Here is a 112,728-nt window from a genome sequence, read left to right as displayed (position 1 = left end):
GTCGGTCCGTGTTCACTCTAGTCTTGGACTTCCCAGTGGGCAGCTCATCACCCAACACTGGGTTCGGCCTTCCTGGGCCAAACTGGCCTTTCCTGGCCAAACTGGCTCCACTGCAGTCCTCCCACTACTATACTTTTGGAGCTCACCAAACCCCCCAGGGTCTGGGAGACGAACGCTTTGGGCTTTCACCCTCTCAGGCTCCGGACTCGGACTCGGACTCGGACTCGGATTCGGACTCGGACTCGGGCTCGGGCTCGGTCTTGGCCTCGGCCTCGGTCTCGGTCTCGGTCCCGATCTCGGTCTCGGTCTCGGTCTCGGTCCCGGTCTCAGTCTCGACTTTGGACTCCATCTCGGACTCCATCTCGGGTCCATCTCGGGTCCATCTCAGACTCCATCTCGGACTCCATCTCGGGTCCATCTCGGACTCCATCTCGGACTCCATTTCGGATCCATCTCGGGTCCACCTCGGACTCCATCTCGGACTCCATCTCGGACTCCATCTCGGGTCCATCTCGGACTCCACTTCGGACTCCAACTCGGGTCCATCTCGGGTCCACCTCGGACTCCACCTCGGACTCCATCTCGGACTCCACTTCGGACTCCAACTCGGGTCCATCTCGGGTCCACCTCGGACTCCACTTCGGACTCCATTCTCGGACTCCACTTCGGACTCCAACTCGGGTCCATCTCGGACACTCCCACGTGTCATGTGTTGGTCCTTTTGGGTCCCTTTTTGGAGCCTCGCCTTTTGCTCGCTTCGTGCTCGTTCCTCGAGCACTTCGTTGGGAGTTCCACTCCCGCTTTTGACTTTTCAAGTCGGAGTTTTTGGTCCAAATGTGTTACGCTCGTTTGGCTCTCGCTTCGGCCACTACCATGTGGTGCCCTTCCGGCTCCACTTTGGGGCCTAGGGATTTTGTGTCTCACAACTCCACCACCCATAGACGAAGTTCGATGTCCTCATCGAACGGTGAACCATTTTATAAAGTAACACCCGCATGTGTTACCATTTCCATCCTTGGCGCGTAGCCAATATTTGTCAAATGGTGTGACATTGAAGGCTCACCATGCCTTCTCCATATTCGTCAATGGTTGGACATTGAAGGCTCACCATGCCTTTTGCATATCCTCTAAGGAGGGTAGTCTCTCCAACTTGGAGACTGATTGGACCACATATAGTGGTTCTCTCCTTTTATTGGTTTAGTTCTCGCTAAACCTCTTAGAGACCCTTCTCTAAGTCAATCCCACTACTCCTTCTCGAGTAGTCTCAATTTCCATCGATATAACCTTTGCACTTTGGAACTTTGAATTTTGACTTCTTGGAGTCAATTTCCTAGGTGTCCCCGACACCTTGCCTTGCACCTTTTGTGCAACTCCACTTCCCATCCTAGGAAGTTCTCTACTCGAGGGCACCATCATCCTCTCTTCTATTTCGTGCCAAAGTTCCAGTTATCATACTTTGTGCTAGGGCTGTTCATGGCCCTATCATTTGGCTACCTTACCGCTCCCTCCCTTGGAGCTTCCACTTTCGCCAAATCGGAGCATTTCGGAATCCCTCCTTGGAAACACACTTCCTTTTCCGCAACTTGTTAGCGTCCAACACATTAGTGTTCCTCGCCTAACTTTGTCACTTGGATTCCTTCCAAGGGATTCCACGGCCCTATCTTGGCCACTCATCTTTTGCTCCTATCCGTTGATTGTTGTACCAAGCAACATCGAATCTCTACCTCCTTCCTTGAGGTATTGTTTCGGTTCCATAGCAAAGACTCTTCTTTGCCAAGTCCGGAGGATGTTCACCCCTAGTACGTCTCTTTAGCATCTTCTGCTATGGGCTCTATCCACGGCCCAACTTCGTGACCCTCCCATGGGTCTTTTATAGAGACTACTTTCCTCGGACTCACTATGCCATCGCACGGACATAGTTTATTTCCCTTAGGTGCTCTTCCCACTTGGTCATCACGACCAAGCCACACCACCTTAAACAGTTCAATTTCAACATTTTGAACCAGGAACTTCATTCCTTAGCCAACCAAGGACCTTGTCCTTATCTGGCCATAAGATCACCTAGTGATCCCACCTTGGCACCTTAACAGAGTTGCCAAGAGGTACTTGGTCTTCTAGACCTCCAAGTTGTTGACTATAACCCCGGGGGCATCCCCCACACTTGGCGGTGCACCCAAGCCAGCCCTTACGGCCAAGGGTTCATAGCAACTGAGATTAGGTGTCCCCATCTCACTCACCACGACCTTGGTGCCACTTGCACCAAAGCGTTCAAGTTAGATATGCTGAGCTTTCACACTAAGCAATCTAAACCGTGCATCACGACTCCGAGGCATCCCTCGCTTGGCGGTGTGCCCAAACCAGTCTCCCCACTGAGAGTCCATGACCACCGAAATATGAGTGTCCTCATATTCCAAACCATCACCACGCCCTAGTGATTTGGGACTCGAACCCAAGCACTAGAGGGTCGGGACTCGAACCCAACCTCCGTATATGCATCTACGGACAGCATCACACAAGATGCCTGGCGTGACTCCCCACGCCGGTGCACCAACTTATTTTTAAAGCGCGCTACAGATCACAGCTTAGGAACCTAGTTCCTCCACACTGCCAAGTCCTCTCACTTGACATGTCTGTGATCATGCATGGGCTCCTCCATGCTCGGCCCCATGGGCCACCTTTTTTGAAGTTATCACCTTCAACTAGGGTATTTGTTCCCCCGAGGTGCCAATCTCGCTTGGCAAGTCCTCCGACCACTGTAACATGGTTCCTGCATAAGCGTGAAAGTCCTTGACCATCGACTTTCGTTCAAAGCCCTCTCCTTGAACACTCGGGAACTACTTCCCTAACCTTGATAGCCTTGCCTCTTGGCAAGCTTCAAGACCACGCTTCTGTTGCGCCACTCTGATTTCGCGCGTTCCATGAACCATTTCCACTTGGCCTTTCTAGGTACTAAGCTACCTAGAATCGTCTTTGGGAACCTTGAAGGAACTCTGTCCCTCAGCTTGCTAAGGCCTCCCTTTTTGCAAGCCTTCCAAATGCCACATAGTCTAACATGGACAATTCCATATTTTAGACTCTCCATGGCATCACGGTTGCTAGTGGCAACACCCTCGAGCCCCCACTTGATTTTCCACTCCCAGCTGGCATAACCAACCTTGGTTATGCCCTTTGATTCCTACGGTTCGGTTCTATCCCCTTACTTCTTGCTTTTTGGCTTCACACCTTTCCTTTGGTCATTCTCCTCCAGACCAGGAGGATAGCTTTGCACTTTCTATCATGCTTTAGCAAGTATTCTTAGGGATGAACCTACCCAATAGCCTAGGGAGTGGTTCCTCAATCCGGGTATGCTCACCTTATAATCCCACACATTGGGATTACATTGTTGCTTATGGGCCTTTACATGCCCATCACTAGCCTTGCCAAAATTCCATTTTTGGCTTTGTCCAACTCGGGTAGACAGTCCTCTCTTGTTTCCGCAACTTTGGACATTTGGATAGCACCTTCTATCCATCATTCGCTAGGGACTTAGTCCCTTGGGCTTTATCCATTGCCCTCGCAACATCAAACACCACCTTCTGGTGTTCTAGAGTGTTCGGGTGTCCCAATGATGGCTTTCTTGACAATGAGTATTTCCTTTTATGACATTGACTTACTATATCGCAACACAAGCAACTTATCCCCCGTAAGGGTATATCCAACTTCCCTATGCTATTAAGAAGTCTTGGGTAGCTACCTTCTACCCGTTTAACCAGTTATTTTGCATCTCTTGCTTAGTTGCCTCATAGTTGTCAAGTCCTACAACTCATTGCTTGGTGCTTTCACACCTCCATCATTATCTGGGTCACCACACTTCAACTGCATGCTCTACAGCTTAGGCTATGCTATTCCCATTTCCATTAGGATTCCTTTGGCAAGGGGTTCTCATGAACCCACCAACATAGCCTCAAGGTATCACACCTTGGCACATTTGGTGTCTCCACACCATCGGCTCCACGAGCCTACCTCTATGACATTTCCCCTTCGTGTCTAAGTCTTTGCCAAGACCAACACCGCTCTTTCCCATGCCAACCATCCGTTAGCACTGCACCATAGAGGTCACACACAACTTTATGTCAAAGTTGTTTTCTTCTGGGAACACCTTTCCCATAACTTTAGCATGGCACATTTTGCCATCGATGAGATACCCTCTGTTCTCATCCTTGGATCCTATGATCCCCCCCCATCCTTTGTGGGGTACAACACACCTCAGTCCAAATGCTTCCATCAGTCCTTTTAGGACCATCCGTTGACTCTACTTGAGTCATCCAGCAGTTTTGGACTTGGTTAATCCACAGACCCGTAAGGTCCTACTTGTGAGGCACTAGCTCACTGGAATACACTTCTTGCATTCCTATCCTACTCAAAAGGACTATTTTCACAAGTGTTACTCCGACACTTGATTTTGTTCTCTGGGGGCAACCTTTGCCCCTTAGGACTACTTGTCCATGTGATGAGAACACCAACTCATCCACTTAATACACCCCCAACTCCTTGGGTTGTTCCAGCATTTATTAGAGGTAGCCCCGGCTACCTTTTCAAGGACTTGAGTCCTCTTCCGTATTTGACCTCCCACGGTCATTACTTCTGGTCTCACATTCATGAGCACCAACCTCAACTATATGAGGAAAATCTTGTGACTCCTTTATTGCTTTGGAGTCTTTATCTTTCCCGTGATCCCAACTGTAGTTGTTTACCACAACTACATTAGCCAGTTTGCTAAGTCAAACGCTCATCTGGATCACATCCTCAACTCTTTGAGGAAAACCATATACTGTTCCCAAGATCCCAAAGTCGTTCCATTATTGGCCCTTTTCTATCCACCACCTTGTCTACAAGTTCACACATGAACTGTAATGGAGAGCCATATCTTCCCGACCTGCTACTCCTCAAGGATAGGCCCACTTCTCGGACCTTCCGTTGCCAACACCAGTGGTGATATACTTGAGCACCAATAAAATTCGGACTAAGGAACAGCTCCGATACCAAGTTGTAAGCGACTAAATTTTCCATTCTACTTTAGTCACTTAACCACACCTCTGACCACTTGGAGGAGTCTCATTCACAACCTCCATAAGTCCAATCCAGGACTTGGGACTTGCTAGCCCCGAGAATGGCATCCATGCCACTCAACATTTGCACTTGGTCCAAGTGCCCCACGTGTCCGATCCCATGACCGACACTCAAAGGTACCACCGACATAGCAGCCCGTTACGCTAAGGCCATGCCCAATCACCTTTGCCACACTGGTAGTCCAATACCACTTGCATCACCGTCTTGGCTCTCCAAGACTAGGCAAACCATCCGTGAGTGGTCATCTCAGATCCACTCCTTAGCATCCTTAGGATGCCCACCGACAAGGGGAATAGCCTTCCCCAATATCCCTCTGTCAGTCCCCACTAAGTCCCTTTCTGCCCCTGGCCGTGTTTGCCAACACTGCCACTGGATCGAGACCCACAGGCCCGACCACTAAGTCCCACGGTCCTCTGGGACTTCCTCACCACACGACTGTGTCCTTGGTCACTACCCCAGAGGATTGCTCCTCTTCCTTTCCACAGTCTGGGCCTTTGGGACAACATTTCGGAACACCATGGCCTTACGCGAGCCACCTGGGTACTCTCCTCGCCTTCTGCCCTTGGGTGCTCTAGCCATGGGCTTAGAGCGGGTTCCATTGAGCCACACCAGGTATCCAAGTAGGTAGTGCCACCCACACTTGGACTGGGAGCATCAGCCAGTCGATCTCCCGGGGGAACTAGAGCCAGCTCTTGAACACTTCACCAAGCTACCCTGCTTGTCGGTCTGTGTTCACTTTAGTCTTGGACTTCCCAGTGGGCAGCTCATCACCCAACACTGGGTCCGGCCTTCCTGGGCCAAACTGGCCTTTCCTGGCCAAACTGGCTCCACTGCAGTCCTCCCCCTACTATACTTTTGGAGCTCACCAAACCCCCCAGGGTCTGGGAGACGAACGCTTTGGGCTTTCACCCTCTCAGGCTCCGGACTCGGACTCGGACTCGGACTCGGACTCGGACTCGGACTCGGACTCGGACTCGGACTCGGATTCGGACTCGGACTCGGGCTCGGGCTCGGTCTTGGCCTCGGCCTCGGTCTCGGTCTCGGTCCTGATCTCGGTCTCGGTCTCGGTCTCGGTCCCGGTCTCGGTCTCGACTTCGGACTCCATCTCGGACTCCATCTCGGACTCCATCTCGGGTCCATCTCGGGTCCATCTCGGACTCCATCTCGGACTCCATCTCGGGTCCATCTCGGACTCCATCTCGGACTCCATTTCGGGTCCATCTTGGGTCCACCTCGGACTCCATCTCGGACTCCATCTCGGGTCCATCTCTGACTCCACTTCGGACTCCAACTTGGGTCCATCTCGGGTCCACCTCGGACTCCACTTCGGACTCCATCTCGGACTCCACTTCGGACTCCAACTCGGGTCCATCTCGGACACTCCCACGTGTCATGTGTTGGTCCTTTTGGGTCCCTTTTTGGAGCCTCGCCTTTTGCTCGCTTCGTGCTCGTTCCTCGAGCACTTCGTTGGGAGTTCCACTCCCGCTTTTGACTTTTCAAGTCGGAGCTTTTGGTCCAAATGTGTTACGCTCGTTTGGCTCTCGCTTCGGCCACTACCATGTGGCGCCCTTCCGGCTCCACTTTGGGGCCTAGGGATTTTGTGTCTCACAGTCCATAGGTTTCGATCCTTTCAAATCCTGCTCCAACTTTTGATGCCTTTTCTTGGCAATAATATATTGCTCTGAAACCGTGAAAGCTTACTCACCTGCAAAAAAAACTCCAGGGTTGCACCAGACATCCAATAAACCAGGGAAGCTCTCGAGGAAAATCCTAGATTCAACATAAACAAGTCACACCTCATGGAATTGGTGGTGATCTTGGTGCAACTAGCTAGTTAAGCTTGTCCTCAAACACATGGTTTTGGCATTTGTCTTTCACACTATTGTCCAATCTTGTGAAAGCCTTGACCGAGCTTAAACTCAATCAGCTGAGAACAAGCTGTCTCAAAAGTTTCCAAAGAGCAGAAGGCATAATACAAAGGTCACAAACTCGTCTCATCACAAGTTGCATTGTGGTCACTCCATGCCTTGGATGTTGATGAACTACAGGCCTCCATTTATCTTGGAAAATACATCTATGAGGAATGAAGCAATCTGGACAATAGTATAAGCAAAATGAGCACGAGAAGAACCATACATACCATGGAAAAGCATGAGTTCTACACTCAAAACGACACACACATGGCACGGGCAATGTTCGATCAAATGCCCGAGTGCCACAACATTGTCGCATGGACTGCTAGGCCTACGCTCTCACTGGGAATTTCTTCCACGCTTTAATTTGATCCTCTACCAGGAGATGGTCTTGGAAGGAATGGCTCCCGACTAGATCACATTCACTTCCGAAATCAGAAAAGTTCTTTGTCAGGATGTACCATCTAGTAGGACGAAACTGGCCTCAAGAATGCTAGAGCATAAGTTATAACATGTAGCTACGTAAATGATGAACCTATGCAGAGGCTTGCCCGATCGTGGAGCACTAGTACCCGCAAGGTGGATTGTTAACATTGAGGATGTCATTGTCGTGTGCTAAAGTGGCCTGAAGAACGCCACCGTGATTGGATTCCTTGTGATTCCATCACTCTTTTAGCTAATAGAGCTTCTAATTACAATCTTTTACAAGGAACCCACAGTACAAAGACTAAGCTCGGTTACAATCTTTTAAAATGAACCCAGGACTAAGCTCAATAATGAAGATTAGGCCATTGTTGGAATGCCCATTTTAGGGAGTTGTGCTCTTATTGGATAGCTCATTGTAACGCTTGAGCTAAATGCTTTTCAATTAAAACGTACAATAATATGCTTTGCCTCCTGTGGGAACATGCAGTCTATGTTAGGAGATCTCAGCAGGCATGGTGGATCAATGTTCCATCTGGAACGGATGAAATTTCTTGCTCAAGGTGCTCGTCTGACCACATTCCACAGCAATATTCTGAAGCTGTACGTGAAGGAGATATTCGATGGGTTGTACAAAGAGATCAGGAAGATCCTGGTGCCGTTCATGTGGATGTTGTGCTGCCATTTGAATGGAAATTCGGGGGTTGGTAAGCCTGCATTCGTCTGGTACTTCCGGTCATGATCTACGAGTCCAGAGCGACTGTTTTGATGTTCAAGGGTAACAAAGCTCAGGGTGGTGAATAGAGAAGACTTCCCTCAGGAGATTGTGCTGGACAGCAAAGTAGATACCATCTCATCGATCTGTGAGTGGACTTGGGGCGGATGGTTGGAAATAAAACCCTTGTTGCTGCTTCATCACCAGACGAGTTCAATGTCAGAAAAGCCAAGCGGACAACGTTCACTCGCTATCTGCCTGCGTGGGAAAAGCACGAGTATGATGCTCTTGTGTCTTCTTGGAGGAAACGCGTGACAGACTACGAGAGTGGATCGGAAGAAGCCAAAGAGATAACGCAGAGAGTGAATGCTGCTGAAATGGCGTTTGAATGGTTTGGAGGTATCCCCTGGTTTCTTTGGGATGTAGAAGCAAACGGTCTGACTGTGGAAGCTTTCGAAAGGGATTGAAGCACCTGAGTATGGTTCTGACTCCTGATTTTGTCCTTCAAGCGTTTTGAGCGTTGGTGGTCCAGGAAACCAAGGTGCGCATCTTCATGCTCTCAAACATGCTCCTGGCGGCGCTCAAGTTGAAACTTGCGTGAGAGCTATCCAGCAGACAATGGTCTTGCGCAGGATCTCGTGAACATGCGAGGATCCACGGTACTGGATTCTTCTCCGGGATTTGACCGAAGCTGTTCTTTGTGAGGGCAACGACGCCTTGGATGGTCCTAATGATGGAAGTCGTTGCAATTCTTAGGATACTACTTTATCCATCACGAATAGCATCAATACAGTAATCACTTCGAAGCTTTTAAAATAGGATCTACATATTTTGTCTTGGTAATGGGAGATTTCACTTCCTGAACATAGTCGCTTCTATATATCAGGTGAAGCAAGATCTAACGTCCACATCTTGATTGATTTCATTTGCTGTTAAATCCATCCATTTTTTGAATTTTTTTTGTGTGTGGCTATCCGGCACCAGGAATCGTCTAAAATCCATGGTGAGGCTCTTTGGGTATCGAGGTTTCTTCATTTGAATCCTTGGAATCTTTCGGTTTTCGGTTTTCGACATCCAAGCCGGCTCCCTTTCGTCCTTGGGCGGCTGGATGCCTTGGATGATCGCCGCATTTTGCCGCGTCTTGGCGTCCGGAAGGAATGTGTCAGGGAGCGAAGCAATTGCGTCAGAATAGATGCAGCTGGACCAGCTCGTCCCAAGTCCGGCACGACAGGCCCGTTGTGTAGTTGAGAGAGAGGGGATGGAAAACGTTGCCTTTGTCTGGGTGCAACCGGATGGAGAGCTCCGAGGGATTCAAGCCACCCAAACATCGAGAGATGGCAGCTTTCCGCTGCACAGAGGAAGACGAATACCCGAGTCTCTCTCACCTCGCGAAACCGTAGCCGCACTAAAATCTAACGGTTTGGATGGTATATTCTAAGATATCCTTTAATCCAACGGCTGTGATGTATCGCTCTTAACCTTTTATTTGTTTGTAGTTACCACTAATATAAACTGCGTTTAAAAGTTCGGTTAATTTAATAATAAAATAATAAAATAGTGTTCATGTTAGGGGGCGACCCTAACACCGTACTATTCTTAATTGAAAGTCGAGGCGGATGGGAATCGAACCCAGCAACCCTTCACAATAGAACATTACAGCGTGCATGCTATAACCACAAAGCCATGAACACTGGGAGATAACAAAATATTATTTCAGCACCTCTTATTTGAAAAACAAGATTTGGAATCCATCTGATTGTCCACGTGGACGACATCCAGGGGCTGCGAGGCCAGAGGATCCACGCGCGGATCCTGGAGAGCAGCTACTGGCCGAATCAATACCGTCTTCATCCGGCATGAAATCAAACATTTCTTTGGAGGTGGTCTGCTAGTCACTGCTGGAAGGGGAACCCATGGAACGTCCTGTCATTCTGGGCAGTAGATTCGTCCAGGACACCAGATCCTTGGCCGGCGTTTTTGCCCAAGCTCGATTTCGCTGCCACAATTTGCCCCTGCTGCGCGAGAGCCATTATCATCGAGTTCCATGGCGCTCTGAGACGCAATCAAACATAGACTCTCACTCTCGGATGCGGGATGCCGCCACATACGCGGTGACCATCGCGTTCCAGGAGACGATAATCGAACAAGATTGACGCCGCATCGATCGAATGCCCTGTTCTTGCTGCTCGCATTTGCCAGCGAAAGGGAATATCGCGCGATCCAAGAGCCTGAACCGTGGATCATTCGGGGGGATCGGCACGAGAGAAGATTTAGCTCCAGCAACGCTGCCGAGAGCGACTTTGCGGAGAAGAGAAATCCCTCGTTCATACAAAAAAATTTGATTGGGTCTCTGGCTGTGGGTTCGAACCTGTGACCTTGCCAATATATTTTTTTATTCTAGCCAGATATCCGGCCATCAGGTTCCCATCCAAAGTCTACACTAATTGCTTCTTAACGTATACCATCATGTAAACAGCGGCGCAAGAGATTTTCGTTTTGTGGGGGCATGGCACGCAGTGCGTTGCTGCTGTCAAGCTCAAGAAAGAAACCATTCTCTTCTCGATGGAATGAAACTCTCACTTTCTCCATGCTCTGGCGAGGCCATGGCAAACAAAACGGCTTGGATGGACTCTGCATCTCAATCTGAGCAAGCAGCTGATGCAGAAGCTACTTTTGAGAAACAAAGTATAAGTATGCTGCAACAAGAACCAGCAACATCCGTTTAAGATATTGTTCTGGAAGATGGCTTGTCTGAGCTCGAGTTTGATTTGATCCAGGCACCATGGTCCCGGGAATCTATTCTTCACTTGGTTGTCCAAGCTGGAGGTCCATAGGTTTGGATCCTTTCAATCCTCGGGGCGTGAGACTCTGGAGCTCCAAGTTTTGATGCCTTCTCTTGGCAATAATATAATATATTGCTCTGAAACCGTGAAAGCTTACTCACCCGCAAACAAAACTCCAGGGTTGCACCAGAGATCCAATAAACCTGTGAGAGCCTTGACCAAGCTCAAACTCAATCAGCTCAGAGCCAGCTTTCTCAAAAGTTTCCAAAGAGCAGATGGCATAACACAAAAAACGTATACCAGGTCACCAACTCATCTCATCACACGTTGCGCTGTGGTCACTCCACGCCTTGGATGTTGATGAACTACAGGCCTCCATTTTATCTTGGAAAATGCTCGAGGCCAAAGGGTGGCGAAGATGAGGAATGAAGCGATCTGGACTGGACAAGAGTATAAACAAAATGAGCACGAGAAGAACCATACATACCGCGGAAAAGCAGTGCTTGTGCTTGTGAGCCTAGTTTGAAGATGTCTGAGACTGAGAAGAAAGACCATGCTGCTCGACTCATAGAGCACGCCCGGCAGCAGCACACCGCCCGGGTAAAGAGCCCCCTGGATCGAAAATGTGCAGCAGTAGCGTATAATGGCAATGGCGGTGGTTTTCCATGGCATCGTGCTTGAGCCTTGACGAGGAGGTGCCATCCAGCGAAGATTTGCAGGAAGGAGGAGCGATCTCCAGCGGTGGGCGCCTGGGCGAGAATGCGGTGAGCACAGATCTGGGAGGGGGAAGGCGCATCCACGAGGAAAATCGTCTCCAGCGGCCTCGAGGTTCCTTGCTAATCTGGTCATAGAAAGGTATGGAAAGTGCAGGCGCTGGAAATCTTCCAGAAGATGAAAGATCGAGGTTCTTTCTCGTGGAAGATTGCGATTGCGGCATTTGCCCTTGTTACTCTTTTTCGAGCATCCAGTTATTTCTCTTGGCAGCTATCAATGCCGATCCGGGGGAGATCCACGCGCTAATCATCGCCGCGTTACGGTGCTCCGTTGGCGAGCATGCCATCGCCGAGATCTTCTTCTGCCAAGAACTGGACAGACACTTGCATCGGGTGGAACCAGGGCATTGCCGTGTGAGCTCGAGACTGGCATCCCAATCGCCGCCCCAAGCTCCAATTACTACAACGACAAGCCAAAGATGGTGACGGTGTTATTGTCTCAGCTCCAGGATTGCGAGGAGATCAGACAGCAGGGGTATGGCCTCCTCCAAAGGCCGTGGTTGATTTACCCTCCAGCAGTAGTCTTTCAACCAGGCCTGGAGCGGGCCTTCTGCCAACTTAAGTCGAGGTTCCTGGTGTTTCTCACCATGTGTTTCTCACCTGGATCTCCGCCACATCGCCTTTGATAGCTGCAAGAATTCGATATCGACGAGCATTTGCCGAAAGAGCACCAGAACTTCTGGCATTTTCCTGCTGTGGGCAAATGCGTTCCAGAAGAAAACATTTCCATCTTCCATTTTGTGGAGGACACCCAAGGCATCCGCGGCGCGCCCGCACTTTCCATACATTTCCATGACGAAATTCGCGAGGAATCTATGACGATCAGAGCAGCGTCTCCTCCTCGTCGTCAAGAACAATGCGATGGAACCATTCGTTAACTACATGTAAGCTTCGTCCAAATAGCAAATGGCACAAGGGCAGCGATAGCAGAGGTGACGCTGCCACCATTGGGCGACCTGGATAACGATACGCTGCTCCGCACTTTCGCTCGCATTCCAACAAGGAAGTTCCTCACCCGAGCAGCGCTTGTCTGCTGCACTTGGCTGGATGATCCGGTCTGGCTCAAACCAAGACAAGCCTTCAAACAATACCTCGCAAAGCAAGCATCACAAGCATTGCTTTTGTGATTTAAAGCGGTATGTATATACTCTTGTCCAGATCGCTCAAGAACGCACAAGAGACTGTCTTGAGCTTCATTCCTCATCTTTGCCACCTTTCGATTTTCGCCAAGCGATGTGTCGAGTGCAGTGCTTCGCGTAAGCTTGTGGGTGTGACTAGGCTAGTGGAGTCACGTTTTCATGTCCCTTACCACGCTCGCAGTGGCTTAACGTACCCAGGAGCAGTTGAGGGACTTCTTCAAACCTCGCAGATCCTTGTGTTGTATCATCGCCTCGCTTGCCATGCTTCTTCTCTTGTCAGCCATCAGCTATGCAGAGTCTAAACCTGCAAGCAGCTCTTGAGGAATTGTTTGCTCTCACCTGATGCTCGATCAAGGCTCTCACAACGTACTCTGGGACTAGACTACAGTGGATATCACTGATGCAACAAGCTTTAGGTTCTGAGTCTAAGTTAGTTGCACCAACTCAAAGATGTTCTGTTTTGTTTCATGGTTTTGAACATGGTTTTTCTATAGGAACAAGCATCAGACTGGAAGCTTTTGGGTGGTGTCTTGATGAATTAAGCTCCCCGAGGGTTTCATCTTGCGAAGAAGAGAGAAACAACTAACCCCAACCTTCAGCACTCTTGACATTTCCAGATGCCTTGCAACTCGAATCTCTTGGGCAGAACGCACCGGTGCTCTTGAGGGGGGTGCCTGGATCAAATCAAACTGATGGGAAACATTCGCGTGCCAGCTGAGCGCCATGCCCAGAATTTCAAGAAACGATTCATGAAAGTAACAAACACGTTAACAAGCTATTAATGCATAATTTGGACGGGAACCTGTTGGCCGGATATCTGGCTAGAATAAAAACAATTATTGGCAAGGTCACAGGTTCGAACCCACAGCCAGAGACCCAATTAAATTTTACTTCGCTCGCGCAAGAATTTGCCGGTGGGTCTTTATGGAATTCGCTGGAGTGCTTGAGCAGCAGCAGCAGCCACGATGATCATGGTCAGTGTGTCGATCTAGCCCAGACTCTTCCTTTTGCTTTAAAGTCATGCTGGAACGCGTCTCAGCATTGCTCGCTTGAACGCCAACAGGTTTGGACGAGGAGAGGAGCTTAAACTTGCAGCCCGCGTGACTCGCAATGCAGCCTTGTCTACGAAAGTATCATTGCATTTCAGCTAGAGGGGGTGTCCAAGTTTGAATCCACCACTAGCTCCTCCTACATGCTTCGTCAAAATAGCGAATGGCCGAGGACTACTGACGACCTGGATAACGATACGCTGCTCCACACTTTCGAGCAGCGTTTGACTGCCGCGCTTGTGCCAATCTCATGTAAGAAAGAGTGGAGCTGAGCGAGAGCGTAGCCTTTCTTCTCTCTAGTTTCTCGCAGTGGCTTGACGTGGGTCCTTGCAGATCATTGTGTTGCATCATTCCACCGCTTGTCATGCTTCTTCTTTGCTCTCACCTGACGCTCGATCAAGGCTCTCACAGGCTGCAGTGAATAACAACGGAATCACTGGTGCATCAATCCTTAGGTTCTGAGTCTAATCAGTTGCACCAAATCTGGGAGTGAGTATTTAATTTCATGGTCTTGAACATGGCCAGAGGATTTGATCTTGCAAAGAAGAGAGAAACAAATAAATACCCCAACCTCCACTCTTGACATTTCCAGATGCCTCTCAACTCTGCTCTTCAAGAGGGTGGTTGGATCAAATCAAACTTGCTCATTTTCCAGAAACTTTTCTTGTTCCGAGAAACAAATTTTGCTCCAAAAAAAATCTTGGAACCAAGAAGAGAGGCTTGGAAACGTTCGCGCGACCTTGCCCACGTGATTGATACGGAACAAGAAATCAGCACGCGTGCCATTCACTCAAAATCAAGAACAAGCGAAACACTTTAACAGGCTATTAATGTTTAATTTGGACGGGAACCTGTTGGCCGGATATCTGGCTAGAATAAAGAGATTTATTGGCAAGGTCACAGGTTCGAATCCACAGCCAGAGAACCACCTAAAAACACTTGGTGGTTCTCTGGTTTTCAAGTGTAGGCGATGTTGGAGTTTCTCCGCGATATTGGAATTTCCTTGTTTCTCCCTCCCGCAGGCTCGAGAGACAAAAAAGACAGTGGTCGATCTAGCCCAGAGAGAAAGGATCCTGGGGAACGATAATAGATTTGGAGGAGGAACTTGCGCCTCGCGTGACTCGCAATGCAGCCTCGTTACGATCGCACAGAGTGCTGCAGACTGCCAAGGAAGAACACGAATGCTGAGCGGCACACTCTGCAAGCTGGAACGCCAGCTATAGCGGAGCAGAGACAGGACACGACCCTGGACATCGGTTTACCGATGCCCAAGAGTTTTGGCAACCTTCGAATGGCTGTGAGTCATGATCTCCAGCCCAGAGGACAGGTCCAACTAGCATCGGACTTTTCCCCACTCTTTCATTCTCCAGCGCTGAAATTTGGCTCGACACTGGCCTCGTCTAGCTTCCCAGATCTCCCCAGCAGATCCACCAAGCATCTTAAGTGTTCCATGATCGTGGACATGCTGTAGTCTTGGGCTATGGACGACAAGTAGTTCTCATCCCGAGATGACTGCAGGCAGAAGAGCTCGCTCTGATCACAGTAGCTTGCAAGATGCAAAGGAGGGAGAAGCGTTGCAAAATGTTTTGATTGGGTCTCTGGCTGTGGATTCGAACCTGTGACCTTGCCATCAGGTTCCCGTCCAAATCGGACACTAATTGCTTCTTAACGTATATCATACCTTCACCATAACGGCGCAAGCTAAGCATCCTTTCTAAACCCGTGGGAACGTTTTATAAGGCTGTCATCCTTTCTGCGGTTGTCAAGCTCAAGAAAGAAACCATTATGGAATGAAGATTTCACCACTGAATCCCTGGGATAACCTACCTTTTCTTCTTTTGAGAAACAAGGTTTCCCTGCATCCAACGACTGAATGTCCGAAGATGGCTTGGTTGAGCATTGAAGATTAAATTGATCCAGGCACGCTCTTGATTAGCAGCAAAGTTAAGAGTACAAGGCTGGAGGTACTTCTCTGTTCTTTCAAATCCTGGGGAGCTTGAGATTTCATCAAGGGGCTTTCTTGTCGTGTTCTATCCAAGTTTGATGCTTGTTCCTAGCAGCAACAGGAAAAAATCCATGAAATTTCAAGTCACACCCTGTGTGAAGAAGAGGGGGCAATGCATGGAAAGTACTCGGGGAAAAGGTGACTGTCCACAACAAGAGTATTTAGAGCAAAAAGGGCGAAAGATGAACTGTGGGAAAGCAATGCTTTCACTGCAACGTATATCCCTTGTGCCCTGCTGATCAATCCAAAAGCCAACGCTGGTGGTAGTGCAGCAGCTCCTCCGTCCCACGTTTAAATTCTACAAGCTCTTGCCAGGTGCAAGGTTCCATGGCCGTTTGCGACAAGAGAAATGCTGGTCACGTCTTTCGAACTGGAGCTACCTGAATTGGATGCCGTGGTTGGCTGCTTGCGAACAGTTAAGCTATCAATCACTGTGCCTCTTTTGTTATTTTATTCACTCCAATGGTGGTGATTTGCCAGGTCCCCCAGGAAGCAGAGACTATCGTCAAGGAGACCATCCATGGTTTTAATGCTTCTCATTTGCCTCCTCCAAAAGAGGGCGTCATTCGCATGGAAGCCAACGGTGGATTCATCCTCCAGAAGATTAGCGACGAGAAATGCTACATAAGGTACACTATTAGTTTTTTTTTTTTTTTTTGTTTTCTTCTTAAGATAGTCACTATTTCTTTTACAGAGCAGTAATACACCTGGACCTTAAGCTCGACCTTGTTCCGACATGGGTGATTAACTTCCTTGGGCGTCAAGTTGTGGGACACGGCTTCAGACTATACCTCAAGGTATATTTCTTTCCTTTTGGGAAAAATGTCTAAGCTTTGTGTGTTACAACAGACTGTTTCTTCTGTTAAAGAGAGCAAAGTGTTTCAAGAATGCATCAGGCAACAGCCACTCTACAGCCACATAACGTTACAGATGCTACCAAAATCGAGCCACGAAAATGGATACAAGAGTTGAGGTGCTTTTCATAAGAAGTATTCATAAGCTTCCTGCACAAGAGCATTTACATTTATAAACAATTTATAAACAAAGAGGAGCTTGAGGCCCACCGATACTCCTGAAAAGTCCGAACTTATTCATGAGACATATGCAAGGTGGGTTTATAAGATTTCTGTTGTTTTGCATGTCTAGAGAAATCTGCTGCAGTCAAGCTCAAGAAAGAAACCATTCTCTTCTCGATGGAATGAAACTCTCACTTGCTCCATGCTCTGGCGAGGCCATGGCAAACAAAATGGGCGGACTCTTCGTCTCAAGCTGACAAGCAGCTGATGCAAAGGCTACTTTTGAGAAACAAAGCGTAAGTATGCTGCAACAAGAACCAGCAACAGCCGTTTAAGGTATTGTCGTGGAAGATGGCTTGGCTGAGCTCGAGTTTGATTTGATCCAGGCACCCTGGTCCCATCTATTCTTCACTTGGTTGTCAAAGCTTGGAGGTCCATAGGTTTCGATCCTTTCAAATCCTGCTCCAACTTTTGATGCCTTTTCTTGGCAATAATATATTGCTCTGAAACCGTGAAAGCTTACTCACCTGCAAAAAAAACTCTAGGGTTGCACCAGACATCCAATAAACCAGAGAAGCTCTCGAGGAAAATCCTAGATTCAACATAAACAAGTCACACCTCATGGAATTGGTGGTGATCTTGGTGCAACTAGCTAGTTAAGCTTGTCCTCAAACACATGGTTTTGGCATTTGTCTTTCACACTATTGTCCAATCTTGTGAAAGCCTTGACCGAGCTTAAACTCAATCAGCTGAGAACAAGCTGTCTCAAAAGTTTCCAAAGAGTAGAAGGCATAATACAAAGGTCACAAACTCGTCTCATCACAAGTTGCATTGTGGTCACTCCACGCCTTGGATGTTGATGAACTACAGGCCTCCATTTATCTTGGAAAATACATCTATGAGGAATGAAGCAATCTGGACAATAGTATAAGCAAAATGAGCACGAGAAGAACCATACATACCGTGGAAAAGCATGAGTTCTACACTCAAAACGACACACACATGGCACGGGCAATGTTCGATCAAATGCCCGAGTGCCACAACATTGTCGCATGGACTGCTAGGCCTACGCTCTCACTGGGAATTTCTTCCACGCTTTAATTTGATCCTCTACCAGGAGATGGTCTTGGAAGGAATGGCTCCCGACTAGATCACATTCACTTCCGAAATCAGAAAAGTTCTTTGTCAGGATGTACCATCTAGTAGGACGAAACTGGCCTCAAGAATGCTAGAGCATAAGTTATAACATGTAGCTACGTAAATGATGAACCTATGCAGAGGCTTGCCCGATCGTGGAGCACTAGTACACGCAAGGTGGATTGTTAACATTGAGGATGTCATTGTCGTGTGCTAAAGTGGCCTGAAGAACGCCACAGTGATTGGATTCCTTGTGATTCCATCACTCTTTTAGCTAATAGAGCTTCTAATTACAATCTTTTACAAGGAACCCACAGTACAAAGACTAAGCTCGGTTACAATCTTTTAAAATGAACCCAGGACTAAGCTCAATAATGAAGATTAGGCCATTGTTGGAATGTCCATTTTAAGGAGTTGAGCTCATTGAGCTAAATGCTTTTCAATTAAAACGTACAATAATATGCTTTGCCTCCTGTGGGAACATGCAGTCTATGTTAGGAGATCTCAGCAGGCATGGTGGATCAATGTTCCATCTGGAACGGATGAAATTTCTTGCTCAAGGTGCTCGTCTGACCACATTCCACAGCAATATTCTGAAGCTGTACGTGAAGGAGATATTCGATGGGTTGTACAAAGAGATCAGGAAGATCCTGGTGCCGTTCATGTGGATGTTGTGCTGCCATTTGAATGGAAATTCGGGGGTTGGTAAGCCTGCATTCGTCTGGCACTTCCGGTCATGATCTACGAGTCCAGAGCGACTGTTTTGATGTTCAAGGGTAACAAAGCTCAGGGTGGTGAATAGAGAAGACTTCCCTCAGGAGATTGTGCTGGACAGCAAAATAGATACCATCTCATCGATCTGTGAGTGGACTTGGGGCGGATGGTTGGAAATAAAAACCCTTGTTGCTGCTTCATCACCAGATGAGTTCAATGTCAGAAAAGCCAAGCGGACAACGTTCACTCGCTATCTGCCTGCGTGGGAAAAGCACGAGTACGATGCTCTTGTGTCTTCTTGGAGGAAACGCGTGACAGACTACGAGAGTGGATCGGAAGAAGCCAAAGAGATAACGCAGAGAGTGAATGCTGCTGAAATGGCGTTTGAATGGTTTGGAGGTATCCCCTGGTTTCTTTGGGATGTAGAAGCAAACGGTCTGACTGTGGAGCTTTCGAAAGGGATTGAAGCACCTGAGTATGGTTCTGACTCCTGATTTTGTCCTTCAAGCGTTTTGAGCGTTGGTGGTCCAGGAAACCAAGGTGCGCATCTTCATGCTCTCAAACATGCTCCTGGCGGCGCTCAAGTTGAAACTTGCGTGAGAGCTATCCAGCAGACAATGGTCTTGCGCAGGATCTCGTGAACATGCGAGGATCCACGGTACTGGATTCTTCTCCGGGATTTGACCGAAGCTGTTCTTTGTGAGGGCAACGACGCCTTGGATGGTCCTAATGATGGAAGTCGTTGCAATTCTTAGGATACTACTTTATCCATCACGAATAGCATCAATACAGCAATCACTTCGAAGCTTTTAAAATAGGATCTACATATTTTGTCTTGGTAATGGGAGATTTCACTTCCTGAACATAGTCGCTTTTATATATCAGGTGAAGCAAGATCTAACGTCCACATCTTGATTGATTTCATTTGCTGTTAAATCCATCCATTTTTTGAATTTTTTTTGTGTGTGGCTATCCGGCACCAGGAATCGTCTAAAATCCATGGTGAGGCTCTTTGGGTATCGAGGTTTCTTCATTTGAATCCTTGGAATCTTTCGGTTTTCGGTTTTCGACATCCAAGCCGGCTCCCTTTCGTCCTTGGGCGGCTGGATGCCTTGGATGATCGCCGCATTTTGCCGCGTCTTGGCGTCCGGAAGGAATGTGTCAGGGAGCGAAGCAATTGCGTCAGAATAGATGCAGCTGAGCTCCTGGACCAGCTCGTCCCAAGTCCGGCACGACAGGCCCGTTGTGTAGTTGAGAGAGAGGGGATGGAAAACGTTGCCTTTGTCTGGGTGCAACCGGATGGAGAGCTCCGAGGGATTCAAGCCACCCAAACATCGAGAGATGGCAGCTTTCCGCTGCACAGAGGAAGACGAATACCCGAGTCTCTCTCACCTCGCGAAACCGTAGCTGCACTAAAATCTAACGGTTTGGATGGTATATTCTAAGATATCCTTTAATCCAACGGCTGTGATGTATCACTCTTAACCTTTTATTTGTTTGTAGTTACCACTAATATAAACTGCGTTTAAAAGTTCAGTTAATTTAATAATAAAATAATAAAATAGTGTTCATGTTTAGGGGGCGACCCTAACACCGTACTATTCTTAATTGAAAGTCGAGGCGGATGGGAATCGAACCCAGCAACCCTTCACAATAGAACATTACAGCGTGCATGCTATAACCACAAAGCCATGAACACTGGGAGATAACAAAATATTATTTCAGCACCTCTTATTTGAAAAACAAGATTTGGAATCCATCTGATTGTCCACGTGGACGACATCCAGGGGCTGCGAGGCCAGAGGATCCACGCGCGGATCCTGGAGAGCAGCTACTGGCCGAATCAATACCGTCTTCATCCGGCATGAAATCAAACATTTCTTTGGAGGTGGCCAAATCCCCCCTCTGCTATTCACTGCTGGAAGGGGAACCCATGGAACGTCCTGTCATTCTGGGCAGTAGATTCGTCCAGGACACCAGATCCTTGCCCGGCCAAGCTCGATTTCGCTGCCACAATTTGCCCCTGCTGCGCGAGCGCCATTATCATCGAGTTCCATGGCGCTCTGAGACGCAATCAAACATAGACTCTCACTCTCGGATGCGGGATGCCGCCACATACGCGGTGACCATCGCGTTCCAGGAGACGATAATCGAACAAGATTGACGCCGCATCGATCGAATGCCCTGTTCTTGCTGCTCGCATTTGCCAGCGAAAGGGAATATCGCGCGATCCAAGAGCCTGAACCGTGGATCATTCGGGGGGATCGGCACGAGAGAAGATTTAGCTCCAGCAACGCTGCCGAGAGCGACTTTGCGGAGAAGAGAAATCCCTCGTTCATACAAAAAAATTTGATTGGGTCTCTGGCTGTGGGTTCGAACCTGTGACCTTGCCAATATATTTTTTTATTCTAGCCAGATATCCGGCCATCAGGTTCCCGTCCAAAGTGTACACTAATTGCTTCTTAACGTATACCATCATGTAAACAGCGGCGCAAGAGATTTTCGTTTTGTGGGCACATGGCGCGCAGCGCGTTGCTGCTGTCAAGCTCAAGAAAGAAACCATTCTCTTCTCGATGGAATGAAACTCTCACTTTCTCCATGCTCTGGCGAGGCCATGGCAAACAAAACGGGTTGGATGGACTCTGCATCTCAATCTGAGCAAGCAGCTGATGCAGAAGCTACTTTTGAGAAACAAAGTATAAGTATGCTGCAACAAGAACCAGCAACATCCGTTTAAGATATTGTTCTGGAAGATGGCTTGTCTGAGCTCGAGTTTGATTTGATCCAGGCACCATGGTCCCGGGAATCTATTCTTCACTTGGTTGTCCAAGCTGGAGGTCCATAGGTTTGGATCCTTTCAAATCCTCGGGGCGTGAGACTCTGGAGCTCCAAGTTTTGATGCCTTCTCTTGGCAATAATATAATATATTGCTCTGAAACCGTGAAAGCTTACTCACCCGCAAACAAAACTCCAGGGTTGCACCAGAGATCCAATAAACCTGTGAGAGCCTTGACCAAGCTCAAACTCAATCAGCTCAGAGCAAGCTTTCTCAAAATTTTCCAAAGAGCAGATGGCGTAACACAAAAAACGTATACCAGGTCACCAACTCATCTCATCACAAGTTGCGCTGTGGTCACTCCACGCCTTGGATGTTGATGAACTACAGGCCTCCATTTTATCTTGGAAAATGCTCGAGGCCAAAGGGTGGCGAAGATGAGGAATGAAGCGATCTGGACTGGACAAGAGTATAAACAAAATGAGCACGAGAAGAACCATACATACCGCGGAAAAGCAGTGCTTGTGCTTGTGAGCCTAGTTTGAAGATGTCTGAGACTGAGAAGAAAGACCATGCTGCTCGACTCATAGAACACGCCCGGCAGCAGCACACCGCCCGGGTAAAGAGCCCCCTGGATCGAAAATGTGCAGCAGTAGCGTATAATGGCAATGGCGGTGGTTTTCCATGGCATCGTTCTTGAGCCTTGACGAGGAGGTGCCATCCAGCGAAGATTTGCAGGAAGGAGGAGCGATCTCCAGCGGTGGGCGCCTGGGCGAGAATGCGGTGAGCACAGATCTGGGAGGGGGAAGGCGCATCCACGAGGAAAATCGTCTCCAGCGGCCTCGAGGTTCCTTGCTAATCTGGTCATAGAAAGGTATGGAAAGTGCGGGCGCTGGAAATCTTCCAGAAGATGAAAGATCGAGGTTCTTTCTCGTGGAAGATTGCGATCGCGGCATTTGCCCTTGTTACTCTTTTTCGAGCATCCAGTTATTTCTCTTGGCAGCTATCAATGCCGATCCAGGGGAGATCCATGCGCTAATCATCACCGCGTTACGGTGCTCCGTTGGCAAGCATGCCATCGCCGAGATCTTCTTCTCCCAAGAACTGGACAGACCCTTGCATCGGGTGGAACCAGGGCATTGCCCTGTGAGCTCGAGACTGGCATCCCAGCCTGATCGGCGCCACATCCCAATCGCCGCCCCAAGCTCCAATTACTACAACGACAAGCCAAAGATGGTGACGGTGTTATTGTCTCAGCTCCAGGATTGCGAGGAGATCAGACAGCAGGGGTATGGCCTCCTCCAAAGGCCGTGGTTGATTTACCCTCCAGCAGTAGTCTTTCAACCAGGCCTGGAGCGGGCCTTCTGCCAACTTAAGTCGAGGTTCCTGGTGTTTCTCACCATGTGTTTCTCACCTGGATCTCCGCCACATCGCCTTTGATAGCTGCAAGAATTCGATATCGGCGAGCATTTGCCGAAAGAGCACCAGAACTTCTGGCATTTGCCTGCTGTGGGCAAATGCGTTCCAGAAGAAAACATTTCCATCTTCCATTTTGTGGAGGACACCCAAGGCATCCGCGGCGCGCCCGCACTTTCCATACATTTCCATGACGAAATTCGCGAGGAATCTATGACGATCAGAGCAGCGTCTCCTCCTCGTCGTCAAGAACAATGCGATGGAACCATTCGTTAACTACATGTAAGCTTCGTCCAAATAGCAAATGGCGCAAGGGCAGCGATAGCAGAGGTGACGCTGCCACCATTGGGCGACCTGGATAACGATACGCTGCTCCGCACTTTCGCTCGCATTCCAACAAGGAAGTTCCTCACCCGAGCAGCGCTTGTCTGCTGCACTTGGCTGGATGATCCGGTCTGGCTCAAACCAAGACAAGCCTTCAAACAATACCTCGCAAAGCAAGCATCACAAGCATTGCTTTTGTGATTTAAAGCGGTATGTATATACTCTTGTCCAGATCGCTCAAGAACGCACAAGAGACTGTCTTGAGCTTCATTCCTCATCTTTGCCACCTTTCGATTTTCGCCAAGCGATGTGTCGAGTGCAGTGCTTCGCGTAAGCTTGTGGGTGTGACTAGGCTAGTGGAGTCACGTTTTCATGTCCCTTACCACGCTCGCAGTGGCTTAACGTACCCAGGAGCAGTTGAGGGACTTCTTCAAACCTCGCAGATCCTTGTGTTGTATCATCGCCTCGCTTGCCATGCTTCTTCTCTTGTCAGCCATCAGCTATGCAGAGTCTAAACCTGCAAGCAGCTCTTGAGGAATTGTTTGCTCTCACCTGATGCTCGATCAAGGCTCTCACAACGTACTCTGGGACTAGACTACAGTGGATATCACTGATGCAACAAGCTTTAGGTTCTGAGTCTAAGTTAGTTGCACCAACTCAAAGATGTTCTGTTTTGTTTCATGGTTTTGAACATGGTTTTTCTATAGGAACAAGCATCAGACTGGAAGCTTTTGGGTGGTGTCTTGATGAATTAAGCTCCCCGAGGGTTTCATCTTGCGAAGAAGAGAGAAACAACTACCCCCAACCTTCAGCACTCTTGACATTTCCAGATGCCTTGCAACTCGAATCTCTTGGGCAGAACGCACCGGTGCTCTTGAGGGGGGTGCCTGGATCAAATCAAACTGATGGGAAACATTCGCGTGCCAGCTGAGCGCCATGCCCAGAATTTCAAGAAACGATTCATGAAAGTAACAAACACGTTAACAAGCTATTAATGCATAATTTGGACGGGAACCTGTTGGCCGGATATCTGGCTAGAATAAAAACAATTATTGGCAAGGTCACAGGTTCGAACCCACAGCCAGAGACCCAATTAAATTTTACTTCGCTCGCGCAAGAATTTGCCGGTGGGTCTTTATGGAATTCGCTGGAGTGCTTGAGCAGCAGCAGCAGCCACGATGATCATGGTCAGTGTGTCGATCTAGCCCAGACTCTTCCTTTTGCTTTAAAGTCATGCTGGAACGCGTCTCAGCATTGCTCGCTTGAACGCCAACAGGTTTGGACGAGGAGAGGAGCTTAAACTTGCAGCCCGCGTGACTCGCAATGCAGCCTTGTCTACGAAAGTATCATTGCATTTCAGCTAGAGGGGGTGTCCAAGTTTGAATCCACCACTAGCTCCTCCTACATGCTTCGTCAAAATAGCGAATGGCCGAGGACTACTGACGACCTGGATAACGATACGCTGCTCCACACTTTCGAGCAGCGTTTGACTGCCGCGCTTGTGCCAATCTCATGTAAGAAAGAGTGGAGCTGAGCGAGAGCGTAGCCTTTCTTCTCTCTAGTTTCTCGCAGTGGCTTGACGTGGGTCCTTGCAGATCATTGTGTTGCATCATTCCACCGCTTGTCATGCTTCTTCTTTGCTCTCACCTGACGCTCGATCAAGGCTCTCACAGGCTGCAGTGAATAACAACGGAATCACTGGTGCATCAATCCTTAGGTTCTGAGTCTAATCAGTTGCACCAAATCTGGGAGTGAGTATTTAATTTCATGGTCTTGAACATGGCCAGAGGATTTGATCTTGCAAAGAAGAGAGAAACAAATAAATACCCCAACCTCCACTCTTGACATTTCCAGATGCCTCTCAACTCTGCTCTTCAAGAGGGTGGTTGGATCAAATCAAACTTGCTCATTTTCCAGAAACTTTTCTTGTTCCGAGAAACAAATTTTGCTCCAAAAAAAATCTTGGAACCAAGAAGAGAGGCTTGGAAACGTTCGCGCGACCTTGCCCACGTGATTGATACGGAACAAGAAATCAGCACGCGTGCCATTCACTCAAAATCAAGAACAAGCGAAACACTTTAACAGGCTATTAATGTTTAATTTGGACGGGAACCTGTTGGCCGGATATCTGGCTAGAATAAAGAGATTTATTGGCAAGGTCACAGGTTCGAATCCACAGCCAGAGAACCACCTAAAAACACTTGGTGGTTCTCTGGTTTTCAAGTGTAGGCGATGTTGGAGTTTCTCCGCGATATTGGAATTTCCTTGTTTCTCCCTCCCGCAGGCTCGAGAGACAAAAAAGACAGTGGTCGATCTAGCCCAGAGAGAAAGGATCCTGGGGAACGATAATAGATTTGGAGGAGGAACTTGCGCCTCGCGTGACTCGCAATGCAGCCTCGTTACGATCGCACAGAGTGCTGCAGACTGCCAAGGAAGAACACGAACGCTGAGCGGCACACTCTGCAAGCTGGAACGCCAGCTATAGCGGAGCAGAGACAGGACACGACCCTGGACATCGGTTTACCGATGCCCAAGAGTTTTGGCAACCTTCGAATGGCTGTGAGTCATGATCTCCAGCCCAGAGGACAGGTCCAACTAGCATCGGACTTTTCCCCACTCTTTCATTCTCCAGCGCTGAAATTTGGCTCGACACTGGCCTCGTCTAGCTTCCCAGATCTCCCCAGCAGATCCACCAAGCATCTTAAGTGTTCCATGATCGTGGACATGCTGTAGTCTTGGGCTATGGACGACAAGTAGTTCTCATCCCGAGATGACTGCAGGCAGAAGAGCTCGCTCTGATCACAGTAGCTTGCAAGATGCAAAGGAGGGAGAAGCGTTGCAAAATGTTTTGATTGGGTCTCTGGCTGTGGATTCGAACCTGTGACCTTGCCATCAGGTTCCCGTCCAAATCGGACACTAATTGCTTCTTAACGTATATCATACCTTCACCATAACGGCGCAAGCTAAGCATCCTTTCTAAACCCGTGGGAACGTTTTATAAGGCTGTCATCCTTTCTGCGGTTGTCAAGCCCAAGAAAGAAACCATTATGGAATGAAGATTTCACCACTGAATCCCTGGGATAACCTACCTTTTCTTCTTTTGAGAAACAAGGTTTCCCTGCATCCAACGACTGAATGTCCAAAGATGGCTTGGTTGAGCATTGAAGATTAAATTGATCCAGGCACGCTCTTGATTAGCAGCAAAGTTAAGAGTACAAGGCTGGAGGCACTTCTCTGTTCTTTCAAATCCTGGGGAGCTTGAGATTTCATCAAGGGGCTTTCTTGTCGTGTTCTATCCAAGTTTGATGCTTGTTCCTAGCAGCAACAAGAAAAAATCCATGAAATTTCAAGTCACACCCTGTGTGAAGAAGAGGGGGCAATGCATGGAAAGTACTCGGGGCCAAAAGGTGGCTGTCCACAACAAGAGTATTCAGAGCAAAAAGGGCGAAAGATGAACTGTGGGAAAGCAATGCTTTCACTACAACGTACATCCCTTGTGCCCTGCTGATCAATCCAAAAGCCACAACGCTGGTGGTAGTGCAGCAGCTCCTCCGTCCCGCGTTTAAATTCTACAAGCTCTTGCCAGGTGCAAGGTTCCATGGCCGTTTGCGACAAGAGAAATGCTGGTCACGTCTTTCGAACTGGAGCTACCTGAATTGGATGCCGTGGTTGGCTGCTTGCGAACAGTTAAGCTATCAATCACTGTGCCTCTTTTGTTATTTTATTCACTCCAATGGTGGTGATTTGCCAGGTCCCCCAGGAAGCAGAGACTATCGTCAAGGAGACCATCCATGGGTTTAATGCTTCTCATTTGCCTCCTCCAAAAGAGGGCGTCATTCGCATGGAAGCCAACGGTGGATTCATCCTCCAGAAGATTAGCGACGAGAAATGCTACATAAGGTACACTATTAGTTTTTTTTTTTTTTTTTGTTTTCTTCTTAAGATAGTCACTATTTCTTTTACAGAGCAGTAATACACCTGGACCTTAAGCTCGACCTTGTTCCGACATGGGTGATTAACTTCCTTGGGCGTCAAGTTGTGGGACACGGCTTCAGACTATACCTCAAGGTATATTTCTTTCCTTTTGGGAAAAATGTCTAAGCTTTGTGTGTTACAACAGACTGTTTCTTCTGTTAAAGAGAGCAAAGTGTTTCAAGAATGCATCAGGCAACAGCCACTCTACAGCCACATAACGTTACAGATGCTACCAAAATCGAGCCACGAAAATGGATACAAGAGTTGAGGTGCTTTTCATAAGAAGTATTCATAAGCTTCCTGCACAAGAGCATTTACATTTATAAACAATTTATAAACAAAGAGGAGCTTGAGGCCCACCAATACTCCTGAAAAGTTCGAACTTATTCATGAGACATATGCAAGGTGGGTTTTATAAGATTTCTGTTGTTTTGCATGTCTAGAAAAATCTGCTGCAGTCAAGCTCAAGAAAGAAACCATTCTCTTCTCAATGGAATGAAACTCTCACTCACTCCATGCTCTGGCGAGGCCATGGCAAACAAAATGGGTGGACTCTTTGTCTCAATTTGACAAGCAGCTGATGCAAAGGCTACTTTTGAGAAACAAAGCGTAAGTATGCTGCAACAAGAACCAGCAACAACCGTTTAAGGTATTGTCGTGGAAGATGGCTTGGCTGAGCTCGAGTTTGATTTGATCCAGGCACCCTGGTCCCATCTATTCTTCACTTGGTTGTCAAAGCTTGGAGGTCCATAGGTTTCGATCCTTTCAAATCCTGCTCCAACTTTTGATGCCTTTTCTTGGCAATAATATATTGCTCTGAAACCGTGAAAGCTTACTCACCTGCAAAAAAAACTCCAGGGTTGCACCAGACATCCAATAAACCAGGGAAGCTCTCGAGGAAAATCCTAGATTCAACATAAACAAGTCACACCTCATGGAATTGGTGGTGATCTTGGTGCAACTAGCTAGTTAAGCTTGTCCTTAAACACATGGTTTTGGCATTTGTCTTTCACACTATTGTCCAATCTTGTGAAAGCCTTGACCGAGCTTAAACTCAATCAGCTGAGAACAAGCTGTCTCAAAAGTTTCCAAAGAGCAGAAGGCATAATACAAAGGTCACAAACTCGTCTCATCACAAGTTGCATTGTGGTCACTCCACGCCTTGGATGTTGATGAACTACAGGCCTCCATTTATCTTGGAAAATACATCTATGAGGAATGAAGCAATCTGGACAATAGTATAAGCAAAATGAGCACGAGAAGAACCATACATACCATGGAAAAGCATGAGTTCTACACTCAAAACGACACACACATGGCACGGGCAATGTTCGATCAAATGCCACAACATTGTCGCATGGACTGCTAGGCCTACGCTCTCACTGGGAATTTCTTCCACGCTTTAATTTGATCCTCTACCAGGAGATGGTCTTGGAAGGAATGGCTCCCGACTAGATCACATTCACTTCCGAAATCAGAAAAGTTCTTTGTCAGGATGTACCATCTAGTAGGACGAAACTGGCCTCAAGAATGCTAGAGCATAAGTTATAACATGTAGCTACGTGGGGCTCCTCGCCAAATGATGAACCTATGCAGAGGCTTGCCCGATCGTGGAGCACTAGTACACGCAAGGTGGATTGTTAACATTGAGGATGTCATTGTCGTGTGCTAAAGTGGCCTGAAGAATGCCACCGTGATTGGATTCCTTGTGATTCCATCACTCTTTTAGCTAATAGAGCTTCTAATTACAATCTTTTACAAGGAACCCACAGTACAAAGACTAAGCTCGGTTACAATCTTTTAAAATGAACCCAGGACTAAGCTCAATAATGAAGATTAGGCCATTGTTGGAATGTCCATTTTAAGGAGTTGAGCTCATTGAGCTAAATGCTTTTCAATTAAAACGTACAATAATATGCTTTGCCTCCTGTGGGAACATGCAGTCTATGTTAGGAGATCTCAGCAGGCATGGTGGATCAATGTTCCATCTGGAACGGATGAAATTTCTTGCTCAAGGTGCTCGTCTGCCCACATTCCACAGCAATATTCTGAAGCTGTACGTGAAGGAGATATTCGATGGGTTGTACAAAGAGATCAGGAAGATCCTGGTGCCGTTCATGTGGATGTTGTGCTGCCATTTGAATGGAAATTCGGGGGTTGGTAAATCTGCATTCGTCTGGTACTTCCGGTCATGATCTACGAGTCCAGAGCGACTGTTTTGATGTTCAAGGGTAACAAAGCTCAGGGTGGTGAATAGAGAAGACTTCCCTCAGGAGATTGTGCTGGACAGCAAAGTAGATACCATCTCATCGATCTGTGAGTGGACTTGGGGCGGATGGTTGGAAATAAAACCCTTGTTGCTGCTTCATCACCAGACGAGTTCAATGTCAGAAAAGCCAAGCGGACAACGTTCACTCGCTATCTGCCTGCGTGGGAAAAGCAGGAGTGCGATGCTCTTGTGTCTTCTTGGAGGAAACGCGTGACAGACTACGAGAGTGGATCGGAAGAAGCCAAAGAGATAACGCAGAGAGTGAATGCTGCTGAAATGGCGTTTGAATGGTTTGGAGGTATCCCCTGGTTTCTTTGGGATGTAGAAGCAAACGGTCTGACTGTGGAAGCTTTCGAAAGGGATTGAAGCACCTGAGTATGGTTCTGACTCCTGATTTTGTCCTTCAAGCGTTTTGAGCGTTGGTGGTCCAGGAAACCAAGGTGCGCATCTTCATGCTCTCAAACATGCTCCTGGCGGCGCTCAAGTTGAAACTTGCGTGAGAGCTATCCAGCAGACAATGGTCTTGCGCAGGATCTCGTGAACATGCGAGGATCCACGGTACTGGATTCTTCTCCGGGATTTGACCGAAGCTGTTCTTTGTGAGGGCAACGACGCCTTGGATGGTCCTAATGATGGAAGTCGTTGCAATTCTTAGGATACTACTTTATCCATCACGAATAGCATCAATACAGTAATCACTTCGAAGCTTTTAAAATAGGATCTACATATTTTGTCTTGGTAATGGGAGATTTCACTTCCTGAACATAGTCGCTTCTATATATCAGGTGAAGCAAGATCTAACGTCCACATCTTGATTGATTTCATTTGCTGTTAAATCCATCCATTTTTTGAATTTTTTTTGTGTGTGGCTATCCGGCACCAGGAATCGTCTAAAATCCATGGTGAGGCTCTTTGGGTATCGAGGTTTCTTCATTTGAATCCTTGGAATCTTTCGGTTTTCGGTTTTCGACATCCAAGCCGGCTCCCTTTCGTCCTTGGGCGGCTGGATGCCTTGGATGATCGCCGCATTTTGCCGCGTCTTGGCGTCCGGAAGGAATGTGTCAGGGAGCGAAGCAATTGCGTCAGAATAGATGCAGCTGAGCTCCTGGACCAGCTCGTCCCAAGTCCGGCACGACAGGCCCGTTGTGTAGTTGAGAGAGAGGGGATGGAAAACGTGGCCTTTGTCTGGGTGCAACCGGATGGAGAGCTCCGAGGGATTCAAGCCACCCAAACATCGAGAGATGGCAGCTTTCCGCTGCACAGAGGAAGACGAATACCCGAGTCTCTCTCACCTCGCGAAACCGTAGCCGCACTAAAATCTAACGGTTTGGATGGTATATTCTAAAATATCCTTTAATCCAACGGCTGTGATGTATCGCTCTTAACCTTTTATTTGTTTGTAGTTACCACTAATATAAACTGCGTTTAAAAGTTCAGTTAATTTAATAATAAAATAATAAAATAGTGTTCATGTTAGGGGGCGACCCTAACACCGTACTATTCTTAATTGAAAGTTGAGGCGGATGGGAATCGAACCCAGCAACCCTTCACAATAGAACATTACAGCGTGCATGCTATAACCACAAAGCCATGAACACTGGGAGATAACAAAATATTATTTCAGCACCTCTTATTTGAAAAACAAGATTTGGAATCTATCTGATTGTCCACGTGGACGACATCCAGGGGCTGCGAGGCCAGAGGATCCACGCGCGGATCCTGGAGAGCAGCTACTGGCCGAATCAATACCGTCTTCATCCGGCATGAAATCAAACATTTCTTTGGAGGTGGCCAAATCCCCCCTCTGCTATTCACTGCTGGAAGGGGAACCCATGGAACGTCCTGTCATTCTGGGCAGTAGATTCGTCCAGGACACCAGATCCTTGGCCGGCGTTTTTGCCCAAGCTCGATTTCGCTGCCACAATTTGCCCCTGCTGCGCGAGAGCCATTATCATCGAGTTCCATGGCGCTCTGAGACGCAATCAAACATAGACTCTCACTCTCGGATGCGGGATGCCGCCACATACGCGGTGACCATCGCGTTCCAGGAGACGATAATCGAACAAGATTGACGCCGCATCCATCGAATGCCCTGTTCTTGCTGCTCGCATTTGCCAGCGAAAGGGAATATCGCGCGATCCAAGAGCCTGAACCCGGCGCGGCGGCGTGGATCATTTGGGGGGATCGGCACGAGAGAAGATTTAGCTCCAGCAACGCTGCCGAGAGCGACTTTGCGGAGAAGAGAAATCCCTCGTTCATACAAAAAAATTTGATTGGGTCTCTGGCTGTGGGTTCGAACCTGTGACCTTGCCAATATATTTTTTTATTCTAGCCAGATATCCGGCCATCAGGTTCCCGTCCAAAGTCTACACTAATTGCTTCTTAACGTATACCATCATGTAAACAGCGGCGCAAGAGATTTTCGTTTTGTGGGCGCATGGCGCGCAGCGCGTTGCTGCTGTCAAGCTCAAGAAAGAAACCATTCTCTTCTCGATGGAATGAAACTCTCACTTTGTCCATGCTCTGGCGAGGCCATGGCAAACAAAACGGGTTGGATGGACTCTGCATCTCAATCTGAGCAAGCAGCTGATGCAGAAGCTACTTTTGAGAAACAAAGTATAAGTATGCTGCAACAAGAACCAGCAACATCCGTTTAAGATATTGTTCTGGAAGATGGCTTGTCTGAGCTCGAGTTTGATTTGATCCAGGCACCATGGTCCCGGGAATCTATTCTTCACTTGGTTGTCCAAGCTGGAGGTCCATAGGTTTGGATCCTTTCAAATCCTCGGGGCGTGAGACTCTGGAGCTCCAAGTTTTGATGCCTTCTCTTGGCAATAATATAATATATTGCTCTGAAACCGTGAAAGCTTACTCACCCGCAAACAAAACTCCAGGGTTGCACCAGAGATCCAATAAACCTGTGAGAGCCTTGACCAAGCTCAAACTCAATCAGCTCAGAGCCAGCTTTCTCAAAAGTTTCCAAAGAGCAGATGGCATAACACAAAAAACGTATACCAGGTCACCAACTCATCTCATCACACGTTGCGCTGTGGTCACTCCACGCCTTGGATGTTGATGAACTACAGGCCTCCATTTTATCTTGGAAAATGCTCGAGGCCAAAGGGTGGCGAAGATGAGGAATGAAGTGATCTGGACTGGACAAGAGTATAAACAAAATGAGCACGAGAAGAACCATACATACCGCGGAAAAGCAGTGCTTGTGCTTGTGAGCCTAGTTTGAAGATGTCTAAGACTGAGAAGAAAGACCATGCTGCTCGACTCATAGAGCACGCCCGGCAGCAGCACACCGCCCGGGTAAAGAGCCCCCTGGATCGAAAATGTGCAGCAGTAGCGTATAATGGCAATGGCGGTGGTTTTCCATGGCATCGTGCTTGAGCCTTGACGAGGAGGTGCCATCCAGCGAAGATTTGCAGGAAGGAGGAGCGATCTCCAGCGGTGGGCGCCTGGGCGAGAATGCGGTGAGCACAGATCTGGGAGGGGGAAGGCGCATCCACGAGGAAAATCGTCTCCAGCGGCCTCGAGGTTCCTTGCTAATCTGGTCATAGAAAGGTATGGAAAGTGCGGGCGCTGGAAATCTTCCAGAAGATGAAAGATCGAGGTTCTTTCTCGTGGAAGATTGCGATCGCGGCATTTGCCCTTGTTACTCTTTTTCGAGCATCCAGTTATTTCCCTTGGCAGCTATCAATGCCGATCCGCGCGCTAATCATCGCCGCGTTACGGTGCTCCGTTGGCGAGCATGCCATCGCCGAGATCTTCTTCTGCCAAGAACTGGACAGACACTTGCATCGGGTGGAACCAGGGCATTGCCGTGTGAGCTCGAGACTGGCATCCCAGCCTGATCGGCGCCACATCCCAATCGCCGCCCCAAGCTCCAATTACTACAACGACAAGCCAAAGATGGTGACGGTGTTATTGTCTCAGCTCCAGGATTGCGAGGAGATCAGACAGCAGGGGTATGGCCTCCTCCAAAGGCCGTGGTTGATTTACCCTCCAGCAGTAGTCTTTCAACCAGGCCTGGAGCGGGCCTTCTGCCAACTTAAGTCGAGGTTCCTGGTGTTTCTCACCATGTGTTTCTCACCTGGATCTCCGCCACATCGCCTTTGATAGCTGCAAGAATTCGATATCGACGAGCATTTGCCGAAAGAGCACCAGAACTTCTGGCATTTGCCTGCTGTGGGCAAATGCGTTCCAGAAGAAAACATTTCCATCTTCCATTTTGTGGAGGACACCCAAGGCATCCGCGGCGCGCCCGCACTTTCCATACATTTCCATGACGAAATTCGCGAGGAATCTATGACGATCAGAGCAGCGTCTCCTCCTCGTCGTCAAGAACAATGCGATGGAACCATTCGTTAACTACATGTAAGCTTCGTCCAAATAGCAAATGGCGCAAGGGCAGCGATAGCAGAGGTGACGCTGCCACCATTGGGCGACCTGGATAACGATACGCTGCTCCGCACTTTCGCTCGCATTCCAACAAGGAAGTTCCTCACCCGAGCAGCGCTTGTCTGCTGCGCTTGGCTGGATGATCCGGTCTGGCTCAAACCAAGACAAGCCTTCAAACAATACCTCGCAAAGCAAGCATCACAAGCATTGCTTTTGTGATTTAAAGCGGTATGTATATACTCTTGTCCAGATCGCTCAAGAACGCACAAGAGACTGTCTTGAGCTTCATTCCTCATCTTTGCCACCTTTCGATTTTCGCCAAGCGATGTGTCCGAGTGCAGTGCTTCGCGTAAGCTTGTGGGTGTGACTAGGCTAGTGGAGTCACGTTTTCATGTCCCTTACCACGCTCGCAGTGGCTTAACGTACCCAGGAGCAGTTGAGGGACTTCTTCGAACCTCGCAGATCCTTGTGTTGTATCATCGCCTCGCTTGCCATGCTTCTTCTCTTGTCAGCCATCAGCTATGCAGAGTCTAAACCTGCAAGCAGCTCTTGAGGAATTGTTTGCTCTCACCTGATGCTCGATCAAGGCTCTCACAACGTACTCTGGGACTAGACTACAGTGGATATCACTGATGCAACAAGCTTTAGGTTCTGAGTCTAAGTTAGTTGCACCAACTCAAAGATGTTCTGTTTTGTTTCATGGTTTTGAACATGGTTTTTCTATAGGAACAAGCATCAGACTGGAAGCTTTTGGGTGGTGTCTTGATGAATTAAGGGTTTCATCTTGCGAAGAAGAGAGAACCTTCAGCACTCTTGACATTTCCAGATGCCTTGCAACTCGAATCTCTTGGGCAGAACACACCGGTGCTCTTGAGGGGGGTGCCTGGATCAAATCAAACTGATGGGAAACATTCGCGTGCCAGCTGAGCGCCATGCCCAGAATTTCAAGAAACGATTCATGAAAGTAACAAACACGTTAACAAGCTATTAATGCATAATTTGGACGGGAACCTGTTGGCCGGATATCTGGCTAGAATAAAAACAATTATTGGCAAGGTCACAGGTTCGAACCCACAGCCAGAGACCCAATTAAATTTTACTTCGCTCGCGCAAGAATTTGCCGGTGGGTCTTTATGGAATTCGCTGGAGTGCTTGAGCAGCAGCAGCAGCCACGATGATCATGGTCAGTGTGTCGATCTAGCCCAGACTCTTCCTTTTGCTTTAAAGTCATGCTGGAACGCGTCTCAGCATTGCTCGCTTGAACGCCAACAGGTTTGGACGAGGAGAGGAGCTTAAACTTGCAGCCCGCGTGACTCGCAATGCAGCCTTGTCTACGAAAGTATCATTGCATTTCAGCTAGAGGGGGTGTCCAAGTTTGAATCCACCACTAGCTCCTCCTACATGCTTCGTCAAAATAGCGAATGGCCGAGGACTACTGACGACCTGGATAACGATACGCTGCTCCACACTTTCGAGCAGCGTTTGACTGCCGCGCTTGTGCCAATCTCATGTAAGAAAGAGTGGAGCTGAGCGAGAGCGTAGCCTTTCTTCTCTCTAGTTTCTCGCAGTGGCTTGACGTGGGTCCTTGCAGATCATTGTGTTGTATCATTCCACCGCTTGTCATGCTTCTTCTTTGCTCTCACCTGACGCTCGATCAAGGCTCTCACAGGCTGCAGTGAATAACAACGGAATCACTGGTGCATCAATCCTCAGGTTCTGAGTCTAATCAGTTGCACCAAATCAGGGATGTGCCTTGGGAGTGAGTATTTAATTTCATGGTCTTGAACATGGCCAGAGGATTTGATCTTGCAAAGAAGAGAGAAACAAATAAATACCCCAACCTCCACTCTTGACATTTCCAGATGCCTCTCAACTCTGCTCTTCAAGAGGGTGGTTGGATCAAATCAAACTTGCTCATTTTCCAGAAACTTTTCTTGTTCCGAGAAACAAATTTTGCTCCAAAAAAAATCTTGGAACCAAGAAGAGAGGCTTGGAAACGTTCGCGCGACCTTGCGCACGTGATTGATACGGAACAAGAAATCAGCACGCGTGAAGCGAAACACTTTAACAGGCTATTAATGTTTAATTTGGACGGGAACCTGTATCTGAGATTTATTGGCAAGGTCACAGGTTCGAATCCACAGCCAGAGAACCACCTAAAAACACTTTTTTCAAGTGTAGGCGATGTTGGAGTTTCTCCGCGATATTGGAATTTCCTTGTTTCTCCCTCCCGCAGGCTCGAGAGACAAAAAAGACAGTGGTCGATCTAGCCCAGAGAGAAAGGATCCTGGAATGTGTCTCTCGCTTGGAACGATAATAGATTTGGAGGAGGAACTTGCGCCTCGCGTGACTCGCAATGCAGCCTCGTTACGATCGCACAGAGTGCTGCAGACTGCCAAGGAAGAACACGAACGCTGAGCGGCACACTCTGCAAGCTGGAACGCCAGCTATAGCGGAGCAGAGACAGGACACGACCCTGGACATCGGTTTACCGATGCCCAAGAGTTTTGGCAACCTTTGAATGGCTGTGAGTCATGATCTCCAGCCCAGAGGACAGGTCCAACTAGCATCGGACTTTTCCCCACTCTTTCATTCTCCAGCGCTGAAATTTGGCTCGACACTGGCCTCGTCTAGCTTCCCAGATCTCCCCAGCAGATCCACCAAGCATCTTAAGTGTTCCATGATCGTGGACATGCTGTAGTCTTGGGCTATGGACGACAAGTAGTTCTCATCCCGAGATGACTGCAGGCAGAAGAGCTCGCTCTGATCACAGTAGCTTGCAAGATGCAAAGGAGGGAGAAGCGTTGCAAAATGTTTTGATTGGGTCTCTGGCTGTGGATTCGAACCTGTGACCTTGCCATCAGGTTCCCGTCCAAATCGGACACTAATTGCTTCTTAACGTATATCATACCTTCACCATAACGGCGCAAGCTCTCGCTCATTTCTAAGCATCCTTTCTAAACCCGTGGGAACGTTTTATAAGGCTGTCATCCTTTCTGCGGTTGTCAAGCTCAAGAAAGAAACCATTATGGAATGAAGATTTCACCACTGAATCCCTGGGATAACCTACCTTTTCTTCTTTTGAGAAACAAGGTTTCCCTGCATCCAACGACTGAATGTCCGAAGATGGCTTGGTTGAGCATTGAAGATTAAATTGATCCAGGCATGCTCTTGATTAGCAGCAAAGTTAAGAGTACAAGGCTGGAGGTACTTCTCTGTTCTTTCAAATCCTGGGGAGCTTGAGATTTCATCAAGGGGCTTTCTTGTCGTGTTCTATCCAAGTTTGATGCTTGTTCCTAGCAGCAACAAGAAAAAATCCATGAAATTTCAAGTCACACCCTGTGTGAAGAAGAGGGGGCAATGCATGGAAAGTACTCGGGGCCAAAAGGTGGCTGTCCACAACAAGAGTATTCAGAGCAAAAAGGGCGAAAGATGAACTGTGGGAAAGCAATGCTTTCACTACAACGTACATCCCTTGTGCCCTGCTGATCAATCCAAAAGCCACAACGCTGGTGGTAGTGCAGCAGCTCCTCCGTCCCGCGTTTAAATTCTACAAGCTCTTGCCAGGTGCAAGGTTCCATGGCCGTTTGCGACAAGAGAAATGCTGGTCACGTCTTTCGAACTGGAGCTACCTGAATTGGATGCCGTGGTTGGCTGCTTGCGAACAGTTAAGCTATCAATCACTGTGCCTCTTTTGTTATTTTATTCACTCCAATGGTGGTGATTTGCCAGGTCCCCCAGGAAGTAGAGACTATCGTCAAGGAGACCATCCATGGTTTTAATGCTTCTCATTTGCCTCCTCCAAAAGAGGGCGTCATTCGCATGGAAGCCAACGGTGGATTCATCCTCCAGAAGATTAGCGACGAGAAATGCTACATAAGGTACACTATTAGTTTTTTTTTTTTTTTTTGTTTTCTTCTTAAGATAGTCACTATTTCTTTTACAGAGCAGTAATACACCTGGACCTTAAGCTCGACCTTGTTCCGACATGGGTGATTAACTTCCTTGGGCGTCAAGTTGTGGGACACGGCTTCAGACTATACCTCAAGGTATATTTCTTTCCTTTTGGGAAAAATGTCTAAGCTTTGTGTGTTACAACAGACTGTTTCTTCTGTTAAAGAGAGCAAAGTGTTTCAAGAATGCATCAGGCAACAGCCACTCTACAGCCACATAACGTTACAGATGCTACCAAAATCGAGCCACGAAAATGGATACAAGAGTTGAGGTGCTTTTCATAAGAAGTATTCATAAGCTTCCTGCACAAGAGCATTTACATTTATAAACAATTTATAAACAAAGAGGAGCTTGAGGCCCACCGATACTCCTGAAAAGTCCGAACTTATTCATGAGACATATGCAAGGTGGGTTTATAAGATTTCTGTTGTTTTGCATGTCTAGAGAAATCTGCTGCAGTCAAGCTCAAGAAAGAAACCATTCTCTTCTCGATGGAATGAAACTCTCACTTGCTCCATGCTCTGGCGAGGCCATGGCAAACAAAATGGGCGGACTCTTCGTCTCAAGCTGACAAGCAGCTGATGCAAAGGCTACTTTTGAGAAACAAAGCGTAAGTATGCTGCAACAAGAACCAGCAACAGCCGTTTAAGGTATTGTCGTGGAAGATGGCTTGGCTGAGCTCGAGTTTGATTTGATCCAGGCACCCTGGTCCCATCTATTCTTCACTTGGTTGTCAAAGCTTGGAGGTCCATAGGTTTCGATCCTTTCAAATCCTGCTCCAACTTTTGATGCCTTTTCTTGGCAATAATATATTGCTCTGAAACCGTGAAAGCTTACTCACCTGCAAAAAAAACCGGTTGTACAAAGAGATCAGGAAGATCCTGGTGCCGTTCATGTGGATGTTGTGCTGCCATTTGAATGGAAATTCCGGGGTTGGTAAGCCTGCATTCGTCTGGTACTTCCGGTCATGATCTACGAGTCCAGAGCGACTGTTTTGATGTTCAAGGGTAACAAAGCTCAGGGTGGTGAATAGAGAAGACTTCCCTCAGGAGATTGTGCTGGACAGCAAAGTAGATACCATCTCATCGATCTGTGAGTGGACTTGGGGCGGATGGTTGGAAATAAAAACCCTTGTTGCTGCTTCATCACCAGACGAGTTCAATGTCAGAAAAGCCAAGCGGACAACGTTCACTCGCTATCTGCCTGCGTGGGAAAAGCAGGAGTGCGATGCTCTTGTGTCTTCTTGGAGGAAACGCGTGACAGACTACGAGAGTGGATCGGAAGAAGCCAAAGAGATAACGCAGAGAGTGAATGCTGCTGAAATGGCGTTTGAATGGTTTGGAGGTATCCCCTGGTTTCTTTGGGATGTAGAAGCAAACGGTCTGACTGTGGAAGCTTTCGAAAGGGATTGAAGCACCTGAGTATGGTTCTGACTCCTGATTTTGTCCTTCAAGCGTTTTGAGCGTTGGTGGTCCAGGAAACCAAGGTGCGCATCTTCATGCTCTCAAACATGCTCCTGGCGGCGCTCAAGTTGAAACTTGCGTGAGAGCTATCCAGCAGACAATGGTCTTGCGCAGGATCTCGTGAACATGCGAGGATCCACGGTACTGGATTCTTCTCCGGGATTTGACCGAAGCTGTTCTTCGTGAGGGCAACGACGCCTTGGATGGTCCTAATGATGGAAGTCGTTGCAATTCTTAGGATACTACTTTATCCATCACGAATAGCATCAATACAGTAATCACTTCGAAGCTTTTAAAATAGGATCTACATATTTTGTCTTGGTAATGGGAGATTTCACTTCCTGAACATAGTCGCTTCTATATATCAGGTGAAGCAAGATCTAACGTCCACATCTTGATTGATTTCATTTGCTGTTAAATCCATCCATTTTTTGAATTTTTTTTGTGTGTGGCTATCCGGCACCAGGAATCGTCTAAAATCCATGGTGAGGCTCTTTGGGTATCGAGGTTTCTTCATTTGAATCCTTGGAATCTTTCGGTTTTCGGTTTTCGACATCCAAGCCGGCTCCCTTTCGTCCTTGGGCGGCTGGATGCCTTGGATGATCGCCGCATTTTGCCGCGTCTTGGCGTCCGGAAGGAATGTGTCAGGGAGCGAAGCAATTGCGTCAGAATAGATGCAGCTGAGCTCCTGGACCAGCTCGTCCCAAGTCCGGCACGACAGGCCCGTTGTGTAGTTGAGAGAGAGGGGATGGAAAACGTGGCCTTTGTCTGGGTGCAACCGGATGGAGAGCTCCGAGGGATTCAAGCCACCCAAACATCGAGAGATGGCAGCTTTCCGCTGCACAGAGGAAGACGAATACCCGAGTCTCTCTCACCTCGCGAAACCGTAGCCGCACTAAAATCTAACGGTTTGGATGGTATATTCTAAGATATCCTTTAATCCAACGGCTGTGATGTATCGCTCTTAACCTTTTATTTGTTTGTAGTTACCACTAATATAAACTGCGTTTAAAAGTTCGGTTAATTTAATAATAAAATAATAAAATAGTGTTCATGTTAGGGGGCGACCCTAACACCGTACTATTCTTAATTGAAAGTCGAGGCGGATGGGAATCGAACCCAGCAACCCTTCACAATAGAACATTACAGCGTGCATGCTATAACCACAAAGCCATGAACACTGGGAGATAACAAAATATTATTTCAGCACCTCTTATTTGAAAAACAAGATTTGGAATCCATCTGATTGTCCACGTGGACGACATCCAGGGGCTGCGAGGCCAGAGGATCCACGCGCGGATCCTGGAGAGCAGCTACTGGCCGAATCAATACCGTCTTCATCCGGCATGAAATCAAAGATTTCTTCCTCTGCTATTCACTGCTGGAAGGGGAACCCATGGAACGTCCTGTCATTCTGGGCAGTAGATTCGTCCAGGACACCAGATCCTTGGCCGGCGTTTTTGCCCAAGCTCGATTTCGCTGCCACAATTTGCCCCTGCTGCGCGAGAGCCATTATCATCGAGTTCCATGGCGCTCTGAGACGCAATCAAACATAGACTCACACTCTCGGATGCGGGATGCCGCCACATACGCGGTGACCATCGCGTTCCAGGAGACGATAATCGAACAAGATTGACGCCGCATCGATCGAATGCCCTGTTCTTGCTGCTCGCATTTGCCAGCGAAAGGGAATATCGCGCGATCCAAGAGCCTGAACCGTGGATCATTCGGGGGGATCGGCACGAGAGAAGATTTAGCTCCAGCAACGCTGCCGAGAGCGACTTTGCGGAGAAGAGAAATCCCTCGTTCATACAAAAAAATTTGATTGGGTCTCTGGCTGTGGGTTCGAACCTGTGACCTTGCCAATATATTTTTTTATTCTAGCCAGATATCCGGCCATCAGGTTCCCGTCCAAAGTCTACACTAATTGCTTCTTAACGTATACCATAATGTAAACAGCGGCGCAAGAGATTTTCGTTTTGTGGGCGCATGGCGCGCAGCGCGTTGCTGCTGTCAAGCTCAAGAAAGAAACCATTCTCTTCTCGATGGAATGAAACTCTCACTTTCTCCATGCTCTGGCGAGGCCATGGCAAACAAAACGGGTTGGATGGACTCTGCAGCTCAATCTGAGCAAGCAGCTGATGCAGAAGCTATTTTTGAGAAACAAAGTATAAGTATGCTGCAACAAGAACCAGCAACATCCGTTTAAGATATTGTTCTGGAAGATGGCTTGTCTGAGCTCGAGTTTGATTTGATCCAGGCACCATGGTCCCGGGAATCTATTCTTCACTTGGTTGTCCAAGCTGGAGGTCCATAGGTTTGGATCCTTTCAAATCCTCGGGGCGTGAGACTCTGGAGCTCCAAGTTTTGATGCCTTCTCTTGGCAATAATATAATATATTGCTCTGAAACCGTGAAAGCTTACTCACCCGCAAACAAAACTCCAGGGTTGCACCAGAGATCCAATAAACCTGTGAGAGCCTTGACCAAGCTCAAACTCAATCAGCTCAGAGCCAGCTTTCTCAAAAGTTTCCAAAGAGCAGATGGCATAACACAAAAAACATATACCAGGTCACCAACTCATCTCATCACAAGTTGCGCTGTGGTCACTCCACGCCTTGGATGTTGATGAACTACAGGCCTCCATTTTATCTTGGAAAATGCTCGAGGCCAAAGGGTGGCGAAGATGAGGAATGAAGCGATCTGGACTGGACAAGAGTATAAACAAAATGAGCACGAGAAGAACCATACATACCGCGGAAAAGCAGTGCTTGTGCTTGTGAGCCTAGTTTGAAGATGTCTGAGACTGAGAAGAAAGACCATGCTGCTCGACTCATAGAGCACGCCCGGCAGCAGCACACCGCCCGGGTAAAGAGCCCCCTGGATCGAAAATGTGCAGCAGTAGCGTATAATGGCAATGGCGGTGGTTTTCCATGGCATCGTGCTTGAGCCTTGACGAGGAGGTGCCATCCAGCGAAGATTTGCAGGAAGGAGGAGCGATCTCCAGCGGTGGGCGCCTGGGCGAGAATGCGGTGAGCACAGATCTGGGAGGGGGAAGGCGCATCCACGAGGAAAATCGTCTCCAGCGGCCTCGAGGTTCCTTGCTAATCTGGTCATAGAAAGGTATGGAAAGTGCGGGCGCTGGAAATCTTCCAGAAGATGAAAGATCGAGGTTCTTTCTCGTGGAAGATTGCGATCGCGGCATTTGCCCTTGTTACTCTTTTCCGAGCATCCAGTTATTTCTCTTGGCAGCTATCAATGCCGATCCAGGGGAGATCCACGCGCTAATCATCGCCGCGTTACGGTGCTCCGTTGGCGAGCATGCCATCGCCGAGATCTTCTTCTGCCAAGAACTGGACAGACACTTGCATCGGGTGGAACCAGGGCATTGCCGTGTGAGCTCGAGACTGGCATCCCAATCGCCGCCCCAAGCTCCAATTACTACAACGACAAGCCAAAGATGGTGACGGTGTTATTGTCTCAGCTCCAGGATTGCGAGGAGATCAGACAGCAGGGGTATGGCCTCCTCCAAAGGCCGTGGTTGATTTACCCTCCAGCAGTAGTCTTTCAACCAGGCCTGGAGCGGGCCTTCTGCCAACTTAAGTCGAGGTTCCTGGTGTTTCTCACCTGGATCTCCGCCACATCGCCTTTGATAGCTGCAAGAATTCGATATCGACGAGCATTTGCCGAAAGAGCACCAGAACCTCTGGCATTTGCCTGCTGTGGGCAAATGCGTTCCAGAAGAAAACATTTCCATCTTCCATTTTGTGGAGGACACCCAAGGCATCCGCGGCGCGCCCGCACTTTCCATACATTTCCATGACGAAATTCGCGAGGAATCTATGACGATCAGAGCAGCGTCTCCTCCTCGTCGTCAAGAACAATGCGATGGAACCATTCGTTAACTACATGTAAGCTTCGTCCAAATAGCAAATGGCGCAAGGGCAGTGATAGCAGAGGTGACGCTGCCACCATTGGGCGACCTGGATAACGATACGCTGCTCCGCACTTTCGCTCGCATTCCAACAAGGAAGTTCCTCACCCGAGCAGCGCTTGTCTGCTGCGCTTGGCTGGATGATCCGGTCTGGCTCAAACCAAGACAAGCCTTCAAACAATACCTCGCAAAGCAAGCATCACAAGCATTGCTTTTGTGATTTAAAGCGGTATGTATATACTCTTGTCCAGATCGCTCAAGAACGCACAAGAGACTGTCTTGAGCTTCATTCCTCATCTTTGCCACCTTTCGATTTTCGCCAAGCGATGTGTCGAGTGCAGTGCTTCGCATAAGCTTGTGGGTGTGACTAGGCTAGTGGAGTCACGTTTTCATGTCCCTTACCACGCTCGCAGTGGCTTAACGTACCCAGGAGCAGTTGAGGGACTTCTTCGAACCTCGCAGATCCTTGTGTTGTATCATCGCCTCGCTTGCCATGCTTCTTCTCTTGTCAGCCATCAGCTATGCAGAGTCTAAACCTGCAAGCAGCTCTTGAGGAATTGTTTGCTCTCACCTGATGCTCGATCAAGGCTCTCACAACGTACTCTGGGACTAGACTACAGTGGATATCACTGATGCAACAAGCTTTAGGTTCTGAGTCTAAGTTAGTTGCACCAACTCAAAGATGTTCTGTTTTGTTTCATGGTTTTGAACATGGTTTTTCTATAGGAACAAGCATCAGACTGGAAGCTTTTGGGTGGTGTCTTGATGAATTAAGCTCCCCGAGGGTTTCATCTTGCGAAGAAGAGAGAAACAACTAACCCCAACCTTCAGCACTCTTGACATTTCCAGATGCCTTGCAACTCGAATCTCTTGGGCAGAACGCACCGGTGCTCTTGAGGGGGGTGCCTGGATCAAATCAAACTGATGGGAAACATTCGCGTGCCAGCTGAGCGCCATGCCCAGAATTTCAAGAAACGATTCATGAAAGTAACAAACACGTTAACAAGCTATTAATGCATAATTTGGACGGGAACCTGTTGGCCGGATATCTGGCTAGAATAAAAACAATTATTGGCAAGGTCACAGGTTCGAACCCACAGCCAGAGACCCAATTAAATTTTACTTCGCTCGCGCAAGAATTTGCCGGTGGGTCTTTATGGAATTCGCTGGAGTGCTTGAGCAGCAGCAGCAGCCACGATGATCATGGTCAGTGTGTCGATCTAGCCCAGACTCTTCCTTTTGCTTTAAAGTCATGCTGGAACGCGTCTCAGCATTGCTCGCTTGAACGCCAACAGGTTTGGACGAGGAGAGGAGCTTAAACTTGCAGCCCGCGTGACTCGCAATGCAGCCTTGTCTACGAAAGTATCATTGCATTTCAGCTAGAGGGGGTGTCCAAGTTTGAATCCACCACTAGCTCCTCCTACATGCTTCGTCAAAATAGCGAATGGCCGAGGACTACTGACGACCTGGATAACGATACGCTGCTCCACACTTTCGAGCAGCGTTTGACTGCCGCGCTTGTGCCAATCTCATGTAAGAAAGAGTGGAGCTGAGCGAGAGCGTAGCCTTTCTTCTCTCTAGTTTCTCGCAGTGGCTTGACGTGGGTCCTTGCAGATCATTGTGTTGTATCATTCCACCGCTTGTCATGCTTCTTCTTTGCTCTCACCTGACGCTCGATCAAGGCTCTCACAGGCTGCAGTGAATAACAACGGAATCACTGGTGCATCAATCCTCAGGTTCTGAGTCTAATCAGTTGCACCAAATCAGGGATGTGCCTTGGGAGTGAGTATTTAATTTCATGGTCTTGAACATGGCCAGAGGATTTGATCTTGCAAAGAAGAGAGAAACAAATAAATACCCCAACCTCCAGCACTCTTGACATTTCCAGATGCCTCTCAACTCTGCTCTTCAAGAGGGTGGTTGGATCAAATCAAACTTGCTCATTTTCCAGAAACTTTTCTTGTTCCGAGAAACAAATTTTGCTCCAAAAAAAATCCTGGAACCAAGAAGAGAGGCTTGGAAACGTTCGCGCGACCTTGCCCACGTGATTGATACGGAACAAGAAATCAGCACGCGTGCCATTCACTCAAAATCAAGAACAAGCGAAACACTTTAACAGGCTATTAATGTTTAATTTGGACGGGAACCTGTTGGCCGGATATCTGGCTAGAATAAAGAGATTTATTGGCAAGGTCACAGGTTCGAATCCACAGCCAGAGAACCACCTAAAAGCACTTTTTTCAAGTGTAGGCGATGTTGGAGTTTCTCCGTGATATTGGAATTTCCTTGTTTCTCCCTCCCGCAGGCTCGAGAGACAAAAAAGACAGTGGTCGATCTAGCCCAGAAAGAAGCGATCGATCTAGCCCAGAAAGAAGGGATCCTGGAATGTGTCTCTCGCTTGGAACGATAATAGTTTTGGAGGAGGAACTTGCGCCTCGCGTGACTCGCAATGCAGCCTTGTTACGATCGCACAGAGTGAGAACACGAACGCTGAGCGGCAAGCTATTGAGCGGAGCAGAGACAGGACACGACCCTGGACACCGGTTTGCCGATGCCCAAGAGTTTTGGCAACCTTCGAATGGCTGTGAGTCATGATAGAGGACAGGTCCAACTAATCATCGCCGCGTTACGATGCTCCATTGGCGATCGCCGAGATCGTCTTCTGCCAAGAACTGGACAGACACTTGCATCGGATGGAACCAGGGCATTGCCGTGTGAGCTCGAGACTGGCATCCCAGCCTGATCGGCGCCCCAATCGCCACCCCAAGCTCCAATTACTACAACGACAAGCCAAAGATGGTGACGGTGTTATTTTCTCGAGATCGACGCTCTGGACAGGATCATATTGATCCTGCCTGGTGATGGAAGTCGGGAGATCACTGGAAGATATCATACCGTCTATGAACGAAATGTAGCTATGCTCGTTTTCAGCTGCAAAGGAAAACGAAGCATGAAGAAAAATAGAAGATAAAAGAAGGAAAAGTACCTTTCAAAGGTGCGAGGCCTCTTTCCATCAAGTCGGAAGATCAAGCTCAGAACACGGCCCACTGGAGACTAAAGTCCTGAGCAACGTCTTGAGTCCACGAAAGAAATCCATCCGCGACGATACAAACCGGAGGACAGCTCTGTCTCTCCACCAGCTTGCCGATCAATCTCTCGAAAGCGCCGCGGAGCCTGTCCGTGGACATGATCGCCTCAAACACGTTGATAGTCTCGAGAGAAGGCATGTTGGCGTCGGGAAGCCCCACCATGTTGATGTGAACTCCGTGCTCCTGCAGCAGCGGCATTCGTCTCTCCCTCCGATCCGGAAATGGTTGTGCTCCGTGTTGACGAAAGTGATGAAAAATCCCAGCGATTCCAGCCGCCAGGAGAGATGCATCATCGGGATGATGTGGCCCAGCGATGGAAACGGGAATACCACCGCGTGCGGTCGATCGCCGCCTCCATTCCCGTCCATGTCCCGCAGATCATCGCTGGAGATACGAAATTAGCGGCGGCGCCGCGATCCTGCAAGAGCGCGAGCGAAATCTTTCAAGGAAATAGCTGTGGAGGGGAGATTTCGCTGCGGATCCATCTGGGACAGGCGATCGGGGATAGAATCGAGGAGAACTTACATCGATGCTGGCCGCATTTTGTCTTGATCGCACGCCCTGTTAGTCATAAATATAATCATCTTAGCATATTCTCGAAAACTCTCAGAAAGCATTATTCTCGAAAAGCATATCCTCTAACAAAGCTTCGAGACACATTACACACGCCTAGAAACGCAGAGCTTCTATCCGGGAAGAGAGCCATGGTTTGCAAGAGCTCGAGAGCTAGCTCGATCATTCCCGCGCGCCCCAGCGCATCGACGATGCTCTTGTAGTGATCCAGCCCCGCCGCGATCGAAAACTCTCCAGCCATCAACCGGAAGAACACCCGGCTGACTCTGGCTGCAAGCCGAGATGATGCTCACGAATACCACATCGTCGGGCTCCACTCCGACGGCGCTCATCGCCCGGAAGAGATCCAGCGCTCGCTCGCCCTGTCCGTGATGGGCGTACGCACAGATCATGGAGCTCCATGCGACCAAGTCGAGATCCTGCTCCGGTATGGACGAGCTCGGCCCGCTATACATGCGGAGCATCACGCTTGCTAGAGAAAGCCCGTGGGAATCGCCGCAAGCGATTGAATTGCTGAGGAACTTGTGGAGGATTCTTCCCTGCTCGAGTGATCCGGTGGTGGCGCAGGCGGTGAAGAGAGTGGTGAGAGTGCTGGGCTCTGATCATAGAGCTCCAAGATGCCGAGCTCCTCTTGGGCAAAAGATCAAACACTTCCCTCGATCCTCGATGTTACTGCACGCTTCCAAGAGGCTGTTCCAGGAGATCATGTCACGCTCTGGAGCGGTGTCAAACGATTTCCTTGCGTTATACAAATTCCCCCCTCTGGCAAATGCCACGATCATAGTATTCCACGAAACAATAGTCCACATTGGCATTCTCCAGAACTTCTCCAAGGTTGAAGCGATCAGACCTTGTTACGAGAAAGCATTCAAGAGCGCGTTCCACGACACTTCGTTCTTCAATGGCATCCCATTGCAAATATCTTTCAGCAAAAACCATGCCCTGCTTGGGCATTTGCAGCGAGCACCGCGTTTAGCGCAACGAGCATCGCCGTGGCCGACACCACATTGTGCTGCGGCATTCGCGACAAAACCTCGCGGCCCTCAATGCCGCCGCCAAGATCGCCCAAGAGAAGGCATTGGGCTGCTGGATTCGGCGGAACGCATCCGTCGCGTACATCTGCACGACGAGATTCGTCCATAGCCGCAGGCGACAATCTGCGAGTGAATCCTGGCTGCCGGATCCTTGCCGTGTGCAAGAGAGCAAAGCTGGGCGTAGATGTGCTCGCCGCTACGCGCTCTTCGCATCCATCAAGCTAGAGAATCCTAAATGCCCTAGCATATTCACTTAGTTTAAACGGAGCCGTCGGATATCTTGGGTTCGATCTTAGCCGTTGAGAATTCCGCGCTCGGCATCTCTTGGAAATCCTTCCGGCACGCATCGTGCAGATCCGCGGCTCTCTTCCGGATCGAATCGCTCTGCTCGCCACCGCCCATCACCGCGCTTACGGCGCGCAGCGGTGAAGATTTCTTTGGAGAAATCTCCACGACGACCCTTTGTGAGCTTCACGCCCACCTCCACGACGTACTTGACGTTGGCCTTTTGCTCCGCGAAGCAAGACTGGCAGATCGTCGGCACTCCAGCGCAAATGCTCTCAAACGTGGACAGTGAGAGAGGAACGCCGCGGTTGATCCATGGCGGAGGACCTGGAGTTGCGGCGCCCAGCGAACGACGAGGCCTAGATCGCGCGCCCTGTCAAGGAATCTTGCGTGTTCTTCCTCTCCCATGTCCGAGACGAGATCCGGGCAAGGCACCCAATCGAGCAGGACTTCCAGCTGCGAGAAATTCATCGCCCCTATGCTGCCAAAGGAGATAGAGCACGGATCGTGGCGGCTGGCGATCGAGCCAATCGAGGCAGCTGAGATACTTGGTCTGTCTGGGAAACGAATACGAGGTACTCGAAGCTCTCATTTCGGACAGGTCACAGGGGTCACAGGTGTGGCGGAAGCTCCCGCCGATAGAGAATCTACGCGAGGGACGAGCAAAGATTGTTGCATGGTCCGGCATGGTTCTCGTGTGGACTTTGGCACCAGGCAAGTGCTGGTCACCTTCGAGAGATCTCATCTTTAAGCTCGACGTCGGTGGTGCTAACTGGACGTGGGACGTGATTCCGGCCCAAAAGTCCAGTAACTGGTTCGACGCCATCGCTTTCAGTGGCAAGATATACTCGACTTGGGAGAACAGGGCATCTCCCTACAGCCTCCATGCTCCTGTCAAGCTGGACGTCAGAGTATTTGGTATGAAGGTGGACGCGTGGAACACTATTGGAAAGTGGAATTTTTCCAACGTTGCGGTGGCGCTCTCGCCGGCTGGCGACGAGAACTTGTATGGTCTACAGTGGCACAAGGAGACAGTGGAACTTATGCGCTACGATGCTGCGTCGAGTGCGTGCGTGGAAGCCGTAAGAGGAGATACCAAGGTAGACAGAGCACAGGAACTCGACGCTCACGGTAGTGAGTGGTGATTGCTTTGAAGCTCCGGTGAAGCTGGGAAGCAATGCCATCACCTACGGTTACCTCGATGGCAACGCTATACACTGGTATAACTCGGCAGTGCAAAAGACTTGGGTGGCGATTGCAGAGAACAGGCCCGAAGAAGCAGCGAGATTCAATTTTTATTTTTTATCCGGGGCGTCCTTTACGCAGGCTCGACGTCGATTCATCCGAAGAAAACTAAATGCTGCAAGATTTTCAAAGGAAAGCAGAAGGATGGTGTGGGAACCAGTTGCTGGCTTTCCCATGACGATCACTTGCTTCACACGGATGACTTAAGTATGAGTATGTGCCTGTTTCTTCGATGCGATTGATCCTTTGTCTCGGTTTTTCCACCGCAGCACTCTGAAAATCACAAGGAACAAGACATGAGAAACAGTACAAGAAAAAGAGGACAAACTTACATTAGTATAGCAGCGGCAAAGTATAACGCGCTCTAAGGCGGACGATCTGTGAGTGCGTTGTGAGCTCTTCCTTGATCTGCGTTTGCTTGCCGTTTTGTAACACTCGGTTTCAGGATAGGAGCGATATGAGCGATGGCTGCTCCAAGCGATCTCATTCCCGGTCTCTGCGATGAGCTTGCTCTTGAGAACATCCTATCGAGGTTTGTGCCGAGCAGTCTCCAACTCCTGGAGAGCTCTAATGGACAGCACTCTTCAATACGACGCTCATCTCCTTTAACACCACTCACAACTTCGAGCTCCCGCTCCTCCCAAGACCTCCACTCGTAGGTGCTACAAGAAATATAAATTTCAGATAGCAAGCCATGTTATGTTACTTCAAAAACGTCGTTCAAACAAAGAGCGCCCTACTTTCAACTCTCCAGGAGCGCCATCTCATTGCCCCTGCCTTCTGGAGCTTCTTGGGCGGTCTTGTCTGCCACTTTGGCTTCAACCATGTCCAGGAACATCCTTCCCAGACGTACAGACTTTGCCCTGTCTGGAGCAAGCACGGCTTCCCGCAGGTACCAGTCCTTGAAATCGTCCCAAAACTCCATGCCAGGCCGAGGATAGTAGGGATCATTGTCAAAGAAGCTGTGCACGAGTGCGTCCACATTGTCGTTGTGAGGCTTGCACTGGTTGAAATCAAAGCAGGAAAACCCGGGCTCGGAGAAGCTCCTCAGCTCGTCGCCACCTACGACAAACTCGATGTCACGACCATCCAGTCCTGGAAAAGAAGGGAAATGTAAAAAAGCAGGAATGAAAAATAAAGTAAAGCTGAGACACCTGCGAGATGATGGATCCTGGCGAGAAGTCTACCCATGTCTTGGGCCAGTGACTCAACCGGCAGCCCCAGCTCCTTGCAACGATTGGCATCCAGCGGAAAGTTGTTGGCGTTGAAGAATCGAGAAACCATGCGCTGGGGTTTTGCACCCAAGTAGATCCGTGCGATGAAGGGCTTGGAGTAGTCGGAGTGGAGCGAGGGGAAGAACTTGGCCCTGATGGAATCCGCAAGAGCCGGTGGGACGGGCCAGACTCGCTGCATCGTGTACGCAGCTGGTATATTTGGCAGGAGCGACGAATCCATTCGCAGGCGCTCCCCCAGTGATGCAAGAGACGGGAAGAATTCCATGGCCTTGGGCACCAGAAAGAGATTTCCGGCGCACTCGCACGCCCTGCTTACCTTCCGGTGATTCTCAAACTCTTCGAGCAGGTCGGGAATGCGACTGACATCCGCCAAGCACTTAATCGCAAGGTTGTTGCGCGATTGCCATACGTAGACTGTGGCAAAGCTCCCTGCTCCCAAGCGCACGACCTCAGTAGCCTCTTGCGTCATTCTCTCCTAGGGTTTTCCAGGCGAGATTGACACCCTTAAATGTTTGCGACTGACCATTTTAGGAACCTTTTCCACTTTCCTATATCAGGTAGGTCTTTCGGAAAAGTTTGAAAGATTTATTTCTGGCGCTGTCATCAAGTTTTTCGTAGCTTCTTGTGTTCTTCAAACTTGATTCCAGGCCTAGAAGGCTGTGACAGAATCGCCTTCTCGTGCTGCTGAATTTCGCCGCTTCCGGATGCCTCCTCGACATTTGCAGTAAGCAGTAGATCGTCCAGGCCGAGTACCTAATAGCCAGCTGCTGCCATCAGAGATGCTTGCGGCCTTACCTGCGAGCGATGGGGTGCAATGCCGATCTTTCTGTCGGGATGGTATTGCAGCTACTGATCGCCAAAGCATATCTGCGCCGAAATACACAAGCGCTCCTGGAAAAATGCATTGAAAGTTTACCCTGAAGTAAACGTAGAGTGGCTTATCTTGTTTGGTGCAGAGAGGACATCTCTTTCAGAGATCCAGTAAACTCCTTTCACAGACTTGGGAACTACAAGTTTATTGTACAGGTGGTAGAATGCTTTTCAAGTCGATCTAGGCCGTGGAAACGGCCTAGATCTCACCACCACGCTCCTAGTTCCACAGCAAGACGCAGCGCTCCCCCAATCCTCACGTCCGCGTCCTTTCACTCCCTCCCAGCGTCTTGGAGCTCAGCCACATCGCTAGCCCGCCGAACACGAGCCAACTCTTAGCCGTTCTAGACGCTCTCGAGGAGGCCGACTCGGGACTCGGTGGCGGACCAGATAGAGCGGTTAGCTCTAGGCCTCGAATCGAGCCATTCCTGTGGGTGATGAGGCGAGTCTGAAGCTAACTTCTGAGGATGTCGTCGTGAGGACAAAGTCGCAGGGACTGGTGATATCCTGCGCACCGCAGCTTCAAGTTCTCAAGCATCCTTCCGTTGAAGGCTTTCGAACACACTGGGTGGAATTCCACCTTAGAAGCCGTGTGCAGTGGAGTTCCTTTGCTGTGCTGGCCTTGCTTCGCCGAGCAACATCTCAACTGTAAGATCATCGTCGGCGACTGGAAGGTCGGGCCGAGCTTTTTCCGAGGCTCCTGTCACGGTGTGGCGAGCAAGGAGGTGGTTCATCAAGTGATCAGGCGGCTCATGGTGGAAGATCCTGGAAAAGAAATCAGGAAAAGAGCCATAGAACTTAGAAATGAAATTAGAAGTACCGTGACAGAAGGTGGCTCATCCGATAGGAACTTGTCCGCCTTTGTTGACTTGATCTCAAAACGATTGGTATAGTTAAGTCGAAGGAACATGGCTGCCAGAGCGGTATACCGCCATGCCAGTAGACAGGCTAGTAGAAAAAAAAGCTGGATCGCATCTCAGACTTCATAGCCTCTGCAAACTCTTCGAAACTTTTTCGTGGAAGTCCCCCGGCCATCAATGCAGTCCTTGCGGCGCCTCTCAAGGAGCCAATCCTTCGCCTGATCTGCCTACCTTGGTCTCCCTCCAACACCGCCCTCACCACCCTTTCAACTTCTGACTTGTCCACCAAACCATTTGCTGCGAATTCCATCCGCAGTGCGTCACGAAAGCTCCCAATGAAGGATGTTTGAGCACGCGAGCCGGAGCCGATGGAATCACGAGACTGCGGCCTATAACTTTCTCCGTGAAAGCGTTTCGAACGTCAGCTGACACAGTCTGGACCGACTCGTTCCGTATCACCCACAAAAACTGGAAGGAGCAACCTTCCAATCCCCGAGCGACCTGTTCCAGCTGCCGTTCAGATGAGCGATGCTGCCAAACGAGACATACACCACCGAAAGAGCTCTTGTCTGTCTAGCCAGTCTATACACCGGTCGTCTTCCACAGAATCATCGATGGTCATCTCGATATGTCGCTGATATCTAAGAAGAGAACCGGAGCAACTGGAAGGAGGACCCGTCCTTGCATGGCCCGGAGCACAGAGCCGTGAAAGTACTGGCAAAGATCCAGTCGGCTTGCTTCACACGTTGTATCCTCTCGATTCTGTGGGGTATCGCCTCCTCCAAAGCCGTGGTTGATGTGTCCATACTTACCCTCCAGCAGTAGTCTTTCAACCAGGCCTGTTCTGCCTACTTAAGTCGAGGTTCCCGGTGTTTCTCACCATGTGTTTCTCACCGGTGTTTGTCGCGCATGGATCTCCGCCACATCGCCATTGACAGCTGCAAGAATTCGATCGACGAGCATTTGCCGAAAGAGCACCAGAACTTCCGGCATTTCCCTGCTGTGGGCAAATGCGTTCCAGAAGAAAACAATTCCATCTTCCATTTTGTGGAAGACACCCAAGGCATCCGCGGCGCGCCTGCACTTTCCATACATTTCCATGACGAAATTCGCGAGGAATCTATGACGATCGGAGCAGCGTCTCCTCCTCGTCGTCAAGAACAATGCGATGGAACCATTCATTAACTACATGTAAGCTTCGTCAAAATAGCAAATGGCGCAAGGACAGCGATAGCAGAGGACGCTACCACCATTGGCGACCTGGATAACAATACGCTGCTCTGCACTTTCGCTCGCATTCCAACAAGGAAGCTCCTCACCCGAGCAGCGCTTGTCTGCCGCGCTTGGCTGGATGATTCGGTCCGGCTCAATCCAAGACAAGCCTTCAAACAATACCTCGTAAAGTAAGCATTGCTTTTGTGATTTAAGGTGGTATGTATGGTTCTTGTCGTGCTCTTTGCTTATACTCTTGACTAGATTGCTCAAGAACGCACAAGAGACTGTCTTGAGCTTGATTTCTCATCTTCGCCACCTTTCGATTTTCACTGAGGGATGTGTCGAGTGCATTGCGTTCTCCTAAGCTTGTGGTTGTGACTAGGCTAGCGGAGTTACGCTTTAAACCTTCTCCTTGTCCCTTACGACGCTCGCAGTGGCTTAACGTACCCAGGAGCCTTCTTCGAACATCGCAGATCCTTGTCCCCTCGCTTGTCATGCTTTTTCTTTTATCTGGCACCAGCTATCAATCTCTTCTGAAACTTGAGAAATTGTTGCCTTTTTCTGCTCTCACCTGATTCTCGATCAAGGCTCTCACATAGAATACAGTGAAAGAAAAGAATCACTGATGCAACAAGAGTTTTGCGAGTGAGTATTTAAATTCATGGTTTTGAATATGGTTTTTCTTTAGGAACATGCATCAAATTGGTGAATTAAGCTCCCCGAGGATTTCATCTTGCAAAGAAGAGAGAAACAATTACCCCAACTTCCAGCACTCAGATGCCTTGCAACTCGAATCTCTTGGGTAGAACGCACCGGTGCTCTTCAAGAGGGTGCCTGGATCAAATCAAACTTATTTGTTCCGCAAAACAAAGTTTGAGCAACCATCCACCAATACAAATCCTGGAACCATGACCGAGGAGAGAGGCTTGTAACGCTTCGGAAACATTTGCGCGAGCCCAGAATTTGCACACGATTGATACAAAACAAGAAATGAGCGCCCGTGCCATTCATTCAAAAGCACGTTAAAGAGCTATTAATGTACAATTTGGACGGGAACCTGTTGGCTAGAATAAAGAAATTTATTGGCAAGGTCACAGGTTCGAAACCACAGGTAGAGACCCGATTAAATTTTTATTTGTTTTTAGTGTAGCCCGGATAATACGCAATGCATGCCACTGACAAATGCTAATCCAATTCCATGAACTCCCCCATCCATGAGTTGGCTTATGGAAGAATCGATAAACCACAGCATTCTTATTTACATAACTTATAGTGCTTAATCTACCTGTACATACGATACAAAGGACTGTACATGCAGCTCTGTGCGTAGCTGAGGAGATCAGTAGGCCGAGGAATCCTTGTCGCCAAACCTTGACATTGGAAAAAGAAAAACATATTTCAGAAGTGAGTCTGGAGACGTCTCACTTACCCAGTTCGTAGGCCTTTGCAGCTACAGCAGCAGCGATGTGAGCCGAAATTTTTCTGATGTGTGTGAATGGAGGGTAAATCAGTCCTCTCTCTGAATCCTCTTTTGACACTTGATGCGCTAAAGCTCGAGCTGCACAAACGATGTGGTTAAATGTAACAAGTTCGTATACTTTGAAATACAAACCAGCTTCCAAAAACATTTCGTCCTGAACACGAATTGCTCCGGCGATGATGCATCCCAGTCCCATTCCTGGGAATATATACGCATTGTTCGCCTAAATTTTAAACCAAGCAAATCCGAAAAAAAATGATTTTCAATACAAGCACTGACAAAAACTTCGAGCATACCTGGCCTGGAGTAAATGTCTTCCCATTCATTTCGACAGGAGAGAATGGGCTCCCACTCGCAAAAAGAGCACGTCCCTGTGTGTATTTCAGCGCCTCTTCTGCCGTGCATTCAGACTTGGATGTTGGATTTGAGAGAGCTAAAACGATTGGTCTCTGATGGATCATTTATAAGAGTAAGAAGAAGACATAAAAAAAGAGAGAAAGAAACACGAACCTCAGTGAAAGATGCAACCTCTTCAAGAATTTCTTTGGAGAACATGCCTTTCTTTGACGTTGTTCCAATAAGTACGGTGGGCTTTAGTTGCTGCAATTGAAAATTATCAGTCTCGAGAACCTTAATGGATAGCCATACAAACCTTGACCGCCGCTGGAAAATCTGGACATGACTCATGCTCATGAGCGTAGCGCTTTTTGTACTCTTGTAAGGATCCCAACCGCGAGCTCTCCAACAGTCCCTACACAAAATCGTAAGTTTTGGACTGTAAAAGCAATGCGCCTACCTTAGAATCCACCATCCATATTTTCTTCCTTGCTTCTTCTAGCTCAACATTGCTCTGCCGTGTGTAAGCACAAGGTCAGAGATCTCCATCCTGAGAACATTACAGGGACACTTTTACCTCTTTCGAGATGTGCATAGCAATAATTTCCGCAATTCCCGATCCGGCCTACGACAGGAAAAGAAAAGAGTCAACACCATGTCGTCCATTGGCAAGAGGACAACGACACCTCTCCTGCACCAGCAAATAAGTACGTCTGATCTGATATCTTTGTTCCTGTAATATTTACAGCCGCAATCAGTCCACCAAGGACCACAGCAGCAGTCCCCTGCATCAAGGAAAAGAACAGCTTTCGTTTTGCCATGCAATCGCGTCAACGTTTCACCTGAATGTCATCGTTGAACACAAGGTGCGTTGTTGAATATTTTGCAAGGAGCCTGAACGCATTCTGATTAGCAAAATCTTCAAACTGACAACAAAACAACAGCACATTAGAGAAACATCAACGAAGATGACAACGATCATACCTGTACAAGAACGCGTTCGCCATACTCCTGCTTCACAGCACTCATAAACTCGTCAATTAAGCTATCATATTCCTGGAAGTTGTAACAAGCATACCAGCTTAGAACAATATAAAACTAAAGACAGCAAATAGTACCTCGCCTGTTGCTCGCTCTCGTTTCAGACCGATGTAGAAACGATCATTCAGAAGGTCCTTGTTGTTTGTTCCAACGTCTATAACCACCGGGAGGCACTACAACAAGTAAACCTTATAGGCTACCATCTGACAAATTAACATTACCAAAGAAGGACGAAGACCACCAAGAGCAGTATATAGAGCCAATTTCCCGACTGGAATACCCATGCCCTGAAGGAAACTTGTAAAATCATGACAATTCCACCAAAGTTTGTGACTAGGAAAAAAACCTGAATTCCAAGGTCTCCTAAACCAAGAATACGCTCCCCGTCAGTAACAACAATAACGTGTACATTGTGCTCAGGCCAGTTCCGAAGAACGTCCAAAATCTTGCCCCTGCAAGAGAATTTTTTTGGTCAGTCATTTCACGCGAGTTTAACACCAACTCACTTCTCGTTTAAACTGATATAGAGGCCCCGAGGTCTCCTGTATATAAGCCCGTATTTCTGGCACGCCTCACCTACAGTAGGTGTATAGACGAAGGGCAACATCTCCTCCACATGATCGATGAGAACTTTATAGAACAGTCTTTCATTTCTTTCCTGAAAGTTGCTCTCTCAAAAACATGATTCGTAAGAGCAGTGACTTACCTGGAGCTCCATAAGAGCGACATACTTCTGTAGCTGATCCGGATAAGAGCGCAAATCCTCTAGAATTCGTTCTTCCTGCAGTTCGCCACCACAACCAAGTAGCACTTCGTTCGTGTCAGGAGAAAAAGAAGTGTCGAGAATTCTAGATCGAATTGGCACCTGGAGTTCCTGAGAAAAGTGGACAGGAGGGAGAAGTCCTCGCAAATAGTGATGATCCCTTTCAGCCAGAGTGAAACCAAGCCCCTTGTTGTACCTTGGATCTCTCAGTAGCTCCACGCCGCTAGAGTAAAAGCGCTAAGAGGTTAGATTATAGAAGGAATCAATGCAAACCTTGCGACAGTGCGAGCCCAGGGAGTGACAATGCGCTCCACAGTAGCTGCGTCCTCGCCATAGGTATCGTGGACTCCACCTGCAATGGTCGCGCCTGGATCCTTTTCGAGCACGCTTGGCCCATCGCCCCTCATATCCTTGAGCTGGCTCTCCATCGCGAAACCTCGGGCGCTGCTAGAATGCGAGCTCGATCAGAGCGATCGATCGACCGATCAATCGAAAAAGTGTGTACCTAGCGATGAGAAAAAGGTGTAGACACGAGGCGCTCCTTCGCGACCTAAATACAAGCATTGCTTGTTTTGCTCGTACGTGTCCACCATTCGACCACGCCATGGACGCTACGTGTTTGGTTCCCGCCAGCGACACAGAGAATATCCACGACAAGAAAAGAAAAGGGCTATTTAGGCCCAGTCTGCCACGTCTCTTGTACAGTCAGCCAAAATTCCACGTGGAATGTCTAGCTGTAGTGCTCTTGCGCGCGGTTTGAAATGCGTCCTCATCACATTCCTCTTCAATCTTTTGGATTGGAAATCCATCCATCAATCAGCCAATCGATTTCTTTCTGCTGTGATAATCTACCTAGCAAAGGACTTATCGTCTAATCAGATTGATGGGCGAGATGTTTCTATCCCTGGTTGTCCGAGCTACCTCGAGGAAGCCTTCGTCTCCATTCTTCTGGATCTCCGGGTTCGCTCGTACTTGATCTCTCCACCGCTGCTACTTCCAGCATTGCTACCACTGCCGCTGCTGTGGATGCCCCGTGGTGGAACCAAAGTTCAACCAAGGTGGCAACTCTGCTCGATGGGGAAATGGGAGCTGGAGGACTATTGTGCTGCCGTGGCTCCAGGTGAGGCGACTGGATTGCTTCGCGCCTCATTCAATCTAGAGGATCGCACCTGGGATCGATCTATAGCATGAAAGAAAAGAGAGGAGGGATCGATTTGCTTGCACAGGAGCTGGAGAAATGGTTTTCTGATCGTATTAAATGTTGGGGTGGCAGTTTTTGATTATGAAATATTTCATTCGATTTTGGGAGAAGCAAGGAAAAACTTTTTATAATCATCATGAAAATAACTAACTTGATGTTTGAAAACTCTACCGGTTTCCAGCCTTGACTTTGCCAAGAGCGAGCGGTGTAGTCACATCCTCACAGTTCATCCCGCGGTAAAGGAGAATACTCATACAGATCTCGCACAAGTCCTTGCCCTGCATGCTTTATAATTCAAGCTCTGCGTTAAAACGAAAACGTACCAGTTTCAGTCCCCCATACAGCATGCCCATCTCCTCTGGACCACTGGAGAAAAAAAAAGAAAAGAAAAGAAAAAGACCGTCAAATACTTGATCAGTAGCTCGCTTACTGTAGATATCTGGGCAGCATGACAAATGCTTACTTCAAACTGCATGAAATAAAAGTTATATCAAACCAGAACAGGAATGAGTTTAGCACACTTGCCTGTGCGTCTCAATGGCTGGAGACTGGAGATACTTGTCTTGGTGATTACCACCATGTCCCCGCCTCTGGATTATTATGAGGATTGCAGTAATCGCGCAGCACACTTGTGGAAAACTTACGATCTCCTGACAACGGCACAACATGTTTAGACACAGCAAAGGAAGGCACACGTACAGACTTGCTCATGGGTGGGTGAATAGACAACGCAGCGGCTACGAACACCAGCGGTATACATGACATTCCACTTCATCAGTAGCACTGTTGAAAAAGCTCCACAACCAAAGCGCAGCATCTCGGCCTGTAACCAGATAATTAAGCAGTGAGGAGTTTATTACTAGTTTAGGAAAAACAAACATAATGAGCCTCTAGTAGTACCTTGCAAAGCCATCCATCAGCGCTTTCTCGTTTCGAGTATCCTATCACGCAGCATGGCTCACCTGAACAGGCCCTTGCGAACAAAACGGAATCTGGGGGCAATGGATCCCCGGGTAGTAGTGCGTAACGAGTCTCTCCGGGCGCCCGTCGAATGGTGGAAAGGCGAGAGCAGCCATGCCAAAGTCAAGCCACGCGTTGCTCGCCTCGCGGCTGCTCTCGATCAAGGGCGACTTGGCGTCGTGCCAGGAGAATCAACCAAGCAGGCAGGCGAAGGCCTGGAAGGGTGCTGGACGCATGCACCGTGTTGGCAAGGGCGCATAGACTTGTTGATATCTTCGCTCATCTGGGAGCCTCAGCGGTAGAGGGTAGACACCGCCTCCTCGCTGGAAGAATTGATAAGCACCTGTAAAAGGGCATAGGAAAAGATACAGAATCTGAAATTTCTCTCAGCTGGAAAACGATGTGATTAATGTAATAAGAAGAAAAAACAATGACTTCCAATACATACCTGGCCTGTCTTCCCATTCATTTCGACAGGAGGGAATGGGCTCCCACTCGCAAAAATGGCACGTCCCTGTGGGTATTTGAGCGCCTCTAACCTCCGAGAAAGAATTATTTGCTACAATTGAAAATTTATGAATCTCAAAAACCCACTCCAGCAATTCCAACACACAACTCATAAGTTATGGACTGTAAAAGAAATGTTCCTTGCTTCTTCTAGGTCAGCGATCTCCATTCTGAGAACAATACAGGGACACTTTTACCTCTTTCAAGATGTGGAGAGCAATAATTTCTGCAATTCCCGATCCTGTCTACGACAGGAAAAGAAAAGTCCATTGGCAAGAGGACAACAACACCTCTCCCGCACCAGCAAATAAGTCCGTTTTGTTCCTGTAATATTCACAGCCGCAATCAGAAGTCCCCAAGAACCACAGCAGCAGTCCCTTGCATCAAGGAAAAGAACAGCTTTTCGTTTTGCCATGTTATCTCGTCAAAGTTTCACCTGAATGTTGAAAAAAGGTGCATTGTTGAATAATTTGCAAGGAACCTGAAAGCATTCTGATTAGGAAAATTTTCAAACTCACAACAGCCTTGTCAGTTAGGCTTCTGATCGTCAATTAAGTCAATTAGGCTTCTGATCCTCGGTGACAAACAACAGCACATTAGTGTAACAAGCAAGAAAGATGACAATGAATCATACCTGCACAAGAACGCCTTCGCCATACTCCTGCTTCACAGCACTCGTAAACTCGTCAAGCAGGCTGTCATATTCCTAGCTTAAAACAATGTAATGGACAGTTCGCTTTCGTTTCAGACCGATGTAGAAACGATCATTCAGAAGGTCCTTGTTATTTGTTCCAACCTCTGAAACCATCGGGAGGCGTAACAAGTAAAAATTTTAGGCTGACAATCAACATTACCAAAGAAGTTTCCTTCAGGTTCGAATCCGGAAATTGGCTCTATATACTGCACTTGGTGATCTTCGTCACCCAAAGTTTGTGACGAAGAAAGAAACCTGGATTCCGAGCTCTCCTAAACCTAGAATACGCTCCCCGCCAGTAACAACAATGTACAGCCAGTTTCGAAGAGCGTCCGCCCCTGTTCATTTCTCCAAAGTTTAACACAACATACTTCTCGTTTAACTGATACTGTATATAAGCCCGTATGTTTCGAACGCCTCACCTACAATCGGCGTATAGAAACAGCTATTCATTTCGTTCCTGCAAGTTGCTTATAAAAAATACGTGAACTTACAAGAGCAATGAATTACCTGTAGCTCCAGAAGAGTGACATACTTTCATAGTGGGATCCGGGTACGAACGTAAATCATCTAGAACTCGCTTTCCTACAACCACAAACAAGCAGCATTTAATTCGTGTCAGGAGAAAACAATGTGTCGAGAATTCTACATCAAATTGACACCTGAAGTTCCTGAGAAAAATGGACAGGATGTCGCAAATGGTGATGATCTCTTTCACCTGGAGTGAAACCAAGCCACTTGTTGTACCTTAGGATCTCCACGCGGCTAAAGTAAAAGCAGATCATAAAAGGAATCAAAGCAAACCTTGGGACATTGCAAGCAGGGAGTAACGATGCGCTCCACAGTAGCTGCGTCCTCGTCATAGATGCACCGGCAAGTTGCGCTTGGATCCTTATATCGTGCACGCTTTAGAATGTCAGCTAGAATGTGAGCTCGATCAGAGCGATCGATCAATCGATCATTAGCGTGTGCTACCTAAATACAAGCGTTGTTTTGCTCATGCCATGGACGACGCTACGTGTTCAATTCCCGCCAGCGAAACAGAGAATATCCCCAACAAGGAAATAGCATATCCACCTTTCCACCAATGGATCCATCCGGCGTTCGATTCCCGCCAGCGCCGGCCACAGATATTTCGACGCTGCGCCGGTATTCTAGGGCAGGCGAGCTGCCGAGATCGATCCCATGGCCGCCCTCATCACGGCAAGGAGATCTAGCCGCCTCCTAGGAATCCACGCTGGGCGCGCCCTATCGCAATCGGCGCTGGAGCTCGATTCTTCCTCCTACATTCCAGTGGTTCGCCGTGTGGTGGAGGAGCAGCACAAGGAAGACGCGGCAGCTGTGGTGAGCACTGCTCGGAGCTTGCAATGGGTGTTCTTGGGCTGCCCTGGCGTTGGTAAGGGAACCTATGCCAGCCGCCTGGCAACCACATTAGCAGTGCCTCACATTGCTATGGGCGACTTGGTCAGGCAGGAGCTCAAGCAATCCACTCCTCTCGCTAGAGAGGTAAGTTGTGTAGCTTCCTTGGTCGGTGTTCTTTGCATCTAGCGTATCAATTCTTGCTAGATGTCTAGAGTTTGCAAGAATTTCCTGCCATGTGTTGCTAAAAATTCCATTTTTTTTTTCTGGTGGCATACAGTGCTCGTGGATTTAGAGACTAGCTGAGCTGAGCAAAAAAAGTTTCATATTGTGGCAGATGTCCGCGTTGATGGCCCAAGGGAAGTTGCTGCCGGACGAGATTATTCTTGCCATGTTAAAGAACCGGTTTGAGCAAGGGGCTTTGAGCAACGAGGCGGGATTTATTTTGGATGGATTTCCTCGTACCACAATCCAAGCGGTCGGTATTTTGGTTTCTTTCTTTCTATTGTTCTACCTAGTTCTTTGTTTCATTCTCATGGGATTACTTTTGCTTTCTTTGCAGAAAGCTTTAGACGACATTGTCGAAATCGATTTGGTGGTAAACTTGAAGCTCCGAGAGGATGTTCTCGTGCTCAAGTGCTTGGGGAGGAGAATTTGCAGCCACTGCGGTGGCACTTACAACGTCGCCAAGATCGACGTTGAGCAGTCGGAGGACTCTCCCAGAGTGTTTATGCCACCTTTGTTGCCACCTCCGGCGTGCGCCGCAACTCTCACGGTCAGAACAGACGATACTGAAGAAGTAGTGCGAGAGCGATTGCGTATATATGCGGCAGAGGTATGGAAAAAACGCTTTTTTTCTTCTCTATTTCTCCTTTGGACTCATCAAAGTTTTGATCTTTGGCTTGCAGTCCAAACCAGTAGAAGATTACTATCGCGAGCGAAACAAACTCCAGGACTTTGATGTGTGTGGAGGAATTCCCGAGACCTGGCCCAGGCTCTTGGCTGCGCTAAACGTAGAAAACAAGGGAATGGTACCATAGCCGCAGCAAGGTTCGCGATTCCACCATCTCCGGATGACAAAAACAGATTTTTGCAGTGGATTCCACAGGTAAGTTCTCAAGAACATACTCACGCAGGCTTGAATTGAGAGACAGACGATGAGACATGAGATTATTTTATTTGTTTAGCCTCTTCTCTTTGCAGGGAGGTAGAAATAATTTATCCGGGCAAACAGCCAGCAGCTACGGCATCCCAGCTAGAAAAAAAAGGAAAAAAAGGTGCTGGGATCCCGAATAAAAATTTCGTATGTTAAACCGAAGCCGAAAGAGTCGTCCTTCATAAAAGTTTCTGCGCAGCAGTGGTGTCAAACGGATCGAACAGTAAAGTACGAATAATCTGATTAATTGCGCACCTTCTTGAGTCGGTGCACCTAAAAGTAAGGCAACTAAGAAAACCATTAGAACTTGGAAATACACAAGAGAACAAATGAGAAAGTTTTTCTCGCATTCGTGCGTTGTGTCACTTAAACCCCGTTGAAAAAACCCTGACTGGCTCTTGGAGGCCGCAACAAATAGCCGCAACAATAGCCGCTGCGTTACTGTAAATCACGTCAGAGGCTTCCATCGAGGAAATCGTGTCGTGTGTGTCTACGGCCGTCCTGGATGATGAAGTGTCGCGAGTGTGAGTGAAAGTCCTGGAAGAACAATCTGTAGAGCAAAAGAGTGAGAGATAGATATAACTTACGAGCGAAATCCTGTGAGAGTTCCACGGTCAATCGACCTCTCGCCATGGTGGAAATCCCACAGCTCTTGAGCTCCTCCACTCCGGAGCTCTACCTCAAGTTGGCCGTCGCGGGATCGCTCCTAGTGCTGCTGCTACTTCTCTTGAATCTCCCTTCTTCCAGAGGAGCCAGGAGGAAATCCTCGTCCAGTTCTAGTAGCTCCGGCTCTAGTTCTTCGAGCTCGCCTCCTCTTCCTCCCGGGCCGAGAGGATGGCCAATCATCGGCAATCTCCTCGACGTAGGCACCGTCCCCCACGAAGGGATGATGAAGCTCACGCGGGCTTACGGCCCTCTCGTCTATCTCCGCCTCGGCGCCATCCCCCACGTCGTCTCGGACGATCCCGCGATCATCAAGGAGTTCCTCAAGATCCAGGACCACATCTTCGCGTCGCGCCCCGGCAATGTGATCCTCGCGGAGCTCCTCACCTATGGCGGCAAGGACATCGGCTTCGCTCCCTACGGCGCCCACTGGAGGAACATGCGCAAGATTTGCACGCTGGAGCTCTTCTCCGCCAAGAGCGTGGATAGCTTCCAGCGCCTGCGCAGGATGGAGATGATCCACACCCTGGGGCTCATACTCGACGCGGCCGTGGATCGCCGGGCGGTGGACCTCCGCGACGCTTTCAATGGGCTGACGAGCAACATGATGACGCGGATGCTCCTGGGCAAGCGCTACTTCGGGCCTGGCGATCCGGGGCCCGAGGTGGGCGCGGAGCTCAAGGCGATGATCGCCGAGGGGATCTTGATGATGAACGGCTTCAACATCTCGGATTATCTGCCCTTCCTGCGATTCTTGGATCTCCAGGGGCAGGAGCGGCGGATGAAACAGATCATGCGGCACATTGATGGCCTCGCCACGGCGCTGCTGCTGGAACTGGCGCCGCGCATTGGCAAGAAGCCGGAGAGCTTCGTCGATATCCTTGTCAATCTGCGCGGCGAGAATGGCGAGCCGCATCTCCCCGAGGATGTGATGAAGGCCGTCATGGTGGTAAGATCAAGATCCTCCTCTTCCCTTTCCCTGTTCTTGCAAGAACATTCCCACATTCTTGATCTTGATATTTCTTGATCTATATAGCGATCTATCATCCAATCCCTGGCCGCGCAAGCGCCGATCGATCCATCCACTCCAGCGCCTCTCGATCCCTCCCTCCTGCTAGGTCGATCGCATCCCTAGGCCTAGGTAGCGATCGATCCCCCGCTTCTTTCGATTGGAAAATATTCTAATTCTGTGTGTGTGCTTGTTCTTGATTGGGCCAGGATATGATGGCCGCAGGTACGGACACCCCGGGCGTGTCGTGCGAATGGGCCATGGCCGAGCTCCTCCGCGACCCGGCCCTCCTGGCCAGGGTCCGAGAAGAGGTTGACCGGGTCGTCTGCGTTGACCGTCTCGTTGACGAGTCCGACCTCGCCCACTTCCGGCTCCTCCGCGCGGTGCTCAAGGAGTCCTTCCGCCTCCACCCGGTGGGCGCGATCCTCATCCCCCACCTCGCCATGGAGGACGCGGTCGTGGCGGGCTACGGGATCCCCAAGGACACGCGCGTGCTCATCAACGTCTTCGCGCTCAATCGCAACGCCCAGGTGTGGGAGAGGCCGCACGAATTCGATCCGGAGCGGCACTTGCGAGGGCTGGGCGAGGGCGCCGTGGTGGAATTCGGCGATCCCGAGTGCCGGCTCATCCCATTCGGATCCGGGCGCCGGATGTGCCCGGCGGCGTCGCTGGGGCTCACTATGGTGCTCCTCGCGCTCGCCAATCTCGTGCACGCCTTCGATTGGGAGGTGCCTGCGAATCTCAGCATGGAGCGCGCGCCCGGGAAGATGGTGAAGGCTCAGGCGCTCACCGCGCTCGCTAGGCCCAGGCTGCCACGTCACCTGTACAGTCAGCAGATCTAGCTGCCAAGTAATGTATATTGCCACGTGTTATGTCCAGCTGTACTCATCCGTTTTAATTTAAAAAGTTCCATTTTAGGGTTCTTGGGGAGAAGACGAAGTTTGAGAAGGCGCGGTGAAGCTCGCGGTTTGAATGCGAATTCAATGCGTCCTCATCTAATCTGGTCATTGGATTGGAACGGCGGATCGAATGCTATGATGTCGTCCATCAATCAATCAATCAATCGATTTTTTTGTGGTGTCCTTTGACAAAGCTTGAGGCCGATTTCTATCAATCAATCATCCATTTCTAAGCAAAAAGCTTTCCACTAGAATCAATCAAATCTTAGATAGCAATGCGCCCGCGCCAGAGAGAAGAGAGGTTTCCTAACATCTCCCGTAAAATCTCGAATGTTTCTTCTTCGTTTTTTTTCCTATCGCTGGTTGTCCGAGACTGTTCCTTCGGACGACACCTCGAGGAAGCCATCCACGTCCTCGTCTCCATTCTTCCGGATCTCCGGGTCCGAGTGAGTGTCACTGGATGAATCGTCACCGTCACCATGATCTCTAGTCCCTGCTTGAGCCTTTCTTCGTCTCTCCACCGCTGCTACTTCCGGCATTGCTACTGCTGCTGCTGCTGCTGCTGTGGATTGGAAACTTGGTGGTGGTGGTGGTGGTGGTGGCGGCCGAGGTGGCGGTGACATCAACCAAGGTGGCAGCTCTGCTCGATCCGACGATCTGCTAGTGGTGTCAACCTGATGCTTGCGCCTGTGACTATCTCTGCGTCTGTGCTTCGATGAACCAAAATTGTTGTGCTGCTGTGGTAGAAACTGGGGGACTTCCGGCCTTAAGCTACTACTCTCGGGAGGACCATCCAGGAACTTGGATCGAAAGGGAGGAAGAGGAGGATAATTAGGAGGAGGGAAGAGCTCTGGGAAAAATGGAGCTGCTCTAGCACTACTGCTGCTACCACTAGTCCTGTGTTTAAGATCGGAGTCGGAGGAGAGCAACGGGACTGGAGGGATTAACGGGAGAGGCTCTAGTAAGCTCCTAGAGAACGAGAAGGATGGTAAATGTACAGGTTGGAAGTGAGTACCTGAAGTTTGAGCTCCTGGACCGGGTGGTGGTGGCGGTAACGCTGGTAACGCTGGTAATGGTGGCAATGGTGGCGGTGGTGTCACCCCGCCGCCTCCTCCAACCTCGGCAGGGACTTGCTCGTGGCTCCGGTGTTTCTTCTTCTTCTTGCGCTTTGGAAGCTCCCGGGGTGGAACGAGCGGGTGCCACGAATGTGTCCAGGGCGCTAAAAGCGGCTTGTGATTCTTGTGAAGGATTGACACCGCTTGAGCCACTGCTGCTACGTGAGGCGACAATGACGCCTCTGGCGCTGGTGCCACGCTGAAAGCTTCCTTTAACCAATGCGGCAGCTTCGACGGCTTTTCTGCGGTAGAACTTTGGCCACCGCCGCCGCCACCCCCGCCTCCGCCGCTGGATTGTTTCAAGGGTAGCGGAGGAGGAAGTGGAGGAGGAGCCATTCCTGTGCCATCGAAGTTGAAGCTAGGCAGCTGCGGAGCTCCGTAAAGACCTGGAGGAGACTCGTGAAACTTGTCAAGAACACCGGTCGGAAGCTCGGGCCTGTCAAAAGGACCTGGACGTTCCCGCAGCCCCGGAAAGTTGAAGTCCGCGAAGTTTGGAACCAGTTTCGACAGCTCCTTGACTCCACTGCGCATGGCAGCCTTGCTCCGGAACTCATACGGAGAAAACTTGCCATGCTCTGGCCTGTCTTTCCTGTGCCTGCGCCTGTCTCTCTTCGGTTTCGAGTAACGCTCCAGTTCCTGGCCTTCATGCTTTCCCAGCAACTTTGCTTCCTCCGCTTGCCAACGCTCTGCTAAGTCGATGACAGTCCTGCGCTTCGAGAAGCATAGCTTAGGATCCTGTAGCATACTCATCCAGTTCCCCCTGCCATGCCTTCTCACTGCAATCCACAATGCATCCAGTTCGTCCTCTGTCCATGAATCTGATCGACCACCAGCCTGTTTCAAGCCTCCGATATAGTCAGGCTCGAGTTGTAGTGCCGCCGGATCTATCCTTGCCTCCTTGTCACTAAAGCTAAACTTTCCCGGCAGCTTGTAAGGCGTCCCTTCTCCCGCTGCATTGCCAAGTGTGAGAGACATGGACAGATTACTTTGTCCCTGTTCCAATGGTGGCACTTTTGGTTCAAAAGGGGAACTATCGTCACGTTTTGTGGCCTGCACAAAAAGAACATAGGAATTAATGAGAGAAGAAAAAAGCCAAAGAACTTACAGCGTCTTTATTCAGATCAACATGATTGCTTTGGCGCCCCTCGTCTGCCTGCCTTGATGCGTCCAGGGAGGAAAGATCAACTGAAAACTTCTTTTCAGCGTCGCGAATCCTGTCACTGTTCTCCAAAACGTCAGCTTTCGACTGGGCAAACGGACCATGAAGAAAACTTCTGCTTGGGTTCTCAAAGTGAACTGGCAAGCCCTGGGACACGAAGCCAGCCGCGAAAGGTGTCTTCGGCGGTAGCGGCGGTAACAGATGCCTGAAAGTCGAACCCTGGCTTACACCGTCGGGTAAAGAAGGTGGCATGCTCCCGGGAAACAGATTCAAGTCGCCCACCGGAAGTCTGTCATCTGAAACGCCATCCCCCATTTTTGACAACCTTGACGCTAGAGCTTTCTGCATGAGTGCCTCGTCAACCGGTTCAGGTAGAGGAAAACAGTCCTTGAAGTTTCGCGAGAGTATATCTGGTGGCCTAAGGTCTGGGCAGCCTCCATGTTGCTTCAGCTCGTTAACTGCTTCCCGGAAGTGACATGGAGCTAGAAACGGTACACCATCAACATGTGCAGGAGCTGCATACCGAAGGGCTATGCGGGCTTTCTGCCTTGCTCGAAGCCTGGCACTGCAAAAAAGAAAAATGGACAAGCTGAGAGCACGAAGTGCAAGTAAATCTTACAGTTTCAGCTTTAAAGCTTGGCCAGCTGGAGTATACTCCGGCTCCGGTTCCTCCATATCGTCGGACTGCGTAAATTTCAGTGTAACAAGCAGCGCACTGAAGCAAGCAAACAGACTTACATCACTAGAAACATCTTTCGACTTTGGAGCAGCACATTCGTTGTATGAAATTACTTTTCGTTGCCTCTTTCCACGACCAAGAACCGCTTCTTCTTCCGATTGCAACTTTTCCCACCTGTGGAAAGTTGTTAGGCCTGTGAAAAATACGACAAACGCCTGTGACTTACCTGATTCGAAGTAGCCTTTCCCACTTGTTGTCTTCTTCATTTCCAGGCTTCGGTTCACCCGCATTTGCACCGGAGCCTTTAACACCCTGGTCCGCATGTTCCTCAATCGCGTCGTGTTCTTGCTCAGTAGAGTCCCAAGCCTGTGGCAAATCAACACGCTATCATCATCTTCCTGAAAGAGCCTTTTTCTAACACTTGCCTTGATAGAACCAAGCATGTCGCCTTCTCCATCGGCTTCCGCGGAGTCCGGAACCACTGAGGCTCTGTCCAAGAGTCTTTTAATGGCAAGATCATCCCAAATCACTTTGGACCGTCCGGTTTCATGGCACTTGTCGTCATAAACATCTCCGAGGCCGCCAACTTTTTTCTTAGGCTTCTCATCCTGTGCCTGAATACTAGCTCCCGGAGGAGACTCTGCACTTGTTTTCTCTTTCTCCGAGGGCTCTCCGAAAAGATCCTCGGCACCCCATTGAAGAATGTCTTCGATTTCCTTTTGTGATCCGGACTTGCTTGCAAATAGCTGTTCCAACTCAAGCTTCTTTTTTGCAAGGTGTAGAATACGTTCCTCTACGCTTCCACGAACTAGCAGCCGATAAACGAGCAGTTTCTTGGACTGCCCGATTCGATGCGCTCGGTTCATTGCCTGGATGTCTGCGTGAGGATTGAAGTCGGAATCGTAAATGATAACAGTATCTGCAGTAGCCAAGTTGATCCCCAGTCCACACGAGCGAGTTGAAAGCAAGAAGACAAAGCGCGACGTATCCTTGTTGTATCTGCGAATGGCTGCCTGTCGTTCAGCCACTGGAACAGACCCGTCCACTCTCTCGTAAGAATCATGCCCGAACTCGAAAGTCAAATAGTCTTCGAGTATATCTAGCAGCTTCGTCATCTGCGAGAAGATGAGAACCCGGTGTCCTTCTTTCTTCAGTGACCCCAGCATGGAATGGAGAAGAGTTAGCTTTGCAGAAGCTTTGATACGCATCTCATGCAAAAACTCGCCCGTCCCGGATTCTGGCTCAGTACCCGGGATAAGATAAGGATGGTTGCAAACTTTTCTGAGCTGCATGATAATGTTGATCATCGACTGCTGGCTCTTGGTTCCTTGCCGTAGCAGCTGGTAGTTTTTTGTAAGTAAGGCCCGGTAGTACTCTGCCTGTACTGCGCTCAACTCCACTAAAACGACCCTCTCTGCCTTTGGAGGGATGCCTTGCATTGCATCCTTCTTGAGCCTCCTTAGCATATGAGGAGTCACCAGCTTCCGTATCTCTTCAACTTGCTCGGCCGTGCTCAAGGCACTAAACTTTTCCTGAAACGCCGCCAGGGATGGGAACTTCTCCGGTAGCAAGAAGTTTAGCAGGTTGTACATCTCGCCAAGATTGTTCTGCATCGGCGTTCCAGTCATCAAGACCCGATGAGCAAAAGAAAACGTATTCAGGAGAGTGAAGAGCTTGCTGCCTGAGTTCTTCAGCCTGTGACCTTCGTCAACCACGAGAGCTTCCCAAGGCAAAGACCTCAACGGCGTGGGATCGTTGATAACAGTCTCGTAATTCGTAAGCATCACCTTGAACTTGTATGCCCGCTGTTTCTTGCTGCCGTGACTGGAAGCGTACCACTCGTACTGACGGATGACTGCTCTTGCCTTGACGCTACCGTGGTATTCGATGACGTTCAAACCCGGGGCCCAAAGTGCAAACTCTGCCATCCAATTTGGCATCGTCGACAATGGAACCAGCACTAAGCAAGGCCCGCGTACTTTAAACTCGTAGTGCAACGACGACAAAAACGCGCAGGCGGATATGGTCTTCCCCAGTCCCATCTCATCCGCGAGTATAACGTTCTTCTTCTTGTGCCAGCACTTCCGAAGCCAGTTGAGGGCTTCCATTTGATGAGGAAAGAGCTGGCCACCTTGTAATTCTGCCGGTTGCTCTTTGACAGCTTCCAGCTCACCCTGTCCGTCTTTCACCTTCCGGCTTTCTGAGCTCGACAATGCTTCGCTTTCGAACAGTTGGAACGTTGCCAGCAAGTCCAAAAGTCCCGGAACTAAAGCAGTATCAAGCCGTTCCCACGTACATTCATCGTAAGGTAGACTATACCACTTCACCAGCACTTCCTCGGTTTGATCTTGTCCCTTCCTGCGAGCAATGATCCTTTGAGGTTGCGTCCATCTGTCGTCTACCAGATTCTTTGGAACAGTTCCGTGCTTGCCTTTGTAGTTCTCCAGCTTCCGTTTTGCAAGAGTCTTCAAACGCGATTCGCAAACCCACTCGTTGTGCACGTGAGATTTTCCCACCCATTTCACCAGGTACTCTAATTCCTCTGGAGGCTGCAGCTCAACTTTTGCAATCCCATCCCCCTCCGGTTGTTCACCACCTCCTGCATCCTCTATAGCCTCGTCTACACTAGTTTTCTCTGGTTCTAGTTCTATCTTTCCGTCTACCTCTTCGTCCTGGACATCGCCCTCTGAAGCCCCAACAATAGTGTCGACGTCCATCTTGTTCTTTTCTTCTGTCTCGCATCTTTCCACAGACATCGGGGCTAATGGTTGTGGCCGACATCCCACAATTCGATCAACCTGCAAACAAAGTTAAGACAAGAATATAAATACGTAGTCACACTAAACCTCAAAAGAAGCAGCAGGGAGAATAGGTTGTTCTTCCTTGCGCTTTCTAGAATCAAGCGGACTACATTCCGAGCACAGCCAGCGGCTCCTTGGCATTCTCTGATGAAAAAAAAAGGATAAGAGAAAGAAGAAGTTACTAGATTGAGTACCTTGAAAGGAGCGTCCATACATAAAAGATGGAAGGATTTGCCACAACGTCCGCATTTGAGTAGCGAGCCACCAGTGTTACCACAACTGTCACAGGCAGGCAGGCTCTGGAAATTACACAAGAATCAAACGGGGATTTTGTCACGTAAAATGATTTAAATAAAAGAGTACCTTCACATTTGGCGTACTATTCAATTCCTCTCCCTCGTCAAGAAGTCCATCTGGGCCAAATGAACTTCCATTATCCAGTAAAGTCTCGGAGGACTGTTTATTCAGTCCACAAGGCGGGCATTTGTCAGCTGCAGGATCGTCAAGCCTCGACTTCTTCTTAAATCTTTTGATCATATCATCTCTGCTCCGCTTATGCGATTTTTCGTTAGAGATGTTGAGAATTTCACCATTTGGAGCTTGGTTCTTGCTTTCAGACTCGCTCCGTACTTCTTTTGCAGTTTCAGTGTTCTTCGCAGCCACCGTCTCTGCCAGTGGTTTTTCCGATTCTCCTATACAGTCTGGGCATCGCCATTTACCTGTCGGGGCACGCTTCACAAGAAGGGCACAAATTATAGAACGCACCGTGTTTAAGCTTTGTCTTACCTTTAGAGGCGGGCTCAGACAATGGAGATGGTACACGCGGGGACAATGGTCACAGCAAAGAAGATTTCCGCCAGATTGGCAAACCATACATTCGAAAAAAGACTGCAAAACAAAAACAGCGTAAGCCACCATAAAAAGTGAATTCTTGACTGTAAATGCAAACCCCATCAGATCCCCTGGTTCTTTTCGAGGGAGAATTCCGATCCGCAGTAGGTTTTTCATGTGGTGCTGAAGACCTCGTAATCCTCAACTTCAAGATCCGCTTCCGAGAACCTTCTTCGTTTTCCATCCCAGCTATGCTACCGTCTTCTTCTACACCATCTTGGCCACTTTTCCACTTCCTCAAAAGTTCCTTGTCTAAGTTAATTCGATCCTCTAACGCGGCTCCCACATTATTGTTGGCCGCAGGGAGCTCGGTAGCTACATCGCTGTCGCTAAAACGAGCCTTGTAAGATTCTTGCAACTCAGCTAAAGCCGCTTGAAACTTTTCAGTCTCGGACGATTCTGGCATAATCTGTATGTCAACACATCAATCCGGGAGCAATGAACCAAAGGAAGAGCCAAGTACCTGCTGGCAAAAGATGTCCGTGCCACCGTTATAGAGCACAATGTCTTTGGGTTCCAACCAGGCACTACGCAAGAGTAGAAAATTCAACACTGAGAAGAACAAGAAAGGAAAAAAAAAAAAAAATGGTTTGCGAGTCTTACAAGCAGGAGTTGCAAAGAGCATTGTTGTAATACTTAACGCAAACCCAGCCTTCCTGCTTTTGCCTTGACGACGAAGAGTAAAGTGTGAGTGAGACCAAAAAGCAAAACCACAAGAAGAAGTATAGTCACCTTAAGACAGAGAGTGGCAAGTTTTCAAGAGATGGGACCTGTGAAACCAAAACACGGAAGATATCAATAAAGGAGGCCACCGAGCGAATACAAGGAAAAAACCTTACAAATGCAGGCCACCAGAGGCTTTCCTCGATCCTCGCCCAGACAAGACTATCCGGCTCGAACGCCTCGGCCTCGTCGTTGGAAGCATGCAACTCATCGGATGCCGCAGCCCAGATCTTCGCTCCACCATTTTTGCGGCCATTGCGACGTTTCTTCGAGTACTTTGGAGAGGAGTCATTCGATTTTTCTATAGTAGCGCCATTCTCCAGCGTCATATCTATATAGGTACCTCATTCTCTTTAGACACGCTAAAACTAATAAATGAGACAAGGGCAAAAACAAAACCACATACCCCGTGGAACGAAATTCTTCGCATTCTCGGACGGCTTCCCAGCTCCTCCTTCTTCCTCCTCCCGCAAGCCCTAAAACCCGATCAAAACCTCGCGGGCACCCTAAAATCCCCCGGAAGCCGATCAAATGCTGGCGCAATCACTGGCGCCTCGCGGCCGCGGCCTAGCCGTTCCACAGCGCCTCCGCTCCACGAAAACCCTAGACCTCGCGGCGATCGACACTGGCGATACGAGACAAGCTCTTCTCCTCCTCGCCACGAACGAATGGTAGCGCCCACAGTGTAATGAGAGAGGGAGACAATGACGGCATCCACGTGGCGTGGCAGCATTGGCATCGCTGGTCTCCCGCCAGTGGCAGGGCGCCGCGTGGCGGGGGCCGCCCCCTCCGCACACAGCGCTCACCTCTTCCCTGTTCGTCTGTTGTACTTTCTCATTATATCGATGCGCGTATTGATACGTATTCTCGCGCCGGCCATTGGCGCTAGAGCCCGTAGCCTACGCTCCTAGCCGTATTGTAACGCTGCGTGTGCCGGTCGTGCTTTCCGGCGCCGTCGCCGCCGGCTTGTCGGCGGGCAACTTCTTCTCCCCTTCGTCTCGAAAACCGCGGGAAGATCACACACCACAGGCGAATATTCCACTGCGCTGTAAGAACTCTTATTTCTTTTAGAATATTCCACGCTACCCTAATGTTAAACCCTAGAATTTGTTCTTCCCGGGGAGGAGATGGAGGACGTGAGCTTGGAGCTCGAGGCAATGGATGCCGTGTATCGCCACGACTGTAAGATTTTGCAGCGATGGCCTCCTCATTTGGAGGTCCTTCTCAAGCCGCGCACGGCGGACGAGCTTCCTTTGCAGGTAAACGTTTCGCCTTCTTGCAATCGATCCACATTCATTCGAGAGTTTCTTGGGGCAGTTTGTGGAGATTGTTCTCTCGATCAAGGCAGGCGACAAGGTAGTGAATTTGCGAAGTTCCATTTGGCAAACTGGCTGGAGAATGTGTGTGCAGTAGTATCCAAGCCATCCCCCAAAATTCGAGCTTGTGCTTGTCAAGGGATTGGATGTGTCTCGGCAGATCAATCTCCTCACTGGCCTGGAGCTGGAGGCAAATCGTTTGTCCAACGAGCCGATGCTGGTCACAATCTCTGAGGTGTGCATGAATCACAAAGAAATGGTTCATTCATTCTAGCTTCCAGTTTGCAGTGGATTTTTTGACATCAAACAACTATCCGGAAGGAGATTGCTGCTTTTGCTTGTTTCCTTTGGCATTGGATCACGCTCATCAACATTACATGAAGCTCATGTCCTGCTTCCATTGCTTCCACAGGTATTTCCTCTCTCTTTTTTCTCTCTCTTATCATTTTTTCTCGCTCGCAGTGATTGTTTCTCGGACTGGTGGAAGTGGCTTCCTGCAGACTCCACTGCGTCTTGTCCGGTTTGCCGGGCCGAGATTCACACGCAAGACGTCGCTCATGTAAAAGAGATTTGCTCGAGAGGATCAACTGTTGGCGTTGAAACTCGAGGCGAGCCAGATGAAACGGCAGTAGCGGTGGTTCTCTGCGAGCAAATGCCAGAAGTTTCACATTCAACCGTTTCCACTTCTAGCGATTCGTCTGAGTGGGCACAACTTCCTGTCTATGACACCCATGCGAGCCATCGAAACAAGAAGAAACACTCGACGCATGCAGCAAAGAGGCAGTGGCTTCGCAAGAAATCTGGCGAAGAATTCAGATAGAAAGCAGAAGAATATGATACAGACTTTTCGGCAAATCGGACGCTGCGTCTGCCAGGCTTCCAGCGTCACGAACCGGAGAAGAAGCAACGCTACTCACGAATTCGTTGAAAAGCTATATCGCTACATCGCCTCGTTTTTCTGTTTTTTACTTTCAGTCATGGCACTGCCGACGTAGGAACGATCGCAATGGCTATGTTGCTTACTATTCCGAATGCCATAAGCACAGGCTGGGCATGTCTCTTACGTTTTTACAAGATTTTGCAGGATGCCTTGAAGAACTAACAAATTAATTTCTTCTAGTTCTGTGGGAGTTGTTAGGAGCCCTCAAGCATACAAGAATAACTTATAAATCTATCTATCTATCTATCTATCTATATTTTGTTTGGGCACTCTTGCAGTGCCCAGCAGGAAGCATGGGACTGTGCAAACAAGTTTGCAAGTTTGTTGTGGGGGTCTTCTCACACCCTCCATTCCCACGTTCATGTTCCTCCATCTCGGGCCACTCTGAGGTCCTTGCTCCCATGCCGCTGTGAATCGCTGTGCTGGGAGTCCATGAGCCTCGACCTTCTTTCTCATCAGTGCTCCATCCAAGAAAACAAAGAAGAAGGGACTGATCTCATGGCGTACAGCCATGCCAGGATGCTAGGAAAAGCAGTGCTCCAGGACTTTGGATGGAGGCTGGGAGATACCATTTGGCGTGGCTGGGAGGATCTCGGTGAAGGGGCTGCGTGCCTCGTGATGCCGGGCACGCGAGCAACGGTATCAGTTGCTACAACTTAATCTGGTGTAGTATGATGGTACTTGATCATACTACATCAGGTTGTGATACAAGTTCTCGCAACTGACACAACTGATACGAGTCAAAATGTGTTTTTATTATTAATCGAATATAAAAATGCATAATTGTATTGTCTTCTTCATCTTCATCTTTTGCAAACCGTGCAGGAGAAGTCAAGCTGCTCATGTTCTTCCAGATCTTCTTTGAATTCGTAAAGAAGGATAAATTTCCATAACCTTTCTGGTGAGCTTGGTAAGCTTCTCTCCATCTTCATCTTCAAGTGCTTGGACAATATGTTGTAACATCTTGGGGAAGAGACTCCTCATCCACCACCATGTTCCTAGCTCTAATGCGTTGAGTATAGCATATTCCCATTCCAACCTAACAGCGAATAACTAACCCATGGACTGTCATCTCTTGGAACTCGGTGCTCAGCTTCTTTGCCGACAATGTTGCCACCTTCACCTCCTGCATTCATATTCACACACATGCAAGGATGCCTAAAGCACGTAAGACTTCAGCTCCAATCCAGGTATTCCTAGAATGCATTTATATCATTTTCATCAAGTTGGAGAGACTAGAGGTGAATGTTGAGGGATTAGCAACTGAGGAAGCAACAGCTGAGGAAATAGCAGATGTGGAGCTGCTTGAAGATGATCCAATGTCAAGGCAAAAAAGTGGACACAACTAAACTTCAGATGAGACTCATGCTCTAATTGATCTCAAGAGGGAAGAGTATTTTGCAAGGCAGAGCTGAGAGTCGTAAGAAGTGTCAGCCACCTCCAGCTTGCTGGACAACTATTGCAGCCAAGCTTGCAGAGAAGACTAATATTTAAGTATAACTTTAAGTATTGGTGTAAATGCAAACTCTAATTTAGTTGTTGAATTTAATGGTAACTTGTTTACACCAAAAATTAACATTAAAGTAAGCTAGCATTTCTTTTGCATTTTTTGCATAAATCCTAATGCTACACTTTTGTAGCATTAGGATTAAATTATTCCATGAATATTGTATAGGGCTTTCACTTGTGATGCTGCTGCAACACTCAGGAGCTAGATTCAAGCTGGTCGTCAATCACAAGTTCAAGGCATTGGCAGTGGTGAGGCTGCTGCAGCTGGAGATCGTGTCGGTCGTTCAGCATGGAAAGTGCAAGGAGTGTGGTGTGGCAATCACCAACACACCTTATATGCTCACAAACAAGATGGCCAATCTTGCAATGGTGCTGCTGTTGGGGACAATGCAGTCGACCTGCCCAGCGGATTGCTACGTTTGCAAGGGATTGTGGCCCATCCATGGAGACTTCCCCCTCTCACACAAGGTAATGCTCTTGATTCCTGGAAATTTTCATGATTTCTTGCTTGTGGAATCCTTCCTCTTCCATAGAGATCTTTGTTCCTATGGTGCTAGTGATCTAGGAAATTCTTGCTGTGTGATCCATGATTTTTTGTTATTGACACAAGGGAAATTTTGATTCCTTGCTTGTAGAATCCTCTTCCATCACATGCTTAACATTCCTGAGAGTTTTGTTAGTCTAATGCTGTTAGGTATAACGTAATGGCTAAGGTTATCATTATCCAAAGTTTTTATTACAAAAAATGACTAATACTATAATTAGCTAATATTGATATGAAAAGAATAACATTAAAATTTCAAATTAGGTTAAAATCTTCTAATGTAAAATGGTGGGATTGATAACAAAGTTTGTGTGAAGCAAGAACTGGTGTCGGGCCTTTTGACACTTACTCTTAATATTAAGGGTGAATTTAAGGAAAATTTTGGATGTTAATGAAGAGCTTAAACTGGTCGATGTCGAAAGAATTGTTTACAGCTCGAGTATTTGTGGAGCTCAAGCCACATGAAAGACTGATTGTACACCAGGTTTCCAAATTCATGGACTAATTCCTGAGTTCTAGTGTTGCAAGATTTGCCGGTGCCAACCTCAGATTGCACACAGAACACTGGACCCTTCTTCAAAACTAGATTACGAAGATGGTCACATTACTACATCATAATACAGGTCTCTTGGGCTGAGAAGGCAACAAATCTATGTCGACCCCATACAGACTCCTCACGCGATCCAGTAGCTCACACTCTTGCCCCCCGACAACAAGACTAATCACCACTTTGGTCACCTGGTCCCGCTGCTTGGAAGCACGCTCAAAGTAGTCCCCGGGAGACAGTGGCATCTCAAAGTTGATCACGTCTCGAGCCCCCTTGGAGCAGCCATGATCTGTGACGATCACGGACCTTTGCTCGCTCCGCTTGATAAGCTCCACCTCCCTCTCGCCCATGCCGCTGTGAATCCCAAACGCGGACAAGCCCCGCTTCCTCATCTCCTCCACCACCTCCACCACCCTGGCACTGCTGTTGCACACCACCGCCGCCTGGACTTTGAAGCGCCGCCTCAGCTCTTTGCACAGCCGGCATAGCTCGTCTAGTTTGCAGCTCTCATCGTCCACGCAAGCGTAGAACTGGCGGATGCCATCCATGCTGGCGCCGGCCTTGTCTAGCCTTTCCCACCGATGGCGCTTGGCAAACCTCGACGCCAGGTCTTCCACCTCAGGAGGCAGCGTCTCCGAGTGCAAACCGATCTGGACATCCTCTTCCAGCCGCTCCACGATCCACTCCATCTGTGACACACAAGGCAAGACAGCTACGGAAGTGACCACGAGAGAGAGAGCGAGCTCACCTCGGGCCTGTGTGACGCAAAGAGCTTGTCCGCCTCGACCAGTATGAGCTGGCAGACGTCGCTCAACCTGTTGCTTGGGTGAAATCTCTCGGGGGAACCAACGGCAACTCGGCTGGCCGCTTGGAGGCCAACCAGCTCTTCCGGCAGTCCGAAGTGACGAGCAAACACTTGCATAAACCGGGCGATGGGAGCAGCCCTGCAGTCGGGTGCCAGGACAAGCGTGAGCCATTTATCTCCGCGAGCAAGGCGATGGAAAACGCCAGGCATGTAGCTCAGAATCGCGGACCAGTCCTGCTGCACTATGCTGTCACCATCGGCAAAGCTTTCCACAGCTGAGTCAAACCACGAGTCTCCAAGGCCAGAGCAAGACAGCACTTCTGGCAAAACACAAAGGACACTAACTTGAGCAAGGCTAATCAATCCTGGTAGTGTATATATCACCTGGTAGAGTTTCCTCCAAGGAGGAACGCAGCTCCCCCTTGACACTGGAGCGGTCCCTGGGATCCACCCAGCCCTTCATTGCGCTCACGCCGTGCTGCCACGGCCTGATGGACAGTGTAGAGTTTAGCGAGAGCAGAAGAAAACAAAATTCCAAACCTCCGAAAGACTGGTACTCGTGGTTGCGCAGGAAACACGGGAAGCTTACGATGTCGTGATTCATACAAGAGCTGCGCACGAGTGACACACTTAGTGTGAGTGAACAGAAGCCAAGGACAAACCTCGTGGAAAAAAGTGTTTTGCGCCACAGCTGCTTTGTCCAGCACAAGCGCCTCAAGGCGGGAGGAAAACAAAGCGGTGCCACGGACTTCCTCCGGGGTGGCCACCACAAAGCTCAAGGCTCGCAGCATCCATTCGTCCTCGCTCATGCGCCCTACCAGCCCCCAACAATTAGAGATTGCTCGGGAGCGCAGGAGTTGCAACAACAATGGGATTTTGGCCGCGCTCGTGACCACAAGGGTCACATGCATGGCTGCAAAGCGGCACGAACTGTGAGCCTACACGACTAGCTCTCGAGATCTCAATCTCTCTCCTTTACCTGATACGTTGATGCCACGGGCAGCCGCAGCTAGAGCTTCCTCAAAATCGCAGCTTGCGGGGTGATCAATTGGCGCCATGGCACCAAACCTAAGGGCCGGTTTAGGGCAAAAGGAAGAGTTTATGGCCAGGCCGCTGGCCCACACTCGTGCTCGATCTGGACAACACCCTCATCGATGGCGCCGTGAAGCGGCCCGGAGGCGGTCAAGGGGGGTATGAAGTGGTCATCTTCACCGCGGGGACGCAGGAGAAGATGATCGACGACCATGACCACCCATGGTAACTCTTGCATAGATTTTGTGATCAAACCGGCGGCGCTCCTGGGCAGGGACATGAAGAAGGTTGTGGTGATTGATGACAAGCCCGAGACATACAAGAACAATGCCTGCCCATCTCCTCCTTCTCGAGTGCCACAGGAGCTTGTCAAGCTCGCGCCTTTCCTTGTCAGCATCTCCAAGATGGACGATCTGAGGACCGCAATCTGGGAGTGGAAACACCGCAAGAGCAAAAGGCCCGAGAGGAATGCCACAGCGACAAGAGCGAAGAATTTATCGGGGAGTGGACGAATTCCGCAGAAACCAAGCGCATAGTCATTTGTTAGAATAGATCACGTACAATTTCTCCGGTGGCACTGCCTGCCTGCCTGTAGCATCCAACGGAAGCTCCTCAGCAAACTACGGCAAGCCATCTCTTGGAAGTCCATTCTGGACGCAATCGCATTCCAACACTAGCCATCGATCTCGACGATCTTCTTTGCATTCTCCATCCGCCAGGCAGCTATGAGAACCCACTGTCTCCAATCCTAAAGCTCACGTCATTATCCAGATGCCCGAAACGGGCATATCCTGCCAATTAAGCCGTCAAACGTTGGCTTTGTGCAAGGTGCCCTTTCTAGGCAAATGCCTGGAGAGCCTGTCAAAGAGGCATTTAGATACCACAAGCGAGCATTGATTTCCAGCTGACGCTATTTCTGTCTGGAGCATCCGTATCTATAACTCACACTGCTAAATTTAGAGAGATAAAACATAGAAAAAATCATAAGAAAACGATAGAGAAACACTTGCCAGAGTTTGTTATTTTATCACTCGAATGGAACATATATGGCTATTTCCTTTATCCATAAATGATACTCTTGTGCAAGAGAAAATACTTTAGGGCTGTTCTTGATTCTTGATAGTCTAAACTGGATAATTTATGCAAATTGTGGAACTAAGATTCATTATTCCTCCCAAGGAGTGAGTAGCTAAACATCACTCTCTCCAGTCAATAGTGTTACAGGCTTCTTAAAAACCTGTTTACCAGTTTAGCTGTTGCAAGATCTGCATAAATTGTGATAGGCACCATGAGTAGTATGGGATTCGATGACCATATACAAGCTTGTATATATGAAACAAATCACAATCAAAGATTTGAAGCTGCAAAGTGGCAAACATAGGGATAAAAAAGTTCATTCTCTCATTAAGCATAGTTGCATTGTGCAATTATGCTACTAAAAAAATGTAATTTCAGGATGCAAAACAAGCTTTCTAAAAAAAAAATGTGGTAAAAAAACAGTAGTTCTAAAATAAGTAATATATTATTCAAATAAAAACATTGAACTTGAAAGCACATTTCTCAAGACAAGATATTTTCATGAGGATTGCAACTTGAGGCTTCATTTTCATAATGTTTTTAGAGCATTTAAACTAAATTAAGATAAACCACCTCATATATCCACACCAACTATGATGTATTTAATTCTCTCTCCATTGAGGTATTTTTCGAGACTAGAACACATCTTTATTGCAAATTTTTTCTCTTAAATACCATCAATATATGAACAAAATCTGTCATAATCCAAATTTTAGAGTTGTTCAAATTCAATTGGTGGCAAACCAACTATTTCTTTAGCAGCATCATGAAATGCAACAGCCCAAACATAAGCCGTGCTATCTTCAACACATAAGTTTAGAACATATTTATATTCAACCTCCTCACCCTCGAATGAACATGACCTGCAATACCATGTATTCTTGGATACTTTTATCATTTTTTTTCCACATGTTCTTCCATTTGATATTTGTTTGCAGGAAGTTGTGAGACACAAAATCCCTAGGCCCCAAAGTGGAGCTGGAAGGGCGCCACATGGTAGTGGCTGAAGCGAGAGCCAAACGAGCGTAACACGTTTGGACCAAAAGCTCCGATTTGAAAAGTCAAGAGCGGGAGTGGAACTCCCAACGAAGTGCTCGAGGAACGAGCACGAAGCGAGCAAAAGGCGAGGCTCCAAAAAGGGACCCAAAAGGGTCAACACATGACACGTGGGAGTCCGAGATGGACCTGAGTTGGAGTCCGAAGTGGAGTCCGAGATGGACCCGAGTTGGAGTCCGAAGTGGAGTCCGAGATGGACCCGAGATGGAGTCCGAGAAGGAGTCCGAAGTGGAGTCCGAGGTGGACCCGAGATGGACCCGAGTTGGAGTCCGAAGTGGAGTCCGAGATGGACCCGAGATGGAGTCCGAGATGGAGTCCGAGATGGAGTCCGAAGTCGAGACCGAGACCGGGACCGAGACCGGGACCGAGACCGAGATCGAGACCGAGACCGAGATCGGGACCGAGACCGAGACCGAGGCCGAGCCCGAGGCCGAGTCCGAGTCCGAGTCCGAGTCCGAGTCCAAGTCCGAGTCCGGAGCCTGAGAGGGTGAAAGCCCAAAGCGTTCGTCTCCCAGACCCTGGGGGGTTTGGTGAGCTCCAAAAGTATAGTAGGGGGAGGACTGCAGTGGAGCCAGTTTGGCCAGGAAAGGCCAGTTTGGCCCAGGAAGGCCGGACCCAGTGTTGGGTGATGAGTTGCCCACTGGGAAGTCCAAGACTAGAGTGAACACGGACCGACAAGCAGGGTAGCTTGGTGAAGTGTTCAAGAGCCGGCTCTAGTTCCCCCGGGAGATCGACTGGCCGATGCTCCCAGTCCAAGTGTGGGTGGCACTACCTACTTGGATACCAGGCGTGGCTCAACGGAACCTCGCTCTAAGCCCATGGCTAGAGCACCCAAGGGCAGAAGGCGAGGAGAGTACCCAGGTGGCTCGCGTAAGGCCACGGTGTTCCGAAATGTTGTCCCAAAGGCCCAAACTGTGGAAAGGAAGAGGAGCAGTCCTCTGGGGTAGTGACCAAGGACACAGTCGTGTGGTGAGGAAGTCCCAGAGGACCGTGGGACTTAGTGGTCGGGCCTGTGGGTCTCGATCCAGTGGCAGTGTTGGCAAACACGGCCAGGGGCAGAAAGGGACATAGTGGGAACTGACAGAGGGATATTGAGGAAGGCTATTCCCCTTGTCGGTGGGCATCCTAAGGATGCTAAGGAGTGGATCTGAGATGACCACTCACGGATGGTTTGCCTAGTCTTGGAGAGCCAAGACGGTGATGCAAGTGGTATTGGACTACCAGTGTGGCAAAGGTGATTGGGCATGGCCTTAGCGTAACGGGCTGCTATGTCGGTGGTACCTCTGAGTGTCGGTCATGGGATCGGACACGTGGAGCACTTGGACCAAGTGCAAATGTTAAGTGGCATGGATGCCATTCTCGGGGCTAGCAAGTCCCAAGTCCTGGATTGGACTTATGGAGGTTGTGAATGAGACTCCTCCAAGTGGTCAGAGGTGTGGTTAAGTGACTAAAGTAGAATGGAAAATTTAGTCGCTTACAATTTGGTATCGGAGCTGTTCCTTAGTCCGACTTTTATTGGTGCTCAAGTATATCACCACTGGTGTTGGCAACGGAAGGTCCGAGAAGTGGGCCTATCCTTGAGGAGTAGCAGGTCGGGAAGACATGGCTCTCCATTACAGTTAATGTGTGAACTTGTAGACAAGGTGGTGGATAAAAAAGGGGCCAATAATGGAACGACTTTGGGATCTTGGGAACAGTGCAAGGTTTTCCTCATTGAGTTGAGGAGGTGATCCAGATGAGCGTTTGACTCAGCAAACGGGCTAATGTAGTTGGGGTAAACAACTATAGTTGGGATCACGGGGAAGATAGAGACTCCAAAAACAATAAAGGAGTCACAAGTTTATCCTCACATGGTTGAGGCTGGTGCTCATGAAGATGAGACCGGAATGGATGACCGTGAGAGGTCAAGTATGGATGAGGACACGAGTCCTCGAAATGGTAGCCGGGGCTACCTCTAATAAATGCTGGAACAACCCAAGGAGTTAGGGGTGTATTAAGTGGATGAGTTGGTATTCTCATCACATGGACAAGTAGTCCTAAGGGGCAAAGGTTGCCCCCAGAGAACAAAATCAAGTGTCGGAGTAACACTTGTGAAAATAGTCCTTTTGAGTAGGACAGGAATGCAAGAAGTGTATTCCAGTGAGCTAGTGCCTCACAAGTAGGACCTTACGGGTCTGTGGATTAACCAAGTCCAAAACTGCTAGACGACTCAAGTAGAGTCAACAGATGGTCCTAAAAGGACTGATGGAAGCATTTGGACTGAGGTGCGTTGTACCCCACAAAGGATGGGGGGGGATCATAGGATCCAAGGATGAGAACAGAGAGTATCTCATCGATGGCAAAATGTGCCATGCTAAAGTCGTGGGAAAGGTGTTCCCAAAAAGAAAACAACTTTGACGCAAAGTTGTGTGTGACCTCTATGGTGCAGTGCTAACAGATGGTTGGCATGAGAAAGAGCGGTGTTGGTCTTGGCAAAGACATGAACATGAAGGGGAAGTGTCATAGAGGTAGGCTCGTGGAGCTGATGGTGTGGAGACACCAAATGTGCCAAGGTGTGATACCTTGAGGCTATATTGGTGGGTTCATGAGAACCCCTTGCCAAAGGAATCCCAATGGAAATGGGAATGGCATAGCCTAAGCTGCAGAGCATGCAGTTGGAGTGTGGTGACCCAGATAATGATGGAGGTGTGAAAGCACCAAACAATGAGTTGTAGGACTTGACAACTATGAGGCAACTAAGCAAGAGGTGCAAAATAACTGGTTGAACGAGTAGAAGGTAGCTACCCAAGACTTCTTAATAGCATAGGGAAGTCAGATACACCCTTACGGGGGATAAGTTGCTTGTGTTGCGATATAGTAAGTCAATGTCATAAAAGGAAATACTCATTGTCAAGAAAGCCATCATTGGGACACCCGAACACTCTAGAACACCAGAAGGTGGTGTTTGATGTCGCGAGGGCAATGGATAAAGCCCAAGGGACTAAGTCCCTAGCGAATGATGGATAGAAGGTGCTATCCAAATGTCCAAGGTTGCGGAGACAGGAGAGGACTGTTTACCCGAGTTGCACAAAGCCAAAAATGGAATTTTGGCAAGGCTAGTGATGGGCATGGAAAGGCCCATAAGCAACAATGTAATCCCAGTGTGTGGGATTATAAGGTGAGCATACCCGGATTGAGGAACCACTCCCTGGGCTATTGGGTAGGTTCATCCCTAAAAATACTTGCTAAGGCATGATAGAAAGTGCAAAGCTATCCTCCTGGTCTGGAGGAAAATAACCAAAGGAAACATATAGGGCCAAAAGGCAAGTAGTATTGGGATGGAACTGAACTATAGAAATCGAAGGGCATAACCAAGGTTGGTTATGCCAGCTGGGAGTGGAGAATCAAGTGGGGGCTCGAGGGTGTTGCCGCTAGCAACCGTGATGCCATGGAGAGTCTAAACTATGGAATTGTCCATGTTAGACTATGTGGCAATTGGAAAGCTTGCAAAAAGGGAGGCCTTAGCAAGCTAAGGGACAGAGTTCCTTCAAGGTTCCCAAAGACGATTCTAGGTAGCTTAGTACCTAGAAAGGCCAAGTGTAAATGGTTCATAGAACGCGCGAAATCAGAGTGGCGCAGCAGAAGCGTGGTCTTGAAGCTTGCCAAGAGGCAAGGCTGTCAAGGTTAGGGAAGTAGTTCCCGAGTGTTCAAAAAGAGGGCTTTGAACGAAAGTTGATGGTTAAGGACTTCCACGCTTATGCATGAACCATGTTACGGTGGCCAGATGACTTGCTAAGCGAGATTGGCAAGTCAGGGGAACAAGTACCCTAGTTGAAGGTGATAACTTCAAAAAGGGTGGGCCCATGGGGCCAAGCATGGAGGAGTCCATGCATGATCACAGATATGTCAAGTGAGAGGACTTGGCAGTGTGGGGGAACTAGGTTCCTAAGCTGTGATCTTTAGCGCGCTTTAAAAATAAGTTGGTGCACCGGCGTGGGGAGTCACGCCAGGCATCTTGTGTGATGCCGTCCGTAGATGCATATACGGAGGTTGGGTTCGAGTCCCGACCCTCTAGTGCTTGGGTTCGAGTCCCAAATCACTAGGGCGTGGTGATGGTTTGGAATATGAGGACACTCATATTTCGGTGGTCATGGACTCTCAGTGGGGAGACTGGTTTGGGCACACCGCCAAGCGAGGGATGCCTCGGAGTCGTGATGCACGGTTAGATTGCTTAGTGTGAAAGCTCAGCATATCTAACTTGAACGCTTTGGTGCAAGTGGCACCAAGGTCGTGGTGAGTGAGATGGGGACACCTAATCTCAGTTGCTATGAACCCTTGGCCGTAAGGGCTAGCTTGGGTGCACCGCCAAGTGTGGAGGATGCCCCCGGGGTTATAGTCAACAACTTGGAGGTCTAGAAGACCAAGTACCTCTTGGCAACTCTGTTAAGGTGCCAAGGTGAAATCACTAGGTGATCTTATGGCCAGATAAGGACAAGGTCCTTGGTTGGCTAAGGAATGAAGTTCCTGGTTCAAAATGTTGAAATTGAACTGTTTAAGGTGGTGTGGCTTGGTCGTGATGACCAAGTGGGAAGAGCACCTAAGGGAAATAAACTATGTCCGTGCGATGGCATAGTGAGTCCGAGGAAAGTAGTCTTTATAAAAGACCCATGGGAGGGTCACGAAGTTGGGCCGTGGATAGAGCCCATAGTAGAAGATGCTAAAGAGACATACTAGGGGTGAACATCCTCCGGACTTGGCAAAGAAGAGTCTTTGCTATGGAACCGAAACAATACCTCAAAAAAGGAGGTAGAGATTCAATGTTGCTTGGTGCAACAATCAACGGATAGGAGCAAAAGATGAGTGGCCAAGATAGGGCCGTGGAATACCTTGGAAGGAATCCAAGTGACAAAGTTAGGCGAGGAACACTAATGTGTTGGACGCTAACAAGTTGCGGGAAAGGAAGTGTGTTTCCAAGGAGGGATTCCGAAATGCTCCGATTTGGCGAAAGTGGAAGCTCCAAGGGAGGGAGCGGTAAGGTAGCCAAATGATAGGGCCATGAACAGCCCTAGCACAAAGTATGATAACTAGAACTTTGGCACGAAATAGAAGAGAGGATGATGGTGCCCTCGAGTAGAGAACTTCCTAGGATGGGAAGTGGAGTTGCACAAAAAGGTGCAAGGCAAGGTGTCGGAGACACCTAGGAAATTGACTCCAAGAAGTCAAAATTCAAAGTTCCAAAGTGCAAAGGTTATATCGATGGAAATCGAGACTACTCGAGAAGGAGTAGTGGGAGTGACTTAGAGAAGGGTCTCTAAGAGGTTTAGCGAGGACTAAACCAATAAAAGGAGAGAACCACTACATGTGGTCCAATCAGTCTCTAAGTTGGAGAGACTACCCTCCTTAGAGGATAGGCAAGGCATGGTGAGCCTTTGGTGTCAAACCATGGAGGCATATGTAAAAGGCATGGTGAGCCTTCAATGTCAAACCATTGACGAATATGGAGAAGGCATGGTGAGCCTTCAATGTCAAACCATTGACAAATATTGGCTAGGTGCCAAGGATGGAAATGGTAACACACGCGAGTGTTACTTTACAAAATGGTTTACCGTTCGATGAGGACATCGAACTTCGTCTATGGGTGGTGGAATTGTGAGACACAAAATCCCTAGGCCCCAAAGTGGAGCTGGAAGGGCGCCATATGGTAGTGGCCGAAGCGAGAGCCAAACGAGCGTAACACGTTTGGACCAAAAGCTCCGACTTGAAAAGTCAAGAGCGGGAGTGGAACTCCCAACGAAGTGCTCGAGGAACGAGCACGAAGCGAGCAAAAGGCGAGGCTCCAAAAAGGGACCCAAAAGGGCCAACACATGACACGTGGGAGTCCGAGATGGACCCGAGTTGGAGTCCGAAGTGGAGTCCGAGATGGACCCGAGTTGGAGTCCGAAGTGGAGTCCGAGATGGACCCGAGATGGAATCCGAGAAGGACGCCGAAGTGGAGTCCGAAGTGGAGTCCGAGATGGACCCGAGTTGGAGTCCGAAGTGGAGTCCGAGATGGAGTCCGAGGTGGACCCGAGATGGACCCGAAATGGAGTCCGAGATGGAGTCCGAGATGGACCCGAGATGGAGTCCGAGATGGACCTGAGATGGACCCGAGATGGAGTCCGAGATGGAGTCCGAGATGGAGTCCGAGATGGAGTCCGAGATGGAGTCCGAAGTCGAGACCGAGACCGGGACCGAGACCGGGACCGAGACCGAGATCGAGACCGAGACCGAGATCGGGACCGAGACCGAGACCGAGGCCGAGCCCGAGGCCGAGTCCGAGTCCGAGTCCGAGTCCGAGTCCGAGTCCGAGTCCGGAGCCTGAGAGGGTGAAAGCCCAAAGCGTTCGTCTCCCAGACCCTGGGGGGTTTGGTGAGCTCCAAAAGTATAGTAGGGGGAGGACTGCAATGGAGCTAGTTTGGCCAGGAAAGGCCAGTTTGGCCCAGGAAGGCCGGACCCAGTGTTGGGTGATGAGCTGCCCACTGGGAAGTCCAAGACTAGAGTGAACACGGACCGACAAGCAGGGTAGCTTGGTGAAGTGTTCAAGAGCCGGCTCTAGTTCCCCCGGGAGATCGACTAGCCGATGCTCCCAGTCCAAGTGTGGGTGGCACTACCTACTTGGATACCAGGCGTGGCTCAACGGAACCTCGCTCTAAGCCCATGGCTAGAGCACCCAAGGGCAGAAGGCGAGGAGAGTACCCAGGTGGCTCGCGTAAGGCCACGGTGTTCCGAAATGTTGTCCCAAAGGCCCAGACTGTGGAAAGGAAGAGGAGCAGTCCTCTAGGGTAGTGACCAAGGACACAGTCGTGTGGTGAGGAAGTCCCAGAGGACCGTGGGACTTAGTGGTCGGGCCTGTGGGTCTCGATCCAGTGGCAGTGTTGGCAAACACGGCCAGGGGCAGAAAGGGACATAGTGGGAACTGACAGAGGGATATTGAGGAAGGCTATTCCCCTTGTCGGTGGGCATCCTAAGGATGCTAAGGAGTGGATCTGAGATGACCACTCACGGATGGTTTGCCTAGTCTTGGAGAGCCAAGACGGTGATGCAAGTGGTATTGGACTACCAGTGTGGCAAAGGTGATTGGGCATGGCCTTAGCGTAACGGGCTGCTATGTCGGTGGTACCTCTGAGTGTCGGTCATGGGATCGGACACGTGGAGCACTTGGACCAAGTGCAAATGTTAAGTGGCATGGATGCCATTCTCGGGGCTAGCAAGTCCCAAGTCCTGGATTGGACTTATGGAGGTTGTGAATGAGACTCCTCCAAGTGGTCAGAGGTGTGGTTAAGTGACTAAAGTAGAATGGAAAATTTAGTCGCTTACAGAAGTATAGCAGAAATCTTCAATTTTAATCTCTTTGATATTTGCATAAACTATATATACGGTTGAATGCTTTGAGACTTTAAGTTAAAAGGGAAACAAGTTCTAAAATAGTTAAAGTTCCCTCAATATGCATGCTCCATGAGGAATTAAATATTCGTGTAATATTTGCATTCTAATACCAAGAACGCATCTCCTACACTAAATCTAAGTTGGCATCAATAGCCAAGGTTGAAACATTTGTAACATTTATTGATCTTCCTTCTTTTGTTAGAACTTTCCACACCACGAGGGGTTACAGTTGTCAATTCTACCTATATCACAACACTAACAAGATTTATGTAACTATTTATAATGATGTCAAGTATTTCAACAATACATTTCCTGTGAAGAACAATATGTGGAATACATTCATCATCTTCTGTAGGCATAACCTCCATCTTTTTATCTGCAAATATCTCCTAAGCTGCAGGAAAAGGCGTGTAGAGCTCACTAGCAGAACGGAGACCACATGTTTTAGAAAATATAAAAATAGCTTGGATAACTTTTTCTGATTATGCATGTATAGTTTCACTGTAGTTGAATATACAAATCTCACTACTTGTGGAATCAGCCACATAAAAATTAAAGACCCAACTTATGCATTTTGTAGTGAATCTATACATATAAAGCGATAGTGGGGAGGCTCGCCGGCCGTTGGATCCCAGGCCCGGGCCAGGGTCGGTAGCCATGGTTGCGCGAGAAATTTTTCTGATGTTTGCTCCCGGCCAATGGGAGGCGGCCAAGCCGCGTGGGGCGGGAGAAGAAGGCACAGCGACACGTGTGCCAGTGGTGTCCTGCCCCCGTGCCCGTTCTTCTGAATGCCTCGACTGGCTCGACACGCAGGAGCCAGACTCAGTCCTCAGCGAAGCTTTCGCAGGAGGAATTCGAGGAGCTCGCGCTCAGTTTGGAGGCGAGCAAGGTGCCGTTCTTGCTCACAGTCAGGCCGCCCCAGTTCGTGGACGAGGGCGACACGACAGTCCTGGTGAAGAACAGTGACTTCTACAAGAACTTCGTCGAGCGGACCAAGGGACGAGGCCTGGTGGTTTCATGGGCGCCGCAGAGAGAAGTTCTGGCGCACAGGGCAGTGGCTGGATTCGTGAGCCACTGCGGATGGAACTCGGTCCTGGAGAGCGTCTCCAGCGCCGTGCCGATCATCTGCTGGCCTCGGATATACGAGCAGGGGCTCAACCGCAAGATCATGGTGGAGAGGTGCCACATCGGGGTGGAAGTTTCGGACGGGAGGAGCTCCGACGCGTTTGTGAAGCGGGAGGAGATTGCTGAGGCCATTGCGAGGATCTTTAGCGACAAAGCTCGAAAGGCGAGAGCGAGGGAATTCAGGGACGCGGCGAAAAAGGCAGCGGCGTCGGGTGGTGGCTCTCGGAATAACCTGATGCTGTTCACAGACTTGCTGATGTTTGCTCCCGGCCAATGGGAGGCGGCCAAGCCGCGTGGGGCGGGAGAAGAAGGCACAGCGACACGTGTGCCAGTGGTGTCCTGCCCCCGTGCCCGTTCTTCTTAGCTCGCCCTGGATGCCCTGCCGCAATTGAGCTCACGCTTGCTTGCTTGCCGGATCAGTGGCAATCGCAGCAATTGTGCTTCTTCCTGCAAAGGTCTGTGTTCACAGTCAGCCCGGCAGCTGCTAATTTGGCCCCCAACCCCAACAATCTGGATTTTTGTGTGCTGTGAAAATTTGAAATGTCTTCATTTGGGTTTGTGGATGCTATCCAGTGGCAGAGCTGAAGCCAGAGCCAGCCTTCACAGCCAGAACCATCAGAGAGTTTGCAGTCACTGTCCTTTTGCGAGAGAGAACAAGCCCAAGGTGAGTTCTCTAACTTGCAAACCCCACCCACCTCTCACAGTTGCTCACCACGCCCTGGAAAAGGTGTGCCAGTCCTGTGTCTAAGTTTTATTGGTTGCTAGATTAGTCTCTTTTGTTTACAGATTAAGGTGTGTACAGATTGTGCTCTCATTGTATAGTCTTCGTTTTTATTTTTTTTAAATTTTTTTTCCAGTGTAAGAAGAAGGCGAGTTCTGGCTTTTACTTAGAATCTCTGAAAATTTTAAGATAAGTGCTTTGACACTAGATAGGTTATTTCATCTCATTTATCATCCCTAGCAAATATGCCTCGGCTTCGCGAAGTATTAAGAGGTATACGTCACCATTTGCCTCCAACTATTGACAGTAGCACATATAATCATATTCACAACAACCTTGCATATGGTAATGAAGAAACTAATCTAGACCTTGAACATGCTAATGCAAAAATTACTTCAAATCTTGACAATGCTAATACAAACATAGCATATGTTGATGAAGCTCATACAAATATAAACCTTGAAAATGCTAATGAAACTAATATAAATACATGTAATCATCACAGTTATACTATCTATAAATTAGCACATCAAAAGAATTATAATGACCATACGATACAACTGTTTAATATTGGAAATATGTCATCCGTATGTGTCTTTTGTGGTGCATTACATTTTGAAAATGAGTCAAGATCAATGTGCTGCCAGAATGGAAAGGTTTCCCTTCCCCAGCTTTCACCTTTACCTACTATATTGCGTATGCTTTTTAATGAAAATAGAAGCTCCAATTTTAAAATTAACATAAGAAATTTCAACAGTGCTTTGGCTTTTGCATCAATGGGTGCTAATATTGATAATTTAAGTGGTAAAGGCCCATATTGCTTTAGAATACATGGTCAAATTTATCACAAAATTGCTTCAGCATATCCTGCAGCTAACGTGCCACCATCATATGGACAACTTTACATGCTTGACGCTTCTGAGGCTACAAATATTAGAAAGCAAAACCCATTCAACACAAATTGTGATTCTAATTTATTATTACAGTTAGATAACTTGCTAAGAATAATAAACCCGTATGCACAAGCTTTTCAAATGATGTATAACCTTGAATCACAAGAACAACATCGCTCAATTTGCAATGGAACCCCAAAACGTGGTGTTTACATGATTGTTAGAAGTGAAAGTACTAATCTACATCGTTATAATTTGCCACAGACTAATGATGTTGCTATTGTTTTCGCTATTGATGAGGGTGAGCCATCTCTTGACAGAGAAATATGCATACATCCATATAACTCACAGCCAATAAAAATCTCTATTCGTAATGAAAATTGTGATCCTATGGTTTATCCTTTACTTTTACCATTTGGTGATAAAGGTTGGCATGAAAAAATCTATCACAATGAGTCGCATGTAACGCTACTCCAGTACTATGCATATCGATTATCTCAACGAGATAACATTGGCAACTCTTTCCTTTATGATCAATTGCTACATGCTGGGAAACTCACTCAACAATTTATAGTTGATGCTTATGTAAAGGTTGAATCTAATAACCTTAATTTCTTTCGCACTCATCAAAAACACTTAAAAGTGGATTACTACACAGGTCTTATGGACTATGTTAGCAACAGAGCTGCTACTAATAATGCTGAACCTGGAAAAATTGTAATTTTGCCTTCTACATTTCCTGGTAGCCCACGAGCAATGCAACAACATTATCAAGATGCTATTGCTATTGTCACACATTTTGGAAAACCTGACTTATTTATTACATTTACATGCAACCCAAAGTGGCTTGAAATTGTGCAAAACTTACAGCTGAATGAATCACCTGAGGATCGACCTGATCTTATTTCAAGAGTTTTCAACTTAAAGCTTAAAGAATTCCTACATGACATAAGTATCAAAGGAATTTTTGGGAAGTGCATCGCATATGTTTATGTTATTGAATTCCAGAAAAGAGGTTTGCCTCATTTTCATTTCTTAGCAATGTTATCAAGCGAAGATAAGATAAGAAATCGAGACTCAGTTGATGAATTTGTCACTGCACAGTTGCCACACCCACTGTTAGAACCAGAATTGCATAACATAATTATAAATCATATGATACATGGTCCATGTGGTAATTTAAATCCTAGAAGCCCTTGCATGGAAAATAACAAATGCTCTAAGAATTATCCAAAAGAATTTAATGTTGAAACCATTTATTGTGTTGATGGTTATCCTGATTATTACCGTCCCAATAACGGGCGCACTTTCATAAAAAATGGTTGTACTATTGACAACAGATGGGTTGTTCCTTATAATAAGTACCTTTGTAAGAAATATCAAGCACACATCAATGTAGAGATCTGCGCTTCTATTAAAAGTATTAAATATTTATTTCAATATGTATACAAAGGTTATGACTGTGCAACATTAGAATTCCTAACTGCATCTGAAGAACGAGGGACTTTAAATTGGGACGAAATCTCAAGTTTTGTCAATGCTCGATATATTTCTGCTCCTGAAGCCATGTGGAGTATATTTAAGTTTCATATGCATGATAAATCACTAACTATTATACGCCTTCCAGTTCATTTACCCAATTTTCAAAACGTTTATTTCAGACCAGGTCATGAACAAGAAGCACTAGAAAGAGCCACTCAAAATGGAACAATGCTTACACAATGGTTCAATTTAAACATGCAAGATACTAATGCAAGGCAATATACATATGCTCAAATTCCATTATTTTACACATATAACAAATCCTCTCATAGATGGCAATTACGCCAGCGAAAAGCTAAACTCATACCAAGAATGTATTCCATATCTCCTTCTAATAGTGAGTTATACCACTTACGGCTTATATTACTCTATAAAAAAGGTGCTATATCATTTGAGGATATACGTACTGTCGAAGGTGTTACTTTCTCCTCTTTTAAACAAGCAGCTATGGCAATGGGACTTTTAGCAGATGATTCAGAATGGCAACACTGCATGCAAGAAGCTTCTACTTTTAAAATGCCATCCCAATTAAGACAGTTATTTGTTTTTCTTTGTTTGTATTGTTCACCAAAAGATCCAAATCTATTATGGGATCAATTCAAAATTGATATGTCTGAGGATTATGCTAGAAATGACATAAACTATTTTGACATTGCTTTAGTCGATATTAATTCAAAATTCCAACTACACAATAAATCTAATTGTGATTTTGGTTTACCACTCCCAACTCTTACCCCCATTATCAAACACATGCTTAATACAGAGATCCCTAACCCATCACAAGACCAAATAAATGCAAACATAAATCAATTCAGTTATGAATAACGTTATATTTTTGAACTCATTATAAATGCCATTGATACTAACCAGCATCAATGTTTCTTTATTGATGGACCTGGTGGTACTGAAAAAACTTTTCTACTTAATACCATCATTACAGCATTACAATTAAAAAAAATAAAAGTAATCAGTATGGCATGGACTGGGATTGCAAGCATTTTGCTAAAATATGGTCAAACGGCACATATGACTTTTAAACTTCCTGTTCCTTTAAATGAAACTTCTGTCTCTGCTTTAACAATTAATAGTGATGCTGGAAAAACCATTAAACAAGCAAATGTTCTCATATGGGATGAAATTAGTATGGTTCATACACATGCTTTCTCTGTGGTTGATAAATGTTTAAAACATCTCAAATGTAATTCTAAACCATTTGGAGGCGTTATAGTGATTACAAGTGGTGACTTTCGTCAAACCCTTCCTGTTGTTCCCCATGGCCATAGAACTTCTATTATTTCAAGCTCAGTTAAAATGAATAGACTATGGTCACTCTTTACAACACTAACACTAACAAAGAACATGCGTTCAAGCAATCTTTGGTTTTCTGAATGGCTTCTCAAACTTGGCAATGGTGATAGTAGTTTACAATTGCCATGTCTCCCACCAGATATTATCAAAATACCACATGCATTATCTATCACTACATCTGTTGTAAACTTTGTTTTCCCAAATACCGATGATATTATAAATGCTTATACAACTGCATCAAAGGTCATTCTCACCCCACTCAATGACGACACATTCAGAATAAATAATGACATTGTTGAAAGACTACCAGGTGATCCATATGTTTATTTGAGCATTGACACGGTTGACTCAGATCACCCTGAAGAGTTCCCAATTGAATTCTTAAATTCAATCACCCCATCGGGACTACCACCACACAAATTAATTCTAAAACAAAATGTGATTTTGATTCTTCTTAGGAACATATCTCCGCAAATTGGTTTATGCAATGGCACTTGCCTCATTCTCAAGCAAGCATCTCAAAACGTTTTAGATTGTGAAATTATCACGGGACAATTCAAGGGATCGCGAGTTTTTATTCCACGTATTACCCTTACACCTTCTGATGTTGAAATCCCTTTCAAGATGTCTCGAAGGCAATTCCCAGTTCGTCTGGGTTATTGCTTAACTATTTCTAAAGCCCAAGGCCAAACTTTCGACCGTGTTGGCATTTACCTCCCCCAACCTGTTTTCACACATGGTCAACTTTATGTTGCTCTGTCAAGGTGTAGATCACCTGAACAACTTCGTGTTCAAGTGCTTGCAACCCCTCTTCAAGGCAATCTTATACCACATGATCAACACTTTTACACTGTGAATACAGTCTATGCTGAAATTCTTAAGTAGACTGACAAAAAAATGGCACAATTCTATATCCAACCATGAAGTTGTGAGTTTCAAATGCACACCACAACAAAGCTGGCATTGACAAGTGTGCCTTGGGTGCTGTCCCATTTTGGTTATGGCATGTGCTATTTAGTTGCTAATGGCAGAGGTACAGTTTTCATCCTATTGCTTTTTGAGTGCAGCTCTCATTGCAATATAATGGTTTCTCGCTCATCCCAGGAACCTCTCTAGCAGGCTGAGGAGCAAGTACCAACACTTGCACCAAAGATGAACTTGGAAGTATTCTTTAGGCTTTTTGTGTTCAAAATGGAGGAATGCAACTCAACAGTTATCTAATCTAGCTTATATAATGCTCATAACACATTTCGTTATGAGAATGTCTTTCAATTGTGGAGTTGATCAAACAGCAAACATAGCTAAGCTTAGAAAACCTCTTCAAATGGCATCAAATTTGCCAACCACCCAGCATTTGCTGGGCAATTGCTAGTTATCTAATAGAGTCCTTGTGAGTGACTCTTGCCTTAAATGACCATTTCTATGAATGGTTTGTAAGGCTTGCAATTGCAATTTGAGCCACTTTGGCTCGTTCTCCTACATTTACAAAAATAAAATAAAAAATAAAATAAAAAATAAAATTTGTGAAATTGGTTCCAAAGAAAAAAGACTTACATTTGTTACACCACCATAATGCTTAGATGCCTACACCATTTTTTTTAATAATGAAAGGAAAAATTCAATGAAAAAATTTGCTAAAATTGTTTTTAACATTTTACTCACTTTACTTGATTTGGGTTGAATATTGTAAGTTGGAATTGCACTCCAGATATTGTTATAAAGATATATTACATCCATAACAGTTAAGATCCTATAGAAAAGTAAAAACATAGAATTGAAAATCACTATATAATCACATGTATACTCTTTTCCATTGTTTGCATAAAATGCATAGTCTGTGAACTTCAAAATTTAGTGAAACACAATAAGCTACAAGATACTTACTACAGGTTCAAGTAGTGGGTGAGGATCGAGGAAAGCTTCTAGTGTCAGTGTTAGTAACATTTAATGAAGCCAGTCTATTTACAAATAGTAACATTAATGTAACTTTATAAATGCAAGTTTTGAAATCCAACATTGACATTTGTAAAATGAAAATATATACTTTAGTGTTTTGGCTTTACATTAGATTTTGAAGATGATTAAAAAAGAGTGTTAGTGCAATATAGATATCCAACAAGAAAAATAACATGAAAAATCAAGCTCTAAGGAAAAAATCTTCATCACTCGAAACCATATTATTACTTCCATTAACAGAAGTGTTAGTAATGTGAATGTTTCACCTTCACACTTTCTTCATCCAATAATTTACTCCCAGTGGTAATATATAAACTCACAAACCATAACATGTGAATGTTGTAACCCATTTTAACACATAATGGACAAATTCTCAAGGACCAAGGTACCAACTCAAGTTTAGCATAATGGACCACAATTGAGAACCAAGTCAAAGCTATTTCAATATTACTACTTATAAATAAATTAGCTTCATTATCAACCACTTTGTGGTTGATCATTGTTTAACCAAACTACTTTGTAAACATATTACTCACTATCACATGGATATGATATGAAAATTATAATGATTTAATCATCAATCAAACAACACTATAAGCAAGTCTACATTGTCACTTTAAAGGTTTAAATGAGTATCAAATGCCAACTTTATTTAATAAAATGAAACATAATACCACATAGATTTATAACATTTAACACCACTAGCTTTATTCATAACATGGACAAACTCATACCACTCTTTTTCTGAATAAACTCAAAACTAATCCAATACTAAACTACTTAATGAGCAATAGTAAGATTCTCTAAAAAAAATTAAGCATTGTAACTCAAGTCTTTAATAGCAATCCTAGATAAAATGGTTTACTGCTTTACCATTATCCATCTCATGATTCACCACTTATAAACCACTATTATCAATATGCATCAAGATAGGAATTCTTGATTGCATGATATGAACATGAGCAATGAAATCACACCTCATTGCTAAATCATCTTTCCAAAAAGAGAAAATGATTTACATATTTAATCCTTGATGACTCTCTTTTCAGTCTCAAACTTTGATTAAATCTCTAGCTTATGTTTACACTACTGTAGCGCACCTTATCTTTCTCTCTTTAAGCCAACTAGAAAAGGGATAATTATTTGATGAAAGAACCCTTAGTAGTTATTTTATTGTAATGTAGTGCATCTTATCTCTCTCCCCTTAAGCCAACTAGAAAAGGGGCAATTGCTTGATAAAAGAGCCCTTAGTGGCTATTTTATCCCCATTTATCCCCCAAGGTTCTAAAGATTTACAGTGACAGTATATCCAAATTTCATCCGTAGCCGTGGCTCTGGCGCACGCTGTTGTCCAGGAGCGATCGACCTCCATTTCCCCACTGAATCTACTAATCCTTCCATTGTGTAGACTAGCTATTCCATGTTGTCCACACTGAATCTACTAATCCTTCCATTGTGTAGACTAGCTATTCCATGTGATGCAACTAGTCATCCACCTGTACCGTAGTCTCAATTCCATGTGATGCAACTAGTCATCCACCTGTACCGCAGTCTCACGTGGATACCTTCATGTGATGCAACTAGTCATCCACCTGTACCGCAGTCTCACGTGGATACCTTCATCTGGGATGCTCCACAAAGAGGAAGGACGTACGCATGGATGCCCAATACGTACGATTTTCAAATTTAAAGGTAGGAATATACCTTGCTCAAGGGTATATTTTATTTTAGGTAGCCACTAATCAATGGGAATCGAACTCGTGCCATTTTCTCTGATATCAATTGTAACGCACCTTATCTCTCTCCTCTTAAACCAACTGGAAAAGGGGCAATTGTTTGATGAAAGAGCCCTTAGTGGCTATTTTATCCCCATTTATCCCTCAAAGTTCTAAGGATCCACGGTGACAATATATCCAAATCTCATCTCATGATCACATGTGCTACATGTAAGCTCTTGAGTACTTAGTATTATTCAAACTCAAGGATGTTTAACCCTAAGTATCCCAAGACCCTTAATTGATTGGAAAAAAGGGTGTATTATTATTTATAGGCCTTTCCCCTCTATATTTAAACCTTTATAGATCGTTTCTCAAGTCATTCCTTTTAGTTACTTACAATCCACTAGGCTTCTCTGCAAATTCATGCCTTTATGAACAAAATCTAAAAGCCACAACTCTCCTAAGAACCTCGCTCTCTTAACATCCTACCCTCAAATCGAGCCCAACCGGAGCAAACTAGACTTACCAAATGTTAATTAACATATGGTGCGATTCCCCTAATTGTGATTCCTTAGCCAACCAATAGAGTTGGACCCGACATTGCTCCAATACCAAATGTAAGCTCCTAAGTTTGGATTTCCCAAGAGGTCACCCAGCCTAGTACTATTTAAATCCAAAAACATTTAACCTTAAATATCCTAAGACCTTTAACCGATTGGAAAAAGAGGTGCACTTTTATTCATGGGCCATTTCTCTTTATAGTTGAACTCCTATAGATCATCTCTCAAGTCGTTTTTTTTGGTTATTTATATTTATCTTTCCTATTAATCTAACTGGAAAAAGGGCAATTGTTTGATAAGAAAACCCTTAGTGGCTATTTTATCTCTCCTTTTAAGCCAACTGGAAAAGGGGCAATTGTTAATGGTTATTTTATCCCCATTTATCCCTCAAGGTTCCAAAGAAACAGTTTATTTAAATATCATCCCATGATCATATGTACTACAACTACCTAATTGATCTACTTATAATCTTTTACCCATGATACATGGTTTAACTCATGGTAACCACCAATATGCTAACATTCGGTCTCGGGTCCGACTTTGTTGGTTGGCTAGGGGAATCACACCACATGTTGATTGAGACATCTGGCTAGTCCAGTTTGCTCCTGCTGGGCTCAACCCAAGGGGTAGGTGTCAAGAGAGCGGGGCTTTTGGGAGAGCTACGGCTCTTAGCTTCCGTTCACGAGGGCGTGAACTTGCAAAGAAGCGTGGTGGATTGTAAGCAACCAAAGGGAACGACTCTAGAGACGATCCATTAGGATTCAAATATAGAGGGAAAGGGCCTATGAACAAGAGTGCACCCCCTTTTTCAATCGGTTAATGGTCTTGGGATACTTGGGGTTAAGCGTCATTGGGTTTGAATAGTACTGGGTTGGGTGACCTTCCGGGAAGTCCAAATTCAGGAGATTACATTAGGATGGATTAAGATGTATTGTTTACACGAGTTTGCACTTGGGCTTGTAAGTGAGATATATTAGCAACTCAAAGATCTCGTTGCATTATCCTATGCTACGCCACCTCTTGAGGTTCCTCACCACCCAACCACCCCCGAGCTACCTCAAAAGCTCCACTGTGAGCCCTAGGGTAGGTTAAGTCCCTTACCCTAACATGCCTTAATATACCCTTGAGCCTCCCTTTGACCGACGTTGACCACATAGTCAAAGCTGGCGCCTAACAATTCTTCCCCCCCAACAAAGTCCTTGTCCCAAGGACGAGTTGTACCGGTGATCACCCTTTCTGGGGAATCTTGCTCAAGCTCCTGGTCCATCGTCCACAGCCGTATACATCAAAGAGGCATTGGGCCCGTCACTCCGAGATAGTACACCTTTCAACTGGCTGACATAAAATACCAAATGAATTTTCACCCCAGCTGGCAGCCGCACCCGATAAGCCGCTTTACCAATGTGCTCCAACACTTCATATGGACCAGCATATCGATGGGAGAGTTTATCACTTTTCCCTATCCGTAAAGGCACCAAGGTGTTCCGCCGCTCACTTGACGGAAAGATCACTCACACGAAGACGAGATCACCCACCTTATATTCCCGGAATTGGCGATGCTCATTAGCAAACTTCTCCGCTCTATCCTGAGCTGCTTGCAAATTCCGTTTGCATACCACCAGAATCTCATCAAGTTCTATGGCCAGATCAGTTGCCTCGGAATCAAGCTTTTCTTGAACGTCCTTACTCAAATGCAATCCCAACTCCACCGCTATTCGAGGATGCCTTCCAAACATCGCAAAGTAAGGACTTAACTTGGTTCCACTGTGTTGGCTATTGTTGTAAGCAAATTGCACCAACGGAAGATATAGATCCCACTGTCCTTGCTTTTGACCAATGCTACAACGTAGCATATCCTCCACCACCTGATTCACATGCTCAGTTTGCCCATCCGTCTGAGAATGATCTCCACTCGAGAGTTTCAAAGTCACTTGCATAGCCTTTGCAAAGCTTTTCCAAAATCCACTGGTGAACTTTGAATCTCGATCACTAATGATGTCTTCCGGCAAACCAAAATCAGGAAAAACCTTCTCCAAGTAAACCGCAGCCAAGTCGGAGGCAGTGACAGTCTTCCGAAGAGCCAACAACCGCACATACTTCGTCAACCGATCTACTATGACCCATACTTGCTCCTTTTGCCTCTGTGTTCATGGCAAACAAGTGATGAAGTCCATAGAGATACTACACCAATGGCTCTGAGGAATAGGTAAAGGTTACAAAAGTCCCCCCCGGCTTCTCCCGTGGCACTTTAACCCGCTGACAAAGCTTGCATGATTTACAATACTTGAGGATATCAGCCTTCATATTCCTCCAATAAAAGTTGCGCTTAATCAACTCATACGTCTTCTTCCCCCCAAAATGACCGGCCTCTGGACGATCATGATAGTGGAATAAAACTTGAGTAATTAACGCATCCACCCGTGGCAAATAGACACGGCCATTGTAGTAGAGAATCCCATCCACCAATGAGAAAGGAGCTTCCATCTGGTCTCACAAAGAGGCCACCTCAGCATCCTGAGCCTGAGCATGCTCAACCAACTGCCCAAACTCGCTAACCACCTTACTCAACTGATGACAAAATCGTGTTCGTAACATCGTCACATGACGAACACGAGATAAAGCATCCGCCACCACATTTGATTTTCCCAGACGATGCTCAATAGGAAACTCCCCAAACTCCATGAGTTTGACCATCCAACGAGCTTGTCTAGTGTTCAACTCCTTCTGTGTGAAAAGATACACAAGTGGTTTGTGATCTGTCAACACCACGAACACTGCACCATAAAGATAGTGCCGCCACGTCCGCAAAGCATGAACATGTGAGACACAAAATCCCTAGGCCCCAAAGTGGAGCCGGAAGGGCGCCACATGGTAGTGGCCGAAGTGAGAGCCAAACGAGCGTAACAGGTTTGGACCAAAAGCTCCGACTTGAAAAGTCAAGAGTGGGAGTGGAACTCCCAACGAAGTGCTCGAGGAACGAGCACGAAGCGAGCAAAAGGCGAGGCTCCAAAAAGGGACCCAAAAGGACCAACACATGACACATGGGAGTCCGAAGTGGAGTCCGAGATGGACCCGAGTTGGAGTCCGAAGTGGAGTCAGAGGTGGACCCGAGATGGACCCAAGTTGGAGTCCGAAGTGGAGTCCGAGATGGACCCGAGATGGAGTCTGAGATGGAGTCCGAGGTGGACCCGAGATGGACCCGACATGGAGTCCGAGATGGAGTCCAAGATGGAGTCCGAGATGGAGTCCGAGATGGAGTCCGAGATGGAGTCCGAGGTGGACCCGAGATGGACCCAAAATGGAGTCCGAGATGGACCCGAGATGGAGTCCGAGATGGAGTCCGAAGTCAAGACCGAGACCGGGACCGAGACCGAGACCGAGACCGAGATCGGGACCGAGACCGAGACCGAGGCCGAGGCCGAGACTGAGCCCGAGCCCGAGTCCGAGTCCGAATCCGAGTCCGAGTCCGAGTCCGAGTCCGAGTCCGAGTCCGGAGCCTGAGAGGGTGAAAGCCCAAAGCGTTCGTCTCCCAGACCCTGGGGGGTTTGGTGAGCTCCAAAAGTATAGTAGGGGGAGGACTGCAGTGGAGCCAGTTTGGCCAGGAAAGGCCAGTTTGGCCCAGGAAGGCCGGACCCAGTGTTGGGTGATGAGCTGCCCACTGGGAAGTCCAAGACTAGAGTGAACACGGACCGACAAGCGGGGTAGCTTGGTGAAGTGTTCAAGAGCCGGCTCTAGTTCCCCCGGGAGATCGACTGGCCGATGCTCCCAGTCCAAGTGTGGGTGGCACTACCTACTTGGATACCTGGTGTGGCTCAACGGAACCTCGCTCTAAGCCCATGGCTAGAGCACCTAAAGACGAAAGGCGGGGAGAGTACCCACGAGGCTTGCGTAAGGCCACGGTGTTCCGAAATGGTGTCCCAAAGTCCAAGACTGTGGAAAGGAAGAGGGGTAGCCCTCCGGTGTGGTGACCAAGGACAAAGTCACACAGTGAGGAAGTCCTAGAGGATAGTGGGACTTAGTGGTCGGGCCGGTGGGCCTCGATCTAGTGGCAGTGTTGGCGAACACAGCCAAGGACAGAAAGGGACTTGGTGGGGACCGGAACAGAGATATTGGGGAAGGCTATTCCCCATGTCTGTAGGTATCCTAAGGATGTTAAGGAGTGGATCTAGGATGACCACTCATGGACGGATGACCCAGTCTTTGAGAGACGGGATTGGAATGTAGGTGGTGTTGGACCACCAGTGTGACCAAGGTAAATGGGCATAGCCTTAGCGTAACGGGCCGATATGTCAGTGGCACCTTGGGGTGTCGATCATGGGATCGGACATGTGGAGCACTTGGACCAAGTGCTAAGGTTGAGTGGCATGGATGCCATTCTCGGGGCTAGCAAGCCCCAAGTCCTGAGTTGGGCTTATGGAGGTTGTGAATGAGACTCCTCCAAGTGGTCGGAGGTGTGGTTAAGTGACTAAAGTAGAATGGAAAAATTTAGTCGCTTACAATTTGGTATCGGAGCTGTTCCTTAGTCCGACTTTTATTGGTGCTCAAGTATATCACCATTGGTGTTGGCAACGGAAGGTCCGAGAAGTGGGCCTACCCTTGAGGAGTAGCAGGTCGGGAAGATATGGCTCTCCATTACAGTTCATATGTGAACTTGTAGACAAGGTGGTGGATAGAAAAGGGCCAATAATAGAACGACTTTGGGATCTTGGGAACAGTATATGGTTTTCCTCAAAGAGTTGAGGATGTGATCCAGATGAGCGTTTGACTTAGCAAATTGGCTAATGTAGTTGTGGTAAACAACTACAGTTGGGATCACGGGAAAGATAAAGACTCCAAAGCAATAAAGGAGTCACAAGATTTTCCTCATATAGTTGAGGTTGGTCCTCATGAATGTGAGACCAGAAGTAATGACCGTGGGAGGTCAAATACGGAAGAGGACTCAAGTCCTTGAAAAGGTAGCCGGGGCTACCTCTAATAAATGCTGGAACAACCCAAGGAGTTGGGGGTGTATTAAGTGGATGAGTTGGTGTTCTCATCACATGGACAAGTAGTCCTAAGGGGCAAAGGTTGCCCCCAGAAAACAAAATCAAGTGTCGGAGTAACACTTGTGAAAATAGTCCTTTTGAGTAGGACAGGAATGCAAGAAGTGTATTCCAGTGAGCTAGTGCCTCACAAGTAGGACCTTACAGGTCTGTGGATTAACCAAGTCCAAAACTGCTGGATGACTCAAGTAGAGTCAACGGATGGTCCTAAAAGGACTGATGGAAGCATTTGGACTGAGGTGTGTTGTACCCCACAAAGGATGGGGGGGGATCATAGGATCCAAGGATGAGAACAGAGGGTATCTCATCGATAGCAAAATGTGCCATGCTAAAGTTATGAAAAAGGTGTTCCCAGAAGAAAACAACTTTGACATAAAGTTGTGTGTGACCTCTATGGTGCAGTGCTAACGGATGGTTGGCATGAGAAAGAGCGGTGTTGGTCTTGGCAAAGACTTAAACACGAAGGGGAAATGTCATAGAGGTAGGCTCGTGGAGCCGATGGTGTGGAGACACCAAATGTGCCAAGGTGTGATACCTTGAGGCTATGTTGGTGGGTTCATGAGAACCCCTTGCCAAAGGAATCCCATTTGAGACACAAAATCCCTAGGCCCCAAAGTGGAGCCAGAAGGGCGCCACATGGTAGTGGCCGAAGCGAGAGCCAAACGAGCGTAACACGTTTGGACCAAAAGCTCCGACTTGAAAAGTCAAGAGCGGGAGTGGAACTCCCAACGAAGTGCTCGAGGAACGAGCACGAAGCGAGCAAAAGGCGAGGCTCCAAAAAGGGACCCAAAAGGACCAACACATGACACGTGGAAGAGTCCGAGATGGAGTCCGAAGTGGAGTCCGAGGTGGACCCGAGATGGACCCGAGTTGGAGTCCGAAGTGGAGTCCGAGATGGACCCGAGATGGAGCCCGAGATGGACTCGAGATGGACCCGAGTTGGAGTCCGAAGTGGAGTCCGAGATGGACCCGAGATGGAGTCTGAGATGGAGTCCGAGATGGAGTCCGAGGTGGACCCGAGATGGACCCGAAATGGAGTCCGAGATGGACCCGAGATAGAGTCCGAGATGGAGTCCGAGATGGACCCGAGATGGACCCGAGATGGAGTCCGAGATGGAGTCCGAGATGGAGTCCGAGATGGAGTCCGAAGTCGAGACCGAGACCGGGACCGAGACCGAGACCGAGACCGAGACCGAGATCGGGACCGAGACCGAGACCGAGGCCGAGGCCGAGACAGAGCCCGAGCCCGAGCCCGAGTCCGAGTCCGAGTCCGAGTCCGAGTCTGAGTCCGAGTCCGAGTCCGAGTCCGAGTCCGAGTTCGGAGCCTGAGAGGGTGAAAGCCCAAAGCGTTCGTCTCCCAGACCCTGGGGGGTTTGGTGAGCTCCAAAAGTATAGTAGGGGGAGGACTGCAGTGGAGCCAGTTTGGCCAGGAAAGGCCAGTTTGGCCCAGGAAGGCCGGACCCAGTGTTGGGTGATGAGCTGCCCACTGGGAAGTCCAAAACTAGAGTGAACATAGACCGACAAGCGGGGTAGCTTGGTGAAGTGTTCAAGAGCCGGCTCTAGTTCCCCCGGGAGATCGACTGGCCGATGCTCCCAGTCCAAGTGTGGGTGGCACTACCTACTTGGATACCTGGTGTGGCTCAACGGAACCCGCTCTAAGCCCATGGCTAGAGCACCCAAGGGCAGAAGGCGAGGAGAGTACCCAGGTGGCTCGCGTAAGGCCACGGTGTTTCGAAATGTTGTCCCAAAGGCCCAGACTGTGGAAAGGAAGAGGAGCAGTCCTTTGGGGTAGTGACCAAGGACACAGTCGTGTGGTGAGGAAGTCCCAGAGGACCGTGGGACTTAGTGGTCGGGCCTGTGGGTCTCGATCCAGTGGCAGTGTTGGCAAACACGGCCAGGGGCAAAAAGGGACTTAGTGGGGACTGACAGAGGGATATTGGGGAAGGCTATTCCCCTTGTTGGTGGGCATCCTAAGGATGCTAAGGAGTGGATCTGAGATGACCACTCACGGATGGTTTGCCTAGTCTTGGAGAGCCAAGACGGTGATGCAAGTGGTATTGGACTACCAGTGTGGCAAAGGTGATTGGGCATGGCCTTAGCGTAACGGGCTGCTATGTCGGTGGTACCTTTGAGTGTCGGTCATGGGATCGGACACGTGGAGCACTTGGACCAAGTGCAAATGTTAAGTGGCATGGATGCTATTCTCGGGGCTAGCAAGTCCCAAGTCCTGGATTGGACTTATGGAGGTTGTGAATGAGACTCCTCCAAGTGGTCAGAGGTGTGGTTAAGTGACTAAAGTAGAATGGAAAATTTAGTCGCTTACAATTTGGTATCGGAGTTGTTCCTTAGTCCGACTTTTATTGGTGCTCAAGTATATTACCATTAGTGTTGGCATCGGAAGGCCCGAGGAGTGGGCCTATCCTTGAGGAGTAGCACGTCGAGAGGACATGGCTCTCCACTCAAGTTCATGCATGAACTTGGGCGCGATGTGGTGGATAGAAAAGGGCCAATAATGGAACGACTTTGGGTAGTCTTAGGTAGTTGCCTTCTACCAGTTTAACGAATTATTTTGCTTAGTTGCCTCATAGTTGTCAAGTCTTACAACTCATTGTTGGTGCTTCCACACCTCCATCATTATTTGGGTCACCACACTCTAACCGCATGCCTTCTAACTTAGGCTATGCCATTCCCATTTCCATTGGCATTCCTTTGGACAGGGTTCTCATGAACCCGCCAACTTGACCTCAAGGTAGCACACCTTGGCACCTTCGGTGTCTCCACACCATTGGCTCCACGAGCCTACCTTTATGACACTTCTTACTTGTGTTTAGGTATTTTTGCCAATTATCCATTAGCATTGCACCATAGAGTTCAAGCACAACTTTGTGTCAAAGTTGTTTTCTTCCAGGAAACTCTTTCCCATAACTTTAGCATGGCACCTTCTACCATCAATGAGATACATACTGCTCTCATGCTTGGATCTCAAGATCCTCCCCATCCTTCATGGGGCACCACACACCTCTTAGACCTTTTGGACTTTGTTAATCCGACGACCTATGAGGTCCTACTTTTGAGGTGCTAGCTCACTGGAATACAACTCCTTGTATTCATGTCCTATTCACAAGGACCATCTTTTGCAAGTGTTACTTCGACACTTGATTTGTTCTCTAGGGGCAACCTTTCGCCCCTTAAGACCACTTGTCCATATGATGAGAATGCCAACTCATCCTCTAAATACACCCCCAACTCCTTGGGTTGTCCAGCATTTATTAGAGGTAGCTCTGGCTACCATTTCAAGGACTTGTGTCCTTTTCCGTATTTGACCTCCCGCAGTCATTACTTCTGGTCTCCCATTCATGAGCACCAACCTCAACTTCATGAGGGTAATCTTATGACTCCTTTATCGTTTTGGAGTCTATTGTGAGACACAAAATCCCTAGGCCCCAAAGTGGAGCTGGAAGGGCGCCACATGGTAGTGGCCGAAGCGAGAGCCAAACGAGCGTAATACATTTGGACCAAAAGCTCCAACTTGAAAAGTCAAGAGCGAGAGTGGAACTCCCAACGAAGTGCTCGAGGAATGAGCACGAAGCGAGCAAAAGGCGAGGCTCCAAAAAGGGACCCAAAAGGACCAACACATGACACGTGGGAGTGTCCAAGATGGACCCGAGTTGGAGTCCGAAGTGGAGTCCGAGATGGACCCGAGTTGGAGTCCGAAGTGGAGTCTGAGATGGACCCGAGTTGGAGTCCGAAGTGGAGTCCGAGATGGACCCGAGATGGAGTCCGAGTTGGAGTCCGAAGTGGAGTCCGAGATGGACCCGAGATGGAGTCCGAGATGGAGTCCGAAGTGGAGTCCGAGGTGGACCCGAGATGGATCCGAGTTGGAGTCCGAAGTGGAGTCCGAGATGGACCCGAGATGGAGTCCGAGATGGAGTCCGAGGTGGACCCAAGATGGACCCGAAATGGAGTCCGAGATGGAGTCCGAGATGGACCCGAGATGGAGTCCGAGATGGAGTCCGAGATGGAGTCCGAGATGGAGCCCGAGATGGAGTCCGAGATGGAGTCCGAGATGGAGTCGAAGTCGAGACCGAGACCGGGACCGAGACCGAGACCGAGACCGAGACCGAGATCGGGACCGAGACTGAGATCGGGACCGAGACCGAGACCGAGGCCGAGCCCGAGACCGAGCCCGAGCCCGAGTCCGAGTCCGAATCCGAGTCCGAGTCCGAGTCCGAGTCTGAGTCCGGAGCCTGAGAGGGTGAAAGCCCAAAGCGTTCGTCTCCCAGACCCTGGGGGGTTTGGTGAGCTCCAAAAGTATAGTAGGGGGAGGACTGCAATGGAGCCAGTTTGGCCAGGAAAGGCCAGTTTGGCTCAGGAAGGCCGGACCCAGTGTTGGGTGATGAGCTGCCCACTGGGAAGTCCAAGACTAGAGTGAACACGGACTGACAAGCGGGGTAGCTTGGTGAAGTGTTCAAGAGCCGGCTCTAGTTCCCCCGGGAGATCGACTGGCCGATGCTCCCAGTCCAAGTGTGGGTGGCACTACCTACTTGGATACCTGGTGTGGCTCAACGGAACCTCGCTCTAAGCCCATGGCTAGAGCACCTAAAGATGAAAGGTGGGGAGAGTACCCAGGAGGCTTGCGTAAGGCCACGGTGTTCTGAAATGGTGTCCCAAAGTCCCAGACTGTGGAAAGGAAGAGGGGTAGCCCTCCGGTGTGGTGACCAAGGACACAGTCACACAATGAGGAAGTCCTAGAGGATAGTGGGACTTAGTGGTCGGGCCGGTGGGCCTCGATCTAGTGGCAGTGTTAGCGAACACAGCCAAGGACAGAAAGGGACTTGGTGGGGACCGGAACAGAGATATTGGGGAAGGCTATTCCCCATGTCTGTAGGCATCCTAAGGATGTTAAGGAGTGGATCTGGGACAACCACTCATGGACGGATGACCCAGTCTTTGAGAGACGGGATTGGAATGTAGGTGGTGTTGGACCACCAGTGTGACCAAGGTAAATGGGCATGGCCTTAGCGTAACAGGCCGATATGTCGGAGATACCTTGGGGTGTCGATCATGGGATCGGACATGTGGAGCACTTGGACCAAGTGCTAAGGTTGAGTGGCATGGATGCCATTCTCGGGGCTAGCAAGCCCCAAGTCCTGAGTTGGGCTTATGGAAGTTGTGAATGAGACTCCTCCAAGTGGTCGGAGGTGTGGTTAAGTGACTAAAGTAGAATGGAAAAATTAGTCGCTTACAATTTGGTATCGGAGTTGTTCCTTAGTCCGACTTTTATTAGTGCTCAAGTATATCACCATTGATATTGGTATCGGAAGGTCGTAGGAGTGGGCCTATCCTTGAGGAGTAGCACGTCGAGAGGACATGGCTCTCCACTCAAGTTCATGCATGAACTTGTAGACGAGGTGGTGGATAGAAAAGGGCCAATAATGGAACGACTTTGGGATCTTGGGAATAGTATATGGTTTTCCTCAAAGAGTTGAGGATGTGATCCAGATGAGCGTTTGACTTAGCAAACTGGCTAATGTAGTTGTGGCAAACAACTACAGTTGGGATCACGGGAAAGATAAAGACTCCAAAGCAATAAAGGAGTCACAAGATTTTCCTCATATAGTTGAGGTTGGTGCTCATGAATGTGAGACCAGAAGTAATGACCGTGGGAGGTCAAATACGGAAGAGGACTCAAGTCCTTGAAAAGGTAGCCGGGGCTACCTCTAATAAATGCTGGAACAACCCAAGGAGTTGGGGGTGTATTAAGTGGATGAGTTGGTGTTCTCATCACATGGACAAGTAGTCCTAAGGGGCAAAGGTTGCCCCCAGAGAACAAAATCAAGTGTCGGAGTAACACTTGTGAAAATAGTTTTTTTGAGTAGGACATGAATGCAAGAAGTGTATTCCAGTGAGCTAGGGCCTCACAAGTAGGACCTTACGGGTCTGTGGATTAACCAAGTCCAAAACTGCTGGATGACTCAAGTAGAGTCAACGGATGGTCCTAAAAGGACTGATGGAAGCATTTGGACTGAGGTGTGTTGTACCCCACAAAGGATGGGGGGGGATCATAGGATCCAAGGGTGAGAACAGAGGGTATCTCATCGATGGCAAAATGTGCCATGCTAAAGTTATGGGAAAGGTGTTCCCAGAAGAAAACAACTTTGACACAAAGTTGTGTGTGACCTCTATGGTGCAGTGCTAACGGATGGTTGGCATGAGAAAGAGCGGTGTTGGTCTTGGCAAAGACTTAGACACGAAGGGGAAATGTCATAGAGGTAGGCTCGTGGAGCCGATGGTGTGGAGACACCAAATGTGCCAAGGTGTGATACCTTGAGGCTATGTTGGTGGGTTCATGAGAACCCCTTGCCAAAGGAATCCCAATGGAAATGGGAATAGCATAGCCTAAGCTGCAGAGCATGCAGTTGGAGTGTGGTGACCCAGATAATGATGGAGGTGTGAAAGCACCAAGCAATGAGTTGTAGGACTTGACAACTATAAGGCAACTAAGCAAGAGATGCAAAATAACTGGTTAAACGGGTAGAAGGTAGCTACCCAAGACTTCTTAATAGCATAGGGAAGTTGAATATACCCTTATGGGGGATAAGTTGCTTGTGTTGCGATATAGTAAGTCAATGTCATAAAAGGAAATACTCATTGTCAAGAAAGCCATCATTGGGACACCCGAACACTCTAGAACACCAGAAGGTGGTGTTTGATGTCGCAAGGGCAATGGATAAAGCCCAAGGGACTAAGTCCCTAGCGAATGATGGATAGAAGGTGCTATCCAAATGTCCAAGGTTGCGGAGACAGAAGAGGAATGTCTACCCGAGTTGGACAAAGCTAAAAATGGAATTTTGGCAAGGCTAGTGATGGGCATGTAAAGGCCCATAAGCAACAATGTAATCCCAGTGTGTGGGATTATAAGGTGAGCATACCCGGATTGAGGAACCACTCCCTAGGCTATTGGGTAGGTTCATCCCTAAGAATACTTGCTAAAGCATGATAGAAAGTGCAAAGCTATCCTCCTGGTCTGGAAGAGAATGACCAAAGGAAAGGTGTGAAGCCAAAAAGCAAGAAGTAAGGGGATAGAACCGAACCGTAGGAATCAAAGGGCATAACCAAGGTTGGTTATGCCAGCTGGGAGTGGAGAATCAAGTGGGGGCTCGAGGGTGTTGCCGCTAGCAACCGTGATGCCATGGAGAGTTTAAAATATGGAATTGTTCATGTTAGACTATGTGGCATTTGGGAGGCTTGCAAAAAGGGAGGCCTTAGCAAGCTGAGGGACAGAGTTCCTTCAAGGTTCCCAAAGACGATTCTAGGTAGCTTAGTACCTAGAAAGGCCAAGTGTAAATGGTTCATGGAACGCGCGAAATCAGAGTGGCGCAGCAGAAGCGTGGTCTTGAAGCTTGCTAGGAGGCAAGGCTATCAAGGTTAGGGAAGTAGTTCCCGAGTGTTCAAGGAGAGGGCTTTGAACGAAAGTCGATGGTCAAGGACTTTCACACTTATGCAGGAACCATGTTACAGTGGTCGGAGGACTGGCCAAGCGAGATTGGCACGTCGGGGGAACAAATACCCTAGTTGAAAGTGATAACTTCAAAAAGGGTGGGCCATGGGGCCGAGCATGGAGGAGTCCATGCATGATCACAGACATGTCAAGTGAGAAGACTTGGCAGTGTGGAGGAACTAGGTTCCTAAGCTGTGATCTGTAGCGCGCTTTAAAAATAAGTTGGTGCACCGGCGTGGGGAGTCACGCTAGGCATCTTGTGTGATGCCGTCCGTAGATGCATATACGGAGGTTGGGTTTGAGTCCCGACCCTCTAGTGCTTGGGTTCGAGTCCCAAATCACTAGGGCGTGGTGATGGTTTGGAATATGAGGACACTCATATTTCAATGGTCATGGACTCTCAGTGGGGAGACTGGTTTGGGCACACCGCCAAGCGAGGGATGCCTCGGAGTCGTAATGCACGGTTAGATTGCTTAGTGTCAAAGCTCAGCATATCTAACTTGAACACTTTGGTGCAAGTGGCACCAAGGTCGTGGTGAGTGAGATGGGGACACCTAATCTCAGTTGCTATGAACCCTTGGCCGTAAGGGCTAGCTTGGGTGCACCGCCAAGTGTGGGGGATGCCCCCGGGGTTATAGTCAACAACTTGGAGGTCTAGAAGACCAAGTACCTCTTGGCAACTCTGTTAAGGTGCCAAGGTGAAATCACTAGGTGATCTTATGGCCAGATAAGGACAAGGTCCTTGGTTGGCTAAGGAATGAAGTTCCTGGTTCAAAATGTTGAAATTGAACTGTTTAAGGTGGTGTGGCTTGGTCGTGATGACCAAGTGGGAAGAGCACCTAAGGGAAATAAACTATGTCCGTGCGATGGCATAGTGAGTCCGAGGAAAGTAGTCTTTATAAAAGACCCATGGGAGGGTCACGAAGTTGGGCCGTGGATAGAGCCCATAGCAGAAGATGCTAAAGAGACGTACTAGGGGTGAACATCCTCTGGACTT

General features: G+C 48.1%; 11 protein-coding genes and 2 long non-coding RNA genes across 18 annotated transcripts; 6 read left to right on the top strand and 7 right to left on the bottom strand.

Annotated features, from left to right (window-relative positions):
• Nucleotides 1-30,995: 30,995 nt before the first annotated feature.
• On the bottom strand, nucleotides 30,996-41,195 carry LOC112342181. Of its 3 annotated transcripts, none has more exons than XM_024663607.1 (2): nucleotides 41,072-41,195; nucleotides 30,996-31,683 (listed from the first exon to the last, which is right to left on the bottom strand). In XM_024663607.1, the coding sequence occupies exons 1-2, from the start codon at nucleotides 41,169-41,171 to the stop codon at nucleotides 31,382-31,384; spliced, it is 402 nt and encodes a 133-aa protein (XP_024519375.1). In that variant the 5' UTR covers nucleotides 41,172-41,195; the 3' UTR covers nucleotides 30,996-31,381. The 3 variants fall into 3 exon arrangements, with proteins under 3 accessions (XP_024519375.1, XP_024519376.1, XP_024519377.1); XM_024663608.1 differs by lacking the exon at nucleotides 30,996-31,683 and adding an exon at nucleotides 40,403-40,858 and having other exon boundaries at nucleotides 40,923-41,195; XM_024663609.1 differs by lacking the exon at nucleotides 30,996-31,683 and adding an exon at nucleotides 40,403-40,855 and having other exon boundaries at nucleotides 40,923-41,195.
• On the top strand, nucleotides 35,101-35,871 carry LOC112342182. Its single transcript, XR_002990853.1, has 2 exons — nucleotides 35,101-35,453; nucleotides 35,535-35,871. It is a non-coding gene; the product is annotated as an uncharacterized LOC112342182 (long non-coding RNA).
• A 99-nt stretch (nucleotides 41,196-41,294) lies between the features above and the next one.
• On the bottom strand, nucleotides 41,295-42,563 carry LOC112342186. The gene is made up of 4 exons (XM_024663614.1): nucleotides 42,115-42,563; nucleotides 41,936-42,067; nucleotides 41,789-41,840; nucleotides 41,295-41,510 (listed from the first exon to the last, which is right to left on the bottom strand). The coding sequence occupies exons 1-4, from the start codon at nucleotides 42,474-42,476 to the stop codon at nucleotides 41,295-41,297; spliced, it is 762 nt and encodes a 253-aa protein (XP_024519382.1). The 5' UTR covers nucleotides 42,477-42,563.
• A 1,910-nt stretch (nucleotides 42,564-44,473) lies between these two features.
• On the top strand, nucleotides 44,474-45,247 carry LOC112342199. Its single transcript, XR_002990863.1, has 2 exons — nucleotides 44,474-44,826; nucleotides 44,908-45,247. It is a non-coding gene; the product is annotated as an uncharacterized LOC112342199 (long non-coding RNA).
• Nucleotides 45,248-45,787: 540 nt separating this feature from the next.
• LOC112342197 lies at nucleotides 45,788-46,878 on the bottom strand. The gene is made up of 2 exons (XM_024663632.1): nucleotides 46,280-46,878; nucleotides 45,788-46,224 (listed from the first exon to the last, which is right to left on the bottom strand). The coding sequence occupies exons 1-2, from the start codon at nucleotides 46,305-46,307 to the stop codon at nucleotides 45,920-45,922; spliced, it is 333 nt and encodes a 110-aa protein (XP_024519400.1). The 5' UTR covers nucleotides 46,308-46,878; the 3' UTR covers nucleotides 45,788-45,919.
• Nucleotides 46,879-50,026: 3,148 nt separating this feature from the next.
• On the bottom strand, nucleotides 50,027-51,249 carry LOC112342192. Its single transcript, XM_024663623.1, has 2 exons — nucleotides 50,674-51,249; nucleotides 50,027-50,614 (listed from the first exon to the last, which is right to left on the bottom strand). The coding sequence occupies exons 1-2, from the start codon at nucleotides 51,221-51,223 to the stop codon at nucleotides 50,262-50,264; spliced, it is 903 nt and encodes a 300-aa protein (XP_024519391.1). The 5' UTR covers nucleotides 51,224-51,249; the 3' UTR covers nucleotides 50,027-50,261.
• Nucleotides 51,250-54,932: 3,683 nt separating this feature from the next.
• Nucleotides 54,933-57,885, bottom strand: LOC9628996 (NADP-dependent malic enzyme). The gene is made up of 19 exons (XM_002989760.2): nucleotides 57,825-57,885; nucleotides 57,593-57,763; nucleotides 57,422-57,542; nucleotides 57,263-57,337; nucleotides 57,063-57,214; nucleotides 56,903-57,008; nucleotides 56,778-56,843; nucleotides 56,634-56,729; nucleotides 56,500-56,571; nucleotides 56,358-56,441; nucleotides 56,202-56,300; nucleotides 56,093-56,140; nucleotides 55,976-56,029; nucleotides 55,832-55,930; nucleotides 55,690-55,779; nucleotides 55,476-55,628; nucleotides 55,312-55,402; nucleotides 55,129-55,257; nucleotides 54,933-55,069 (listed from the first exon to the last, which is right to left on the bottom strand). The coding sequence occupies exons 1-19, from the start codon at nucleotides 57,881-57,883 to the stop codon at nucleotides 54,981-54,983; spliced, it is 1,854 nt and encodes a 617-aa protein (XP_002989806.2). The 5' UTR covers nucleotides 57,884-57,885; the 3' UTR covers nucleotides 54,933-54,980.
• Nucleotides 57,886-61,800: 3,915 nt separating this feature from the next.
• Nucleotides 61,801-63,358, top strand: LOC112342170 (probable adenylate kinase 6, chloroplastic). The gene is made up of 4 exons (XM_024663573.1): nucleotides 61,801-62,187; nucleotides 62,378-62,518; nucleotides 62,603-62,875; nucleotides 62,949-63,358. Exons 1-4 carry the CDS (start codon nucleotides 61,867-61,869, stop codon nucleotides 63,078-63,080), a joined length of 867 nt encoding a protein of 288 aa, XP_024519341.1. The 5' UTR covers nucleotides 61,801-61,866; the 3' UTR covers nucleotides 63,081-63,358.
• Nucleotides 63,359-63,500: 142 nt separating this feature from the next.
• On the top strand, nucleotides 63,501-65,790 carry LOC9628995 (cytochrome P450 703A2). Its single transcript, XM_024663571.1, has 2 exons — nucleotides 63,501-64,808; nucleotides 65,078-65,790. Exons 1-2 carry the CDS (start codon nucleotides 63,828-63,830, stop codon nucleotides 65,708-65,710), a joined length of 1,614 nt encoding a protein of 537 aa, XP_024519339.1. The 5' UTR covers nucleotides 63,501-63,827; the 3' UTR covers nucleotides 65,711-65,790.
• Nucleotides 65,791-65,919: 129 nt separating this feature from the next.
• LOC9629307 (protein CHROMATIN REMODELING 4) lies at nucleotides 65,920-74,025 on the bottom strand. 4 transcript variants are annotated; one of them, XM_024663569.1, is made up of 16 exons: nucleotides 73,542-74,024; nucleotides 73,252-73,466; nucleotides 73,145-73,182; nucleotides 73,016-73,078; nucleotides 72,876-72,939; nucleotides 72,471-72,821; nucleotides 72,308-72,409; nucleotides 71,885-72,253; nucleotides 71,716-71,820; nucleotides 71,567-71,665; nucleotides 69,146-71,518; nucleotides 68,947-69,086; nucleotides 68,780-68,894; nucleotides 68,661-68,725; nucleotides 67,988-68,606; nucleotides 65,920-67,932 (listed from the first exon to the last, which is right to left on the bottom strand). In XM_024663569.1, the coding sequence occupies exons 2-16, from the start codon at nucleotides 73,462-73,464 to the stop codon at nucleotides 66,121-66,123; spliced, it is 6,528 nt and encodes a 2,175-aa protein (XP_024519337.1). In that variant the 5' UTR covers nucleotides 73,465-73,466; nucleotides 73,542-74,024; the 3' UTR covers nucleotides 65,920-66,120. The 4 variants fall into 4 exon arrangements, with proteins under 4 accessions (XP_024519337.1, XP_024519335.1, XP_024519334.1 ...); XM_024663567.1 differs by having other exon boundaries at nucleotides 68,661-68,894; nucleotides 73,252-73,486; nucleotides 73,542-74,025; XM_024663566.1 differs by having other exon boundaries at nucleotides 68,661-68,894; nucleotides 73,542-74,025.
• Nucleotides 74,026-74,164: 139 nt separating this feature from the next.
• On the top strand, nucleotides 74,165-75,565 carry LOC9629306 (E3 ubiquitin-protein ligase RNF25). The gene is made up of 6 exons (XM_002989797.2): nucleotides 74,165-74,183; nucleotides 74,240-74,394; nucleotides 74,453-74,491; nucleotides 74,549-74,686; nucleotides 74,733-74,863; nucleotides 74,914-75,565. Exons 2-6 carry the CDS (start codon nucleotides 74,263-74,265, stop codon nucleotides 75,269-75,271), a joined length of 798 nt encoding a protein of 265 aa, XP_002989843.2. The 5' UTR covers nucleotides 74,165-74,183; nucleotides 74,240-74,262; the 3' UTR covers nucleotides 75,272-75,565.
• A 2,491-nt stretch (nucleotides 75,566-78,056) lies between these two features.
• On the bottom strand, nucleotides 78,057-79,854 carry LOC9629305 (eukaryotic initiation factor 4A-1). Its single transcript, XM_002989757.1, has 6 exons — nucleotides 79,776-79,854; nucleotides 79,459-79,709; nucleotides 79,337-79,407; nucleotides 79,181-79,284; nucleotides 78,740-79,116; nucleotides 78,057-78,680 (listed from the first exon to the last, which is right to left on the bottom strand). The coding sequence occupies exons 1-6, from the start codon at nucleotides 79,852-79,854 to the stop codon at nucleotides 78,057-78,059; spliced, it is 1,506 nt and encodes a 501-aa protein (XP_002989803.1).
• Nucleotides 79,855-90,022: 10,168 nt separating this feature from the next.
• LOC9628993 (isoflavone 7-O-glucosyltransferase 1) lies at nucleotides 90,023-91,021 on the top strand. The gene is made up of 3 exons (XM_002989795.2): nucleotides 90,023-90,048; nucleotides 90,179-90,824; nucleotides 90,911-91,021. Exons 1-3 carry the CDS (start codon nucleotides 90,023-90,025, stop codon nucleotides 91,019-91,021), a joined length of 783 nt encoding a protein of 260 aa, XP_002989841.2.
• Nucleotides 91,022-112,728: the final 21,707 nt, after the last annotated feature.

The sequence above is a fragment of the Selaginella moellendorffii genome, unplaced genomic scaffold (assembly GCF_000143415.4).
Source record: "Selaginella moellendorffii unplaced genomic scaffold, v1.0 SELMOscaffold_101, whole genome shotgun sequence".
In the NCBI taxonomy this organism is placed as follows: domain Eukaryota; kingdom Viridiplantae; phylum Streptophyta; class Lycopodiopsida; order Selaginellales; family Selaginellaceae; genus Selaginella; species Selaginella moellendorffii.
The sequence above is the reverse complement of the archived record's forward strand: the minus strand, read 5'-3'. Positions and strand labels throughout refer to the sequence as shown.

What these genes read in the sequence shown, in the direction of transcription:
- LOC112342181 (XM_024663607.1), bottom strand. Translation starts at nt 41,171, where the DNA reads ATGAACGAGGGATTTCTCTTCTCCGCAAAGTCGCTCTCGGCAGCGTTG. An exon ending in CCGAATGATCCACGGTTCAG is followed by an intron (nt 31,684 to 41,071) that starts GCTCTTGGATCG and finishes CGCCGGGTTCAG; the next exon opens with GCTCTTGGATCGCGCGATAT.
- LOC112342186 (XM_024663614.1), bottom strand. Translation starts at nt 42,476, where the DNA reads ATGACCAGATTAGCAAGGAACCTCGAGGCCGCTGGAGACGATTTTCCT. An exon ending in ACTTGTGATGAGATGAGTTG is followed by an intron (nt 41,841 to 41,935) that starts GTGACCTGGTAT and finishes AGCTTGGTCAAG; the next exon opens with GCTCTCACAGGTTTATTGGA. An exon ending in CCCTGGAGTTTTGTTTGCGG is followed by an intron (nt 41,511 to 41,788) that starts GTGAGTAAGCTT and finishes TCTCAAAAATAG; the next exon opens with CTTCTGCATCAGCTGCTTGC.
- LOC112342197 (XM_024663632.1), bottom strand. Translation starts at nt 46,307, where the DNA reads ATGGAAAGAGGCCTCGCACCTTTGAAAG. An exon ending in AGGCCTCGCACCTTTGAAAG is followed by an intron (nt 46,225 to 46,279) that starts GTACTTTTCCTT and finishes TTTCCTTTGCAG; the next exon opens with CTGAAAACGAGCATAGCTAC.
- LOC112342192 (XM_024663623.1), bottom strand. Translation starts at nt 51,223, where the DNA reads ATGACGCAAGAGGCTACTGAGGTCGTGCGCTTGGGAGCAGGGAGCTTT. An exon ending in CAGGATCCATCATCTCGCAG is followed by an intron (nt 50,615 to 50,673) that starts GTGTCTCAGCTT and finishes CTTCTTTTCCAG; the next exon opens with GACTGGATGGTCGTGACATC.
- LOC9628996 (XM_002989760.2), bottom strand. Translation starts at nt 57,883, where the DNA reads ATGCTTGTATTTAGGTCGCGAAGGAGCGCCTCGTGTCTACACCTTTTT. An exon ending in CACCTTTTTCTCATCGCTAG is followed by an intron (nt 57,764 to 57,824) that starts GTACACACTTTT and finishes GCATTCTAGCAG; the next exon opens with CGCCCGAGGTTTCGCGATGG. An exon ending in GAGAGCGAGCAACAGGCGAG is followed by an intron (nt 56,572 to 56,633) that starts GTACTATTTGCT and finishes TACAACTTCCAG; the next exon opens with GAATATGATAGCTTAATTGA.
- LOC112342170 (XM_024663573.1), top strand. Translation starts at nt 61,867, where the DNA reads ATGGCCGCCCTCATCACGGCAAGGAGATCTAGCCGCCTCCTAGGAATC. An exon ending in CCACTCCTCTCGCTAGAGAG is followed by an intron (nt 62,188 to 62,377) that starts GTAAGTTGTGTA and finishes ATATTGTGGCAG; the next exon opens with ATGTCCGCGTTGATGGCCCA. An exon ending in CTCGTACCACAATCCAAGCG is followed by an intron (nt 62,519 to 62,602) that starts GTCGGTATTTTG and finishes CTTTCTTTGCAG; the next exon opens with AAAGCTTTAGACGACATTGT.
- LOC9628995 (XM_024663571.1), top strand. Translation starts at nt 63,828, where the DNA reads ATGGTGGAAATCCCACAGCTCTTGAGCTCCTCCACTCCGGAGCTCTAC. An exon ending in TGATGAAGGCCGTCATGGTG is followed by an intron (nt 64,809 to 65,077) that starts GTAAGATCAAGA and finishes TGATTGGGCCAG; the next exon opens with GATATGATGGCCGCAGGTAC.
- LOC9629307 (XM_024663567.1), bottom strand. Translation starts at nt 73,464, where the DNA reads ATGACGCTGGAGAATGGCGCTACTATAGAAAAATCGAATGACTCCTCT. An exon ending in GCCTCTGGTGGCCTGCATTT is followed by an intron (nt 73,183 to 73,251) that starts GTAAGGTTTTTT and finishes TTGGTTTCACAG; the next exon opens with GTCCCATCTCTTGAAAACTT. An exon ending in TTGATCTGAATAAAGACGCT is followed by an intron (nt 67,933 to 67,987) that starts GTAAGTTCTTTG and finishes CTTTTTGTGCAG; the next exon opens with GCCACAAAACGTGACGATAG.
- LOC9629306 (XM_002989797.2), top strand. Translation starts at nt 74,263, where the DNA reads ATGGAGGACGTGAGCTTGGAGCTCGAGGCAATGGATGCCGTGTATCGC. An exon ending in CGATCAAGGCAGGCGACAAG is followed by an intron (nt 74,492 to 74,548) that starts GTAGTGAATTTG and finishes TGTGTGCAGTAG; the next exon opens with TATCCAAGCCATCCCCCAAA. An exon ending in TGCTTCCATTGCTTCCACAG is followed by an intron (nt 74,864 to 74,913) that starts GTATTTCCTCTC and finishes TCTCGCTCGCAG; the next exon opens with TGATTGTTTCTCGGACTGGT.
- LOC9629305 (XM_002989757.1), bottom strand. Translation starts at nt 79,854, where the DNA reads ATGGCGCCAATTGATCACCCCGCAAGCTGCGATTTTGAGGAAGCTCTA. An exon ending in CCGTGGCATCAACGTATCAG is followed by an intron (nt 79,710 to 79,775) that starts GTAAAGGAGAGA and finishes GCCGCTTTGCAG; the next exon opens with CCATGCATGTGACCCTTGTG. An exon ending in AAAACACTTTTTTCCACGAG is followed by an intron (nt 79,408 to 79,458) that starts GTTTGTCCTTGG and finishes ACTCGTGCGCAG; the next exon opens with CTCTTGTATGAATCACGACA.
- LOC9628993 (XM_002989795.2), top strand. Translation starts at nt 90,023, where the DNA reads ATGGTTGCGCGAGAAATTTTTCTGAT. An exon ending in GCGCGAGAAATTTTTCTGAT is followed by an intron (nt 90,049 to 90,178) that starts GTTTGCTCCCGG and finishes CTCGACACGCAG; the next exon opens with GAGCCAGACTCAGTCCTCAG. An exon ending in CAGCGACACGTGTGCCAGTG is followed by an intron (nt 90,825 to 90,910) that starts GTGTCCTGCCCC and finishes TTGCCGGATCAG; the next exon opens with TGGCAATCGCAGCAATTGTG.